Source organism: Eschscholzia californica, unplaced genomic scaffold (genome assembly GCF_041429995.1).
Source record: "Eschscholzia californica isolate CP2 unplaced genomic scaffold, dmEscCali1.0.p SCAF_5, whole genome shotgun sequence".
NCBI classification, from domain to species: domain Eukaryota; kingdom Viridiplantae; phylum Streptophyta; class Magnoliopsida; order Ranunculales; family Papaveraceae; genus Eschscholzia; species Eschscholzia californica.
In genome coordinates, this window is record NW_028238472.1 from 17,174,255 (window position 1) to 17,316,882 (window position 142,628).

Here is a 142,628-nt window from a genome sequence, read left to right on the forward strand (position 1 = left end):
TTACCTGCTGACGGCCAACCTGTTTCTCCTACGATAATATCAACACCTTTTCCACCATTAATTTTCTCTACCCCTGAATGTACTGCATCAACCATGGCATCAAACAAGTTTGTATACCTTAATCTACCATCTTTAACAACTCTACCAGATCTAAAGAGTGTATAGTTTAAACTTATTTGTTTAGGGTTACTAGCATAGGCAAAGTATGGATAAACATTGACTAATAATGGGGATTTTGAGGCTGACAAAAACTTCACTACTGGACTCAAGTTATTAGCTGTCTCCTTAGTAAATTGACCAGCAGAAGGTGGATATGATTTCTTTAAACCTGCCATGGAAATGGTGGTGCTCACCGGAATTTTAAGCCCGGCATTTTTTATAGCGGCATCGAGGTTGATGATAGCCTTAGGAACGTTGGTGGCCAACTCAGACGGAATCACTTCGTTACCAGCTGATATGCATCTGAACGAAACGGTATTCGCATAGGGAAGAATATGAGTTTCAACCCATGATTTGGCGAATGACTCGTCACGTGCAAGTTGTGGAAGATCGTTATTATATGTCCCGACGATGACTTCGATTCCAGAATTTTTCAGAGCTTGTAAGGCATTTGGATTTGGATCAAATATTCGAATTCTTTGAATGTTTCTTGATTTAATTAGAGATACTACTTTGTCATGAGATGGAAGATTATCCCCTAACATACCATAATTTACCCCAACTCGTTGAGCTCCTGCATATAAAAATAGAATAAATAATTATTGTCAAATTATTATTTTTGGGAAATGCTAAGTTCACAAAAACATTTGACAAAATTTTTGTTAAAATGATGTGGCAAGTCCTTTTTGAAAGTTTGATGGAATCCTGACTCTTAAAAGATGAATAACTCGTAAGGAGAAAGACCCAGATTCAGTCAAACTTTGAACAGAATCATGCCACATGTCCACATTATTTCGGCAAAAAATTTGTTAAATTCTTTTTTGAACCTAGCATCTCTGTTTTTTTAACAGATCAGAATATTACTCCTGCATTTTCTATGTTTTGTCAATGTCGATTAATATTTTATATTAATAACCTAAAAACTTAATAAACTTGTTGTATGTTTAAGCATACTGAAAAACAATAAATAACAAGTTCAACAAAAAAGAAAATCAATAAATAATTTAGTGAAATCAACTCAATAAGTTTTTCAATACAAAGAAGTTGAGGGTTAGATAACCATAAACAAAACTTGATATTGATTATTAAGTAGTACGATTTTGAACTACTCGATGTTTGCAGATAAACAAAAATGAATAAGCTAATGTAAATATTAAAATAAAAACAAGAGAAATGCGAAAGATTGTTAAAAACCTAACCTGTATTAGTGAAGGATTGAAGGAAGAATAGAATCAAAGAAGAAAACAATGCAAGAGTACAACCCATTTTGCTGCTAAAAGATAACAATGGTGGATGGGCAAATGACAATATAACTTAGGGTATCTATAGATAAAAGAAAGAAGCTAGGGAAAAGGTAATAAAGAAACATGATATATAGAGAGGTATAATATAAGTATTTTATTGATTAATAAGGCAATCATATGAAAATAATTCATAGCTAAGGATATGATATGGGAGTTATAATATAAGTTTACAAGAACTACTTCTCGTTTTTTACTCTCTTTTTTATCTAGAGCCAAATTTAGAATGAAATGATATATTATTGTAATTTTTTCCAAGTTTCCAAAAGTGTTTCTGGGGCTTTTCAATTTTAATTTCTAATGTAATGATATATTAGCATATAGTATTTTTTTTCCAAATTTTTCTAAAATCTGTTTGGTTTTGTTTTGTTTTTTTTGGCATTTTTATTTAGTCCTTTCAGTATGTAATGAATGATATATTAGTATTTTTTTCTAATTGTCCTAAGTTCTGCTGCTTTGTTTTGCTTTTTCTATTTTTATTGTGTTAGGATTTTTCAATCTTCCTAAAGTGTTTTTTCTATTGAGAGAAAAGTAGTGATTCAACGAGTTCAAATTCATATCCTGAACTATGAACTTAGCTCATGACCTTTACATCTTTCAAGATCTTTTTTATTTTATGAAAGTAGGCTTCGCCTAAATTTATTAATCAGAATGAATCAAAGAAATGTTGGATCTATCGGTCTCCAACTGACTTACAATGCACTCGGGAACTATCACCATTTCACTTGGTGTATTAAGATTGTTCCGGCGATTTGAATGGGCTAATAAATGTGCGACTTTATTCGCATTTCGTGGACAAAAAGAGAAGTAACACTCGGTCAGATTTCTCTTACTGTTTTCAATTAGAAACCTTGTTTTAACAAGCCCGAACCTCATATGACACCTTCATATGTAGTCTATAACATGTTCTAAGTTCACTTATTTCTATAAGTTTTAGATGTCAGACTAAGTGAAATATGCAAGTATACTAGTTTGGCTTCATGTGGAAGTTATATGGTGCTAAACTTTCTTCTCATTTTTATCAATCATCCATGTGGGACTAACTTAAGATGCAAAGCTCAAAGTGGTCCCATATTGAAAAATGTTTGGATCTAGAGAAGAATGAGTTTCTACAAGTTAATTTCTCAAGCACCATTCTTCTTGCACACTAAAAATTCTGGGCTCCTATTATGGGAAATGAATGAATGCCTTATCATCTATTCCTTTGAAGGCACCAATAATAATGGTGAATTCCCTGGGAGCACCATCGGGCTGCCCGATTATTGCCCGCCCGAAAAGTGTCATAAGCCCGCTTATTTAGGCGGGCAATGGCATAATTATATGGTAGAGTTACCCGCCCGGCCCGCCCATTTATTGTTTCGTGTCTTCATTTGCCCGAATCCGCCCGACCCGATTGTTATTCTGCCCGCGGGTTTTTGGCGAAATCATTCGAGTATTTCGTGGCCAAGAACTCTGCGATCTCCACAAAGAGATCTAGGGGTGGGAATCGGGACGGGCGGGGTCTGATTCTGGCGAAAGGAACACTTCCACACTGTGTGTGAGAGAGGGGTAAAAACAATTAGAGATCGATCAAGAAACAATGAAAGATTGAGAGAGAACCAGTGAGACATCGAGAGGCATAGATAGGAAGAGCGATAGAGAGAGACAGTGAGAGAAAGGAGAGACCGAGAGAGAGGGTAAGAGTAAGTGAAAGAGAAGAAGAAAAAAGAGAGAAGAGAAGAGTACGTGAACGAGAGAGAGGACGACAAAGAGATAGTCAGTGGAAGTGAAAGAGATGGTGAGAGAGAGAGCGAGAGAGGACGAGAGAGAGAAGTTGAAGATTAAGAAGCAATGTTTGATGAAGTCAATTTTTAGATTAAAAGAAGAATATGCCCCCTAAATCAATTTTTATTGACTAATTCCTTATTCTTCAGAGAATTTTTTTTGTTCCCCAATGTCGCGGCCAAAGAGCCGAGAGAGAAACAAAAAGATTCCTAAAAAGAATATGATTTTTTTTTTGTTGAAAAAAAAAGTAGGTTATAGAAAATCAGATTGGTATAAAGATATAAAGGAAAAGTTTTAGAAAGATAATAACACGTTTTAGGAAGAAACGCGAAAAAAAATCAACTCCTAATAGGCCAAAAATCAACTCTTAATACGCCACTAGGCGAGGCCAGAAATTTAGACCAATGGGGACACTTTTTAGTTATAATTCTTCAAAAAAATGAAACGTACTTACTAAAAATATACTTCTAGTGATTCATTCAACCCAATACCATGTCAATGTAGTTGAAGCGCAAATTAGATTTGAAATAAACATTACGGTAAAAAAAATTAAAATATTTATGTTGCACGCCTTAACCGAAAGAATGAAAATTATTTATAAACGAAAGTAAGTGTTATCAACTTCTTCTTTGATATCATCTTGTTTTGAACTACTAATGTCGAAAGTTTATGAAGATATATATTTATGTTTGTAAACTGAAAGAAGCATTTATAAACGTAAGTAAGTGTTATCAACTTCTTTTTTGATATCATCTCGTTTTGAACTACTAATATGCAAAATGTAAGAAGATATATATTTATGTTTTTAAATAAGATTAGATTTACGTCGCATCCATAGGAACCAACAGATCCCTCTTGGCTAACACAAAAGAACTAAATGAGTAATAAAGATTATGCAGATTTTGCAAAGAAAATAAAGAAGATGAGGGAGAAGAAATAGGGAGAGATATTAACCGACTTATATATAAGATGTAATCCGTGGGAGAAAAAAAGTAGGGAGAAAAATACGTGGATAATAGTTATTGTGGGTTATTCTAATCAATTTGGGTCCATTTACACTAATACTCATTTACTTTGAGTCAGTTTACACGAAAATAATTTGATGTTATATAGCTGTCGGATGGGATTATTATCAAACTCCCAATCAGGGGCGACCAAGGCACAAAGCTGCTTTGGGCCCCAACCTGCCTGAGGGCCTCCAGGTAAGAGTTTTATAGGCACTGTCTCTATAAATAAACCTATGACTAGAATTCAAACAAGATTTGTATTATAGCTTAGTGGTCAGGCGCTTAGCTTGTAACCTAAAGATCAGAGGTTTGATCTCCATCTAAAGCAACACTAAATTTTTCATTTTCATTCTTTACATATACAAAAAGGCCAGCGCTTTGGGGAAAGCTAAATAGTTTTCGGGGTGTGAAATTTTAAAGGGAATATGTAAAATTTTAGAAATTTCCGGGAAAATAAATTTTAAGGGGAAATAAAAAAAAAACACTCCATCTCACCTCACCTCACCTCTCTATCGGTCTTCTCCGACACGCTCGCCGGCCGGAAAAATTTTCCGGTCGGCGACCTTCAACTTGAAAAAAAAAAAAAAAGTAATCTCTCTCTCCTCTCTCTAGATCTAGTGAACCAGATCTGGTTCACCAAATCTGGTTCACCAAATCTGGTCTGCGAACAGAGGTCTGCGAACAGGCCATTAAAGGTCTGTTCGCAGACCTTCATGAGGTCTGTGAACAGACCTAGATCTGGTGAACCAGATCACCAGATCTGATTCACCAGATCTAGAGAGAGAGAGGAGAGATTTTTGTTTTTTTTTTGAAAAAAAGTTTTTTTTTTTAGGGACAAATAATAAAAAAAAAAAATTATGTTTGAAGGTCGCCGGTCGGAAAATTTTCCGGCCGGCGACCTTTGACGGAGAAGACGATGAGGTGGAGAGAGAAGTGAGGTGGAGAGAGAGAGAGAAGTGAGGTGGAGAAGCTATTTTGCTTTCCCCTAAATAAAATTGTCAAACAAATTTGACCAATTTTTGACTAAGTCTTCACACCCTGGAAACTATTTAGCTTTCCCCAAAGCGCTGGCCTACAAAAAGGGTCCCCATCTTCTATTTTGCTTTGGGCCTCACAAATGGTTGGGCCGGCTCTGCTCCCAATAAAATGGACTAAATGATTAATAAGCCCTACAAAACCTGAGTATGTCATTTGAGGTTAGCAGATTACGAAAGGAATAAAATAAAATGAAGCTGGTTTTGAACCCGTGACTTCATTTAGGATGGATATTGCATGTTCGGGTTATACTAACTCAGCTATGGACAATGTAAGATAAAAAAAATCCGTCCATACTCTTTGGCATGCATCTCTGTGCGTAGAGAGCTAAAGACATAGGGGCTGTGGGGGCATGTGCCCCCACTTGGCCCTATGTAGCATCGCCCCTGAATACGCCTCGACACCCATCTGTACGAAAAATCAATATATATTTGAAAGCTATATAGTATCAACAAATTTCTTAATAAGAATCTTTCGGAATACTTCTTGAGCGAACACATTTCTATGCAAAAATAGAGCATCCCGCAGCTTCCAAGTAATACACTCTTAGCCAAGTTTACCTCTCCCAAGTTCTCCATCAAGCAGGTTTTCAAGGAGAGTTAAACTGACAGGCTTTAACACCAGGAGTCTTTCAAGGAGAGCCTCCTTACCTAAATAAATGGCATTTAGAACCTTACATCTAGACCGGCAGACAGACAGGTCGTGCTTGTTTACTTCTCTTTGTCTGATCTCACTTGTCTGACTCAAACAAGCCCAAATTAGCCATTCGGACTATTTATTCGAATACTCTTATTCGAGTTAATTCACACCTAGAGTCAGATTCAGATTGGATTTGGTCTAAACAAACTTACCAACGGTTTCGCAGGGCAAAGTCTAAAGATTTAAGAAGCACATTCAACTTAACTATTATGATGTGAATCCTCCAACAAGCAAATAGGTTATTTCATAGAAGATGTCATCCCATATTTGCAGAAAATCAAACCCAACATCCCTACTACTACTTTATACAATCCCAAACTCTGACTGAAATTCATACTCCTATTCTGGCAGTATATCATTTTCTTTTTCACAAATCTAATAATAAGTTTATAGCACAGAAAGTTATAGGACATATTTCACTTAAAATTACTGTACCAATCATACGACTACAACAGTCTCTTCTACTTTTTTATCTCCTCCAATTTCAAGACGACAACGGAGGGACTTGTTCGCAACGGCAAATGCTCCCCATACAAACGCAAATTGTTAATACAACGATAAACTAAGACAAATGGGAAGAGGCATGTGAATGCTAGATACCTGCAGCAATTTTCCATGGTTATAGTACTCCTCGCTCAAAAAAATTCTCAAATCACCTTTCTATGCCCTCCAAACGCCCAAATCTGCTCCAAAAATAAGTATATGCATAAACTTCAGTGGATGTGGGAAAAAATGTCAAAAACAAACCATGATTTGCCTAATATTCAAGAACTAGCAAGAAATCTTTGGACCTGCCCCTACAACAGTTAAACAGATAAATCTTACCTTGAGGTTTCTATCCCAACTTCCTGTACATAATGCACTCCCATCGGCTGACAATCCCAAACAGGTGACACGTCCCTCATGTGAATTTTGCAAAGAATCCAAGTTCAGAACAACCTTAAAGAGGAGGTGAGAGTATCAGAACTTTATCAAGATCTATTGAATCTACTTCTGAGATCCCACAATCACCAAATTAACTTGTAATTGTTTCAGGAGGATTTAAGTCCATTTAGCAATAGAAACATTATGTTTCTCTGTAAGATTTCAATGCCAGAGATTTAATTAAAAGAAGCTCTGAATAAGTTAGCACCAGTTAGGTATTTGCCGGACGCTTCCCATTCAGATGGGCTCACAAAATGGGCAAACATAGTTTGGAATTCAAAACTTCTTTTTTTTTGGCTTTTTTGGAGAACTCATGTCGGCTCTAAGTTCAGAAACTAGCAGGCCAAAATCCCAAAAACAAAGAGTCATTCGCATGTCTCAATTTTGGTACTCGATAACACATTAAGTGAAAAAAAAAAGGTTGCATGAATATTTTAAGATAGAAAGAAGACGGCAAAATTATAATTCGTAGAAACAACTGAATTAAAGAGAGAGGTGGAAAAACGAGATTGAGTCTTTAATTTCAGATATCTCATACCTTTGCTACTAAGGTGTCCCATATATAACAATTTCCATTTGAGTATCCAGCGAACAAAAGCCTGCCTGATGAAGAGAAGGCGATGGAAGTTACTGAAGGAACATCATTATCACGACTTTGTTGATAGTAGGCTTGGAGTTGGTGACCAGTCCTTGTGTCAAATAACCTGCATGTACCATCATCTGAACCAGTCCCAAATCTCTGCCCATCAGGGAAAAACTTAACAGTATTAACGTCTCCATCATGGCCATAATATGTGTGTACTGCTCGACTTGCAATACGTGTATCCCATAAACGAGCAGTCCCGTCGCAAGAGCCAGAGACAAACGTCTTTGAGTTTGATCCGTTAATGGAAACACTGAAACGCAAAACAGCGAAGTGCTCAAAAGATCTCTTCTGGAAAAGGGGCAAAGGGACATCATCCACATTACACAAGTACCCAAGATAGGATAAATTAAATAGTTAACGTTTAACTGTTGGGCTCAGAACTCATCCTACCCCATCAACTCATTTAAGTACATAACAATACTTACATGATATACAAAAATATTCAACAAAATGAAGACAACAAACAAAAACAAAGGAGGGAGTCGGGAAGGAAGTTGGCAGAGATGAACTTACTCAATAAGGAAATAAAAACAAAATAATTGAATCTGAACTTGGCCAACTGCGGAATTCAAGTTACTCAAGAATTACTTGGGAATAGTTCCGATGCCCAAATTACATAGGAATTTTAGAACGTGCAGCGACTTACTATGAGTGGCAATGAACATTCTCTCTTGAAATATGTTTCGGATATAGCTGTCAATAATATTCTGATAACACTACTTCGAATAAAAACACAAGAAAAAGTTACAAGTGTTGTAGAGGTGGCTAACAAGCCGTCTCGGCCTGGAAACAGACCGGCACGACCCGTTTATAAGGCAACATGGCATACCTTGCCGACTTGTCACGGGTCAAACGGGTCGTCGCGGGTCTAGGATTTTAAACTCCCAAACCCGTTAACCACGACACGCTAGGAACAGCAACACGGCCTGCCACGGCCCGTGCCATTCCTGATCCAACATGGCCACGCTAACCCGTCAGAAACGGGTTATTTTAGTTTATGAAATATTATTACAACCTTGTTGAACGTAATTACTTTACTAATTGACTAAGCTAAGTCAACTGAAACTCCCCTTAAAACTCCATTCTTCTTCCTTTTCTTATGTGTTACAAACAAAAAAAGAAAGTAAAACCTAAGTTGGTAATATAATATAACATCTAAAAGATAAAGGAAACGTGAAAACTTACAAATGATGAAAACTTCATTTCTAACAAATAAAAAAAAGCGAAAAAGAAACAACATGTTAGGCTTCAATCAGAAGACCATAATGCTTGACTTGAAAAAAAAAATTGCGTTCTACTTTTTGTTACTTTTTTTTTGTTAACAAATAAAATAAAAAATTTAAGAATTAGTGAATGGACCGGTAACGGTTGGACCATTCACCGCGACCCGGTAGGACAACGTCTGGAAACGCCAAGACAACATCCCGACAACGGCTGGGCCGTTGCCATGGAGCATTTATGTGCCCAAACTTTGTGCTCTGTGCACGACACGACTGCCAAGCGTGGCGTGCCGCCAAGGCCCACCCGTTGGCCACCACTAAAGTGCTGCAACGATTAGAAGAATCCCAACCTGCGCAGACATAAATGCCTATGCCACATGGGTTGGTTTCGCATAGGATGAAAAACAGGCCAATAGCAATGGCCCAATCTTTCGGTTTGTTACTCCTTATGAAAGATCATGAAGATAACATACTATATTAGTCAGCAACTTAGTAATAGTCAAAATCTGTTTAATAAAGGTTTAATCTTGGGAGAGATCAACGAGAAAGCTAGTAGGTTACCTTTAGCTTCAGCAATCCAAGTTTAAAGAACATAAGTTTTTGAAGCTTCTGAGTTCCTAAATAACCTAACTATTTATAATCCAAACACTCCCTGAACTTGGTCTTTCACTAATTTTATTAAGAATCACTCAGTTTCAACCTTTATGGAAGATAAAATAGAGTAGAAGTCCTCCTTACCTATGCTTGGTATCGGAAAAACGGTGAGTTAAGAACGTGTTTCAATTTCCGAGAACAAACACAAAATCCTTCCCCATATAAAGTAAGGAATTAATAAAAAAGAAATTGAAAAAAAAATCAGATTAAGTTTTTCTGATTCATTACGTAACCTAAAAAAAGAAAGAGGGTACCTCGATACAAAAGAGAGTACCTAGATAAGGAAAGTGGGAACAAAGGCAAAAAAAGTTAATATGTACCTCAACACGTCACCTGTGTGCCCTGACGGAAATTCACCACCAAAGACAGAAATTTTCTGCCCAGTTGTAACATCCCATAAAACACACGTCTGGTCTCCTGAGCTTGTTATCAAGTGTGCATCATCATCCGGAAGATACTGACATGATGATACATAACCCTTGTGCCCAGTGAGTGTTCTTGATACTGGTAAACTTCCATCCTTGTCTATTGGAGAATTTAGATTAAATATAGTGCATGCACTATCAAGGCCACCACTAGCAACGGATTGCCCACTCGAAGAGAAGGCGCATGTCATGACCCACGCGCAGGGTAGCTTTATCGCATGTGTCTTCTGGCTCGTTAGAGCATTCCATACAATTAATCTCCCATCTTGAGATGCACTCACAATTCTGTTCTTTTCAGGAGTCCAGTCCAAGGAATAAACCTAACATTTACTATCAAATAACATTAGAATTTCATTCAAATTGATGTGTATTTTGTATGTTGTATTATTTGTAATACTGGGAAATTTAAGCAATTCAACAGTTTTAAAAGACTATCTAGATCAAAAACTTGATTCCACAACGGGCATTTATTTGTTACCAAGGGAAAAAGGAAAAGAAAGAAGAGGAATATTATTTGCCAAATGAATTGACTTATGGAAAGAAATAAACAGAGACCTCAGAAAGGAGTTTTTCAACAAATACATGGAAAGGTAACTCAATCAATACATAGCCGTAACCGTTAATTTTGGAGTTGGGAAGTAAAAAATGTAAGATTTGACAAAATCACCACGGTTAACAAAAAAACAGGAAAAGAAAGAGAAAAAGGAAAGAAAATAAAACATATGATGTCAAGTGCGTCGATTTCTGTTTAGTAACAACAGTATTTCTGGAAACAAATTCAAATCTGTCAAACGGGAGGGAACGGTGAAACAAACAACGTACGAGTTGGAAAAACTTGGGTTCAAACTACAGGGTACAAACTTGTTCACTACCTCATATTATCTACATTAATTTAGGGATTCCGTCAACCTTTTGTTGTACCTCTAATACTCCCCTAAGCCTTAGCAGTTGAGTACTTAATTTACCCGCTTCATGACGACAATGGGATTTGTAAGCTGACTTCTTTTGGATCACTTGTTATAAAACGACATCGACCAACCGACTCTCTACAGCTCAAATTTTTAGAGACAAAATTCTGCTTATCTCTCAATGCCGGAAAGCTAACCGGTACTGTCCAAAAATGGACTAGATTAACATCAATTTATAAATGTCTAGCTCTTGAACATGTCATTCTACAAACCCACTTTGAACTACTACTTAATCACCTCAGGCTAGACATATCCCAATCTTAACAGAAATTAGTAAAAACCAAGTTTCAATTTCGGTTCTTCGCCGTGCTATCGAAATTAAGCAGTGGGAAGTAATGGTTGATTTCAATTTCCTTCTATCATAAGACATAATCTAACTCCACTACGAAAATCGAAATTTCAAATGAAAGTCATCCCAAGTAAAAAAAAGAACAAGAACAGAGAGATTAAAAACCCAACCTTGCCAGTATGTCCCTGCAAAGTTCTACAACAGACAAGATCCGTTGGTCCAAAGCTAACTGCAGTTCTTCCAACTGACCTCGAATATCCCGCAACTAAAAAGATTCAAAAACAATACAAAATCAATATACTAGTAGGTACCGAAAATCGAAGAAAGATTAGAAATTTGAACTACTAGAAGCATTAAATACCATCAGTATCAAGGAGAAGAAGTCGTTTCTGCTTCAATTTCTCTCTAAGTGAATTTACAGTAGCTGTTGCAGTTAAATGTCGCTCTTTCAATTCTGCAACTGACATCTTTCAAAAACCCTAGATGAATAAAGTCCAAAAGAAACAAATAGAAAAAAAACCTAATTAAACCATCGTTTCAAGATTACTCAAAGACCTAATTTTGGGTTTTGTAAGAAATATACAAAATCCTAATTCTAGGGTTTGAAAGGAAGATTTGAGGATTTGAGGGAGAAGGAATAAGGTAGAAAGGGAGTCGGAATAATAGTATTGAAGAAAGGGAATGAGAAAGACGATTTTGTTGATGATGAAGAAGATGATGAGATGAGAGAAATGTGAAAAGAGAAGATGACTTGACGGATCGATTGAAGTAGAAAGTTTGGAAATCGGACGGTTGATAGGACGTTGAAAACAAATTTGATATGTCCCACAATCTAGATTGGACTTCCTTGTTGTTGCTGTCATGGACCCACATCATTCTCTTATTTTATTAAGCCATCATGCCGTTGGTGAAACTATGGGTACAACAAATTTAAATGAGAGAGCCACTCGTCACTCACTGGTACAGTGGTACCCCCTTCAAATCTTTCCTATATGATTTAGGTCCCTGCTTTGGGGTATAGTCTCTGATTTAGTTAAGGGAGCGGCTAGAAACACAGGCTGTTAGCACCCGTTATCTGTTAGCACCCGGTACGGATGTTAGAAGGCACCCGAGAGCACCCAGCATTGACCAAAGTCAAAATTCATAAGTCTCGCGCCCAACATCACTTTGCCCTAATTTCGCATCCATCCAAGAGAGAGAGAGAGAGACAACCGACGAGAGAAGGCTTCCCGAATTCGATTTCTTCATCTTGTTCTTTAATTTCTTGCTCGAAGAAGAAGATCTTTCACCTCTCGACCATTATCTTGCACACCTTGCTTCGTTCGTGGTGAAGAAGGAGAGATCCAGGCCTTTCAATCTTCATTTTAGGTAAGGTTACAAATTTTTAGTTTTTCTTCGATTCATCTCAGTAAAAGAAGCTTATTTGTGATTTACATGTTAATAATGATAGGAAGTACTTGTATGATGTTTGTTTATGGAAAATTTGTAGTGATTTGGGTTGAATACTTAAGATCAGAAATCTGTGCACGGTCGGACTCGACCCAGTCCGAATGGTTTCGGAGAGTTCAGACCGTCCATGTTTCGGAGAGTTCAGTCCGACCTGTTTTGGATAGGTCAGTCCGACCTGTTTTGGATAGGTCAGTCCGACTTGGTTCTGAGAGGTCAGTCTGAACAGAATGTTTCTTGTTCCATTCCTTTATTTGTTTTTATTAGTTGTGTTTATTCTCCACCCTAGGTTATTCCTTTATTTCCATGGTTGTGCATGTTCATCCTACCAGGAGAGAGATGTCTCGTAGAGTCCAGAAACGAACGGAAGTTGATACCACGGTTCCGACCGAAGAACCCAAAGAACCAATTGCTACACAACAACCTGGATCAAACCTTTATCTTGGAGGTTCGTCAGATCGATCTTTGCTTCAAGTGTTCGAGAAACACATTGCATTTCTAATTTGGAATAAACCGGTAAGTTTATCCATAACTTTGAATAAAGAATTTATTTATACTTTATATTGTTTATTTACTTTTTGTTATATTAATTTTTCAGGAGAGGCCACCTTTGAAATTACAAAATCATGCTTCTGCTGTTCTCACCAGATCTCTGTTAAACAAGACGATATATGAGTCGAAGAAAGAGCAAGTGTGAGACTTGGAACGGGAGTGCGCCGAAGTTCAGGCAATGGTGAAGAAGACGGGACTGGCTCACATTGCCAAGTATTCGTACCAAAAGTTGGATCGAGTCCTACTTTCGGCATTTGTGGAGAGGTGGTACGAAGACACCAACACTTTCCGTATGCCCTTTAGAGAGATGGCAATCACGTTGGAAGACGTGAATGATATATGTGGTCTTCCGGTGATAGGTGATGTGGTTTGTGTACCCGAGGAAGACCATGAAGAAGATATACTATTGGTGACTGAAATTCTAGGTTTAAAATATTCATGTGTTGAAGAAGAAATGGGTACTTCAAAATCGGTCAGGTTGAAATGGTTGAGATATAATTTGAGTGGATCTAATGCTAGTGACAGTGAATATAGAAAGACTTGTTGTGCTCGAGGATACCTACTTCATCTTTTTGGATCCACACTTTTTGCTGATAAAAGTTGTTCCAAGGTCCCGGCTAACTACCTACAATACCTAAAGAACCTCGACGAGGTTCCGAGATTCTCTTGGGGTTCTACAGTTCTTGCATATCTTTACAAACAACTTGGGTATGCCTCGACAAATGGGGCTCAGTTGGCGGGTTATCTAACCCTCTTACAGGTAATATACTTCATCTACCTTAATATTTTGTGTAGTTTAGTTTGAAATGTAATTCTTTTTTTACTTTGCATTTGAAGGCTTGGATTGACGATCACTTTAACTTGGGTTTATCCGTTCCAACCCAATCATACGTTGCTAATGCTGACATTCCCCGTATGCACAAATGGGAGGAACACATTATCCAATCTCAAGGAACAGTTAAACGATTTGACAGAAAGAGATGTAAGAACCTTTTTCTTTTTACGTTTTTGGTTTCAATTTTTTTGTCCAGAACTTTTACAAATATATTATATAGGTCATTTGGGACCTATACCGGCCCATGGATGGAGATGTAGAACTTCCACTTGAATATTCGTTCTACACGGGATGTATTGTTGTGAATGAGATTGTGGAGTCGTACAACCCAGACAGGGTTATACGACAATTGGGTTGGTGCAGAAAATTCCTAAAGACCCTATTAGACCGAAGAAGGTGGTGAGGAAAGGTGAAATGAAGAAGAACTATGGTCCGAGTAATCAATATTGGAAATGTTGGGAGGATCATCTAATCCCTTTTGAAAATAGACCCAAATCGTACCACCTAGCTCGATGGGAATCAGATGCATATTATACAGATTGGTTCCGTACTGTCTCCCATCTCAGGGTACAAAACCATCTCTTTCGGAAATGGGGTAACAAATAGTACTTAGGATCGACAAATTATTTTGTAAGTTTTCTTAAGCATCATTCGTTTCCGTTCTTTTAGTTAGTATGTTAAGATATTGAATTGTTGTATTTCTACTTGTGTTTTAGTTGGATGGGGTTAACAGGTGTATCACTTCACTTAATCTCAATGAATACGCACATATTCGGGAAACGTTGGAGATGATGAAGGCTCAACAACCCCTTCTTAATATTCCGACTACCTCTCAGGCAACTCAGCAATCTCAACCTTCACAGAGTCAGAGGACGCAAGTTACATAGAAAAACATTTGTTTTATAAGTACAATCAAGCAACAACACAGTGTGGAAACATTTCAATAGTTTGATAAAGTCGGGATGTGCCCAAAATAAGTTAGTGACTTCATCCGTCTCTTCATTCTTCGAAAATGATAAACATAGTTGTGTTCCACCAACAACTTAATCAGTTGTTGTACTGGACTTCTCCCTTCTTGATTCAAGTTACGTATAATTTGCTTCGCATTATATATTGTTTTCAATGTGGAAGTATTGTCATCAAATTGGGCACGTACCTGAGTAAGAATTTGACGTGGTTTTGCACCAATATTCAATAGCTTTCGAACTACATCCTTCTCTTCACAACTCAACCTATTAGCATATGCATGACCAAGAATAGTTTTTGCTAACTGGTGGTTATGAATTCCAGACACAAGAACCAACTTCCATGTATCACATTCACCCGATCTTCCTTCGAGTTTGAATGGACAGTTACATTTTTTGTGCTACTTTTCCTTTTCTTTTCAGGTGGTGGTTTTGAATTTTGAATCAAATCCTTTAATATGTGAACGAAAGTGACCACTTCTTTCACAAGTTAGTTGTAAGCTTCGTTTAGTGCCACCTTTTCTATTCTCAGACTTGCCTATCAAAATCACAAAATGAAGCTTTTTACCAATTGCTTAGCTCATTCGATTAGTTTTTCTCAAGATTCGGACGCCTTTCCAGCCACAAAATGCTCACCAACATCAATACTAATTCCTTGCCCCTCATTTGAATTATCATGGAGTTTGAAATATGGTCCCTTGAAACATTCGGTTGTCGGATGTTTTCATTGCTCCATTGAGATGAGGCTTCATTGAAGAAAAAAGGGAATGTACTCTCTACTTCGGCATGCCACTCATCCTCCCTATCGAAACCTCCAAAATCCCAAGGGTCCAGAGGGATGTGAAAGATGGAGACTTTCATTTAAATCAAATATCTGCAAAAATGATAGAATAAATAAGAGAACTGTCACAAACGGATCAGTCAATCCGAATAGGATCACTAGGGTCAGTGCGAAGTAGTTCGGTGGGGTCGAACTGTTTTATAACGGACTGGTAGGTCCGAACCGACGCAATTTTCTTGAAGCTCGAACACATGCACATAAGTCAATAAAAATTGATTTAATGGGTTGTGGAATAATTATATACCTCGTTCTCGACTATTTAATGGGTCCTAGGTATTTGGAAATCTACTTGTTGGGTTCTGATCCAACCTTATTATTTTTCAGGTCAAATAAATCGTGAAGTGCCATGAGTCGTAGTTAGCCCTAGGAGGAGCTTTCGTTGCGGTTTTGTTTCTTTTCTTAGGTAGTTATTTCGAGTTACATCTCCTAAGTAGTAATTTTTTTTATTTGTTTATTTCCAACCCACGTGTCAATTGTTTAGAGACTTCTATTCTAGTTTTGTGAACTTAATAAAGTTTGTTTTAGATGATTTACTGTTTCTTATGAGCTTCATATGTGATGTTATTTGTCTCTTCTGATGAATATATCAAATATGTTTACTGTTCTGCGGAGAAATGTTTCGAGTTTAGGTTTTCATGGCGGCCGATGAGGAAATCTGGACTTGGGGAGTTACTAAGTGCTCTCCGCCGGTTTTCCCAGATTGTGCCTGGTCCATTCCCTCACGTTAACTAGGGGAACCCTTAATCGAGGTAAGGCGATGGGGGTGCCTAAACTAACATTTTTCTTACAAACCATTTGCAACTTAAATCAATCCCAACCAACAATATTAAGTGGGGTTAAAGGTTTGTTTCATACTCTAGTTTATCCAACAGGTGATGGGAGAATCATATTATTGTTATTGAAGTATAATTTCTAAACGTACGTAGTTGTGTTACTCTACGAGGAAGTTGGATCGGCAAAAGGATTACATGCTCTCAGCTATATATTTTGCTGAAATTTTCTTTGAGATGCCATACTTGCATTCCCAGACACAATATATGATTAAACTCTTCGAATGGTTTAACAGAAGATCAACATACACTATCCTCAACATGAGATTGTACCGTACAAACATTACAAACTTAGGCCTTTATCGCCTTCACAGTCTGGGTTTTCACTAATAAGAGTGCAACAAGCAATTACAATATATAACTATTACACGAATTAAGCAGCAGAGTAAAAAGTATATGATGAGGCCCATCTCGCAGTAACTGAGAGCCGATTAAGGGTATCTCTTAGTTCTATAATATTAGGAATACACTGAATAGTAACCAAGTATTCATATTTCTGTTGAACAAGTACTTTGAATCCTAAACAAAATTGAGGATTAAAAATCTGAGTTTGCACCAAGAAGCCACTATAATCTGCAGTTAAATCACTAATCCCTTGGCAGGATATTATTCACACCACTAAAATACCGAACCAAAATGAGGTTGTTTAGTGGAAGTTACTTTTGGATGACGCAAAACCAAAACTAGAAATTGATATTATACGTAAATAGCAGGCCATGTCCTCACCTGAAATTAAGAGATTCCGCTGTCTAGCTTCTAGAAAAATTAGGACAACCACATTCTCTTTAACAGTGAGAACTGACAATCCTTGGTTTACATAACTACATCCCACAATACAAAAGAATAAAAAATAATTCAAATGATCATCACAGCACAGTATCATTTTAGTGAAATGACACAGAAAAAGTTCTTTTCTTTTTTTAAACATTTTGAATTATATATTGACAAAGGCTGTGTTTGAGAACACTGGTTAAATAACTAATTAGATGTATATGTTATAGTACACTATTCTCCCAATTAAACACAAAATCATAGAACGGCAGAGATGCACACAAAAGAAGTTCTTTTAACTTAGTTATTGCATTTAAGTTTAGTAAGCTTCTACATCGCCTACATTAATATTTTATAGAGAACGTAAACAACAGATAACATACCTACAACATATCCCAAAGCTTGTCCCTTCGCTACGTCCCAGACTACCTACTAAATACCGAAATGAATAATTTTCGTTACTATTTAAGCAAAATTTCTAAAGGTAGCTCTCCAAGTCTAGGTTGAATCTGGATATGGAGAAGGGTATGAATACAAAACCTCGCTATAAAATTTGTCGATCTTGTCTTTGAATGTGTTGCCTGTGATACTAAACACAACAAATTGATTATACTGATACAAATCCAACGACACCAAAAATCACGTCTGCCAAATATGATAACTTCCCCAAGGTGTCCTGAACCTGGATTGGCACATTTGAGCGAGTAATATAAATATCACATCAACCTCACTAGATAGTAATGTCTACTCATAAATTTGTATGTCTTAGATGAATAAATATATACTAAACAAGACCATCTTTATTGTAGAAAAAATTATCACGAAAATGCAATGAGACATAGTACTATTTAAGTAGATTTTCTAAACGTAGTTCTGCCGTTCTAGGAATTTGGATATGCAGAAGGATATGAATATAAATGATATCGGGTAGACATTTTACTTATTTTATCATTGAGATACAAAACATTTGATTATACTAAGATAAAACCAGATGCATATTTCCGTGAATAACCAAAGAAAATTCCATAAAACTCACTAGATTTACATAGACCATCAGGTCCACCATGAGCATCAAACTTCCAGACTCACCCATAAAACGTAAATGAGCCTGAGCCATAACATAGAGTTAAGCTTATACCTACAAATATTCCGCTATACATACAACACCACAAGAAGCCAATACAATCTGCAGTTAAATCACAAAATCACTTAGCAGGATATTAATCACACCACTAAAACACCCAACCAAGATGAGGTTATTCAGTGACAGTTGCTTTTGGATGACGCAAACCAAAACTAGAGATTGATATTATACATAAATAGCAGTTCCCGTCCTCACCTGAAGTTAGAAGATTCCTCTGTCTAGCTTCCTGATCAATTAGAACAATCACATTCTCTTTAACAGTGACTGACCTATCCTTGGTGCAAATAAGTGAATAACTACATCAAACAATTCAAAATTAATCAAAATAATATGAAAATCATATAGCAAAGCATTATTCAGTGAAATTACACAGAAAAAGTTCGTCTCGTAAATCAGGAGATTCTAATTTTGCCTTATCATTATGGACAAAAAAATTTAACGGTTCTTATAGGTCACTTTCACGTAATCTTGGTTATTCACATTATGTGGCGTTGTCTTAGAGTACCATCAGAGTAAACTTGCATAGTGACCCTTTATAACCATAACAAATTTAGGAAGCTTGTAAAGTCGAACGAAAGAACATAAAAGAAGATTTTAAGAACCAAGCCAGAGTAAACTTGCATAGTAACTCTGATGTTTACATTTAAATGCAAAATGCAGCTACAGTAGTCATCCACAAACAGAGGTATCACTTATGAGTTGTACATACATGAAGTATATCTCGATTCGTAAAAAAATCAATCGACAAAAATGAAGACAGAGCAGAAAAGATTGTAGACCATCAATGATGGAAGCAAGCATGAACTTCATTAAAGTTCAATGTGAACAAGTGAAATAGAACAACCTCCATCTTCATAAAAAATAATGCAAGAGCCCTCCTCCGTTGTCCCAAATGTAGTAGCCGCCAGGCGATGCTACAAGGTCAGATGAGGAAACAGAAAGAACACACTATCAGGATGGTGATCGGAAGATTATCGATCCTCATTTGATCTCCTCCACCTTTTGTCAGCCTCTGTCCAGGAACCAGAGTATTCAAGATCGTTCCAGCAAGAAGCTTCACATGATCGGCGTGCATCAACATTCGATTCGGCACAATATGGAATGTCTAGCATTAACGTAAGACTTAATGTGAAGACTGATGCATCATCGAGAGTGAAAATCATCATTATTTGAAGTTTAACCAGTTCTTCGTACTCCAGTTTTAGAGCGAGAGAGAGGATAATGAATTTGCTGTTGTTCAATTGGAGAGTAGGATCTCTTAACAGTGGAAATGAATCAGATAGGACTACACGAAGATTGGAAATCAAAGACTGAAGAGAGTAATCCTCTCAACCTTGCAAGATCTAGATGCGTAATTTCAACGCTGTTGATAAAAATGATTTTGGAATTTGTATCCTCGTTAAAAACAAATGTGATTGTAATAAACCGACCTGAATTTAACGTTTCAACGAAGACGAGCTTCTGGAGGTTATCAATGGAGATAATTTCGGAAACTACATGTTCCTGGAGAAGACTAAGAATCGAGCAAGAATCACCCCAACTTTGAACCAAAGCATCGCTTGGTGCGCATCAGAGAAGATGAGGTGATAACAGTCATATTTAGAGTGTTAAAGAGATGAGAGTAAAATAGTGTAATAGGGTGCCTTTGAAATTCTTTCATCTGTTGTCTATATGCACTACCTATTCTGTCTTGGTTTACAAAGTCAAAGCTGACTCGAAAGGAAATGTTCCAATCTGAATCGAAGCACAAACTTGTACATATTCTGCAATTGCGAATTGCTACAGAACACTAAATTTTGCCAAAACACCAACAATTCTAGCAAACACCACAACATGAACGATTGTACTCATCAAGGATGTAAATAAAATACCTGAAAGTGCACATCTTGAGTTAAGAGCAAACTATGTTGTTGTATTACTCACACAAGCACAGCTATAATCCACTCGCTAAGTGTACTAGCAGTTCTAAGAATCTCCAGGGCCACTGCGACTGAATTTATATTTTCAGAAAACAACGAGAATATATGATACAAACAGAGCAGAGAGAAGATGTTAGAAGATTCTCAAAGTTAAAGCAGAAAAACGAAAGAGATGGTAACCTAAGATATTTTGAGAGTTCAATTATGTGATACTCTTAGCGACGTCAATTTGTGTATACGTTTGCAAGGCAGTAAAAGTGTTTGATACTGGACCCGGTATAACAATAACCATCAATTATATAATGGTTAACCAGAACCCACAGACCGACTTCATTCGTGACTCAGCTCTTAGAGAGGAAGAGGAATGACAATGTAAGTGAAACTTAAATGTTTTGGGGGAATCCGGAAGGAGAAAATGAGGAATGCGTGAAATGGCTTCTAAGGAAGCAGGGGCCAAACCAGAGCTTTGGAAAAACACATATTCCCAAAACAACTGGCTGGCCCTTCTCTAGAGACCCCTCTTCCTAAGATCTCCACTGCCATCAAGCCACCTGCACTATCACCACCACCAAACCTCCACCATAAGCATAATAATACCTTCACCACTGCCAGCGGCCTACCCACTGCTTTCCATGCTTACACGGAGTGAAACACCATCAACTGACATCCTCCCCACTGCTTTCCATGCCTACACGATAATAGTTCAGCATAACATAAGAAACTGTTACACCAAAGGTAATGGAAAAATTAACTAAAATCTCATATGATACCCCATGCATGTCGCATATGAGAAGCGAACTTCTGCAGTGCTTCAGTATATGGTAAGCTAATATGATGTCACATATTTGAACATACCTTGTAATAATAGAGAACAAAAAATTTAGCTAATCACAATATCCTAAAGAGAGCTAATGAGTACAGTTACCACTATGTCTATTGGCAACAAAAACATGTACTTCGTCATGAGAGAGAGTAAGAAACAACATTGATAACAGACTTGTATGGGATTTTGGATTGGCTGGGATATTGGATTGGCTGGCAAGACACGAAATCTAGCCTTGATAAAATGTACGAATATAACACAATGATAAAATTCTAAGGAATACCACACTATCAACCATAATTGTTATTTCTAAACGAAAATTCATGATAAACAAATATTTTTTTACTTAAAAAAACATGAATTATATGAATTAGAGCTAAAGTTAATAAGGAAAGTTCATAATAAACAAGCATTCTTACGTGAAGACACCATAAGATTCACATTATCGACCACCATGTGTTCTCCGAAAAGTTTGAGGCCTAAAATAATACACAGTAGTTATTTGAAAAAGATGTAAATAATAGAAAAATCTGTTATATACGTATGTGTGCCCACCAAATTTGTGATAGCCTTATCATATGGAGTGCCTATAAGAATAGTGCTTAACACAAAGAACTCTTTAATTGATTATGTGGGATGGGCCAGATGATTTAGAAATCAAATTTCTTAATGAGTAAGATAACTCCCACCCCTGTTGCATGAGGTGTCTCATGGTGGTGAGGCAATCAATGCAATTAACACCATGACGTGTATTATGGTGGGTGAATCAACTCATACACTAAATAGTATATAATGTCATTCCCTACCTTGTGAATAGTTATGATGAATTGAGAAATAGTAATACTGATTTTGTTATACGGTTAACAGAGAGTTTGATATTTAGCAATAAAAGCAAGTTTTCATATTATATCTTTCAATCTCTTCTCTAGGATATTAAAATTTATTTCAAAATCCAAATTATTGCAAAAATACTCTTGGATAAGATCAAGCTATATTCGAATTTCCTTGGTGTACACGCATTTACATGGCCTGCTGAGTTAAAGTAGTCCTTTGGAGACCATCACAATTGAATTTACCACATAAAACAACAAAAGCATAACATTCTTAGGTCTAGTAGAGTAGTAGATAACGGGAACCAATGCCAATCTAAGGTTTGGTAGAGTAGCCTTGTTATTCATGGTCTAGACCCGCCATATTCTTTCTTATGGAAATTCCTACTGGGGAGAAATATTTCGTGTGAGAACATTAAGTACCACATTTAAGACCTATGTGACTTTTCAAATAAGGTAACAAACATCATGCGAACGAGATATGCCATCATAGTCAAGATGAAAAAAGGAACAAATGACAAACATCAAGTGGGAGTAACTATCATTTTTAAAAAGCATGAAGTTCCTTTCACATCCTCCACATCTAGACTAGACTCTAAATTGGATTCTTTAAAGATCTTGTTGTTACGATCCTTCCAAAGATTCCAGATGATTTAACTCACCAATCTTAAATATTATTTGCAGGCAAGAAGCTTGTTAGGCCATTTGTATTTTTCTTTAATGGTGTCTAGCCGTCTACAACTTTGTTGGGGAAAGAAGCAACTGCGTGACACATTCCAATAAATATATGAACTTTATCAAGCAAAATAATAGTAGAATAACTCAGACAACCGGAGAGGAAACCACAGTACAAACTGCAGAAGATCGAACCTGGAAACAAGTGATCAGCAAGCTCATAAATCCAAGGGTTCATGTTAGGTGATGATTAAAGCAATCCAACTGATTCAACTATATCAATAGCTGATTTCACGAGTGCCAGTATCCTTGCAATTTATTGTTTTAGCTTGTTGTCGTATTGCTCATTCTGAATCTATAGATGTAAAAGAAAAAAAATGTTTCCCATGAAATAAGAATGAAGGGAAGCAAATGTGTCAAAACGTTACTTGTGACAAGTCTAAATCAAAATATACTCCACATTTATTAGTATTCTTAAGATCCTTCTCAATCTTCTTGATTCACTCCCCAAAATGGGAAATAGTTGCACAATATGAGTACTGAGTATTTCATGTCTAGGACTTGGAAAGATGAACCAATCCACTTTACTTATAAACTACCTCAAAGAAAATAAAGTGAAACTCAACCTAGCAAGATCACTTCAATGATTAAAATACTCCAGGTTGTTGACATGGCGAGTCTCAAATGGACTAGTGTCTTGACCTCTAAGGCCCAAACCCCAAAACACTAGAATTCTCCACAAAGTCCAATTTTCCTTCCCCTCGCCAAATCTGGCCAGGGAGGAGTGCGCACACTCACAATATTAGAATAACTTTAGCGGAGGGGATGCACGCCTGCACCAAGAATATAAAACTCTTTGGAGGGCTCCAACCTATCCAAATTAAAAATCACATTAAATGTATATACACGATTAGTAATGGCACAAAAGCATTAACTTTTTCAAGGATCCACAACGAATCTGCTCACTGATATAAAAGTATATGTACGACTACATGTAGAAAAAAACTGTCTTTGTTGTTGTTAATCTGGAAGCATTATTATTAAACTCAATAATAACTAAAAAAGGAGGAACTTCTAATTTCGATTCATTTAAAATATCTAAATCTCCAGTTTAATATTCAAGACGCTATGTGATTTTTCCATATAGGGTAATGGATGTCACGAGAAAGAGATTTATGACCATCATCAACATGACAAGAGACCAAATAATGAACATCTCATGGGCGAACAACTCAGGATGATCTCGGTAAGAAGCATGCATACCATTCCATATAATCTCACCTAAAGATTGTATTTGGTCCCAAGCTTTATTGCATATTAAGACTCACTTTCAAGAAATAGCTTACAAAGACTAGTTCATGTCTGTCTCTCCTTCTCCAAACAGCTTCAGACCTGCAAAATTCAACAATTGGCAAAACAAACTTCAGCAACATTACAACAAACACATGTTCGAAAGAACTTAATTATAGATTTTTAAGTCAACAAAACATTTTGAGCTTCAGAAATCACAATATCCTTAAGAAGATAACATATAAAGCTGACTCCTACAACCCAGTTCTAAAACGCAAAAGCGTTACTGGGGTCAACACCAATAAAGCTAAATCGAAAACCTGTATTCATTAACACAGTTAGTAAGAAAAGGAACTATCAAGGTTGAAAGGATATTCAATTGGTAAAGAGTAACATGAAACTGAATAGGATCTCGGAAGGAAATGTTCCTATCTGCATGGAAGCGCTAATTTGTACGTATTTCTGCAATTCCAAATTGCTACAGAACAACAAATTTTGCCAAACTACCAACAATTTTAGCAAACACCACAACATGAAAACTTAGGGGGGGGGGGGGGGGTAGTGGTTGTGGATTTTGAGGGACATGGCAATGTCCGTCAAAGTCTGTGTTATTGGTTTGGGACATTTTAAATGTCCCGAAATATCCGTGTTATTCATTTGGGACATTTTAAATGTCCCGGAATATCCATGTTATTGATTTGAGACATCATTTCTTGGGACATTTGGGAACATTTTGTATCTGGGACATTTGGAAGATTTTAAGAAGAGATTTTTGTGATTTTTGTGATTTTTGACCCACATGTGTCCACCAAAAAAGGAGAAATATTTGGGACATTTTGGATCTCTTCATTCTTCACAGGCAAGAAAGGGTGAGTTCGAGAGAAAATCAATTTCAAGGAGCCGATCGAATCAAGTAAGGACCGAGTTCTTCACCATAGTTCTTCTTCTCCTTTTTCTTCTTCATTATAGTTCTTCTTATTCTCTTTTCTATTCTTCATTTTCAAGTCAATTTTTTCATTTTTCAAGTCTTTAGGACAAGAAGGGGCTAAAAGTTCTTTACCATAATCATCATCATCACATTTTTCCAGTCAAAAAATCTACGGGTAATGAACTGAACTTAAATTTTTTATTAGGTTAAAGATTATATTGTTAAAGTTTATTAGGTTATTAGGCCAATTTTTCAAGTTTGAATGATGAACAGGATGAGTAGTTGTTTTGGATAGTGAATAGTATTAGGTTTTTAAAGATTTTTTAAATAATGAACAGTATGAGTAGTTGTTAAAGATTACTAGGTTATTAGGTTGTTTGAATGGTGATCTCTTGCTTAATGTATGAAGATTTGAATGGTGATCTCTTGCTTAATAGACAAACAATTGTATGGTGATCTCTTGATTAGTAGTTGTCTCCTGAATCATCCATTTTTGTTTAAAATAATTAGGTCAGTTTTAGGTAGCTTCTAACCCACTTCAAGACAATAAAAAACTGCATCTGCAGCAGATATTTTTTTGTCATATTACTATGTACATGAATATAATATGAACCATGGTGATATATGCAAAGTTATAAGAAAGCAAATGTCTGAAAGGAGCTTGAATTATACTTTCTATCAAATTATTAGTTGGCTTTGTACTTTTCATGTTTTGTGTAAACTTTTGTTTTGTCATATCATGTTTGTCACTGTTGGTTAAGAAAGTCGACCGGACTCATGTATATACACCAACATGATATCTCATCGATCAAGTGATAGTTCTTGCAAACTTTGTGTTTCCTTTTTAATAACTTTGACATGTTTTGTGTAAACTTTTTTTTTGTAGAAGATTGGGAAGATGATAGTTCTTGCAAACTTTATGTTTTTTTTAGACAACAGTTGCAGTTGTTCGTAGTATTATTAACTTTAGATAATTCAATTTTAACTCTTTAGGACTTGTACAACTTATAGAAGATAAATAGTTGTAGTTTTGACGTTTCAAAATATGTATGTAGTAGTTGCTTGTGATATTTATATTCTTTAGGATATAAAGTAATGTTAAGTATTTTTCTTCTTATACGTAGTACCGTAAAATGGATACTTCAAAGCAAACAAATGCAACCAAAGAAAAAGTAGCTTATAAGATTTGGACTATGGAAGAGATGAATCTTTTATTGAAGCTTCTAGTAGAAGCCGCAGGCTTCAATTGGCGGGATAGAAGTGGATCTTTCAATAAGAAGTTGGTGTAGACTAAGATCTTGCCATCATTAAATGCCCAACTTAATTGCACCATATCATTTGCGGAATATCAAAGTCGCTTCAAATATTTTCAGAGGAGATATAAAGCATACCAAGAGTTATTGAAATTCAGCTCCGGATTTGGTTATGACTCAACAACGAAGAAGTTCACCGCCGATGAAGAAATATGGGATAATTATGTGAAGGTCTGCATATGTTTATTTACTTGAGTATTCACATTCTTTATATTTGGTATCCACACTAATAAGATATTTTTGGTGAATTTTCTAGTCTCATCCAAAGCATAGATGGATGAAAGAGGCATGTGATGACTATGAAGATATATGCCTCATGGTCGGAAATAAAAATGCTAATGGAAAAGGAGCAATGAGTCTACACTTTGAAGAAAACGATGCAAGAACCTATCAAGATAGTCAAAGTACTCATAGAGGTTCAACACCGGGTGATTGTGGATTTGATGATGAGGGTAATTTTTTCATATACGATAATGTTTCTTCATTCCAGGGGAAGCATGAAGTTCCACAAGGACCCTTTCCAACATGTTCCAATAATGCATGTGAGGCAACCATTTCAAACACTCCTACTACACGGACTAGAAAAAGGCCAAGGAAAGATCTCGAACAAAGTAGTCTTATGGACAAAGATGTCATGGACAATTTATCAAGTGGAGTGGTATCGGTTGCAACTAATCTAGAGGCAATTCGTCGTCTCATGGAAGAAAGGGTTGAAAGGGTTAGGAAAGAAAAGGAAAGGAAAACTACTTTTTTAGATGTTATAATGGCAATGTCTGACTTATCTACTGACGATAAGTTTAAGTTAGTAGAGTTGCTTGACACTAAAGGGAAACAAGAGATGTTTAAACTCTTAGCACCAGAGTAAAGGAAGAATTGGATTTCTACAAAGCTCCGTCAGTAAAAAGTGTGCTTAAATGTTTTGATTTTTTGTCGTAGTGACATCTTTTGGAATGATCTTGTCACTTGAACTTGTTAACTTGTTATATATAACTTACGGTTGAATCTTTTAGTTAGTAACATTTACATGATCTTTTTTGTGAAGTAACTTTTATGTGTATTTTGTAAGTTGCCAAAACAAGTTAACATCAATGAAAGTTTTGTTAATGTTTGATAACTTTATAGTAAATCTTTGATAAGTTATTTGAATATTTTGTTAATGTTTGTATAGGTACGATTTTCTACAAATGGATGCACGTAATGAAGGCGAAAATGTCAGACCTAGTGAAGAAACTGAAGAGAACATTGGCGGTAGTGATAATGATAGTGATGATGAATCGAGGGAAGAAGAAGAATTTTATGATAGTGTTGAGATTGTAATGGCTGGTGCTTATTCAGTAGTGTGTGCCGCGACAAAAGTAATAGAAATCTCAGGTCATCGGCAAATTGAGTATCCGTTGTTTCGACGTCTTATTACTAGGTTTGGGCATGAATTTATAGAAAGAGTACTAAATGAGGATCAAGAAAACTTTCGACGGATGTATAGAATGTGTCCTGACGCATTTCGAAAATTATGCAACATCATCAGAGAGAAAACACCACTACGAGACACAAGATATATTTGTGTGGAAGAAATGCTTGCAACGTTCTTACTTATCGTTGGTCAAAATTCACGATATTGTACGGTACGCGAGACATTCGGTCGATCTCGTTGGTCAGTCAGTAAAAATTTTCATCGAATATTAACAGCCTTGAACACAATTGCACCGCAGATGATGGCCATACCTGCAACAACAACCCCTGCTAAAATAAAGGACAGTACCAGATTTTATCCATATTTTAAGGTATCCAAACTTCATTTCTAATTTTGTTTTACCTGCTTAATTTAGTTATCCGAACTTCAATTCTAATTTTTGTTTTACCTGCATAACTTAGTTGTTGACCTGCTAAGATGCAATTTTATTTTATAATGTTTTATTTAGGACTGCATCGGAGTTGTGGATGGTACACATATACTAGCTATGGTACCAGAACGCGATGAATGTGTTTATCGTAACCGCCATGGAATAACTTCTCAAAATGTATTAGCAGTCTGTAACTTTAATTTGGAGTTCATATATGTACTTAGCGGTTGGGAGGGATCAGCTCATGATTCAAAAGTGTTAAATGATGCTCTTACAAGAAGAAATGGACTAAAAGTTCCACAAGGTAACTATTACTTTTACGTTTACCATACCTATAGCAACTTATATCGTGCATCTAAAATATTTATTTTATTAGGTAAATATTATCTAGTAGATTGTGGATTTCCAAATCGGCGACAATTTCTAGCTCCGTATCGTGGTGTTCGTTATCATCTTCAAGATTTTGCTGGTGAAGGTTGTGATCCAAATATAGCTGTTGAGTTATTCAACCTTCGACATTCTTCTTTAAGAAATGTAGTCGAGAGGATATTTGGTGTGTTTAAATCTCGATTTACAATATTCAAGTCCGCACCTCCATTTCCGTTAAAGACTCAAGCAGAGATAGTATTAGCATGTGCAGGATTGCACAATTTTCTTCGCAAAGAATTTCTTATTGATGAATTTCCTCCAGAAGAAGAAAATCAGCCGTATTCAGTTCCCTTTCCAGTTTCAAATGATGAAATTGATACTGGTTCGGTTTATCAATCCCAACAACGACAACGTGAAGAAGCTAATGAATGGCGAGACAGTTTGTGTAATCATATGTGGGCAGACGTTGAACTACAAAACTAACTTAACGTGTATGAATTATGTTTATTTTGTTTGAACAATGTAGGTTTATTTTGTCTGAACTATTTTATCATAACACTTGCTTAACGTGTATGATCTATGTTTATTTTGTTTGAAATATGTTTATCTTGAGACTACTTTGTATGAATTTGTCAATATATACTTTGTATAAATTAGTTTATTGGTAGACTAGTTTGAACAATGTATATTTGTTAATAATAGTATAACAGTAAATATTCATCAATTTTCCATCAATATCCACGAACATACAAATGTTCGAGAAAATTTTAAAAAATATCTTTAAAATATTAATAAAAATATGTTATTTAATATGATAAAACAATAATAATACTACTACTAAGAATAATAATAAAATAATAAATATCCACCAATGTCCACAGATAGTTAGATGTCTAAGAAAGTAAAAAAATAAAAGTATTAAAACAAGAAATATCTACCAATTTTTCGTCAACGTCTACGGATACCCAGATGTATATGAAGCTCCAAAAATATTCTTTTGTAGTATTGGTAAAAAAATATTATTTTTAACAACAAAACAACAATAATAATAGTAATAGTAAAATATTCAATACACATTTTGTCTAAGGGCTCAAATCTTTGAAATGTCTACAAGACTTTTTGTTTATGGACTAAATGTCTACAAGACATTTTGTCTACAAACTTTATGTCTTGAAAAGTCTGAAAATGTCTAGGAGACATGTTGTCCACGAGTGTCCCTATAAATCCACAACCACTACCCCCCCTCTTATACTCATGAGGATGTAAACAAAATAACTGAAAGTGAGGATCTTCGTCGAGCGCAAGCCGCAGCTATAATCCACTCCCTCTGATTTTTATCTCTCTTTCTCTTTGGTCTCCTCTCTCAATCTCTATTCCAGTCCTCCCTCTCTTAATCTCTATTCCAGATTTCCAGTCATGACCAAATCTCTCAACACCATACATAATCTATAAAATCCAAGAACAGAACTTCAATTTCTAGCCTATATATACAAACTTCAGAGCCATTTTCTGAGCAAGATTCATCACCTCAAAATCCAGTCAATATAACGAAGTCCAAGCAATATAACAAATTTCAGTAAATATAACAACCAATCTTGATAGAACTCTCCTTAATAGACTCCATATAAATTAATATTCAACTCTCTTTAATGGGACTCAATAACAACCATTTTTTATAGAAATTCCAGTCATGAATGAATCATACAAATAGACAAATTCATCTATTTGATTTGTTCATCAAATTAAACTCACCTCCTTCATTTGTGAAGTTCTCACTCTAGATCTCAATCTCCCTCTCTCTCCTCTCTCTCTCTCTAGATCTCAACCGATCTACACTCTCCCTCTCTCTATATCACAGCCGACCCCACTTTTAAAGGCACTTTATGTTTTTTGGTGAATAAAAGATAAGTCCCATGATATTTTAAAAACACCCATTATTTCTCAACAACCCTATCAAACAACCCTATCAAACACTTGAAACTTAATTCACATCAGAAAAAAATGACTTTCTTCCCCATCAGAAAAAACTGACTTTCTTTCTCATCAGAAAAAAATGACTTTCTTTCCCATCAATTCTAACGTATCAAACGGACTCTTAATGTAACTCTCATGTAGCTCTTAGAGGAATAAGAATTATCTACCATGTAATTTTGTGATCGTGGTTTTCTAAAACAAAAAAAAAATAAACAAAACAAAATTGCTTAACGAGTTGTTGGGAATTATTCATATTCTTCATAGTAAGTACTTCGTCATAATGGACAAATTTTAGCCAAGACCATGACATACTAGTTTTCTGATATAGCTTTGAAAAGAAGATACAGTATTTACTTTCATTATCTTTTGTTGTAATAATGCATAAATAATCCCCATCCACGTGTATATTTTTTTTTTTGTTAAGACCTATCCACGTGTATATCCCATAACAAACATACCAACAATATCTACGTCTAAATATAAAAAATAAAAAAAGAAGAGAACTTACATTTGCAAGATCAGTAGGTAACGGAGGAAGAATCTGAAATGTAGTAGGACGATTGTCCAACTTGAACCTATTCATTAAAAAGGGTGTTCCAACTGATGCTAACTGATAACCTGATGGCATTAAACTCCTCGGTGCAGTTGATTTAGTTTTAGAATTAGGAGATAAAAGATTTTCCACAGGGGTGCTCTTATCCTGCTTCTTCTCAGTTACTGGATTAGCTGTAATTTTTACAGGATTGATGGACTTGGGCGTCACAGATGTTGCACCATCTGTCACCTTCTCTACTTTCTGTTTCTTAACAACTTGTGTGGCACTTACTTCACCCTGTAGCTCCATATGGAAACTTATATGCATCAATGACTATGTACACTCTGTAGCTCCATATGGGAACTTAAATTTACGGCGAGAGAAATTAAGGTTTTACAAGTAACTAATAAATAACGAAATTTAAGCAAAATGTTGAAGAAATAAAATGTGGATAAAAGGTACTACCTTTTTCTCAAGCATATCCAGTTGACGACGGAAGTCATTCCGTTTCTGTTCTAGCATTTGCTGCTTTAAACGAATTTCTTCCTTCGGAAGCTCCAAATTATCCAACTTCTTTTTCGAAGGTGGTTCATTGGGAACATTTGTCACCAGATGCCTTACGTTGACCGCTTCAGGGATAGAAGTGTCCGGATCAGAGATTGCAATATTCTTTGGTGCTAAAGAAGGCAGATTTCCTGTTCCATTTTTATACCATTTGAGGGAATACTATCTCGGTTAGTCCACCATAGCTTAATGAAATGGTTACCCATTACAACATCCGGTGAATTTAAGGCAGATTGTGCTTCTTCTCGTGCGGAAAACTGGACAAAGGCTCGCTTATTGTTAAGTTGTACATAAATATCAATTACCTTCTCAAATTTCTTGAAATGTGAAAGAAGAGCCTCCTTCCTGTTACTTTGTGTGGGAATACCATTGACTAAAAGAGTACATTGCGCTTTCTGAGATGTGCGTCTTGAATCATTTTGTGGTCCCGAGGTATCAACGTATATTTTAGTCTTTGGACCCACATCCTCCAATATAGTTGCCAAGACCATCAGGTAATCCCTCTGCTTGAGCTTCTTCTTCATTTCCAACATAGTCTACGGAACAAGATTTCGTTGTTACTCTTTTTAGATACATGTATCAAGTACAGGAAGATCATTGTCTAGTGCTTTTGGGGCAGCAGCTGCCGCTGGAAATGGAGAATCTGTGAGTTCACAAGAGATTAAGGATGGTATTAAGCCAATGGATCTTGTTGAAGCTCCTGAGCCCATTTCTGTTACAGGCGTCATGTGTGAAACAATCTTCTGAATCTGATAAACCAATTCAGGAAGATGGACAAAATGTTGAATTTGCTGGTTGAGGTGAGATCAATAACCTCCAAAAGATTCTTGATTGTCTTTTCTTAAGAAAAAAAAATTGTTTACTTTCTTTACTAAGATATAAGAAATTATTTGTGTTCAATATACAGATTATCTTTGAATAAGTAAAAGCTATTACCATGATATCCTCTTTAACTCTTTCTAACTTCTGTGCTATACTCAGTGCTGAAGAATGTTCGCGCTACTTTTGCAATAACAGTATAGTAGAAAGTCGATTCTCGATATCATATCAAGTATATAGTAAATGCTTTAACGGCTTAGAGACAAAAGAACACACTTTTTCCAAGCTTTTCCTTCTATTGAACTGAAGTGAAAGTGGTAGCTATGGTTTATTCGGATAAGTGGTACCTAAGCATTATAGCGGCTCAACCTCTGAATGATGATAAACTGTTAATTGACTGGAGTTACCTAACCAATAGATAGGTTGGATGTGATGCTGAAAAAATCAAACCCAACACAACCCTTTCTCTGTATCAGATTTCAACCTTTGGAGTAGAAACGAACAAAGGACCTACGAAGTCCATATATGAACTATCCCATGTGATGTTGTTGAGCAACCTTTTGGTGCTCGTTTTCACGAGACATTTTAAACCATTCATCAAATGTTTAAGCAGAACTAAATATCTCTAGAAGAAGAAAATTAAGGAGCGACCAGAGATCACTTAGATTGTTCTGCACAAATATGATATCAACTATCAAGTACATTGGGTTCCAATAGAAAAATTTCTGACAAATTGATTTCAACCATCACAAAGCTATTGTTAGTTTATAACCACTTAAAGAAACCTAAAAACTCGTCTCGCATAAAAAACCCAATGGTTCCACACCTAAAATAAGAGAAGGATTATATTCTTACTTGAACCAAGAAGGCACAGACAGGAGGGAAGAAGACATTGTAGAAAGGAAAGAAGGTCTTATATGATTTAAACTAAGGTCAGACTTTCATGAAAATCTGAAAGGGGAAATGGAGAAACAAATTGCTTTTTCTTAAAAGAGTACAGTACCGACATGTACTGACCTAGGACGATTGTCTTCCGAATAATCAGAATTCTGCATCTTTTGCATATGTCCACCATGACCTAAACAATCACGCGCTATTGCCGACACGGGTTATGCATTTAAGTAACAAGTATTATGAAATATAAACCGTATCGTGTAGTTTTTAAGGAGATTTACATGAAGATATAGTAGGGTAGGTTTTACAACATAAAATATAGAAGAACAAACTTTATAGAAAGTTACATAACAGTAACAGCTATTGCTCAACTTCTCCATAACTTAGTCTAGACTACTGCTCGACTTTGCCATAACTTAGTCTATACTATTGTTGAAGTTTGCCATATTCAAAGATTCGTATTTGTAGAACCAAGTGTAGTTCATTTCACATAAATGTATTTACAGAAAAACTACGCACTTTTCAGTATAATCTCAATAAACTAAACCATCAGCTAATCAACTAATTATAATCCTTTAAGGATGTAACCATAGGAAGAATCCTCATTCAATTTCTTTCTGGAAAAGACTTTCTTTGAGAACGTTAGAATAAGCAACTATCCTAGATTGTCACCATAACTTTCAGGGTCAACTATAATAATTTGAGAATATACACCACACATTTAACTTTTAAGATATATAAATAATTAGGAATGAAACTTTGATTCAACCACAAGTTCTAGATTCTTTGTATTTTTCTTTATGAAGTTGAATAACACATAAAAAATTTGTGTACGAATGTTAAATAATGATGCTACAAATTTATACAGAGAGAGAGAGAATGTAAATTACCTTTCAAGAGGAGGATGAAAGATGTAACTAATCCCAATTTGAAAGATGAGATTAACATAGAAACAGGCATACCCTAATTATGGAGCTTGTTCTTATAAAAGTGATTTGGTATTTTAGGGGAAAATGTAATGATCAGTTGATTTTCAAACTCTGAAAACAAACATAAATTAAGTCACCAACAGGAATGCATGATAGGGTTTCCACATCTCATAAAGCTAGACAGGCTTGAGAGAGGAAGAGTTGAAGCAAAGTTTTGAAGAGGGAGGGGCAGAGATAACTTGATTGAACTGATCGACTGAAATTGATGATGTTGTATCAGTCTATCAGACGTTGGATATAGAAGTGAGTTTCTGAGATAGAGAAGTAGAAGAAAAATAAACGGTTGTGGGAGATCAATTGATCGTAGATGAAAAAGAAGAATCGAGTGGGGGAAGAAGAATAGTTTTGGGTGTCTCGTTAATTTTGAAATAAAATCTCACATTAAAAGAGGATGGTTGTGAAATAGGTAGCACTGTCCACCTCAGCAATAAGACCATTAATTTTGTCCCAGTCAGCTTGTCCTAGTCACAACCTTTCTGTTTTGTTATATAGATTTCTAGACCAAGATTTACTTTTTTTTTTTTCTAAAAACTTATAATCATATAAATATTTCCTCAAAATATATAAATATTTCCTCAAAATATATAAACCTCTTTTATTGCAACTTCCCAAAATTTAACAGCTCAAGATTCTATTTTCCAAATTACTAAAATTTCATGCTTGTCTTCCACCCAAACTCCTCCTAAAATATACTACTACTACTACTACTACTAGTAATTGGATTCTCAAAATTTCTTTTAGAGAGAGAGAGAGAAAAAAAAAGTTATAGAGAGAATGGAGAATGTGACTCGGTTCTTTGCCCAAAAGCTCCAATTTCTTGTCAACAGGCCTCCAATTCTTTGCAATGACACTAGTACTGTTCCACAACAGAAAGGTTGTTTTTTTACTTGTAACTTGTTTTTTAGGTTTCAAACTTTAAACCCTGTAAAGAAACGATAAAGATTGTTGTTCATCAAGATAATGATGAGTTTTCTTTCTATTTTACAGTAGCTGTGAAATTCCATAGAGATGCCCCACCTAGTGATTATTCCTTCAAGATTGGGTCTTTCTCATCTATTTCGAAACTAAAGAGACAATTCTCTACTGTTTTTGAAAAAGGAGGATACAAATGGTAATCTCATTCGATCTTTATACGCCAATCACAAATTACAACTAGAAAAACTGGTTTATCGCGTGTATAACCTAACTAACTAGCATTTTCTTTCTTCTTTGTAAGGAAATTGTGCTTCTACCCAGATGGTAAAAAAGAAGAAGGCGGAGAAGGTCATATTTCTATTTACTTGGTTATAACAGATACAGAATCCATCCCCCCTGGTTGGGAAGTCAAGGCCTTTTTCAGGTTACTCCTGTTTAACCAGATACGTGGCACCTACTTGACCCTCGGAGGTGAACTACTATACTGCAAACCCTGAAACCAGTTTCTCCAACTAGACGTACAAGTTCTGGTCAAATTTGACTAGGAAAGATTGTATCTTTGTGTCATAACTAGTTTTACTTGTTTCATGCAGTTTCCCATGAAAAAAGTTTCCATGCGCAGAACAAAGAGCAAGGGTTTGCTCAGTTTATCCGTCTTAAAACATTTAAGGAGCCTTACAAAGGATACCTCGTCAATGATGCTTGTGTTATTGGGGCAGAAGTATTCGTTATCAAAAACAAGGGCAAAGGTGATTGTTACCATAAGATAAGAGGAGTAATCCCGTATAAGAGAACTTGGAAGATAAAGGATTTCTCCGAGTTAAACAAGGAAACCGACTGCTCTCATGTATTCACAATTGGAAAATATGAATGGTGCGTATAAGAACTTCAATATCCTCGTCTTATTCAAAATATGAATACCTGCTGTAAGCATCTAACATGTTTTTGGTGCAGGAAGATCAAGCTCGACATACCTGAGGGTACTGCTGAAGGTCAGCAAAGGAGGAATCGTGTTTCCATAGTTTTAGAGTTGACTAACTCCGATACCCTTTATCCTGGTCAACAAGTTTATGTCGACTACACTTTGTGCTTAAAAGGCCAAGCGGATAATAGCATTACTGAAAGAGGTAAAGATTGTCTTAATTAAAAAAAAAAAACACTTGCATAAGTAGCTCATCTTGACCGAATGTAACCCATTCTGCAACTCCCTTCTATCTTAACAGTGAACAAGAATTTTATAGTGAACCACTACAGAGTACAATAAAGTAATGATTTAATGATAATTCTGACCTAAAACATCACCATCTCAAGGCTATGCCCAAGCTCATCTTCTATTAGAATTTTTCTCAATATATTTTACGGTTATAGAATTTGATTGGCTCTCTTATGACTTTTTTCTTGCAGATCAGAATTGGTTTAGTGCCTCTCAGAACAGTTTCGGTTTCAAGTTCGTCTCTTTGGATAAACTCAAAGATCCAGAAGAACACTATCTAGTCGAAGATGTTTGCACAATTGAAGCAAATGTTACAGTACTAGGGCTAGCTAATACAATGCCTTAAGTATATGCACATCCAGCATTACTCTGTTAGTACGTTTTGGTTTGTTCTATCTGGTTTCAGTTGAGTTTAATACATATTTTTGTAAGTATTCGAGTTAGGATTTTATGTTGTGAAACAGTAAAGGTGAAATGTCGACAACTTCATATTTACTTGTATTGAAAAATCTAAAAACAGAATATATATATATATATAACTAATATACAATCTAAAATCTAGATCCTGTTGGGGTTTTATGAGAACAATATACAATCTAAGTGGTGTTTCTTTTGTTTTTCTGTAAGTTTTATTGGATATTAATGATTAGTCAGGACTTACGCACTTCGGCTTTCCCAATCTGCTCTTAATACATTGAGAATCAGCTCTATCCATATCGATACAACTATGTAAAATATTATCTGTAAGATGGTGATTACATACCGTATCGGTCGCAATGATATGCCAACATCAGACCAACTTCCACTATCAGCTTCCCAAGAGCTTTGAAAGCTGCATAATTACCAACGACATAACGATTTTCGTTAGTTGAAAAAACGATAACATTCGAAAAGAAACATCCTGAGGCACTTCCCACTTAGAATTAAACATCTCAAAATACTAAAGAAATAGAAATACAGATGAATTGGTGTGGTCGATTTAAAGTCATCACCAGAGAAACCAAACGAAGACATTTGCTAATGGTGATGTGGGCATACCTCCTTCGAGTTCTGGCAAAGCGTTATTAGGCCATATATTTGGCTGACAATAAGATGGATACCTGGACATAAGAGAAACAATATTCATATCATACAATCTTGGCATATGCACAAATGTATACATAATAAGTACTACCATTTATGCGTATGAAAGAATCATTGTTACTCGTTCGGAAACTATCCTACTCTTGATATACAAAAGTAAAATATAAAAATGAAAAGAAGCACAAAAATCCAGATTCCCAAGCAAAATAATTAACCATCCATACAACACATAACATGTACATACACACAAGTGGGAACTCTTACTTATCAACACTTACCAAAACAAGAAAGCAAAACAGAAAAGAAGAGAGAACTAACAAACTCGTTTGGAGTATGAAAAGGAGATGCAACAGGCACAAGGGTGTTGATGCATTTTATATATACTTTCTCCCTTTACTTGTCTTCTGTCTTCGGGTTCAGTAATTGGGGATTGTTTTCATACACAAGAAAGGTAAATAGAAAGTTGACTAAAATTAATTGTACCCACAGAAAGCCTAGAATTTGGACAAGGAAGATGACAAAGGAGTAACTGAGAATTGAAGCTTTAGATACTGACAGGATTCACTAATAGCCTAATATAGATAACTATTGAACTAACAAAGCGAACTAAATGAATATTGTTCTTATAATAAAGTATAAAAGTATAAAAACAGTCAACATGAAAAAGAATATAGGCCCGTATAAGAAATCTTAATGGGAACCACTTGGAGAAATGGCCCACTATGTTTCAACGAAATTTCACAAAGTCAAACATATGCAACATTATATTACCTCCGGATAAGATAATCATCCGTTGTAGGTGTGTCTAACACTGGATTTGCATAGTAAGAACCTTTCATCATATCTGCAGAGTTGAAAGCAAGAGATGCTGGTAAACACAACAAAGTAAATCTGCAACTTGGAATAAAGGAACCAACAAAGCAGAGCTCAAGCGTAAATGCCTTCAAACCATAGGAAAAACATATTTATGTCAATTCTCCATTTTTGCAAAGAAACAAAACACGTAAATTGGATTATTGAAACTCATATTTCAACACGACATTTAGTGGCAAGCGTCATAGCATCACTTTGACAAGTCTTTCGAAAATTCCCAGATTATTAAGGATTAATCACTGTCACTTTTCTCAGTACGAAAGGTTGTTGGAGTTGTCATATAAAATAACCATTTCCCCTTTCTTTAATAGTATATAATTCGTAGAAATATTAACTGTTAAATGTGTTAGTTAAGGATATCTTTGACTTCATTCTTCAAGAAAAGTTCATTAATGTAAATCTTACGAAGTTGAGGCATAAGAACTTACCAGGTTTACCAGATTCAAGCGTCTCCTTCCCATGACTCCACCCAAAATTATAACTGTAACGAGGAACGAAAAAAAAGTTGGAATACTAATATGATAATAGGTAATTTTGTGACCAATATAGTAAAATTGGAGCGCCAATACTGAAATTGAACACCGAGAAATAAGAGGCCACCATAAATGCCTAAAACAGAAAGCTATTCAAGCAAAACCAATTACCGGCTGTTAGGATCTTCAAGCTCCTTCTTCGTTTCTTCAGGAAGGCCCGCTAATCTAAATAGAAAAGAGTGCATCAAAATCCCCTATAAAACTGAAAAAACCTACTCTGTATATCAATTTAGAGACTCATACCTAGGAGCGAGACGAAGAGGATTTTGACGAAGAGGATTTTGACGAAGAGAAGAAAGTTCAGGTACCTATAATAAAAGAAACAAGAAATTGGCACCAAATTCATAAAGGATACCGGAGGAAGAAAAAAAAAATCTGAGTGGTTTTTCAGCAAAAAATGAAAAGGGAAAACAATACCCTATTCTATCTTTAACAAACACCCAACACGAAAAATCGTTAACATAGACTTAGAATGAGAATCACAAAATAAGTTGTGGAAAAAACTACAATTAACAAAATATGGAGCTAAGTTTACACCAAATCAAAACCCAAGAAGTACACAAAACAATATTTATACCGCCAACAACAAGTTCTTCGATTCGAAATCGTGGCATATCTATTCTTGTAGATACATATAGTTTGATCTGTAAAATAATGTTTTTTTAAAATAAAAACTTTCTGTTGGATGCATGAACTGAAATTTTCATCATCTGGAAAACCCTAATTGAAAAACCAATGAGTGATTAACTATCTAAGTCAGAAGTTGGCCCCAAAATCGACAGATACTTGCTCCATTTTATATACTAACCTAAACTTTGTACATCAAAAGCTATTACTGAATTCCTTTAAAAATCACAAAGTTCACTTGTGGGCTACAAAAACCTTCCCTTCCTTTACCAACAAAAACGAAATCCTTATTTCAGAACTCGATTATAAACACAAATAACAACCCATTTTTGTTGATCAGTATTAAGGAAAACAAAATCTAAGAGAGAAATTCGAACCAACCATACGTTTGAAATAGATAAAATTCCCAACCCATTTGATCCAAACCCTTCTTCAATCTTCATAGACAAATCCGCATCCTTATCCTGAAAAATGATCCAAAATCAAATATAAACAAAACCCCAGAATTCAAATTAAATAAATAAACAAAACCCAAAAAGTCAAAATCAAAGATGAACAAAACACCAGAATCAAACTAAAACTTACTATGAGTTCAGAATAGGAGATAGTGACAGTTGGCCTTGTTAGAAGAACATTTTCAATAGCAGAAGACATCTTTCTAAGTGCGAAAATATGGCGGGAAAATCACAGAAAGAAAGGAGAAGAAACGAAGGAAAGGAAAAGAGTTATGAGAAAATCATCTACTGGTTTTCTGTGATTTTGGTTTCGATAAAAAAAAAACAAGGAAGAAGATTTTCTATTTCCCTCTAATTTCCCGCCCATCTCCGAGAAGGCGAGAATATATATTCGATCTAATTATCCGTTTACTTAGGAAGTGGAACAATTTGGAACTCCTTTTTAATTTTGGTTCTTCTTATTTTCTTTTTGACCCCCTAGTTTATTGGCATAATTCCACAAATGCCCTCTAAAGATGACCAACTCACCAAAATGGCCCCCTAAAGATGACCAGCTTCCAATATAGCCCCGTTTTGAGTTTGTCCGTTAGTCAAATTCAGTCAACTTTAACAGTTGACAAGTTTTTCCGTATGTACTCTCCTTTCAAATATTATTTCCTATTTATCTTTTCTTTCTTAGTGGTCGGAGTAGGGTCGTCGGCGACGACGGGAAGACACCTCGTCGGCGACCCATCTACCAGAATAAATAAAAGAAAACTTTTTTTTTCCAAACAATTTTCTCTTTCCCTTTCAATCCTTACATCATTTTTCCAAACCCTAACTTTCTCTCTGCTTCATGTAAGAATCAGCTTCCTCCACCCATAACCACAAAACCTTATCTTCTTCTCTCTATCTAAAATTTTTTCCTCTCTCTACAAGTTCCTTGGTTGAGTTCATCATATCTCTTTTCTTTTGATTTTACTGTTCACCTTTCTCTCTCTAATCTTTCTTCATTTTTATCTTTCATTCAAAATCCTCTTAAATCCTAAATCTGAGATTTGGGTGGAAGTCCTTCTCCCAGACAAAATTTGTGAGATTTGGGTGGAAATCCTCCATCATCACCACCACCACTTTATCACCTCATCTCTCTCACTCTAGACCTGGGATTCGGTTGAATCAAATGCTTAGTTCATCAATCAAGTGTTCCATTTCACAATTCAGATTGGTTTAAATTTGGGTTGGTTAAATTTGGATTGAAGATTGAAATCGAATTTTGTTGTTCTAACAAAGAAGAGATACTTTTAGAGTTTGAAGAAGGTAAAGAAAAGTGATTTTAGTGGTGCTGGAGTTTAATATTTGTTGGTTATAGTGATTTTAATGGAGTTGAAGAGATATGTTGTTGTTTCAATTTCTTAGGGATTTTATCATGATTTTTCCCTCTCTCTAGGTCGTCTGGAATTTGGTTGAGCCAAAATCAAATTTCAAACTCAGAAATCTTGAACTGATTGAATCCATTCATATTATCTTCCCTGCTACAACTCGATCTGCTTCAAATCCATCCATGGATGTTATCGTAACATCATCGTGGGAGTCGTCGTCGTCATGATCATCACACCAAGGTAAAATCGGTAAACTTGAACTATGATTTTGAATCATCACCCCTTCTGATGAAAATCCCGCGTCTGGGATTTAGGGTTCAACCAAATCGCCGCTGGAATTTGGTTTAACCAAATCCTAGAAAGATTTGGGACCAAATCACAGATCTGAATTTGGTTGTGTAAGAGAGAGAGAGTGATTGAGAGACAAAGAGAGAGATTAATTTATCTCTACCATATATTTCTTAAGAATAAACTGGTTTTTGACAAAGAAAGGGAATAAGATATTTATTTAGCTAGTTTAGTGGTGGTGGTGATGGTTCTGGTGGAAGAAAGAGAGAAGCTAAGGAAAAAAATCAGTTATGTTCGCGGGCAGGTGGCCGACCGACCAACCCCCGGAGACAATTTTCCGCCAATAAAAATGATCAAGGACAATGTGGTAATTAATCTTGAATAAAAGGATAAAAAAGAAAAACAAAGTCTGATGTTAAAGTTGACTAACAGTTAATTGACGGAAATATGAAAAAGGAGGTCAAATTAGAAGCTGGACACCTTAGGGGGTCATTTTGGTCAGTTGGTCATCTTTACGGGGGCAAAATAGAATTAACCATTTTCTTTTTTGCAAATATTTTTTCCGGTAGTCAAATTAAGTTTTGGCTTTCCAGAATGGCCCCTTCTAAATTTGTGGTTTCTTTTTATCGTGTCATCTATCGTTCCTCTCTGTCATCATCATCATCATCTTAATCACCTTCTTCATCAGTGTCATCTTCTGCGTCATTGCCTTAAAAAAGGACTTTCACAAATTTTTGTTCTCTACCATTTTTTTTTTCTAATTTCATCCTAATCAAAATTTCCTCCTCGATCAAAAATCTCTCTCCCTCGTATATTCATCTCTCATGAAACCCTCACCTAGATATGGGTGAAATTGCGATTTCTCTCATAGTGAAATGACAACTCTCTTACCCATGTCATATCTGGATGAAGGTTTCATGGGAGAAAGAAAGAGATTTTGGAAGAAGATGAATATGAATGTGGGATAAAGAACATGATGAAATTTAAATCTGTAGAATTTTTGTGAATGATGATCTATGTGAAGAAGATTATAGTAGGAGACGATCTTAATAAGATAAGATAAAGGCAGGGGTAATATTGGGAAGTAAAATTACCTAGCCTTAATATAATATAAAAATGGGCATATGTGCATTTTGTGAAAAATAAAGGACCATGCAGGGGTCATATAGGACAATATTTCTAAATCATCCATTTTCCTAATTCTGCAAATTTGTTTTCTTAATCATCCATTTTCCTTTTAATTGGACTCTATTTAAGTAAACAATATTTCTAAACAATTATAGGAAAATATCTAGCCGCCTAAATGATATATGAATTAATGGGTTTTCTCAATATATAACCTAAATCATCACAAATTATTTCTATTGCCAAATAAATGTCAAATAGTTCACTGCTTATAAGGATTTCAAGAATTTCATGGTTAAAATTAGAAATAATCGAAGATTTATCATTTGCTATCAATCAGGACAAATGAAAGGAAAAGCCATAACTAATTTGGGATCAAACCTTTATTTCTATTTACACAAGGATCTAACCATTATTTTGTAACCAATTACTTTTCACTCTATATTTTTTTGTAAATTCAAATTAAACCATCATCTCTTGGGGTTTTGTCCAAATTTTGTTAGAGTTATTTTTTGTCCCTATTACCCTAATTCAGCTATTTCTTTTCTTGTTGCACTCTCTTCTTCCACAAAAAAAATGTTCGTTCTCTTGTTCATGCCGTAAACCCTAGTTCTCTATTAAAATAGAAAAAAATCTGATGAGAAACAATCACTTTCTCTAACGAAAGAGAGAATATCCTTCGTTCATGGAAGAGGACTATCCCAATTCATATATAGAGGGGGAATGTGATTGTTCTTAAGTTGAAACTTGTATCTATCTTTACTGAAGTCTAATGAAAAAGACAAGAGAAAATGAAAGAAACACAATAGCAGGAGATGATAAGGAAACGTTGATAAGAGAAGAGACGAAACATAAATTAAAGAGATAAATAAAGATATATAAGTAATTCTTTAGACCAAAGAAAAACTCCGAAAAGTTGGATGAAACACTAACTGTAAGAGGGCAGTTTCCAAATTGAGAAAGAAGATGGCTTGTGGCGGTTTAGATGGTTGGAGGCGGTTTTCAATTTTCAATTGGAGGTGGTTTAGTTGTAGGCGGTTTCTTGAATTGGTCCCTATTATGGCGGCTTATAATATATTTAAATAGGGGTTTGAGTGCTTTGTACACAACATCAACAACAAACACAACAACTCTTCTTTAGAGAGAGCTAAAAAGAGAACAAGTGAGAGAGAAATTTTGTTCATAATTTTGAGCGGTGTTTAATTTCTCGGCCGTCGAAGATCTAGTATAGAAGGTTAATTTCTATACGGTACCATCTTGGGACGAACTTGCGGGTTGTGTGAGTCGTCTTCATCTATCCTTCAATAAAGATTTCTTGTTCGCCCGAGGACGTAGGCTTTAGGCCGAACCTCGTTAGATTTCTGTTTACATATTTAGTTTTGGCATAGCTTCTCGATTACTCCAAAATAGTTTGAGGAATGCAAACAAATTGTACATCAGAGATATTTGACCTTCAATGTACTTTTTTTTTTTTACACAAACCCTTCAATGTACTTTGAATCTATAAACTAAAGAAATCCAACCCCCTTCGGCTCTACCTTCTTGATTTGCACAACTCTTCTCTTTCTATGTCTTCAATTATAAAATAACAAAACAATCAAAGTCAAACGCCCATTCTTAATTTGAATCGGAGTAAATGTAGCTAAAGATAAAACAATATCGTCATACCTACGTAAGTTTTTTTAGATTAAGGAAAGATCAAATACTCAGATCTTCCTGACTTGACTGCTTCTGTCTATAATGATTGAACAATTTTTACTGGGTACATTTCAATTTCCATAGACTCCCATCCTCTCAAAGTCATGCCCCAAAACCATAGGGGCAAAATTTTCTTACTTAATCGGTAACACAAACCAAAAGGTTCTCTCTCTAATTTAAATAGAATTAGTAATCTCAAAATTTTCCTTTCTCATTAATGAAGAGAGATAAAAGTTAACTAATCTATTATATAAATCAAAATTTGAAGCCTTCGGACATTATTGCCTGATATTTGTGATTTTCTTTCTCTCTCTCTCTCTCTCCAGAAAACCTTTTAGCGGATTTCTCTTTTCCTCTGCGTTTCGGTTTCTCTGCAAAAAAATTCGGATCGGAGAAGAGAAGCCATGGTTGAGACGAGGCGCAGTTCAGCTTCTTCGAAGCGATCTCTTCCTTCTTCCGACGAACCTTCTTCTCCCACCGGCAAACGGTCCAAGGTTTGATTTTGTTAACCTTTCCCCAATCATCTAATCTTTTTATCTCTTTCTTTCCCTCTCTTTCTCTGTATACATGTATGTGTTTGTTTCTCTCTATCTTTTCCTTTTTGTTGGTGAAATTTGGAAGTCTAAAGGTTGTGACTTCTTGATTATGGTTAAGGCTTCGGAAACATCGTCATCCCAAGATGAGATTCCTTCTACTTCACAAGTTGAAACCCTAGGTTTATCTAAAGAAACAGGTTTGGAGTCTCAAGAAGGGGAACTTCGTTCCTCCGATCCTCCAATGGTTGTTGATGCCACAAAAGAATCAAATTGTCGTGATTCAGCTGTAGCTGATAAACCTGCGGATGTTAGTAATGGGGTAGGCGAAGCTTTGCTTCCACCTTCAACTGTAGCAGGTACGGATCTTTTTATAAATCTTTTCTTTGCATGTGTCTAAAGGTTCTTCCTTTTTCAAGTTTTGTACTTGATATGTTGATTTGAGCTACTAATTTTGTTGTTTTAAGGGGGTTCTAATGTGGAGATGGAGAAATTGTCGAAACCTGGTGGGGCATCATTCCGGTCGCTAAAACGATCCATGAAATCATCTTCAAAGGTTGCATGGGGCAAGCTTCTCTCTCAGTCCTCTAAGGTGAATTTCTATATGTTTTTTGTTAAGTCAATGTTAGATTGGCTTATCCAAGTTTTCTGTTTTGGGATCATAAGATGAGTTTCTTTAGATTGTATATTTACTTCTTGGCTTATCTATTATATATATAAAAACAGATTGTATATTGAAAAATCTCAACAATAATCATTTCTTTCTTAGAAATAAAATAACTAATTTACGAAAAAAAGAAACAAAATAAATTTCAAAGATTAAAAAAAGAAATTAAAATCTCTCTCTTTCTCTCAATAAAAGAATAACTAATTTGAGAGAAAAGAAACAAAAAAAATAATAACTAATAAAAATCTCTCTCTCAATAAAATATAACAATAAATTTCGTAATATTTGATTGATACAAGTGTCCGTGCCCTAGGGCACAGGACAAACATCTTTTTAATAAATTATATTGTCAAGAAGCCCTTCTCAAAATTTAAAATATAATCCTTCGTAGAACTAAAGTTACCTATTTAAAAACAATAATTCTTTACTTCTTAGAAATAAAATAACTAATTTAAAAAAAAAAAATTTCAATGGTTAAAAAGAGAAATAAAAATCTCTCTCTCAATAAAATAATAACTAATTTAAGAGAAAAGAAACAAAAACGTAATACAAAAAAAATAATAACTAATAAAAATCTTTCTCTCAATAAAATATAACAATAAATTTCGTAACATTTGATTAATACAAGTGTCCGTGCCTTAGGGCACGGGATATAACCTAGTATATATATATACGGTACCCATTTACATGAAGCAAGAGTTGCATGAACAACAAAGAAACTAGCAACATATCTTCAGATAACCATCTTCTGTTCCCACAGCAAACAATCTTGAGAAAGGAAGAATACTTATACTGGATAGAAGAGACAAGTTTCTCGTTCCTCTATCCATCATATACAATTTCTGCGACGAAACGTGCCCCTGCCCACCCTGTGAAACAAAATCAGACAGTTTATACATCAAATTACATCCATCAGATATGAATGAACTAGTTGGAGAACTTGCAAAGGCACAATACTAGTTGAAATTCTAGCCCTTCATTATATGGACTATTATAGGAATATATGACAGGATAATGTGCAAAATAATAGAACTAATCAGATGACAAGCATTTGAAACTTTTACGCATGTCCATGAACATGACAGACATATTTTAGACATATCAGAGTACCATGCCCTTCATATACTTACATCATTTGCACATCTAGATAAGGAGGAAAGCCCAATCTTATTTCTGGAAATAGAAATAACATCTTGACCCCACACAGAGAAGCCTGATATGCCTTCTGAGTGACCTCTGAAGACATTGGACTGAGGTGGCCAGCTCCTGCATAGGTCCAACAAGCTAATAAAAAGTAGATAGTCATACATTTTAAGCTGTATGCGAAGACTAACATGGCTCGCAGGAAGACGATAGAAATCGAGTCAGTAGCTGTGTCACGACATACATAAGAAAATCAATGCTTGAAATATCATCAAAGATAATCATATCAAAATTCAGCAATTGCACCCTTGTCGTGGCAGCAAAAAATGGTTCTAGAAATTGATGGACTACTGCCTTCGTTCCAGAGAAGCTTAAAATATAATTTAGTTTATTTTCTTATTTAGATTAGGCAACCTAATTCCAGAGTCCAGACAATTTTTTTTTACAGTTTTCGTAGTCTAATGTGAAAGACACCCACAGCCGAGGCCAAGAGTGTTGGACAGCTGGAGAACCCAGAAACCAATAAGTAGGTGAGCTTTTAGACACCAACAAACCATCATAACAGACTAATAGAGCATATAACGTTTACAACAGTATTACTAAGATTACCTTCTTAGATCCCAAACCCGTAGAGTTTTATCAAGAGAGCTAGAAACAACCAGATAGTCCTCCGGTGCAGACAACTGCATAAACGAAAAGAGAGAACGGATCATTTTTGCATGTAAATGTACAAACTCCGCTTTGGCAAGTTACCAGTACCTTAGTGACATATCCATCATGAGCTCGCCAAAAAGCTATGATGCTTCCACTTCTTGCATCAAGCAGCTTACAATGACCAGAACTGAATCCAGCCACAACCCAAGATGGTGAAGCAGCAGCTTTACCGGTTTGCATATTGTAAGATCCACATGAGCAAATTGCAGAAACAAGGGAAGAGTAATTTTCAACTGATTCACTTTTCCATAGATGTAGCTTCTGGTCACGACCAAAGTCAATGAATCTGCATGATGAGAGAGAGAGAGAGAGAGAGAGTTTAAGTCAGATGGTACTCGAACAAATTCAGGTGAAGAAAATCAATTTCGAAAGTAAGACGAAATCCATAAGTTTACCTTAGTGAACCATTCCCTATACCGGCAACAAGCTTGTCGTCGTATTCTAAATGATGCATGCAGGTATACAAACTCCCACCAAATGCACTAGACAATACTCCACCTGATAAAGTATTGGAGCTAAGCATATTAATGTGTTCTGTATTCATCTTAGATGCAGCGGATAAAGAACTCAATAGATGTGAAGAATTTGCAGATGGCTCAGCATATGCTGAAATTAGCTTTCCGCTTTGGCTATTCCACAGGTGTATGGTTCCATCACAAGAAGCTATCCTTCCAGTGGAAGAGAGAACACAAATGTCATTGACAACCTGAAAGTTGGAAAACAAAATCTCAATAAATGATAATCTTATTGATTAAAAGAGAGTACAGATGTACAATGGCATTAACAATAAAACGAACGGGATATTATTTAGCAATAACTGAAGTGCCTAACTGAGGCCATTTAATCCAGTATTCCACCGAGCACCGAAACAAATCTTCATGCGTCAAACATTGTTCTGCCAAAATTGCTGCAAATGAATAATACACAATATAGAAGATGCAAGAACTGTACCTCCTCATGACCATAATAACCAGATACGCATTCCACTCTGGGCAATTCCCATTTCTGAACCGTCCCCCTCTGAATCCAGGTCAAACCCCAGCACTGAAGATCATACTCTCATCATGGCTAACAGCTAATGATCTCAGTGCTCCAGGATGTGCACGAACAGAATAAACAATAGATGCTCGTATCTTCCAGGGAATTTCATCTTTCATGCCCCCAACACGACCAAGAAAATCTGGGCCATCCCAACTAGCAGCTGGACTAGGGAACCAGAACCAAGGTTCGCGATTTCCAAGGTTTGATACAGGCCTGATCAATGGAGTCTGTTGGTTATTATTTACTTCTTTATGACTCGTCATTTTCTTCAAACTTCCTACAGTTTGTGCCTGAGGAATAGACCATCCAACCCCGTTGAGCAACAGTTTTGCTGGATTGTAATCTGATGGAGGAATCCTGCTCAAAATCGGTCTTTGGGCAATTATATTTCTCACAACAGTTTTGGATGCTTCTCCTGTAAATTCCCACTAATACGATAGGAAGTCAAATATGAGTGCATAACTAAGATGGGATCATGGGAATTCTCGTATAGATTCATCAGTTAATGTTGGTATGCTTCAGAGTATTAAATAGAATACCTTCCAGTTATGAGACCGTTGAAGAAATTGCTCTAGAAGCAACCAGGTAGCGCAACAGTGACGGAGCTTTTCTATGCCAATAAGAGAAGCAAGTGAAGGATATAAAAGTAACCTGCATATAGCCGAAGGAGATTCACATAAAAAAATGACACTAATATTAATTCTTAAGTTGAAAACAATTTTTTAACAAACACAAGTATGATAGTACCCACACAAGATCCATGCGGCTTTCCATTTTAATATCCTCATCAAACTTCAATTTGGAAACTTGAGAATTAAACAAGTTTTTTATTTTCTTCAACATAAAAATTTGATGATCAATCGTATTAGAATGGAAGGCTTTCATACAAATACAAGTGCTTCAGGCTTCATCGATGAAATTTCAACAACCATTCCAACTCGATGATCTAATGCTACTAGCAATACTTGTTTACGTTGAATATAAAATGTTTTTAAAGCATATATTAAATGTGAATTGTTGCACACGTAATATCATGATGTACTTACATCTTTTAGACGTTTTGCATCCGTTACGAATTAAGCGAGTTTTTCCATTTCTTCGACGTGAAAAGTTGATGAATAATATTATTAGAACCGAAAGCTTCCAAACAAATACAAGTGCTTTAACGTTGAAATTTCAACATTAATTCCAATTCCATGATGTCAAGGTACTAGCAATACTTGTTCAAGTTGAATATTATAGTTAACAAGAGAAAATAAATTGGAGGTTATGGGAAGAAAGAAACACAAGGATCTTTGAAGAAAAGTGTGAGTTTGTAGAAAATCTTATAATCCCCATCAAAACTCTCTTTTTTTATTGGTGTACAAATCAAGAGTGAAAGACATACACCAAATTTTTGGATTTGGTATTTAGTTGGGATGCTCTAATTAGTATGTAATCTTATCTTTTAATTTTGTTTCTCTTTGGAGTTGCAACCTTAGCAATTAATGAAATCTAATCTACCTTTTTCACAAAAACAAGAGAAAATAAATTTTTATTAAGTATTTATATATTGGGACGAGTACATAAAAACAGTTAAACTACAATCAATTCTTTGAGTCTAATTCTCATAGTTTGAGATTCATTATCATTAATAATGATATACCTTATGTCGTTCACTTAATTTTGTTACTCTTTGAAGTTGCCTCCTTCCTCTAAGGCTCTAACAGGTGATGTTGATGAAACATCAATATCAACCTTTTCGACAACATGTTTATAGACTCCTTTCTTCAATTTCAAGCAGCTTTGACGCCTTTCTCATCCCGAAGTTGGCCCATTTCTGAACCTTAGATAAACGCAGGGGATCCAGGACAGGATGCTTACCTTCTGAAGTACAACACGAGACCGTAAACCTAGCATATCTTCAAATAAAAGGAAGAATATCAATATCATATAAAAGCACAAATTTACCACAAGTTATTAACATATAAACAAAGTGAAAATAGTTAATTACGTGTAGCAGAGGTTGTTTGTGAGTGACTGAAGCCCATTATCAATAACTTTGTTCATATGGTAAATCGTTGATCCGATGAAAACAACTCATTGGAAAAATCAAAATACATTTTTGATATATATATATATATATATATATATATATATATATATCATAAATTGCAAATATCAAAATATTTAAATCACCACATGACAAAACAAGAGAAGGAAAATTGTCCTTCCATGGAATGTTCTCTTGTAACTTGGAAGAGGAAATATATAACATTTTGCTTCTGCATGTTGGGAAGGAAGTGGAAGGAGACATTTACACAGTAGTCTAAATCTCAAAGATCTTATATTATTAAACGAACATCTAAAATTTTAATAACAAAATCTTTTCATTAATGGGTGTTTATGAGTAATTTCTAAGTTTTTATGTAGAAAAAGTTTTGGTTTTTGTTATAATGAGATAAACTAGTACTTAAAGTTATTTCTCTTTTCCATGCATGTGGATATTATTCTTTTTCTTAGCAAAGGAAGGATATTTATGTCGTCATGTGTTAAATATATAGAAAAATTAATAGCGGAACTGCGGAAGGCGAGATCTGAAGGATAAGTACGTATTAATAAATAACATTGTTAAAATTTCGTGACAATAGTAAATTGTCGTGTGAACTTAAGCAATATGAGCCTATTATGTAATTCTACAACTTCATGAACCAGATCTTATGATGTTATTGAATATTTAAATTTCTGCGTGTAGTATGTTCTTTCCATCCCAAAATTTCATGTGTACCTTTAATATAAAATGATGGTCATCTTTTAGGGATGTAATGTGTCTAATAATGGGTTCAAAAACATTGAACTATATATATCTCCAAGTTTTACTCTAACACAATTTGTGTTATTTAACTTAATTATTTCTTTTAGAAAGAGCTAATTGGTCCTTACTTAGACTAACCATTCCTCAATGGAATCAAATTTTCAACCGTTCTTAATAGCTATCATTTTAGATTTTTCTTCGTTGTTAATAAAATGTTCATCAAATATAAAGATTTTCGGAAATGACAAGATCAAATGAGTACAAAAGCCAACTATACATCATATACGATTTTAAAGTCAAGGAACTTTAATTTCACCGTGAAAAATAAAGTTCGTTCGACCCAATAATTTTGTGTCCCATCTAAACTCTCCCATACACCATTACCAATCATTTTTGTATTGTTTCCATTTTCTCTTGCATTCCTTTTGACAAAATTGTCGTTAATTCTCGTCACAAAAAGTCTATTTATTCTGTCATTCCAATACCACCACCATATATATCTCCACTACCACCATCAACCGTCATACAACCACCACATTCATCACCACCTATAGCTACATACCTCCACCAGTAACTTTTATGTGTATTTTGTAAGTTGCCAAAACAAGTTAACATCAATGAAAGTTTTGTTAATGTTTGATAACTTTATAGTAAATCTTTGATAAGTTATTTGAATGTTTTGTTAATGTTTGTATAGGTACGATTTCCTACAAATGGATGCACGTAATGAAGGCGAAAATGTCAGACCTAGTGAAGAAACTGAAGAGAACATTGACGGTAGTGATAATGATAGTGATGATGAATCGAGGGAAGAAGAAGAATTTTATGATAGTGTTGAGATTGTAATGGTTGGTGCTTATTCAGTAGTGTGTGCCGCGACAAAAGTAATAGAAATCTCAGTTCATCGGCAAATTGAGTATCCGTTGTTTCGACGTCCTATTACTAGGTTTGGGCATGAATTTATAGAAAGAGTACTAAATGAGGATCAAGAAAACTTTCGACGGATGTATATAATGTGTCCTGACGCATTTCGAAAATTATGCAACATCATCAGAGAGAAAACACCACTACGAGACACAAGATATATTTGTGTGGAAGAAATGCTTGCAACGTTCTTACTTATCGTTGGTCAAAATTCACGATATTGTACGGTACGCGAGACATTCGGTCGATCTCGTTGGTCAGTCAGTAAAAATTTTCATCGAATATTAACAGCCTTGAACACAATTGCACCGCAGATGATGGCCATACCTGCAACAACAACCCCTGCTAAAATAAAGGACAGTACCAGATTTTATCCATATTTTAATGTATCCAAACTTCATTTCTAATTTTGTTTTACCTGCTTAATTTAGTTATCCGAACTTCAATTCTAATTTTTGTTTTACCTGCATAACTTAGTTGTTGACCTGCTAAGATGCAATTTTATTTTATAATGTTTTATTTAGGACTGCATCGGAGTTGTGGATGGTACCCATATACCAGCTATGGTACCAGAACGCGATGAATGTGTTTATCGTAACCGCCATGGAATAACTTCTCAAAATGTATTAGCAGTCTGTAACTTTGATTTGGAGTTCATATATGTACTTAGCGGTTGGGAGGGATCAGCTCATGATTCAAAAGTGTTAAATGATGCTCTTACAAGAAGAAATGGACTAAAAGTTCCACAAGGTAACTATTACTTTTACGTTTACCATACCTATAGCAACTTATATCGTGCATCTAAAATATTTATTTTATTAGGTAAATATTATCTAGTAGATTGTGGATTTCCAAATCGGCGACAATTTCTAGCTCCGTATCGTGGTGTTCGTTATCATCTTCAAGATTTTGCTGGTGAAGGTTGTGATCCAAATATAGCTGTTGAGTTATTCAACCTTCGACATTCTTCTTTAAGAAATGTAGTCGAGAGGATATTTGGTGTGTTTAAATCTCGATTTACAATATTCAAGTCCGCACCTCCATTTCCGTTAAAGACTCAAGCAGAGATAGTATTAGCATGTGCAGGATTGCACAATTTTCTTCGCAAAGAATTTCGTACTGATGAATTTCCTCCAGAAGAAGAAAATCAGCCGTATTCAGTTCCCTTTCCAGTTTCAAATGATGAAATTGATACTGGTTCGGTTTATCAATCCCAACAACAACAACGTGAAGAAGCTAATGAATGGCGAGACAGTTTGTGTAATCATATGTGGGCAGACGTTGAACTACAAAACTAACTTAACGTGTATGAATTATGTTTATTTTGTTTGAACAATGTAGGTTTATTTTGTCTGAACTATTTTATCATAACACTTGCATAACGTGTATGATCTATGTTTATTTTGTTTGAAATATGTTTATCTTAAGACTACTTTGTATGAATTTCAATATATACTTTGTATAAATTAGTTTATTGGTAGACTAGTTTGAACAATGTATATTTGTTAATAATAGTATAACAGTAAATATTCATCAATTTTCCATCAATATCCACGAACATACAAATGTTCGAGAAAATTTTAAAAAATATCTTTAAAATATTAATAAAAATATGTTATTTAATATGATAAAACAATAATAATAATACTACTACTAATAATAATAATAAAATAATAAATATCCACCAATGTCCACAGATAGTTAGATGTCTAAGAAAGTAAAAAATAAAAGTATTAAAACAAGAAATATCTATCAATTTTTCGTCAACGTCTACGGATACCCAGATGTATACGAAGCTCCAAAAATATTCTTTTGTAGTATTGGTAAAAAAATATTATTTTTAACAACAAAACAACAATAATAATAGTAATAGTAAAATATTCAATACACATTTTGTCTAAGGGCTCAAATCTTTGAAATGTCTACAAGACTTTTTGTTTATGGACTAAATGTCTACAAGACATTTTGTCTACAAACTTTATGTCTTGAAAAGTCTGAAAATGTCTAGGAGACATGTTGTCCACGAGTGTCCCTATAAATCCACAACCACTACCCCCCTCTTATACTCATGAGGATGTAAACAAAATAACTGAAAGTGAGGATCTTCGTCGAGCGCAAGCCGCAGCTATAATCCACTCCCTCTGATTTTTATCTCTCTTTCTCTTTGGTCTCCTCTCTCAATCTCTATTCCAGTCCTCCCTCTCTTAATCTCTATTCCAGATTTCCAGTCATGACCAAATCTCTCAACACCATACATAATCTATAAAATCCAAGAACAGAACTTCAATTTCTAGCCTATATATACAAACTTCAGAGCCATTTTCTGAGCAAGATTCATCACCTCAAAATCCAGTCAATATAACGAAGTCCAAGCAATATAACAAATTTCAGTAAATATAACAACCAATCTTGATAGAACTCTCCTTAATAGACTCCATATAAATTAATATTCAACTCTCTTTAATGAGACTCAATAACAACCATTTTTTATAGAAATTCCAGTCATGAATGAATCATACAAATAGACAAATTCATCTATTTGATTTGTTCATCAAATTAAACTCACCTCCTTCATTTGTGAAGTTCTCACTCTAGATCTCAATCTCCCTCTCTCTCCTCTCTCTAGATCTCAACCGATCTACACTCTCCCTCTCTCTATATCACAGCCGACCCCACTTTTAAAGGCACTTTATGTTTTTTGGTGAATAAAAGATAAGTCCCATGATATTTTAAAAACACCCATTATTTCTCAACAACCCTATCAAACAACCCTATCAAACACTTGAAACTTAATTCACATCAGAAAAAAATGACTTTCTTCCCCATCAGAAAAAACTGACTTTCTTTCTCATCAGAAAAAAATGACTTTCTTACCCATCAATTCTAACGTATCAAACGGACTCTTAATGTAACTCTCATGTAGTTCTTAGAGGAATAAGAATTATCTACCATGTAATTTTGTGATCGTGGTTTTCTAAAAAAAAAAAAAAATAAACAAAACAAAATTGCTTAACGAGTTGTTGGGAATTATTCATATTCTTCATAGTAAGTACTTCGTCATAATGGACAAATTTTAGCCAAGACCATGACATACTAGTTTTCTGATATAGCTTTGAAAAGAAGATACAGTATTTACTTTCATTATCTTTTGTTGTAATAATGCATAAATAATCCCCATCCACGTGTATATGTTTTGCCCATAACAAACATACCAACAATATCTATGTGTATGTCTATAACAAAAATTAATCCTCGTGCAAGAAAACGACGTCACATGCAAAAATAACAAGAGGCATACGGAAGTAATGTTTGTTTGTATGTGAAAGTCAAATCTTAATCTTACTCGAGGTACGAATATTTATTTTTGTCATACGCGTGATGCGTGATGCACTGATGCCTGATTTGTATGAATAGTTGTTTCAAATTTATATAGGATCCTTTCTGGTGGTAAGACGTTTTATATTTACTAGTCAACCGAGAGAAAAGAACACCTAGCGGAGAAAGAAACGCACTTAAATGAGTCGCTTTTGATATTTTTGCAATGGTGAATGGCCATTATAGAACAACAGAGTTTCTTGAAAAAATATTGGACGTGGCCATATTTGCTCCCCATCTTCATAGGCACAAAGTAATACACTTTTCCTCCACTAATCTAAAGGAGGACAAAATCTATACTATTATCCAATTGACTAAACTAAGAATAATTTTATTACAGTTATACATACCACTACTTCCATCACCATTGTTATTATTCACTCAAAGTTACATAAAGGCTTTACTTATCCTTTTAACCTAAGTACTCCCACCAGGATATGTACAAGAACTATAACCTGCAAATGAACAAGAGAAAATAAATACAAGAAATTAAGCACCCAAATAGAAACACATGAGAAATACTACCATCTAAATTTAGCCACGAGATCGTTCACAAATTGACTTGTTTGTTTTTTGTCCCCTAATCTTCACCTTCGCGCGCGTGTGTGTGTCTATATATATATAGAGAGAGAGAATGTGTGGACTTACTAGGATTAGTGGAACTTAATGTTGCTGTTTGTGAAAAATCACAGTTCCATGGATTTTGACCTGCACTTTGGTAGAGGAGATTCATTGCAAAAGTAGCGTGTGATTTTATAGTGTTTGGTTCGAAACAGACGCCACCTGGTTGGATAGGACTGCAGTCAATATTATGACTACAGGCATAGTCAAGATTTATTTGTAATTCAGCATCAGAAACCCCATCCTTTGGCACACACCAGCCTTTTGTCTTTGCATCTGGAGTTGATGGAGTAGTCGGAGTCGTTGGGGTTGAAGGATTTGGATTTTGATTTGGATTCGGAGTTGCAGGAGTCTTTAAGAGACAGAGTTAATGTCATTTTGCAAATAGAATGTCAGTAAGGAACAAAACAAGAAAATCATTGCAGACATATTCTGTCACATCCATTTTATGGTAAAAGCAAGACTTATTCTAGTATTTTGGGGACAATATGAATTTACATTCTTACCTGGCTACTCTTCGAAAGACCAATGTCGTAGGTCACGCTTCGATCAGGTTTGTACAGTCCATATGCTCGTTCTGAGCTTGGCCCTGGTTTTAGGTTTTCATCGTATAAGGCAAAAAGATAAGTATCGACCGATTTACCCGGCATTAATGGAGTCCCCACCATTGATCTAAGGTGTGCAATCAAATTCCCATTATAAGCTTTCGCATTTTCTATGCTAGTCCCAACCTCATTTGAGTCTCCCTTGTATGCCCATCCTGTTTCCGCCACGACAATCTCCACATCCTTGGAGTCCATCGCATTTAAAGCAGATCGAATTGCATCAACCTGCAAAAAATGATTACTCAATGACATGAACCCTTAATAACACCCAGTGACTCAAATCACAAGCTCTTCACTAATTGTAATGGTGGAAAATACGTGCATTTAACTAAAGGGCTGAACTTGAATATTTCGGATTCACAAATTTCTCCTGAGTCATGACTGTATTCGAATAGGGAGATGCTAGAGTGCCAAGTTTTTAGCCCATTAAAATGCCCAGCTGATGTGGAATCACTAAAAGACAAGGTTTTTTCAAAGTTTGACTACGGTGGGGGCCGCTTTTAATGGGCAAAATTGCTGGGCACTCTATATTCCCACTAATACGATAGGAAGTCAAATATGAGTGCATAACTAAGATGGGATCATGGGAATTCTCGTATAGATTCATCAGTTAATGTTGGTATGCTTCAGAGTAAAATATTGTGAATGAGTTTTATGTAAAGATGTGATCCTAAAGAAAAACAAAAAAATTGCACAACATTCATTGGGTTTGTTACATTTTTTTTTTTCTTATTATGTGTTAGTAACAGATTGAGAGTGACAAGAGACGTATGTGAAAATTGTATAACTTTGTTTCTCTTTCATTTTTAGAGAGAGAAAGAATATAGAAAGAGAGAGGAAGAGGTGAAGGAAAAATCACACAGAGATAGAGAGATCACAAGATATTCTCATTTCTTTCACTTTTGAATTCCAACCTGCAACTACTCTTAACTCCATTAATTATTCCCCATCAGTTTCTCTCACAAGATAGAACACAAAAGTCATATAGGATGAAACATCATTCCAAACATCTACTTTTATTTGTACTAATTTCATATAGGATTGAGTGAAATTGCTTCCTAATAAAAATTCTCTGTTAATGGTGTTATTTCCATTTCAAACATCATGGAAATAGCAACTCCATTGATTCGAGCTACTTGTTTTTTTAGAGAGAGAAGAGAGAGCGATTTTCTGTCGAGAGAGAAAAGGGCGAGATTTGTTTGGGCAGCAGGTTTATTTTTTTAGATATGATCCGGACCATTGAAAGGATCAATGGTTCAGATCGTTTGTTAGCAAATGAACTGAAAGCTAAACACGGGAATTTGAAGGACTGAAATATAAGTTTGCAAGTTGAAACAATCACGTGCTCTCTACCACGTGTAAGTCTTTCATTGGGTCGCTTTTTAATCGCTTTTGGACTTTCGCTCCAAATAGCATCACTGTATTACTAACAGGTAAAAATCTACCACTTCATCTCTAAATTTTGTTTCTATTTCTAGACCAAGATTTACTTTTTTTTTTTTTTTTTCTAAAAACTTATAATCATATAAATATTTCCTCAAAATATATAAATATTTCCTCAAAATATATAAACCTCTTTTATTGCAACTTCCCAAAATTTAACAGCTCAAGATTCTATTTTCCAAATTACTAAAATTTCATGCTTGTCTTCCTACCCAAACTCCTCCTAAAATATACTACTACTACTACTACTACTAGTAATTGGATTCTCAAAATTTCTTTTAGAGAGAGAGAGAGAGAAAAAAAAAGTTATAGAGAGAATGGAGAATGTGACTCGGTTCTTTGCCCAAAAGCTCCAATTTCTTGTCAACAGGCCTCCAATTCTTTGCAATGACACTAGTACTGTTCCACAACAGAAAGGTTGTTTTTTTACTTGTAACTTGTTTTTTAGGTTTCAAACTTTAAACCCTGTAAAGAAACGATAAAGATTGTTGTTCATCAAGATAATGATGAGTTTTCTTTCTATTTTACAGTAGCTGTGAAATTCCATAGAGATGCCCCACCTAGTGATTATTCCTTCAAGATTGGGTCTTTCTCATCTATTTCGAAACTAAAGAGACAATTCTCTACTGTTTTTGAAAAAGGAGGATACAAATGGTAATCTCATTCGATCTTTATACGCCAATCACAAATTACAACTAGAAAAACTGGTTTATCGCGTGTATAACCTAACTAACTAGCATTTTCTTTCTTCTTTGTAAGGAAATTGTGCTTCTACCCAGATGGTAAAAAAGAAGAAGGCGGAGAAGGTCATATTTCTATTTACTTGGTTATAACAGATACAGAATCCATCCCCCCTGGTTGGGAAGTCAAGGCCTTTTTCAGGTTACTCCTGTTTAACCAGATACGTGGCACCTACTTGACCCTCGGAGGTGAACTACTATACTGCAAACCCTGAAACCAGTTTCTCCAACTAGACGTACAAGTTCTGGTCAAATTTGACTAGGAAAGATTGTACCTTTGTGTCATAACTAGTTTTACTTGTTTCATGCAGTTTCCCATGAAAAAAGTTTCCATGCGCAGAACAAAGAGCAAGGGTTTGCTCAGTTTATCCGTCTTAAAACATTTAAGGAGCCTTACAAAGGATACCTCGTCAATGATGCTTGTGTTATCGGGGCAGAAGTATTCGTTATCAAAAACAAGGGCAAAGGTGATTGTTACCATAAGATAAGAGGAGTAATCCCGTATAAGAGAACTTGGAAGATAAAGGATTTCTCCGAGTTAAACAAGGATACCGACTGCTCTCATGTATTCACAATTGGAAAATATGAATGGTGCGTATAAGAACTTCAATATCCTCGTCTTATTCAAAATATGAATACCTGCTGTAAGCATCTAACATGTTTTTGGTGCAGGAAGATCAAGCTCGACATACCTGAGGGTACTGCTGAAGGTCAGCAAAGGAGGAATCGTGTTTCCATAGTTTTAGAGTTGACTAACTCCGATACCCTTTATCCTGGTCAACAAGTTTATGTCGACTACACTTTGTGCTTAAAAGGCCAAGCGGATAATAGCATTACTGAAAGAGGTAAAGATTGTCTTAATTAAAAAAAAAAAAACACTTGCATAAGTAGCTCATCTTGACCGAATGTAACCCATTCTGCAACTCCCTTCTATCTTAACAGTGAACAAGAATTTTATAGTGAACCACTACAGAGTACAATAAAGTAATGATAATTCTGACCTAAAACATCACCATCTCAAGGCTATGCCCAAGCTCATCTTCTATTAGAATTTTTCTCAATATATTTTACGGTTATAGAATTTGATTGGCTCTCTTATGACTTTTTTCTTGCAGATCAGAATTGGTTTAGTGCCTCTCAGAACAGTTTCGGTTTCAAGTTCGTCTCTTTGGATAAACTCAAAGATCCAGAAGAACACTATCTAGTCGAAGATGTTTGCACAATTGAAGCAAATGTTACAGTACAAGGGCTAGCTAATACAATGCCTTAAGTATATGCACATCCAGCATTACTCTGTTAGTACGTTTTGGTTTGTTCTATCTGGTTTCAGTTGAGTTTAATACATATTTTTGTAAGTATTCGAGTTAGGATTTTATGTTGTGAAACAGTAAAGGTGAAATGTCGACAACTTCATATTTACTTGTATTGAAAAATCTAAAAACAGAATATATATATATATATAACTAATATACAATCTAAAATCTAGATCCTGTTGGGGTTTTATGAGAACAATATACAATCTAAGTGGTGTTTCTTTTGTTTTTCTGTAAGTTTTATTGGATATTAATGATTAGTCAGGACTTACGCACTTCGGCTTTCCCAATCTGCTCTTAATACATTGAGAATCAGCTCTATCCATATCGATACAACTATGTAAAATATTATCTGTAAGATGGTGATTACATACCGTATCGGTCGCAATGATATGCCAACATCAGACCAACTTCCACCATCAGCTTCCCAAGAGCTTTGAAAGCTGCATAATTACCAACGACATAACGATTTTCGTTAGTTGAAAAAACGATAACATTCGAAAAGAAACATCCTGAGGCACTTCCCACTTAGAATTAAACATCTCAAAATACTAAAGAAATAGAAATACAGATGAATTGGTGTGGTCGATTTAAAGTCATCACCAGAGAAACCAAACGAAGACATTTGCTAATGGTGATGTGGGCATACCTCCTTCGAGTTCTGGCAAAGCGTTATTAGGCCATATATTTGGCTGACAATAAGATGGATACCTGGACATAAGAGAAACAATATTCATATCATACAATCTTGGCATATGCACAAATGTATACATAATAAGTACTACCATTTATGCGTATGAAAGAATCATTGTTACTCGTTCGGAAACTATCCTACTCTTGATATACAAAAGTAAAATATAAAAATGAAAAGAAGCACAAAAATCCAGATTCCCAAGCAAAATAATTAACCATCCATACAACACATAACATGTACATACACACAAGTGGGAACTCTTACTTATCAACACTTACCAAAACAAGAAAGCAAAACAGAAAAGAAGAGAGAACTAACAAACTTGTTTGGAGTATGAAAAGGAGATGCAACAGGCACAAGGGTGTTGATACATTTTATATATACTTTCTCCCTTTACTTGTCTTCTGTGTTCTGGTTCAGTAATTGGGGATTGTTTTCATACACAAGAAAGGTAAATAGAAAGTTGACTAAAATTAATTGTACCCACAGAAAGCCTAGAATTTGGACAAGGAAGATGACAAAGGAGTAACTGAGAATTGAAGCTTTAGATACTGACAGGATTCACTAATAGCCTAATATAGATAACTATTGAACTAACAAAGCGAACTAAATGAATATTGTTCTTATAATAAAGTATAAAAGTATAAAGACAGTCAACATGAAAAAGAATATAGGCCCGTATAAGAAATCTTAATGGGAACCACTTGGAGAAATGGCCCACTATGTTTCAACGAAATTTCACAAAGTCAAACATATGCAACATTATATTACCTCCGGATAAGATAATCATCCGTTGTAGGTGTATCTAACACTGGATTTGCATAGTAAGAACCTTTCATCATATCTGCAGAGTTGAAAGCAAGAGATGCTGGTAAACACAACAAAGTAAATCTGCAACTTGGAATAAAGGAACCAACAAAGCAGAGCTCAAGCGTAAATGCCTTCAAACCATAGGATAGATGAACTAACCAGGAGAGGAAAAACATATTTATGTCAATTCTCCATTTTTGCGAAGAAACAAAACACGTAAATTGGATTATTGAAACTCATATTTCAACACGACATTTAGTGGCAAGCGTCATAGCATCACTTTGACAAGTCTTTCGAAAATTCCCAGATTATTAAGGATTAATCACTGTCACTTTTCTCAGTAGGAAAGGTTGTTGGAGTTGTCATATAAAATAACCATTTCCCCTTTCTTTAATAGTATATAATTCGTAGAAATATTAACTGTTAAATGAGTTAGTTAAGGATATCTTTGACTTCATTCTTCAAGAAAAGTTCATTAATGTAAATCTTACGAAGTTGAGGCATAAGAACTTACCAGGTTTACCAGATTCAAGCGTCTCCTTCCCATGACCACCCAAAATTATAACTGTAACGAGGAACGAAAAAAAAGTTGGAATACTAATATGATAATAGGTAATTTTGTGACCAATATAGTAAAATTGGAGCGCCAATACTGAAATTGAACACCGAGAAATAAGAGGCCACCATAAATGCCTAAAACAGAAAGCTATTCAAGCAAAACCAATTACCGGCTGTTAGGATCTTCAAGCTCCTTCTTCGTTTCTTCAGGAAGGCCCGCTAATCTAAATAGAAAAGAGTGCATCAAATTCCCCTATAAAACTGAAAAAACCTACTCTGTATATCAATTTAGAGACTCATACCTAGGAGCGAGACGAAGAGGATTTTGACGAAGAGAAGAAAGTTCAGGTACCTATAATAAAAGAAACAAGAAATTGGCACCAAATTCATAAAGGATACCGGAGGAAGAAAAAAAAAATCTGAGTGGTTTTTCAGCAAAAAATGAAAAGGGAAAACAATACCCTATTCTATCTTTAACAAACACCCAACACGAAAAATCGTTAACATAGACTTAGAATGAGAATCACAAAATAAGTTGTGGAAAAAAATACAATTAACAAAATATGGAGCTAAGTTTACACCAAATCAAAACCCAAGAAGTACACAAAACAATATTTATACCGCCAACAACAAGTTCTTCGATTCGAAATCGTGGCATATCTATTCTTGTAGATACATATAGTTTGATCTGTAAAATAATGTTTTTTTAAAATAAAAACTTTCTGTTGGATGCATGAACTGAAATTTTCATCATCTGGAAAACCCTAATTGAAAAACCAATGAGTGATTAACTATCTAAGTCAGAAGTTGGCCCCAAAATCGACAGATACTTGCTCCATTTTATATACTAACCTAAACTTTGTACATCAAAAGCTATTACTGAATTCCTTTAAAAATCACAAAGTTCACTTGTGGGCTACAAAAACCTTCCCTTCCTTTACCAACAAAAACGAAATCCTTATTTCAGAACTCGATTATAAACACAAATAACAACCCATTTTTGTTGATCAGTATTAAGGAAAACAAAATCTAAGAGAGAAATTCGAACCAACCATACGTTTGAAATAGATAAAATTCCCAACCCATTTGATCCAAACCCTTCTTCAATCTTCATAGACAAATCCGCATCCTTATCCTGAAAAATGATCCAAAATCAAATATAAACAAAACCCCAGAATTCAAATTAAATAAATAAACAAAACCCAAAAAGTCAAAATCAAAGATGAACAAAACACCAGAATCAAACTAAAACTTACTATGAGTTCAGAATAGGAGATAGTGACAGTTGGCCTTGTTAGAAGAACATTTTCAATAGCAGAAGACATCTTTCTAAGTGCGAAAATATGGCGGGAAAATCACAGAAAGAAAGGAGAAGAAACGAAGGAAAGGAAAAGAGTTATGAGAAAATCATCTACTGGTTTTCTGTGATTTTGGTTTCGATAAAAAAAAAACAAGGAAGAAGATTTTCTATTTCCCTCTAATTTCCCGCCCATCTCCGAGAAGGCGAGAATATATATTCGATCTAATTATCCGTTTACTTAGGAAGTGGAACAATTTGGAACTCCTTTTTAATTTTGGTTCTTCTTATTTTCTTTTTGACCCCCTAGTTTATTGGCATAATTCCACAAATGCCCTCTAAAGATGACCAACTCACCAAAATGGCCCCCTAAAGATGACCAGCTTCCAATATAGCCCCGTTTTGAGTTTGTCCGTTAGTCAAATTCAGTCAACTTTAACAGTTGACAAGTTTTTCCGTATGTACTCTCCTTTCAAATATTATTTCCTATTTATCTTTTCTTTCTTAGTGGTCGGAGTAGGGTCGTCGGCGACGACGGGAAGACACCTCGTCGGCGACCCATCTACCAGAATAAATAAAAGAAAACTTTTTTTTTCTAAACAATTTTCTCTTTCCCTTTCAATCCTTACATCATTTTTCCAAACCCTAACTTTCTCTCTGCTTCATGTAAGAATCAGCTTCCTCCACCCATAACCACAAAACCTTATCTTCTTCTCTCTATCTAAAATTTTTTCCTCTCTCTACAAGTTCCTCGGTTGAGTTCATCATATCTCTTTTCTTTTGATTTTACTGTTCACCTTTCTCTCTCTAATCTTTCTTCATTTTTATCTTTCATTCAAAATCCTCTTAAATCCTAAATCTGAGATTTGGGTGGAAGTCCCTCTCCCAGACAAAATTTGTGAGATTTGGGTGGAAATCCTCCATCACCACCACCACCACTTTATCACCTCATCTCTCTCACTCTAGACCTGGGATTCGGTTGAATCAAATGCTTAGTTCATCAATCAAGTGTTCCATTTCACAATTCAGATTGGTTTAAATTTGGGTTGGTTAAATTTGGATTGAAGATTGAAATCGAATTTTGTTGTTCTAACAAAGAAGAGATACTTTTAGAGTTTGAAGAAGGTAAAGAAAAGTGATTTTAGTGGTGCTGGAGTTTAATATTTGTTGGTTATAGTGATTTTAATGGAGTTGAAGAGATATGTTGTTGTTTCAATTTCTTAGGGATTTTATCATGATTTTTCCCTCTCTCTAGGTCGTCTGGAATTTGGTTGAGCCAAAATCAAATTTCAAACTCAGAAATCTTGAACTGATTGAATCCATTCATATTATCTTCCCTGCTACAACTCGATCTGCTTCAAATACATCCATGGATGTTATCGTAACATCATCGTGGGAGTCGTCGTCGTCATGATCATCACACCAAGGTAAAATCTGTAAACTTGAACTATGATTTTGAATCATCACCCCATCTGATGAAAATCCCGCGTCTGGGATTTAGGGTTCAACCAAATCGCCACTGGAATTTGGTTTAACCAAATCCTAGAAAGATTTGGGACCAAATCACAGATCTGAATTTGGTTGTGTAAGAGAGAGAGAGTGATTGAGAGACAAAGAGAGAGATTAATTTATCTCTACCATATATTTCTTAAGAATAAACTGGTTTTTGACAAAGAAAGGGAATAAGAGATTTATTTAGCTAGTTTAGTGGTGGTGGTGATGGTTCTGGTGGAAGAAAGAGAGAAGCTAAGGAAAAAAATCAGTTATGTTCGCGGGCAGGTGGCCGACCGACCAACCCCCGGAGACAATTTTCCGCCAATAAAAATGATCAAGGACAATGTGGTAATTAATCTTGAATAAAAGGATAAAAAAGAAAAACAAAGTCTGATGTTAAAGTTGACTAACAGTTAATTGACGGAAATATGAAAAAGGAGGTCAAATTAGAAGCTGGACACCTTTAGGGGGTCATTTTGGTCAGTTGGTCATCTTTACGGGGGCAAAATAGAATTAACCATTTTCTTTTTTGCAAATATTTTTTCCGGTAGTCAAATTAAGTTTTGGCTTTCCAGAATGGCCCCTTCTAAATTTGTGGTTTCTTTTTATCTTGTCATCTATCGTTCCTCTCTGTCATCATCATCATCATCTTAATCACCTTCTTCATCAGTGTCATCTTCTGCGTCATTGCCTTAAAAAAGGACTTTCACAAATTTTTGTTCTCTACCATTTTTTTTTTCTAATTTCATCCTAATCAAAATTTCCTCCTCGATCAAAAATCTCTCTCCCTCGTATATTCATCTCTTATGAAACCCTCACCTAGATATGGGTGAAATTGCGATTTCTCTCATAGTGAAATGACAACTCTCTTACCCATGTCATATCTGGATGAAGGTTTCATGGGAGAAAGAAAGAGATTTTGGAAGAAGATGAATATGAATGTGGGATAAAGAACAGGATGAAATTTAAATCTGTAGAATTTTTGTGAATGATGATCTATGTGAAGAAGATTATAGTAGGAGACGATCTTAATAAGATAAGATAAAGGCAGGGGTAATATTGGGAAGTAAAATTACCTAGCCTTAATATAATATAAAAATGGGCATATGGGCATTTTGTGAAAAATAAAGGACCATGCAGGGGTCATATAGGACAATATTTCTATATCATCCATTTTCCTAATTCTGCAAATTTGTTTTCTTAATCATCCATTTTCCTTTTAATTGGACTCTATTTAAGTAAACAATATTTCTAAACAATTATAGGAAAATATCTAGCCGCCCAAATGATATATGAATTAATGGGTTTTCTCAATATATAACCTAAATCATCACAAATTATTTCTATTGCCAAATAAATGTCAAATAGTTCACTGCTTATAAGGATTTCAAGAATTTCATGGTTAAAATTAGAAATAATCAAAGATTTATCATTTGCTATCAATCAGGACAAATGAAAGGAAAAGCCATAACTAATTTGGGATCAAACCTTTATTTCTATTTACACAAGGATCTAACCATTATTTTGTAACCAATTACTTTTCACTCTATATTTTTTTGTAAATTCAAATTAAACCATCATCTCTTGGGGTTTTGTCCAAATTTTGTTAGAGTTATTTTTTGTCCCAATTACCCTAATTCAGCTATTTCTTTTCTTGTTGCACTCTCTTCTTCCACAAAAAAAAATGTTCGTTCTCTTGTTCATGCCGTAAACCCTAGTTCTCTATTAAAATAGAAAAAAATCTGATGAGAAACAATCACTTTCTCTAACGAAAGAGAGAATATCCTTTGTTCATGGAAGAGGACTATCCCAATTCATATATAGAGGGGGAATGTGATTGTTCTTAAGTTGAAACTTGTATCTATCTTTCCTGAAGTCTAATGAAAAAGACAAGAGAAAATGAAAGAAACACAATAGCAGGAGATGGTAAGGAAACGTTGATAAGAGAAGAGATGAAACATAAATTAAAGAGATAAATAAAGATATATAAGTAATTCTTTAGACCAAAGAAAAACTCCGAAAAGTTGGATGAAACACTAACTGTAAGAGGGCAGTTTCCAAATTGAGAAAGAAGATGGCTTGTGACGGTTTAGATGGTTGGAGGCGATTTTCAATTTTCAATTGGAGGCGGTTTAGTTGTAGGCGGTTTCTTGAATTGGTCCCTATTATGGCGGCTTATAATATATTTAAATAGGGGTTTGAGTGCTTTGTACACAACATCAACAACAAACACAACAACTCTTCTTTAGAGAGAGCTAAAAAGAGAACAAGTGAGAGAGAAATTTTGTTCATAATTTTGAGCGGTGTTTAATTTCTCGGCCGTCGAAGATCTAGTATAGAAGGTTAATTTCTATACGGTACCATCTTGGGACGAACTTGCGGGTTGTGTGAGTCGTCTTCATCTATCCTTCAATAAAGATTTCTTGTTCGCCCGAGGACGTAGGCTTTAGGCCGAACCTCGTTAGATTTCTGTTTACATATTTAGTTTTGGCATAGCTTCTCGATTACTCCAAAATAGTTTGAGGAATGCAAACAAATTGTACATCAGAGATATTTGACCTTCAATGTACTTTTTTTTTTTTTACACAAACCCTTCAATGTACTTTGAATCTATAAACTAAAGAAATCCAACCCCCTTCGGCTCTACCTTCTTGATTTGCACAACTCTTCTCTTTCTATGTCTTCAATTATAAAATAACAAAACAATCAAAGTCAAACGCCCATTCTTAATTTGAATCGGAGTAAATGTAGCTAAAGATAAAACAATATCGTCATACCTACGTAAGTTTTTTTAGATTAAGGAAAGATCAAATACTCAGATCTTCCTGACTTGACTGCTTCTGTCTATAATGATTGAACAATTTTTACTGGGTACATTTCAATTTCCATAGACTCCCATCCTCTCAAAGTCATGCCCCAAAACCATAGGGGCAAAATTTTCTTACTTAATCGGTAACACAAACCAAAAGGTTCTCTCTCTAATTTAAATAGAATTAGTAATCTCAAAATTTTCCTTTCTCATTAATGAAGAGAGATAAAAGTTAACTAATCTATTATATAAATCAAAATTTGAAGCCTTCGGACATTATTGCCTGATATTTGTGATTTTCTTTCTCTCTCTCCAGAAAACCTTTTAGCGGATTTCTCTTTTCCTCTGCGTTTCGGTTTCTCTGCAAAAAAATTCGGATCGGAGAAGAGAAGCCATGGTTGAGACGAGGCGCAGTTCAGCTTCTTCGAAGCGATCTCTTCCTTCTTCCGACGAACCTTCTTCTCCCACCGGCAAACGGTCCAAGGTTTGATTTTGTTAACCTTTCCCCAATCATCTAATCTTTTTATCTCTTTCTTTCCCTCTCTTTCTCTGTATACATGTATGTGTTTGTTTCTCTCTCTATCTTTTCCTTTTTGTTGGTGAAATTTGGAAGTCTAAAGGTTGTGACTTCTTGATTATGGTTAAGGCTTCGGAAACATCGTCATCCCAAGATGAGATTCCTTCTACTTCACAAGTTGAAACCCTGGGTTTATCTAAAGAAACAGGTTTGGAGTCTCAAGAAGGGGAACTTCGTTCCTCCGATCCTCCAATGGTTGTTGATGCCACAAAAGAATCAAATTGTCGTGATTCAGCTGTAGATGATAAACCTGCGGATGTTAGTAATGGGGTAGGCGAAGCTTTGCTTCCACCTTCAACTGTAGCAGGTACGGATCTTTTTATAAATCTTTTCTTTGCATGTGTCTAAAGGTTCTTCCTTTTTCAAGTTTTGTACTTGATATGTTGATTGGAGCTACTAATTTTGTTGTTCTAATGTGGAGATGGAGAAATTGTCGAAACCTGGTGGGGCATCATTCCGGTCGCTAAAACGATCCATGAAATCATCTTCAAAGGTTGCATGGGGCAAGCTTCTCTCTCAGTCCTCTAAGGTGAATTTCTATATGTTTTTTGTTAAGTCAATGTTAGATTGGCTTATCCAAGTTTTCTGTTTTGGGATCATAAGATGAGTTTCTTTAGATTGTATATTTACTTCTTGGCTTATCTATTATATATATAAAAACAGATTGTATATTGAAAAATCTCAACAATAATCATTTCTTTCTTAGAAATAAAATAACTAATTTACGAAAAAAAGAAACAAAATAAATTTCAAAGATTAAAAAAAGAAATTAAAATCTCTCTCTTTCTCTCAATAAAAGAATAACTAATTTGAGAGAAAAGAAACAAAAAAAATAATAACTAATAAAAATCTCTCTCTCAATAAAATATAACAATAAATTTCGTAATATTTGATTGATACAAGTGTCCGTGCCCTAGGGCACGGGACAAACATCTTTTTAATAAATTATATTGTCAAGAAGCCCTTCTCAAAATTTAAAATATAATCCTTCGTAGAACTAAAGTTACCTATTTAAAAACAATAATTCTTTACTTCTTAGAAATAAAATAACTAATTTAAAAAAAAAAACAAAATAAATTTCAATGGTTAAAAAGAGAAATAAAAATCTCTCTCTCAATAAAATAATAACTAATTTAAGAGAAAAGAAACAAAAACGTAATACAAAAAAAATAATAACTAATAAAAATCTTTCTCTCAATAAAATATAACAATAAATTTCGTAACATTTGATTAATACAAGTGTCCGTGCCTTAGGGCACGGGATATAACCTAGTATATATATATATATATATATACGGTACCCATTTACATGAAGCAAGAGTTGCATGAACAACAAAGAAACTAGCAACATATCTTCAGATAACCATCTTCTGTTCCCACAGCAAACAATCTTGAGAAAGGAAGAATACTTATACTGGATAGAAGAGACAAGTTTCTCGTTCCTCTATCCATCATATACAATTTCTGCGACGAAACGTGCCCCTGCCCACCCTGTGAAACAAAATCAGACAGTTTATACATCAAATTACATCCATCGGATATGAATGAACTAGTTGGAGAACTTGCAAAGGCACAATACTAGTTGAAATTCTAGCCCTTCATTATATGGACTATTATAGGAATATATGACAGGATAATGTGCAAAATAATAGAACTAATCAGATGACAAGCATTTGAAACTTTTACGCATGTCCATGAACATGACAGACATATTTTAGACATATTAGAGTACCATGCCCTTCATATACTTACATCATTTGTACATCTAGATAAGGAGGAAAGGCCAATCTTATTTCTGGAAATAGAAATAACATCTTGACCCCACACAGAGAAGCCTGATATGCCATCTGAGTGACCTCTGAAGACATTGGACTGAGGTGGCCAGCTCCTGCATAGGTCCAACAAGCTAATAAAAAGTAGATAGTCATACATTTTAAGCTGTATGCGAAGACTAACATGGCTCGCAGGAAGACGATAGAAATCGAGTCAGTAGCTGTGTCACGACATACATAAGAAAATCAATGCTTGAAATATCATCAAAGATAATCATATCAAAATTCAGCAATTGCACCCTTGTCGTGGCAACAAAAAATGGTTCTAGAAATTGATGGACTACTGCCTTCGTTCCAGAGAAGCTTAAAATATAATTTAGTTTATTTTCTTATTTAGATTAGGCAACCTAATTCCAGAGTCCAGACAATTTTTTTTTACAGTTTTCGTAGTCTAATGTGAAAGACACCCACAGCCGAGGCCAAGAGTGTTGGACAGCTGGAGAACCCAGAAACCAATAAGTAGGTTGAGCTTTTAGACACCAACAAACAATCATAACAGACTAATAGAGCATATAACGTTTACAACAGTATTACTAAGATTACCTTCTTAGATCCCAAACCCGTAGAGTTTTATCAAGAGAGCTAGAAACAACCAGATAGTCCTCCGGTGCAGACAACTGCATAAACGAAAAGAGAGAACGAATCATTTTTGCATGTAAATGTACAAACTCCGCTTTGGCAAGTTACCAGTACCTTAGTGACATATCCATCATGAGCTCGCCAAAAAGCTATGATGCTTCCACTTCTTGCATCAAGCAGCTTACAATGACCAGAACTGAATCCAGCCACAACCCAAGATGGTGAAGCAGCAGCTTTACCGGTTTGCATATTGTCAGATCCACATGAGCAAATTGCAGAAACAAGGGAAGAGTAATTTTCAACTGATTCACTTTTCCATAGATGTAGCTTCTGGTCACGACCAAAGTCAATGAATCTGCATGATGAGAGAGAGAGAGAGAGAGAGAGAGAGAGAGAGAGAGAGAATTTAAGTCAGATGGTACTCGAACAAATTCAGGTTAAGAAAATCAATTTCGAAAGTAAGACGAAATCCATAAGTTTACCTGAGTGAACCATTCCCTATACCGGCAACAAGCTTGTCGTCGTATTCTAAATGATGCATGCAGGTATACAAACTCCCACCAAATGCACTAGACAATACTCCACCTGATAAAGTATTGGAGCTAAGCATATTAATGTGTTCTGTATTCATCTTAGATGCAGCGGATAAAGAACTCAATAGATGTGAAGAATTTGCAGATGGCTCAGCATATGCTGAAATTAGCTTTCCGCTTTGGCTATTCCACAGGTGTATGGTTCCATCACAAGAAGCTATCCTTCCAGTGGAAGAGAGAACACAAATGTCATTGACAACCTGAAAGTTGGAAAACAAAATCTCAATAAATGATAATCTTATTGATTAAAAGAGAGTACAGATGTACAATGGCATTAACAATAAAACGAACGGGATATTATTTAGCAATAACTGAAGTGCCTAACTGAGGCCATTTAATCCAGTATTCCAGCGAGCACCGAAACAAATCTTCATGCATCAAACATTGTTCTGCCAAAATTGCTGCAAATGAATAATACACAAAATAGAAGATGCAAGAACTGTACCTCCTCATAACCATAATAACCAGATACGCATTCCACTCTGGGCAATTCCCATTTCTGAACCGTCCCTCTGAATCCAGGTCAAACCCCAGCACTGAAGATCATACTCTCATCATGGCTAACAGCTAATGATCTCAGTGCTCCAGGATGTGCACGAACAGAATAAACAATAGATGCTCGTATCTTCCAGGGAATTTCATCTTTCATGCCCCCAACACGACCAAGAAAATCTGGGCCATCCCAACTAGCAGCTGGACTAGGGAACCAGAACCAGGGTTCGCGATTTCCAAGGTTTGACACAGGCCTGATCAATGGAGTCTGTTGGTTATTATTTACTTCTTTATGACTCGTCATTTTCTTCAAACTTCCTACAGTTTGTGCCTGAGGAATAGACCATCCAACCCCGTTGAGCAACAGTTTTGCTGGATTGTAATCTGATGGAGGAATCTTGCTCAAAATCGGTCTTTGGGCAATTATATTTCTCACAACAGTTTTGGATGCTTCTCCTGTATATTCCCACTAATACGATAGGAAGTCAAATATGAGTGCATAACTAAGATGGGATCATGGGAATTCTCGTATAGATTCATCAGTTAATGTTGGTATGCTTCAGAGTATTAAATAGAATACCTTCCAGTTATGAGACCGTTGAAGAAATTGCTCTAGAAGCAACCAGGTAGCGCAACAGTGACGGAGCTTTTCTATGCCAATAAGAGAAGCAAGTGAAGGATATAAAAGTAACCTGCATATAGCCGAAGGAGATTCACATAAAAAAAATGACACTAATATTAATTCTTAAGTTGAAAACAATTTTTTAACAAACACAAGTATGATAGTACCCACACAAGATCCATGCGGCTTTCCATTTTAATATCCTCATCAAACTTCAATTTGGAAACTTGAGAATTAAACATGTTTTTTATTTTCTTCAACATAAAAATTTGATGATCAATCGTATTAGAATGGAAGGCTTTCATACAAATACAAGTGCTTCAGGCTTCATCGATGAAATTTCAACAACCATTCCAACTCGATGATCTAATGCTACTAACAATACTTGTTTACGTTGAATATAAAATGTTTTTAAAGCATATATTAAATGTGAATTGTTGCACACGTAATATCATGATGTACTTACATCTTTTAGACGTTTTGCATCCGTTACGAATTAAGCGAGTTTTTCCATTTCTTCGACGTGAAAAGTTGATGAATAATATTATTAGAACCGAAAGCTTCCAAACAAATACAAGTGCTTTAACGTTGAAATTTCAACATTAATTCCAATTCCATGATGTCAAGGTACTAGCAATACTTGTTCAAGTTGAATATTATAGTTAACAAGAGAAAATAAATTGGAGTTTATGGGAAGAAAGAAACACAAGGATCTTTGAAGAAAAGTGTGAGTTGGTAGAAAATCTTATAATCCCCATCAAAACTCTCTTTTTTATTGGTGTACAAATCAAGAGTGAAAGACATACACCAAATTTTTGGATTTGGTATTTAGTTGGGATGCTCTAATTAGTATGTAATCTTATCTTTTAATTTTGTTTCTCTTTGGAGTTGCAACCTTAGCAATTAATGAAATCTAATCTACCTTTTTCACAAAAACAAGAGAAAATAAATTTTTATTAAGTATTTATATATTGGGACGAGTACATAAAAACAGTTAAACTACAATCAATTCTTTGAGTCTAATTCTCATAGTTTGAGATTCATTATCATTAATAATGATATACCTTATGTCGTTCACTTAATTTTGTTACTCTTTGTAGTTGCCTCCTTCCTCTAAGGCTCTAACAGGTGATGTTGATGAAACATCAATATCAACCTTTTCGACGACATGTTCATAGACTCCTTTCTTCAATTTCAAGCAGCTTTGACGCCTTTCTCATCCCGAAGTTGGCCCATTTCTGAACCTTAGATAAACGCAGGGGATCCAGGACAGGATGCTTACCTTCTGAAGTACAACACGAGACCGTAAACCTAACATATCTGCAAATAAAAGGAATAATATCAATATCATATAAAAGCACAAATTTACCACAAGTTATTAACATATAAACAAAGTGAAAATAGTTAATTACGTGTAGCAGAGGTTGTTTGTGAGCGACTGAAGCCCATTATCAGTAACTTTGTTCATATGGTAAATCGTTGATCCAATGAAAACAACTCATTGGAAAAATCAAAATACATTTTTGATATATATATATATATATATATATATATATCATAAATTGCAAATATCAAAATATTTAAATCACCACATGACAAAACAAGAGAAGGAAAATTGTCCTTCCATGGAATGTTCTCTTGTAACTTGGAAGAGGAAATATATAACATTTTGCTTCTGCATGTTGGGAAGGAAGTGGAAGGAGACATTTACACAGTAGTCTAAATCTCAAAGATCTTATATTATTAAACGAACATCTAAAATTTTAATAACAAAATCTTTTCATTAATGGGTGTTTATGAGTAATTTCTAAGTTTTTATGTAGAAAAAGTTTTGGTTTTTGTTATAATGAGATAAACTAGTACTTAAAGTTATTTCTCTTTTCCATGCATGTGGATATTATTCTTTTTCTTAGCAAAGGAAGGATATTTATGTCGTCATGTGTTAAATATATAGAAAAATTAATGGCGGAACTGCGGAAGGCGAGATCTGAAGGATAAGTACGTATTAATAAATAACATTGTTAAAATTTCGTGACAATAGTTAATTGTCGTGTGAACTTAAGCAATATGAGCCTATTATGTAATTCTACAACTTCATGAACCAGATCTTATGATGTTATTGAATATTCAAATTTCTGCGTGTAGTATGTTCTTTCCATCCCAAAATTTCATGTGTACCTTTAATATAAAATGATGGTCATCTTTTAGGGATGTAATGTGTCTAATAATGGGTTCAAAAACATTGAACTATATATATCTCCAAGTTTTACTCTAACACTATTTGTGTTATTTAACTTAATTATTTCTTTTAGAAAGAGCTAATTGGTCCTTACTTAGACTAACCATTCCTCAATGGAATCAAATTTTCAACCGTTCTTAATAGCTATCATTTTAGATTTTTCTTCGTTGTTAATAAAATGTTCATCAAATATAAAGATTTTCGGAAATGACAAGATCAAATGAGTACAAAAGCCAACTATACATCATATACGATTTTAAAGTCAAGGAACTTTAATTTCAACGTGAAAAATAAAGTTCGTTCGACCCAATAATTTTGTGTCCCATCTAAACTCTCCCATACACCATTACCAATCATTTTTGTATTGTTTCCATTTTCTCTTGCATTCCTTTTGACAAAATTGTCGTTAATTCTCGTCACAAAAAGTCTATTTATTCTGTCGTTCCAATACCACCACCATATATATCTCCACTACCACCATCAACCGTCATACAACCACCACATTCATCACCACCTATAGCTACATACCTCCACCAGTAACTTTTATGTGTATTTTGTAAGTTGCCAAAACAAGTTAACATCAATGAAAGTTTTGTTAATATTTGATAACTTTATAGTAAATCTTTGATAAGTTATTTGAATGTTTTGTTAATGTTTGTATAGAAACGATTTTCTACAAATAGATGCACGTAATGAAGGCGAAAATGTCAGACCTAGTGAAGAAACTGAAGAGAACATTGACGGTAGTGATAATGATAGTGATGATGAATCGAGGGAAGAAGAAGAATTTTATGATAGTGTTGAGATTGTAATGGCTGGTGCTTATTCAGTAGTGTGTGCCGCGACAAAAGTAATAGAAATCTCAGGTCATCCGCAAATTGAGTATCCGTTGTTTCGACGTCCTATTACTAGGTTTGGGCATGAATTTATAGAAAGAGTACTAAATGAGGATCAAGAAAACTTTCGGCGGATGTATAGAATGTGTCCTGACGCATTTCGAAAATTATGCAACATCATCAGAGAGAAAACACCACTACGAGACACAAGATATATTTGTGTGGAAGAAATGCTTGCAACGTTCTTACTTATCGTTGGTCAAAATTCACGATATTGTACGGTACGCGAGACATTCGGTCGATCTCGTTGGTCAGTCAGTAAAAATTTTCATCGAATATTAACAGCCTTGAACACAATTGCACCGCAGATGATGGCCATACCTGCAACAACAACCCCTGCTAAAATAAAGGACAATACCAGATTTTATCCATATTTTAAGGTATCCAAACTTCATTTATAATTTTGTTTTACCTGCTTAATTTAGTTATCCGAACTTCAATTCTAATTTTTGTTTTACCTGCATAACTTAGTTGTTGACCTGCTAAGATGCAATTTTATTTTATAATGTTTTATTTAGGACTGCATCGGAGCTGTGGATGGTACACATATACCAGCTATGGTACCAGAACGCGATGAATGTGTTTATCGTAACCGCCATGGAATACCTTCTCAAAATGTATTAGCAGTCTGTAACTTTGATTTGGAGTTCATATATGTACTTAGCGGTTGGGAGGGATCAGCTCATGATTCAAAAGTGTTAAATGATGCTCTTACAAGAAGAAATGGACTAAAAGTTCCACAAGGTAACTATTACTTTTACGTTTACCATACCTATAGCAACTTATATCGTGCATCTAAAATATTTATTTTATTAGGTAAATATTATCTAGTAGATTGTGGATTTCCAAATCGGCGACAATTTCTAGCTCCGTATCGTGGTGTTCGTTATCATCTTCAAGATTTTGCTGGTGAAGGTTGTGATCCAAATATAGCTGTTGAGTTATTCAACCTTCGACATTCTTCTTTAAGAAATGTAGTCGAGAGGATATTTGGTGTGTTTAAATCTCGATTTACAATATTCAAGTCTGCACCTCCATTTCCGTTAAAGACTCAAGCAGAGATAGTATTAGCATGTGCAGGATTGCACAATTTTCTTCGCAAAGAATTTCGTACTGATGAATTTCCTCCAGAAGAAGAAAATCAGCCGTATTCAATTCCCTTTCCAGTTTCAAATGATGAAATTGATACTGGTTCGGTTTATCAATCCCAACAACGACAACGTGAAGAAGCTAATGAATGGCGAGACAGTTTGTGTAATCATATGTGGGCAGACGTTGAACTACAAAACTAACTTAACGTGTATGAATTATGTTTATTTTGTTTGAACAATGTAGGTTTATTTTGTCTGAACTATTTTATCATAACACTTGCTTAACGTGTATGATCTATGTTTATTTTGTTTGAAATATGTTTATCTTGAGACTACTTTGTATGAATTTGTCAATATATACTTTGTATAAATTAGTTTATTGGTAGACTAGTTTGAACAATGTATATTTGTTAATAATAGTATAACAGTAAATATTCATCAATTTTCCATCAATATCCACGAACATACAAATGTTCGAGAAAATTTTAAAAAATATCTTTAAAATATTAATAAAAATATGTTATTTAATATGATAAAACAATAATAATACTACTACTAATAATAATAATAAAATAATAAATATCCACCAATGTCCACAGATAGTTAGATGTCTAAGAAAGTAAAAAATAAAAGTATTAAAACAAGAAATATCTACCAATTTTTCGTCAACGTCTACGGATACCCAGATGTATATGAAGCTCCAAAAATATTCTTTTGTAGTATTGGTAAAAAAATATTATTTTTAACAACAAAACAACAATAATAATAGTAATAGTAAAATATTCAATACACATTTTGTCTAAGGGCTCAAATCTTTGAAATGTCTACAAGACTTTTTGTTTATGGACTAAATGTCTACAAGACATTTTGTCTACAAACTTTATGTCTTGAAAAGTCTGAAAATGTCTAGGAGACATGTTGTCCACGAGTGTCCCTATAAATCCACAACCACTACCCCCCTCTTATACTCATGAGGATGTAAACAAAATAACTGAAAGTGAGGATCTTCGTCGAGCGCAAGCCGCAGCTATAATCCACTCCCTCTGATTTTTATCTCTTTTTCTCTTTGGTCTCCTCTCTCAATCTCTCTTCCAGTCCTCCCTCTCTTAATCTCTATTCCAGATTTCCAGTCATGACCAAATCTCTCAACACCATACATAATCTATAAAATCCAAGAACAGAACTTCAATTTCTAGCCTATATATACAAACTTCAGAGCCATTTTCTGAGCAAGATTCATCACCTCAAAATCCAGTCAATATAACGAAGTCCAAGCAATATAACAAATTTCAGTAAATATAACAACCAATCTTGATAGAACTCTCCTTAATAGACTCCATATAAATTAATATTCAACTCTCTTTAATGAGACTCAATAACAACCATTTTTTATAGAAATTCCAGTCATGAATGAATCATACAAATAGACAAATTCATCTATTTGATTTGTTCATCAAATTAAACTCACCTCCTTCATTTGTGAAGTTCTCACTCTAGATCTCAATCTCCCTCTCTCTCCTCTCTCTCTAGATCTCAACCGATCTACACTCTCCCTCTCTCTATATCACAGCCGACCCCACTTTTAAAGGCACTTTATGTTTTTTGGTGAATAAAAGATAAGTCCCATGATATTTTAAAGACACCCATTATTTCTCAACAACCCTATCAAACAACCCTATCAAACACTTGAAACTTAATTCACATCAGAAAAAAATGACTTTCTTCCCCATCAGAAAAAACTGACTTTCTTTCTCATCAGAAAAAAATGACTTTCTTACCCATCAATTCTAACGTATCAAACGAACTCTTAATGTAACTCTCATGTAGTTCTTAGAGGAATAAGAATTATCTACCATGTAATTTTGTGATCGTGGTTTTCTAAAACAAAAAAAAAATAAACAAAACAAAATTGCTTAACGAGTTGTTGGGAATTATTCATATTCTTCATAGTAAGTACTTCGTCATAATGGACAAATTTTAGCCAAAACCATGACATACTAGTTTTCTGATATAGCTTTGAAAAGAAGATACAGTATTTACTTTCATTATCTTTTGTTGTAATAATGCATAAATAATCCCCATCCACGTGTATATGTTTTGCCCATAACAAACATACCAACAATATCTATGTGTATGTCTATAACAAAAATTAATCCTCGTGCAAGAAAACGACGTCACATGCAAAAATAACAAGAGGCATACGGAAGTAATGTTTGTTTATATGTGAAAGTCAAATCTTAATCTTACTCGAGGTACGAATATTTATTTTTGTCATACGCGTGATGCGTGATGCACTGATGCCTGATTTGTATGAATAGTTATTTCAAATTTATATAGGATCCTTTCTGGTGGTGATGTAGAACGCAGCGGAAATAAAGAAGACGATAAAATATACGAAAAACAATTAAAAGAAAGATTAAAATAACTCTCAAACTGATAAATTTTATTAAACTCAAGGGGGTTTTCTCTTCAATCTGAATATAATGGACAAACTAGATATCCTTTTATAGGATTATGGACTTTCCTAGATAGACTTGAATTAGACTTTCCTAAATAATTAAAATACTGCAACTTCCTAAATAACTAGACTCAAATCTAGACCTTTCCAATTATTGGAAATACTAAAATAACATAATTTCCTAAACCTAAATTATCTAATAATCATACTAAAATTGGGACTTCCTAAAACTACTCTTCATGGCCGGATGGCCCATGGCCCGGTTTGGTCATGGAAAAAGCCTCCACGCCGGGTGCCCCTGCATCAGCATCCCCTTCTCCCAAGAGGTTCGTCCCGAACCGTTTGATGAAGAAAAGTGGGATGTACCCGCATAAGATGAATTCTGCCATAGCGATCCTTAATTCCCATTTTGCACGAAAGGTGCATGAAATCCAAAGGTTAGAAAAAGGGACCAACTCACTAACGATAAACTGAAACCCATGATGCGAAGATTTTCGCAAAAACGATAGTAGGGAATGAACATCCAATAAATTTCGACATCTTCCATCATCTTGTAGTTTCATGAAGAAGAGTTCAGATACCATATTGTTCTTAATGAAGATTCGAACCTTGATATTCATCTCCCAAGCCATCACGATTCCTGCCTCTCCTCGTTTAATAAGAATTGGAATACTCGTAACGACGTTTGGACCATAATAATCAAATCTTTCTTCGATTCTGTCTACCCAATAAGAGTTAGGTTGTGTTTTTGAATAAGCTCCAAAGCTACCACAACCCCGCCCTTTAACTTTTACGGTACAACCTAAAGAATTATTGGTGTCGGTCAACGCTTCAATTGCACCTCCAGAATTATACAGATCAAACAAATCGGTCGGGGTAAAGGAACCCACTTGATTGTATTCTCTGATTGGAGATACAATATAAATTTTCCATTGTAGAGCACCGAAAGAAACTTCCGCCGTTTTGTTTGTCGGTACTATAGATAGTAACCCTGAAATCAAAGCATAAACTGCACTATCTCCAGTCCAGTTATCACCTGCAATCTCTTTGAGGAATTCAACATTGCTAGGATTGACAGAACCATAAAGTGTTTTTAACTTTGATTTGTTAACTAGGTCTTCAAGAGGTTCCTGTTTCGTTTGCCAACTTCCTGCTCCTTTATAGTTAAAATTACCCACAACTCCTACTAACTTGTTCAAGTTCCAAATCCTGATCAAATTGTTGCTATCCATGATAGGATCTTCGAACAAACAATCACGAGTAGATTGAGTTGCATATCTCGTTCTTAGAACAGATCCATCTGCTTCCACGGTTACTGCCAAATCACCCATTAGGTTGGGTTCTGATTGAGTATACCCCGTCAAAGAAAGATCAATCAGTGTGTCCTCTAATCGTTCGGAAATAGGAGGTGGATTTTGAGATTCTTCATTGTTCCTGCAATCCACATCACTCGGCTCGTCTTTAACATGTTCATCGAGAACCATTGGTGTCTCTTGGTGCTTTTCTTTCTCTCCACTCTGATCAGATTCCAAAAGCACAAAAATCTCATTCTCACATTTGTAGTAGAGGTTATCTGTACTGTTATCAGTAATAACTTTTGCATCCCTAACAGAGGAATAATGACTCGGGAAAGTCTCGTGTAAAGTATAATCAGTAACATCAGAAGTCAAATCCCCTACAAAATTTATGAAATCAGCATTACTATCTTGACGCTTCACTCCCGAACTAAAAGATGTCCAATTCATTCTAAAAGTCTGCTCAGCAGTAGGCATCAATGACCCATTATAAGTCTGAAAATTCCTTTTTGCTGCAGCATGACTTACAAACTCAACAAACCCATAACATTCATATTGACCCGTTTGCTTATTACGAATTACTTTTACATTAACAACCTCCCTTGTATTAGCAAAACATCCATGAATATATCTCTCATCCATCCAAGGTTGCAAATCGCTGATTAAAAGAGTTCGAACCTCATCGGCACTAGTTGGTTGAGGGTCTGGATACGATTGTTGTTGTTGTTGAGGCATCATGTAAGGTTGAGTTTGTTGTGGTGGTTGGTGTTGGTTCCAAGCAGGAGGTGGAGCTTGATATGGGTGAGGTTGCATCATAGCCCATTGTTGTTGTTGTTGTTGTTCCTCATTAGAAACTTGTGGATGGTTATAAGAGTATGAGAGGGTAGGTTGAGGTAAAAAAGCAATGGGGGGACTTACATAACTGAGATTAGAAGTTGGATTTTGATTAGGTGGTGGTGTTTGACACCATAATGTTGTGGGGGAAGCATGAATCGGTTGGTGGAAGTGGGAGAAGGTGAGGTAGTTGTTGCCTATAGTTGGGTTTGGAATATTAGGTATGTAAAACCCATGGGTGTCTAAAGAATTCAGGCTATAACATTCACGGCTAGGGTTTTCGTATGGGTGGGGAAGTGGACTAGGGTTTAGTGAAGGTGTAGGGTAATGGCTTTGTGTCAAACAATAAGGGTAATACGGTGGTGGTGGCGGATATGGTGGTGGAGAATAAGGTGGTGGTTGTGTCGGCACGGGATTTGTGAAAAAACGGGTTTGATTTGGTTGTTCTAAAGAATAGTAAGAAGATGGAGGGGAAGGACGAAAATATGACTTACTTGCTTCGTCTCCGGGTTCCCAATCATACGAACATGTCGAATTCTTCTTTGGATTATGATGTTCATCAATTTTTTGTTTGTCTTCGTAGTAATATTTTGAATAGTCCCGTTCGCATTCAAAATCACCCATATTTGGCTCATCAAAATTTTCTTCCTCATAGTAGGGGAAGTTGTCTTCTTGTCGATCATTGAAATAAATATCTTGGTAAGACAAATCATCTTCCTCGTAATGCGATTGATCTTCGAAACAACTTTCATCACTATAGGATGAAGAATCCATTGATATAAGAACTAACCTTCACGATAATATTAAAAAAATCCAGAATTTTGATGGCTCTGATACCACTTGATGTAGAACGCAGCGGAAATAAAGAAGACGATAAAATATACGAAAAACAATTAAAAGAAAGATTAAAATAACTCTCAAACTGATAAATTTTATTAAACTCAAGGGGGTTTTCTCTTCAATCTGAATATAATGGACAAACTAGATATCCTTTTATAGGATTATGGACTTTCCTAGATAGACTTGAATTAGACTTTCCTAAATAATTAAAATACTGCAACTTCCTAAATAACTAGACTCAAATCTAGACCTTTCCAATTATTGGAAATACTAAAATAACATAATTTCCTAAACCTAAATTCTCTAATAATCATACTAAAATTGGGACTTCCTAAAACTACTCTTCATGGCCGGATGGCCCATGGCCCGGTTTGGTCATGGAAAAAGCCTCCACGCCGGGTGCCCCTGCATCAGGTGGTAAGACGTTTTATATTTACTAGTCAACCGAGAGAAAAGAACACCTAGCGGAGAAAGAAACGCACTTAAATGAGTCGCTTTTGATATTTTCGCAATGGGAAATGATAGAGTGACTTAGAAATTGGTACTTAGAGGGTGACATATTTCCTCATTTAGAAATAAAAGCGGTCCCACCGTAGTCAAACTTTGAAAAAACCTTGTCTTTTAGTGATTCCACATCAGCTGGGCACTAAAATGCCCAAAAAATTTGGGCTCTCTAGCATCTCCCGCTTGCAATGGTGAATGGCCATTATAGAACAACAGAGTTTCTTGAAAAAATATTGGACGTGGCCATATTTGCTCCCCATCTTCATAGGCACAAAGTAATACACTTTTCCTCCACTAATCTAAAGGAGGACAAAATCTATACTATTATCCAATTGACTAAACTAAGAATAATTTTATTACAGTTATACATACCACTACTTCCATCACCATTGTTATTATTCACTCAAAGTTACATAAAGGCTTTACTTATCCTTTTAACCTAAGTACTCCCACCAGGATATGTACAAGAACTATAACCTGCAAATGAACAAGAGAAAAGAAATACAAGAAATTAAGCACCCAAATAGAAACACATGAGAAATACTACCATCTAAATGTAGCCACGAGATCGTTCACAAATTGACTTGTTTGTTTTTTGTCCCCTAATCTTCACCTTCGCGCGCGTGTGTGTGTGTCTATATATATATAGAGAGAGAGAATGTGTGGACTTACTAGGATTAGTGGAACTTAATGTTGCTGTTTGTGAAAAATCACAGTTCCATGGATTTTGACCTGCACTTTGGTAGAGGAGATTCATTGCAAAAGTAGCGTGTGATTTTATAGTGTTCGGTTCGAAACACACACCACCTGGTTGGATAGGACTGCAGTCAATATTATGACTACAGGCATAGTCAAGATTTATTTGTAATTCAGCATCGGAAACCCCATCCTTTGGCACACACCAGCCTTTTGTCTTTGCTTCTGGAGTTGATGGAGTAGTCGGAGTCGTTCGGGTTGAAGGATTTGGATTTTGATTTGGATTCGGAGTTGCAGGAGTCTTTAAGAGACAGAGTTAATGTCATTTTGCAAATAGAATGTCAGTAAGGAACAGAACAAGAAAATCATTGCAGACATATTCTGTCACATCCATTTTATGGTAAAAGCAAGACTTATTCTAGTATTTTGGGGACAATATGAATTTACATTCTTACCTGGCTACTCTTCGAAAGACCAATGTCGTAGGTCACGCTTCGATCAGGTTTGTACAGTCCAAATGCTCGTTCTGAGCTTGGCCCTGGTTTTAGGTTTTCATCGTATAAGGCAAAAAGATACGTATCGACCGATTTACCCGGCATTAATGGAGTCCCCACCATTGATCTAAGGTGTGCAATCAAATTCCCATTATAAGCCTTTGCATTTTCTATGCTAGTCCCAACCTCATTTGAGTCTCCCTTGTATGCCCATCCTGTTTCCGCCACGACAATCTCCACATCCTTGGAGTCCATCGCATTTAAAGCAGATCGAATTGCATCAACCTGCAAAAATGATTACTCAATGACATGAACCCTTAATAACACCCAGTGACTCAAATCACAAGCTCTTCACTAATTGTAATGGTGGAAAATAGGTGCATTTAACTAAAGGGCTGAACTTGAATATTTCGGATTCACAAATTTCTCCCGAGTCATGACTGTATTCGAATAACTAATCAAACTTGAAATCAAAATCAGTTCGATCAGCAAGTGTTCTGAATCTAGTTTGAAACAGTTAGCAGCCCTAATGATCTTAGCATTGGAAATTCAAAAGCGATACCTGAGCATCGAACATATTCATGTATGTGATCTTCGTTCCGGCATCATATCTCCCAGAGTTAGGTTGGAACAGACAAAATGCTAGTGTTTCAGGTCTAGGATCACTCTGATAAGCAAAAAAAGGGTACGGATTAATCGTGAAAGGCGCACCAGTGTCTCTTAAAAACCCTAACAATGATGTCATTGTGTTTAAGAAAGTAGGATCAAAACTTCCAGCAGAAGGAGGCTCAGAATTCTTCAGCACAGACATAGCATGAACTGTTGAGACTTTAATCTTATCACCTAAAGACACAGAATTTAGGGCAACTTGTACATTATGCATTGCTGGGACAATCTGCGAAATTAGTCCTTGATCTCCAGAAGTCATAACTTCATTACCAACTGTGATAAGAATTATATTACTAGCTGGGTAGAAACGTTTAACATTAGAATCAACCCATTTGTTTGCAAAATCTTGATTATTAGCTAGGGCTGGAATATCACCATTAGAAGCACCAATAACAATCCCAATTCCAGTATTAGCTAATGAAGTTATGATTCCTTCATCAGCACCATATAATCTGACTTTACTAATTGATGTTGATTTTAGTAGATTTGCTGTTTCTGATGGAGATGGAAGATTGTTGGCTACTTGACCATAATTTATTCCAATAAATGATTCCGAATCTGTGAAAAAATTGCAGAAAATTTAGGCAAAAATTTACTGAGTTAACTCAGGATAACTCGTTCTTGATTTTTCAATTCTTTAGTCATGCAAATTTCAAAAATCTGACAGAGATTATCAGTTCCAAGATGATTTGATTCTAATTTATTACTGAAAAATTTCTGAGTTCTAGGAGAAAGGACAAAGAAATCTAATCGAAAACAATATAAAAATTGAACTTGTAAATCTCTAGAAATAAAATAAGATAGATTCAGAACGACTAGTTCACCTTTTTTAATTCTATATTAACAAAGATGAAACTTTTTGAATTTTTTTGCTCTAACTCGGAATTCAATTGGACGAGATCAAATCTAGAGAGAGAAAGTACTGAACAATTATAGATACAATTAACAGATCGATCTTGAGCTTATTTGAAGACTAAAACAAGGAAGGAAATTCAAATCTCATTTAAAGATGTAATTTCTTTATGAAAACTGAAGATCAAAGATAGAAGTATGAATTTAGTGAGAGAAAATCTTTAAAAACTGAAGATATAGTCAGATCGAAGCTCAATTAGGTTGAAGATAACATTGAAGTGAATCAATTAAAAGGAAATATATAAAACTTACTTGCGGTAGAGGAAAAATGAAATATGAGAGTGAAAAGTAAGAATAGAGAAATTTGATTAAGAAGGTTTTTAGCCATTATTGAAGAAGACGGACGCTTCTGCTTCTGCTTCTGCTTCTGCTTCAGCTTCAAATTGAGGAAGATTTTTTCTGCCACACAATACTTGTATAGAAGTAGAGTGTAAAATTTTATACTACTTACCTTGGGAAGTGGTTGGTGGTATGAAGTTCCCACGTAGTTCCAATAGTAAGAAGAGGAAAACTCAACCTCTACACATGGAACAGAGCTCCTGGGCCAGGAGAGAGAGAAAGAAATCAAGTTTGATTCATGTTACTCGAATCTCAAAATAGTTATTTACTCTACTATGGTTGTTTAGAACACCTAAATGTTGATTAGATTTGACCAGTCAATAGGTCAACAAATTGACTTGGGTGACAGGTGCTAAGCCCCACACACACAAGCAAGCCCTCGGTAGAGTTATCAGAGAGGTGGATCTGAAAGAACTCTGCCACCTGAGCCCAACTTCAACTAGAGAGATCGCTGGAAGGTCGTCACAAGTCTTTTAGGCACCTAGTGAAGGAGGTGTTTCGATCAATATGTCAATTCATGCGATCATTTTGGCAGATAGGAGAAATGATGAAGATCATAAAATATGGTCGCTCTATGGATCGTAATGTTTAGATCGAAACCAATTACAGTATGTGGCGCAATATGTTGTATCGAGTAAAACTCAAAATGGTCTGAGTGGTTAGATGTTTGTGAAACCTATCGCCTGTAACATACAATATATGTAGTGAAAACAACATGTTTGAAAATGCATAATAATTTCATAAAATGTAAAAGAATATTTGGATTGTGTAATACAACGTATGATTGGCGCAAAAATTTAAATAGTTGCATTGTCAAAACTAGAAATTGTGCGAGAGGTCTGACGGTTATATTTGCTTGGAAAGAACGCTATCAAGATGGGTCACATCCATCAACTGAGAGTTATGGCGGGAAGAAAAGATTGATAGTACGAATTTGTCATATATGAACACTGTAAGGAGCGAGTAAGAAAATACATTGGTAGTTTAGGTTTTGTAAAATGCAACTTCTCTTTTTTTGTTCAACTCAAATCCAACAATGCATCAAAACGCTGATAAAATCGATCAAAACTTATTTTTAGTTTTGCACTAGGGGTGTACTCGAATCGAGCCGATGCGAGTAGTAAGATGTTCAAGCTTGGCTAGTGTCTTTGACTATTTGCTTAAGCTCGAGCTTGAGCTCGAGCTCGGTCGAGTAACCGTCCACTTTCTCAAGCTCGACTCGTGGATGTTTCAAAGAGCTCGACCTTGCATCATTTTGAGCTTGTTTATCAAAATATTTCAATTTAAAACAACTTCCGAAATTATCAAAATACTTCAATGGTCATTTGTCACATACAACAATAATGATTAATGATTCATATTCTAATAACCTTTCGATGGTCGGTATTCCATATACAAGTTTCAATACAGATACATAATTATGAACTACACTATAATAGATAGTATGTTAAACAATATGTTAAACAAGATGTTCACGAGTAGCTCGGGATACACTAAAGAATGATCAAGTTCGACTTGTTTATATAAACGAGCATGATTGAGCTCGTGTTAAGCTCGTACTTGTTAATCTTCGAGTCGAGCACGAGCAATAGTCGAGCCAAGCTCGAGCAACTCGTTATATGCTCTACTCGAGTACACCCCTATTTTACACTCATGTTTATCTCACTAAAATACAACTAACACAACTGGTGTTCTTTACAAAGAAACATGAAACAAATTGGTACATATCAACCAAATAGAGTTTAAATATGAAAAGAAATGTTTCAAAATCCATTAATGGTACTAAGCACAGAAACTTTGAACATGAAAAAAAAAACATTATCTGATGCAAGAAGAATGAACCTGAAATGGTGAGAGATAAGGTCATGAAGAGTTTGCTTGTTCTCGATTTTTAAATGTAAGAGGGTTACGATTCTGTTTGAAGGTGATTTTTAGGTGGATTTCCTGTTTGAAGGTTTCCTAGGAGAGAAAAAAAATAGTGATTTCACTTTTTGATAGGAGATATAAGAAGAGAAAATCTGATTTGTCGGACCTATTTCATGTTCTTGCGCTTTAAGCCTCTTCCATTAATGGTTTAACTTAGGCGTTTATCGTGCTTATCACATCTCCATGATATATCAATGCCTTGTAACGACTGGCGTAGATCGTAGTCGATTTCTTAAAAAAATAAAAAGTTAAAATGGGAACAAGAAAAAATTTGTGGCACCTCCATATTGGATTTAGAGCATATAGATCTACTTTTGTATTTCTTTTTTGTTGAAATAGATCTACTTTTGTACTAGATGTGGGTATATGAAATATACTTTTGCCTAGGATTAGTTTTAAGATCATGAGTGGATCAAATGTCCTATTAGGACCCGTTTCTTGGACTCCATACCTAAAATTTATACTTATACACGGTAATTCATTCGCCTTTACTAATTTCCACAGTATTACCAAGGGGACCCTTATAAAATCCTGTCCTCAAAGTTCCAATGCGCATGCACTTAACACCAAAATGAACTATTCAGTCTTTCAGTTTACAAGTATAAAGAGGAAAGGAAATGAGAGAAAAAAAGAACCAAAGGAAAAGAATGGAGAACCCATCCATTGGATGTCGGTGGTCCTTGCGGAGAAGGTGTTGTTGGGCTTACTGCAGCTGTCTGTGTTGGAGCTGGTGCTGTTTCTGGAGTCAGCAAGTTCATTTGCGGGGCCACTATCGGAGTTAGTTGGGCATTCGCCGGTGTTAACGGCTTCTTTGCCAAAGTTGGGGAAGTTGCTGGAGCCTAAACAAAATTACATCCCTTCTATCAAATACTAACAAACATAACAACAAAATGTACTAGGAGAACTATATTATCCTGCTTCTAAAATGATTCTTCTCTCATTGACACGAAAACAAAATTTCCACCAAATCTCATTCTTATGCTTCTTTTTCTCGACATCTACACGACTACACCAAAGGTTGTCCAAAAATAGATTTTGGACATCTATGATAAGAAATCTATGGTAAGAAAAAAGTATCCTCGCTTGTCATAGGTAACTATTGTTCGTTACCAATAACTACGCAGCATGAAAATGCATATTTCTCTAGGTCGAGTAGTTATGTTAATCGAGGATAATTCTAACCTGTTTACTCAATGCAGGTGGGACAGTTGGAGGAGTCGCCGAAACTGTCGAAGTTGGGGCAGCTGCTGGAGTCTAAAAACAAGAAAATATACCAACTATTAGACCAAAATATAAAATGGGAATCAATTTATATCAGCTCTAGAATAAAACTGTGGAATTTGGATAAGATTTTCTTTCTATCAATTAAAACTTAATGAGGAAGATCATGGGAAGAAAAAGTCTCACCTGACTACCCTTTGAAAGACCAACATCATATGTCATACTCAGATCAGGATTGAAAAGCCCGAAAGCTTGTTCGGAGGCTTTCCCAGGTTTCAAGTTCTCATTGTACAGTGCGAAAAGATATGTATCAATTGCTTTCCCTGGCATCAATGGAGTCCCGACCATCGATTTAAGATGTGCCATCAAATTAACATTGTAAGCTTTAGCATTTTCAATACTAGCTCCAACTTCATCTTTGTCTCCCTTATATGCCCATCCTGTCTCTGCTACCACAATCTCCACATCTTTGAAGTCCATTGCGTTTAAAGCAGATCGAACAGAATCTACCTGCACAGACCAAATGAAATTTTTAGTATAAATAAGCCCTTTCATCTTATTCAAGACATTTTTATAGTCGACAACTGTTGTATTGGTAGTTGCTAGTACGCCCATAAGGTCAAGTACAATGGAAGATAAACATATTACCTATTTATTGTGGCCAAAAAATAATTAAGGTCGATGTTTTGAGAAACTACAACGCTGATTTAACACACGAACTTGTCATCTCACCATTGCTTTTCCTATTGAGAAATGCTAAAATCACAAAGGATTTTGACAAAAGAAGGTTCCCAGCTGATGTGGCGGTTGTGGTTTGAAATTTTGACTAACTCTGACCGTTGAGAGATGAATATCACAACTGGCCCATCAGTTGGGAACCTTCTTTTATCAAAATCCTTTGTGATTTTAGCATATCTGTTTCCTTCCAATTTAAGAGATATGGAGTGATAAACTCATCAAATAATGAATGATCATACGATCTTTCAAATATTGTTGAAAGTGTCTTGAATATTGATAGATATCTAATCAGGTTGGCGACCCGCAATCCCGCTTACATGGCGGTCTTGGCACGATACATTGAACCCATTTAGCAGGGCTGATATGTGAGGCAGGATTTATGTTAAGGCGGTTATTAATGTTAGCGGTATCCATATATAGCTCGGGAATTAGAAAGGGAGAGTCAGTGAGGCGATGGGATTAGAATTTTAGTGGCTATATAAACTGAAACCTCAGAGATATCGCATTCGCATGAATCTCTTGTGTAACTTGTTTTTTTATCACATTGACAATTATCGCGCTGTTGTTCGCCATAATGTAGGTCTGACCAACCAAACCGTGTAAATCTCTTGTATTCTGTGTGATTGTTTCGATTATACTTTTCTTGGATTACTTATTTCGTCACACCAAATAATGCTGAGAAACTTGTATCATCCTAGCATGTTTCAAAAAACAATAATAACTGACAGTATTTCCAACAATTTTAAAATGCACCATCATACCTGAGCATCAAACATATTCATGTATGTAATCTTACTCCCGGAGTCGAATCGTCCCGAGTTGGGTTGAAACAGACAAAACGCCAAAGTTTCCGGCCTTGGATCACTCTGGTAAGCAAAAAATGGGTAAGGATTAATCATAAAAGGCGAACTCGTATCCTTCAAAAACCCTAATAATCCCTTCATCGTTTCTGAGACATCTGGATCGAAACTTCCAGAAGACGGAGGCTCCGAATTTTTCAGCACCGACATCGCTTGAACGGTCGATATCTTAATCTTACCACCTAGAGATACGGATTCCAAAGCATCTTGAAGATTGTGCATTGCCGGAACAAGTTCTGGTGGCAAAACTTCATTTCCGACAGTGATAATCTTTATATCGCTAGCGGGATAAAATGGAACGACGTGAGAATTGATCCACTGTTTCGCGTAGCCTGGATTATTCGCTAATGTTGAAATGTCACCATAGGATGTACTAATAACTATGCCTATTCCAGTATTAGCTAAAGCTTTTATAATCGCTGGATCAGAATTATATAATCTCACGATTCCTATCGATGTTGATTTTAATAGCTTTGCCGTCTCTGATGGAGCAGGGAGGTTGTCTGCTAGTTGGCCGTAATTTATTCCAATGATCGGTTGCGCTTCTGTTAAAAAATTAAATCAAATTCAGCACAATTTTATTTTCGAGTGAGTGAAAAACACCCAATAAACCAAATCAAAACTAGATTGACAAAAAGTGATCGTTTTTTAGCCGAACCAAACCGAGTGCGAACGAGTAAGTTTGAGTTCGGCTTGAATACTGTGGATTGGTCATCTTGTGTCATATAGTAGTCTAAAATGACATTTTTATTGAACTACAATATATTTGTGTTATAAAAGAGAAGGATTCAATCCTGACATTGTATGGAAAACAGTGGAGAAAAGCCCTAATTCAAATTTGATTAAAACAAATTGATAACTTACTTGAGGGAGAAAGAGAATGAGACAGTAGAGACAGAAAGAGAAATGAGAAGGTAAGATTCATATGAATTGCCATTTTTGAATCTAAATGTTATGTTGCAATAACCAGATGATTCTATTTTACTTGAATTTTTTTTTTTCCTCTGAGGAAGATTTAAAAAGTGAAGATGAATAAGAGAGAGTTGGATTCATGGCTGGTCTTTTAATTTTAACAGAATTTTTCTTAGTTAGTTCCCGCTTCGTCGGGAAATGAACAAGAGTTCTGTTAAAGATTGGAGAATCTTGAATCGTATGAGAATTTTTCATCTACAGAGGGGTAACTAACGGTTTGGTTTCTCTGTTTCTTGATCCACCTTTTTCGTTAATAGTTCTTCAACTGTTTTTGGACACATTTTATTTCCAGGTATTTCTTTTGCCCGTAGTTTGTAACCAGCTTCTCTTTTGCCCCCTATTTTTTGTAAATTCAAAATTGATTCTTTTTTGAAAACTATTAGTTAACTTTAATTTTTTTTTTTTTGTTATGTCTATAATGGGATATTTAGAGTTAGGATCAAAGAAATTTGTTGACATTAGCATTTGGGTCAAGAGTTTGTCCGTCAAAAGGTTTGGGTCACAGACTAACTGTTCCGTTTGACTAGAGACGATTGTTAACAACTGTTAGTTTGTGATAGAGAAAGATATTCTCTATATTTAAAATTAAGAGTTTCTAGATTTTAGAGTTTCCAAGTAATTTAGATATTCATGAGTTTCAGGGCATTGAGGCTGGGCTTAGGCTGGCAGTGAGGTTGCAGTTGACTAGAGTGATGATTGCCACTGATTGTATGAGGGCCTATTCTATCCTTACTTCAGCTAACTTAGAGCCTCCTTGGGAGGTCGCTTTCTTGTACCACAGAATTCTAAAGCTTAGAGACAGGTTTGCTTCTTGTATGGTTCAACATGTCTTTAGGGAGCTAAATCAGGTTGCTGATTGGTTGTCTAAGCATGGGCCAGATGGTGATGAAGAGGTGCTTTGGCCAGGAGATTTGGGGCCTGAGTTGGTTAATTTGGTGGAAGCTGATAGGGCTGGAGATACTAGGAAAAGAAAGCAATGAAGCAGGCTTATGTAATTTTTTCTTGGTTTAACTTTGTGTTTTTTGTAGAGAACTCTTGTAGTAGGGATGAATGTGGGCTGTATTTTGTTCTTTTTTGGTTGTGTGTTGGTGGAGTTTTTGCTCCTAAGGGTATAGGCTAGGCTTCTTTTTGGAGTCTGTTTGTTTTTGGGTCTGGCTTCCTTAGTCTGCTGATCAATACAAAAAAAAATATATGAATCTTGAAGTTATTAATAAAGTTTTCTATTAGTATTACGTTTATCTTTGGTTGACCTTAAGTAAGACCTGAAGGTTCTTATCAATTGGTATCAGAGCAGACACTCCTATCATTCGCTTTCGCACCACTTTTATCTTCGTTAGAGAACCTCGTTTGTGGTACAAACTCGAAAAGGAAAAAAAAATAGAGAAGCATTTAGATGAATTGGCGGAGAAGATGGTTGAGATGACGGTAAATCAGACATTATTGATTGAGAAGATTGGTGATTAGCCGAAAATAGAGAGGTTGTATCTCAAAGAGATGATCGTTTTAAAGGTGAAATGTTATATTTTGCACGTTAGACGAATCAGATGTAGAAGGTGAAGGATATGATGCCTAAAGTCTGAAGGAAAGGTATCCTTCCGAAGGAGTGTCCTTCGACCAAGGATGCAATGCGTGCAATTTGGCTATTAGGATCTTAATGACCTTATTCGGAAGATCATTAGTCCGGTCCAATTAGGGGTCATAACGCTTAGCTAGAAGCCAACTACGATCGTCGAATCAAGAGTTGATTCGAGGCTAACATAGACCGGATCCTACAAGGGTTACACAACAGAATAATGATTTGAACGGAGAGAATTGACTAGATGGATAATGGCAAATAAGTGGATTGGATCCGTTATTGGTAAGTCCTGAAAGATTCGAAGAGATAAACATGTCCGGGCCCAAAAGGGAGGCCCGGAATGGCTTTAGGGAGGCCGGCCATGTGATGGCCGGGCCAGGCAATAGGGCCGGCCATGTGATGGCCGGCTAGGCCCTAAGTGGGCCGGCCAAGGAAGCCCATAAAGGGCTATGTTGGCCGGCCACACTTAAGTGACCTAATGGAGGGTAATTTTGGGTGTTGCCTAATAATTAGGTTTATGGAATCCTAGTCTGAGTCTAATACCTCTTCTAGGGATTTCTATATATACCTAATTATACAACCTAAAGAGAGAGACAATTTCAGAGGAAAAATTCTCAAGAGTCTGAGTGTCTGAAAGAGTTTCAGAATATACATCTCAGAGAGAGAGAGAGAAAAGGAGTTTTCTCAAGTATCTAGTCAAGAAGAAGGAGTTCTTTATCTCAACCTTCAAGAAGGTCCTAGCTGACTGAAAGGAGGGAGTTCAAGTCATTATTCGGTGTCTCAAGTAGAGGAGCTACACTTGGAGCTCTTATCTTCCGAATACTGATCGGAATTTAGTTCGTGGGAAAGCGATTAAGAGGTAATCATCTTTCCAATCTAGTTCATTGGTATGTTCATGTATAGATCCTGGAAATAGTGTTAAACATATGATGTTTGAGATTCCGCTACCAACACTAGACAATTAGGTGTATGAGATACACTAGGTTATTCCCCTTCAGAAGGATGGATTTTTCAAGCTGAACAATATTTTGAGTATTATAACACTGCACAAGACCAAAAGATTCAGTTTGCAATCAATTACTTGAATGGAAAAGCATTACAATGGTATCGATGGGCTAACAGAGGTAACTATTTTCGTTAATGGGAAGAGTTTGTCAAAGCAGTTGTAGGTCGCTTTCGGAAAACGGCGTATGAAGATGCAGGGGTTGTACTAGCAAAATTACGAAAAACAGAGTCATACTATGAATATCAAGAAGAGTTTGAGCGTCTTTCAAACATGGTTAAGGTGCCCGGGAAAGGTAAGGAGAAGATAGAGAGAAAAACAACCAAAGCAGAAGAAAAGAAAGCTCGCAGAGAGAACACAAAAATATCGGAGGAAGGCAACATCGATGCCATGCTGATGAATTTACAAAAAAAGAATGTAAAAAGAAGGAAATTCACATTGAAAAAAATGTTCTTAGACCTTTTTCCGATCAAACTGTTCCATGAACATCAATCCACTAAAGGAGACATAACTGATCATATATGGAGGATACTCCAAAGAAGTAGCATCTAATAAGAATAACTATTTTTGGAAGGGAGATGTTCATGCCGATATGTGGTCCCTTGATCCTAGGACTTGGGAATGGACAAGGCAATGAAGAGTGGGATGCCTGTTGGACTTCGTGACGGATTTTCTATGTCTGTGCTTAAAAAAGACGCCATATTATTTGGTGGCATCGTAGATATGGAAGCTGAAGGTGTAAGAGGAAGGAAAGTGAAGATCGCTAAGCAGCCATGCCACGCAACGACTCCTCAAACACGGGTCATTGGGAGTCTTGTGTCAAATTCTTTCTATCCTTAAGAGTCATCTTCATATTACCCAAAATAAGATGAAACAATATGCTGACAAAGGGCGGAGGGATGTAGTATTTCAATTAGGAGAGTACATGTACTTAAAGTTATAACCGTATCGGCAAGGTTCTACAGTAAGAAAGGTGCCTCAGAAGTTATCTCCAAAGTACTAGTCTATATAAAATACTGGAAAGAATCGGTCTAGTAGCGTATAGTTTAGAATTGCCAGGTGGAATTAAAATCCATCTTGTTTTTCATGTTTCTGTTTTGAAGAAGGTCCTTATCGTCAACACTGCGATTGATGATGAAATACCAATTGTCGAAGATGAGGGAGACCCAGTGTTAACTATGATCGAGACCATCCTTGAAGGCAAGGATGCTGTCAAGGGAGGAGGAATGATAGAGAAAAATATTCTCAATATTTAAAATTAGGAGTTTCTATATTTTAGAGTTTCTAAGTAATTTAGGAGTTTCTATATTTTAGAGTTTCTAAGTAATTTAGGAGTTTCCATATTTCTAAATATTGAGTCCTAGTTGAAGCCCAATTAGGATTCCTAGTTGGAGTCTAAATTGTTTGGTTGTAGCTTATATATATGGTTGAGTACATAGTAGTTAGGAGATATATGAATCTTGAAGTTATTAATAAAGTTTTCCATTAATATTACGTTTATCTTTGGTTGGCCTTAAGTAAGACCTAAAGGTTCTTATCAGTTTGTGACCTAAAATCTAATGCCCGTACTTTTTCATTGACCCTAATACTAACTTTACCTTTTAATTATTGGAACATGGGTGTCTTAAGGGAAATTGGTGAAAGATGTGTGCGTTTTAGGGGTCTACACATTTCGATGAATGAATTTGTCAAATTTGAGAATTTGTCAGACGTAGAGCGTAGCCTAGTCCTAAGTTAGCTCTTCCACCATCGTTAGCGCTGTGAAAGACTCGAACCCTGACCGACGAACCCGCCAGTAGAGAGTCATGGACACCAACGACCTACTGGTTGTAGAAAGACAAGTTGTGTTAGCATGTGTCACTCCAATAGATCTAATGTTGAGCATATGCCCCTTCACTGTATCAAGGAAGTACTCATAAAAATCGTCCGATGAGATTCCCAGAAGGCAACTGTATCAAACGCTCGGGAAGAAAATTAAGTCCATGTGATATTTGTGAAAAATATTTTGGAAAGTATAGAAAGTTCAACGACAAGAAAGACGAGTGCCATAAAAACAAAGAGAAAGTAATCTAGAAAATTTGTAGGGAAAATAATCTCATATTTCGAGGCACTAGTACAACAATTTTTGCATCGAAAAGACGTAATGATTTGAGGAAGCGCATTAAGTGTTGTTAAAACATCTTTCCTCTACGATCGACATATTGAATGCGATGAACATTTATGTTTTTGAATTAAATTGTAGTTTTGCTAGATTGATCAAGATGCTTTTATTTTGGCATTACAATTTACTTCTGAGATATTTAGTGTTACGGTCAACGTACAATACCGACATTATCATTTTGGGTCACAGAATAACGGTTGTTAACGAGTGTCTCTTGTCAACTAGGTCAGCGGTTAATCCGTGACCCAGGCCCTCGAACAGACAGATTCTTGATCTAAATGTTAATGTCGGTACTTTTCTTTGACCCTAACACTAAATATCCCTTCTATAATCAGCCTTATTCTCAATACAAACAGAGAAAAGGAAAAGATCATCCCAATACATGGTCTTTAGTATAGGAAGACCATTATTTGGTATAGGGAGTGCAACAAAGTGCGTCAATTCATGTAATGCTCTTCCTATGCCAAATTGGTTTAAGGAGAGCATTATGAAGATCATTTAATAACTCAAAAATATAAAAACTTAAGCAAAAATTAAGAATAAATTTAACACTTTATTCTTTTTTGTAGTTTTTTCTGAGATAAACAACTCAACCCTATTAAAGATCACTAAAAAAACTACAAAATACATAAGTTTACTATCACTATTGTCTTAGATACAAGCTCTTAATGACGGCTCAGATCTCATGAATGAGGAACCACCATTAATGAAGGAAGCAACCAACATCAAGAAAGAAGAGTCCTTCGACTTAAACGAAGACATCGACTTAAACGAAGGCATATATTACGAAGATAATATGTCTCTGGTAATTTTTATTTATTTTGTCTTTCTCTATAGTTGAACAAACATTTTTTCATATTTTAGGCCGTTTCCTTTTCCAGCCTATGAAGGATTATCGAGTAGGTAAAATGAAAAAAACCACAAATTTTGACTAAAGCGGATGAAGTTTATTTATTTTTTTAACCATTGTTTACAAAATTTGTTTACATTTTTCAGTTGGTTTGGTTAGAATTTTTTACTATTTTCATTTAGTAATTTTTAGGGTTTATGTTAAGTCGAAACTGCTTTAGTGGAAATGCGCTTGCATATTTTCTGAATTACATCATGTCTAATTAATTGATTTATTTTGTCTTTCTAGGCCAAAGTTTTTGGGTCAATTCTTAGCCAATGCACAACTAATGCAAGCAGACCTAATGTTGTACTTGAGAATATGGAAGATTAGGAATTGAGCTCTTAGCTTTCCTTGTTTGCATTATTCATTGCAAAATTGATAGTTCATGAAGTTGAAATATTGTTACTAGAGTTAAAACCCTGTTTAAGACTCGCCAACCCGCTTACAATTTTAGACCCGTTAGCTGAGCTGATTACTGAGACAGGGCTGGTATGCGAAACAGAGCTGATCTTCGAGACAGAACTGAAATGCAGAGCAGTGCTTATGTCAGTTATTAGTGCGTATCCAAGTGTATTTCGGGTTTAGAAAGAGAGAGTCGGTGAGGCGGTGGGATTAGAGTTTTAGTGGCTATATAAACTAAAACCCTAGGAGATATATGTGTCTTATTCTCACGAATCTCTTATGTAACTTGTTTGCTTATCATAGTGGAAATCATCGTGCCGTTATCGCCGCGAAGTACGTCTAACCAACCGAACCACGTAAATCTCTTGTGTTCTGTGTGATTGTTCTTTATTTCTTATTGCTTTTCTTAGATTACTTGATTTTGGTCATAACAAACCCAATTATCGTAACAAACTGGTATCAAAGCTTTTTTTTTTTGAGGTTTTTGTGATGGCGAAATACGAGATAGAGAAGTTCGATGGAAACAATGATTTTAATCTTTGTAAGATTAAGATGCGAACACTATTAGTTCAACAGGGTTTACTAAAAACGTTGAATGGGAATGTTGCGCTCGTTGAATCATTATCATAAGCAGAGAGGGAAGATCTCATGGACAGATTCTGTTGTGTTTGAGCAATAAGGTCTTGCGGGAAGTAGGGACAGAAACTACAGCCGATGGGCAATGGGGTAAGCTAGAGGCAAGGTATACGACTAAATCTCTAACTAATCGTTTGTATGTAAAGAAGAAGTTATTTAGTTTACAGATGTTAGAAGGGGAATCGTTGAAAGACCATATGGATGAAATCAACCGAGTATTCTTGGATTTGGCAAATATTGATGTCAAAATCGAAGATGAAGATAAGGCAGTACTACTGCTTGCATCCCTGCCACCATCATATGAAAGCTTTGTTGATTCTTTTAAATCTGGTAAAACAACTATAATCTTGGAGGATGTTAAAGCAACATTGAACTCTAAGGAGTTGAGACAAAGGTCAATGGAAAAAAGCAGATGAGGAGATGGTTTGGTTGTAAGGGGAAGGTCGCAACATCTAGGCGATGGGAAAGGCCGTTTTAGGTCTAGGTCTAAATCGAAATCTAGGAACTACAAATGTTTTAATTGTAAGAAGGAGGGACACTTCCAGAAGAACTGTCCTGAGCTTAGAAAGAAAACAGGTAAGGCAGAAGTCATCGCAGAAGAAAACGATGATGGTAATGTCTTGACAATCATTGAAGAATGTGATGAAGCTATGGTTCTGGCTATCAATGTATGCTTCTCGGAAGATAAGTGGAGTTTGGATACTGGTTGTATGTTTCATGTATGTCCTTATAGGGAATGGTTTTCCACTTACATGACCATTAATGGCGGTTAGTGGGAAACAACGCTCCCTGTAAGGTGGTTGAAATTGGTACTATTCAGATCAAGATGCACGATGCTGTTGTGAGGACTATAACAGACATCAGACATGTTCCAGATTTGAGGAGGAATTTAATCTCTTTAGGAACTCTGGATGATAATAGTTGCAAGTATACTGGTGAAGGTGGTGTGCTTCGGATTTCTAAGGGGAGTCTTACAGTTATGAAGGTGTTGAAGAATAATGGTCTATATGTGCTACAGGGTAACACTGTTACCTGATCTGTAGCGGTATCATCATCAGGCAAGGAAGTTAAGACCACCAAGATATGGCATATGCGGTTAGGACATATGAGCGAAACGGGGAGGGCTATACTGAGCAAGCATGGGTTACTCTGTGGACAGAAGGTTGGAAAACTAGAATTCTGTGAACATTGCGTCTTCAGAAAACAATGTCGTGTAAAGTTCAGTACAACGGTTCATAATACCAATAAAACTTTGGACTACATCCATTCAGATCTTTGAGGTCCCTTTTGCATTAGCTCACATGGCCGGAGTAGATACATATTAACCTTGATAGATGTTTTTTCAAGGAAAGTATGGGTATACATACTGAAATGCAAAGATGAAGCATTCGTCAAGTTCAAGAAGCGGAAGACCTTGATCGAGAAGCAGATTGGAAAATCGATCAAACGCTTGAGGACTGACAATGACATGGAATTTTGCAGAAACGAGTTTAATAGGTATTCTGAAGAGCAAGGGATTGTGAGACACCATACGGTCAGAAAGACATCACATCATAATGGTGTGGCGGAGCGAGCTCGTTGTATGCTTTCAAATGCAGGGCGGTCAGAGGTGTTCTGCCTGAAGTAGTGAACACGACAGCGTATCTGGTAAATATTTCTCCGTGTACATTTATTGAGTGCAAAAATCCTAATGAGGTATGGTCTAGTTATCCCACTAAGTATGAGAACTTGAGGATTTTCGGTTGCCCGACTTATGCACATGTTGAAGAAGGTACGATAGATCTAAGGGCGAAGAAATGTGTATTTCTTGGTTATGAGTCCGGCGTGAAACCGATTATGGAATCCGGATGGAAAATCAAAGAAGTTTCTTATCAGTAGAGATGTTACTTTTGATGAGTTAGTCATGGTAACTTAGAAGGTAACGCTTGTAGATGCTCGGGAGAGTGTTGACAAACAGGCGGAGCAGGAAGATCATGGGGAACAGATGAAGTTTGAGATAGACACTCGGGTAGAGGTTAGACCTCAGATAGACGAACAAATTGGGGAAGATGAACAGGAAGTAGTTCATTATAGTGTTGCGAGTAATAAGGGGAGGAGAGACATTCAAGAACCGCAAACGTATGGAATGACAGATATGGTTGCATTCTCACTTAGTGTGGGGGAAAGCATTGATGGAGGTGAGCATGCACCTATGAACAAGCTATGAGGAGTGATGAATCGAGACAATAGTCTTTTGCCATGAATGAAGAGATTGAGTCTCTTAATAAGAACCGTGCTTGGGAATTAGCTGAGAAGCCTTAGGGTCAGAAGATTGTTGGTAGCAATTGGGTTTTCAAGAAGAAGGAAGGAATCACAGGGATAGGGGTAGAGGATGCACGATACAAAGAACGGTTAGTAATGAAGGGGTTTACACAACGGGAAGGAATTGACTTCAATGAGGTATTTTCTCCTGTTGTTAAACATAGCTCTATTAGAGTATTACTTGCTTTGTATGATATGGAATTGAAGCAACTTGATGTTAAGACTACATTCTTACATGGTGAGTTGGAGGAACAAATATATATATGTGTCAACCAGAGGGGTTTGAGATTTTCTGGAAAAGAAGACCAGGTGTGTTTGCTGAAGAAATCCTTCTATTTATTGAAACAATCTCTTCGGCAGTGGTATAAGCATTTTGATACCTTTATGGTAAAAAACGGTTATAATAGAAGCAAATATGATAGTTGTGTTTATCACAGGAAACTATCAGATGATTCTTATGTGTATCTACTCCTAAATGTGGATGACATGCTAATAACTTGCAAGGATATGTCGGAAATCCACATGTTGAAGGATCGGTTAAAGGGTGAGTTTGAGATGAAAGACTTGGGTGCCTCAAGGAATAGGGGTATGGAGAGGCAGATCTGCTAGGAAACTGTTCCTGTTTACATCGAGAAAGTGTTGGAATGTTTTGGTATGACTAAGGCAAAGCCTGTCGGTACTCCATCGGCATCACACTTCAAGCTTTCAGGAGAACTGCCAATGACAACTGATGAAGAGACAGAGTATATGTCTCAGGTGCCATACGCAAGTGCAGTAGGTAGCATTATGTATGCTATGGTGTGCACAAGGCCAGATATTTCACACGCTGTTAGTGTAGTCAGCAGATACATGAGCAAACCTGGGAGAGGTCATTGGTAGGTTGTGAAATGAATACTGCAGTATTTGGGAGGAACTGCGGATGTTGGTCTGGTTTACGACAGAAGGTCTTACACTTCTGGTTCGGTAGTTAGATTTGTAGATTCAGATTTTTCGGGGGATCTTGATAGGAAGAGATCGCTAACGGACTATACGTTCACACTCTGCGGGAGTGCCATAAGCTGGAGAGCAGTGCTACAGTCGGTAGTAGCCCTGTCTACAACGGAAGCTGAGTACATGGCAGCAACAGATGCAATGAAGGAGGCAATATGGATGAGTGGTTTAGTTGGTGATTTGGGATAGAAGCAGGAGGTGACAGAGGTCTACTGCGACAACAATAGTGCGATTCATTTGACTAAAAATCAAATGTATCACGAGATAACTAAACACATTGACGTCAAGTATCACTTTATCAAAGACGTGATTGAAGAAGGGAAAACCACGATGAAGAAGGTGTTCTAAGGCAGATAATCCAGCGGATATGCTGACCAAGGCAGTTACAACTTTCAATTTAAGCACTGCTTAGACTTGACTGGGATTTCTAGATGTTAAGCCCTGAAAGGGTTGGAGCGACGACGACTCAGAGGCGCTGAGCTATGATGGTCAGCATACCCATTTACTCGGTTTCGGCGCAGAATGTTGGACCAGTTAGGGGAGTTGATTACTGAGACAAGGCTGGTATGCGAACCAAGACTCAGAGGCAAAGCTGATCTCCGAGACAGAGCTGGAATGCAGAGCAGTGCTTATGTCGGTTATTAGTGTTAGCGTATCCATCTGTATTTCGGGTTTAGAAAGAGAGAGTCAGTGAGGCGGTGGGATTAGGATTTTAGTGGCTATATAAACTGAACCCCTAGGAGATATCAGTGTCTTATTCTCACGAATCTCTTGTGTAACTTGTTTGCTTATCATAGTGGAAATCATCGTGTCGTTGTCGTCGTGGAGTAGGTCACACTAATCGAACCACATAAATCTCTTGTGTTCTGTGTGATCGTTCTTTATTTTCTATTGCTTTTCTTGAATTACTTGATTTTGGTCATAACAAACTCCAATTTTCATAACAAAATTATTGTTACCAGAGTTGAATCCCTTGAAACAAATGGAGTTTAAACCAGGAAAATGTAAGGAAACCAATTAAACTAAAAAGAGGTATGAATCTCTTCTTTTGTTAATGGAGATGAGTGTTGTTTTAATCAATTTGGTTTTAGGGCTTCCATATCTTTTTTATCTAGTACGGTTTTAGGGAGGGACGTCATTTTTTTAACCAAGTAAATTTTGGAATAGTTTGGAAACAAGTAACATTTTTTTAACCCAGTATATACAATCCATAAATTCCTCGAAAGGATTTATCAAAGGGTCCGTGGGTATATAGCCCAAAATAATGTTCAAAAAGGATTTAGGGTCCAATCTTCCAAAAAAATAGATTTTTAGTCCTTTTGCTCTTGGGACTAAAAACCCTTAATATATATTACATAATTCCTTCCATGTCCCAGTCGTTTTTCGGGGGATTTTAATATGTGGGGCCGGACAAAAATTTCAAACGGTTTAATGTACCTTGATTTTAGGATAAATTTAGGAAAAAACGGATAGATTCTCACGAAATTTTCTCTCTCTTCTATAATCTGTTTAGAAACAAAATCCAAACTTTTGCAAATCAATTTTCTCTCTCTTCTTACAGATTTAATATGAAGATTTATTAGCCAAAAATATGAAGATTTATTAGAAACAAATGGATAGTAACAAATCATAATTTCTCTCTCCTCTAAACAGATTTGGAAATCAAATTTTCTCTTTCCTATTATCCGAATCAATCAGAAACCAAAATCCTAACCAAAACCAAAACGCCATCACCACGGATATTTCCAAATCAATTTTCTCTCTCTTCTTTACAGATTTGGAAACCAAATCAATTTTCTCTATCTTACTATGTAAATTTTTCTTCGATTCAAAACAATTTTCTCTCACTTACCTTTCAGATTTGGAAATAGTATATAATCTAGGATCAATTTAGCGTGATTTGGGGGCTAATATACAAAACATATATGTCACTTTCTCTCACTTAACTTTTAGTTTTGGAAATAGTATATTTTTCTGGGAACATTAAAGCAGCATTTGTTTTCGTTTTTACTCATACATAAATACTCATCGAATACAAATTATGAAATAAATACACAAATTATGTATTATTTATGACGAATAAACCATCATTTGTCAAGTATACAACGTAATTTATCAAATGTATTTGGGTCTTGTTCAGTAAATTACACATAATTTCTTTTACATTACACATAATTTCTTTTACATAACACATCGTTTACATTCTGTTACAAAAAAAACGTACAGAATCTTCTCTGGTTCAATAATGGTGTCCATCCATGTTGCCCTATTGCTTGGAATGCTAATGGAGGGGGCCGAATATGAGGCTTTTCCAAGGAATCATGATCAAGATCCATTCAAGTGTGCATTTGTTATGAAATATTTCGAGGAGCCAATCAAAAAGTCAAGTAACAAGAACAAGAGCATTTCAAGTTTGATTTGCTTATTTTGATTTGATGATTCTGCCTGGAACTCTATCTGTGATAACAAATGGAGAGAGATTAATACATATAAATTATATAAAAAAGTATATTATTTACAATAAATTACATGAACATTTACGTAAATTATATGTAATTTATTTCAAAGTACACGGGATTTACATATATAAGCGAAGTTGTTCTAATAATGAAATGAGTACTGTTTTTGAGATTAAAGCATAATTAATGTTCCATATAATATTCGTGATAAAGTATATATAATTTGTCAGAAAATACATATATCATGTTCTCATTTTGAAAAACATTGTACGGGAGATGTTTGCATAATTTACTATAAATTATGGTAATTTATGATAAAGTACATGTACTGTTAATTCTGTTATGAGGAACCCTACGAAAAAACCACGTTTCATAAATCCGTACGGATTGAAAATCAGATCTGAAGAAAAAGTACGAATATCATTAGGTTTAAATTACATATCTAAAGATATCTGATATGATGATTGATTGCAACAATAAGTATACTCAATTTTTAGGAATTAGTAATGAAGGATTATCTCATCAATATCGAAATCATTAAAGAAACTTTTAGAGAGAGAAATACAATAATAACATACTCGATTTGAAACAGAATCATTAAAGAAGAATTTTGTTTACCTGATTAACAATTAAGAAACTGATTTTGAAAAACTCTAATGAATATGAAACAATTTCTTTGTTTTAATGGAAGATTTTCAGTAGATTAAGATGTAGAGAGAGAGAATCAACTACTATAAACTGAAATAGAATCACAAAAACTTATATTGATTTATGTTTTACCTGATTAACTTGATATGAAGAGACATAAATGGAAATGAAGTTCTGAGCTTGTGTATTGGATTAGAAGACGAATGTTTGAAAAACAATCTAATGAAGATGCAACAAGATTTCTGAGTTTAATGGAGGTTTTGTTATGTGAATCGGATTTAGAGAGAGAATAAAGAGATTTCGGTTACTGAAAATAATGAATCACGTTTCTTTGTTTAGAAACGTGATTGGAGAGGGAATGTGGGAGATAAAAATGGAAGAAGATCTTTATGGATTTTGAAGATAAATCAGTTATAATATATATTTCTTTGTTTAAAAACGTGATTGGAGAGAGAATGTGGGAGATAAAAATGGAAGAAGATCTTTATGGATTTTGAAGATAAATCAGTTATAATATATGAGGAAGGTTAGATTAGGAATTATGATTTATTTGGTATTATAGGGATTTGTATTTTTTTTCTAGATGACACCAAACGGACTAGATATCCATTTATATTATTTTTTTGGTTTTGAAACCCTTTATAGGATTAGAGAGGACTAAATGTCTTATTAGGGCCCGTTTTTTGGACTATAAACCCAAAAATTCTTTATCAAATACGGAAAACGCACAAACAAGGAAATTTATCCTTTTGACGGCCATTGACACATGATTCCATCTAGGTCACTGTTTGACAACCACATCTGTTGCTCATCGCAATCGGCTAATCGAGCCTATATAAACAATAGGTTAACCCTATTTAAGTATGGAAGGTTCAAATTCTTCGCCTAACTTTTCATCTAGAAGTTCCACAAGTCCTTTAACGACATATCACAATTAATATTAGGTAATTGTCTGTCGTTCTTATATGAATTTTCTTGTCAAATAAACATAATAGTTAGAATCTTAACTCAACATTAGATGTTTTAGCAATGATACTTACTCATAGAAAGGAAAGATTGAAATGTTAGTCTAGAATGATTAAGATAACATAAAAACTAACAAGTCATTAAAGAAACATATGAAATTAGCTTTGTAGGTGTCTTTTTTTTCTCTGTTGTATCGTTACTTGTTTTTATCCATTGAGTATATTAATATCCTACTGTGAATGAGTCATTGTTTTGTTATTGCATTGAATCTTAGCTGATACTACATATGAAAATACATGATCAGATGAGTAGCAAATACAATTAGATTTGATTTCCAATTTTTTCTTTTAATATCAGAAGAATAATATATCCTTCAATCTTTAGGTAATGCTAAATATTTGATTAACAAGAAAGAAAATATGCATTAAAAGTTCAAAGAGGCAACCTTTCCTACATCATAAATGGTTTATTGTCAAGTAAATTTATGCACCAGCACTTCATTTATTGTTCTAATTTATATTATTTCTGATTTTATTTTGAATACATACTAGATATAACCCGTGCCTCCGGCACGACACAATCCGTTGAGCGAGAAGAAAATGCAAATACCATCAAGTTAATGTTGATGAATCCTATACAATGTCAAGAAATACAAGTGTAGTTTGATCCAATGATATTAACAATTTATAAGTAGTCATTACATGACATCACACTTCGACACATAAATTTCGTTTTTTAATGTAACTTCTTTGCTATTGTCCAAATAGTTTGATGTCTAGATTATTTCCAAAGAATGGAGTGACAACATTGGCGTACAATTGATAGAACGAGACTGGAAATCAGAAATCAAAATCTATCTGTATATTATGTGACAATCTATAAAATTAGGATTGAAACACTTTAGGCGACACTCCCTATGCAATTTCTTATCTTCTTCTTCGAGCCCCTTCAACCAGGCAACCACAAAATAGCATGAACTTTCTATTGCATTATCCGATAATCTTTCCCCAACTTATCAACTCTATGAACTTCAGGATTCTTCGTATGCAATTTATAGATTTCAGCCATCTCTTAATCCTTTAAATAAAATCCTCTAGCCACGACCACGAGTTCTGTTACTTGCTTCAACAACATATTTATTTCTTTTATTTTCTTTCCCCATCCAGTTACAAACTCTTTACTTTTCTTGTTCTCCTTTTCCAATTCCGACACTATCGATTTCATCTTCTAGTAGATGGACGATAACTGTGCCACCATTTCTCCGGTGACCTGTCGTCTGACAGCATCTCCATCGGAATGTTCTTTCGTAAATCCAGTTGACCATGATAATACTGACTCCCAACCAAATGCAGGTACCCGACTAACTGGTTTCTAGTTTTAGCACAAGTAATTTCTCATTGTTCAAAACTAACATAATTGAATAAACACCGGTAAATATGATATCTCCAGAAGTAACCACATGCTCATAGCAAGGGTCTTATCTCCTCCGCATTCATGTTCTCTTCCTCATTCTGAAAAATTGATCATAATTTTACCATCATTTAGAAAAAATTGAAATTACTTCCTCTATTCATAGATAAAAACCAACTAACAAGTACCCAAATGGAGATTTTGTCCAAAACTTCGATAGCAAACGTCAAAACAACTCCATCCTTGCAAATCATTTATGTATTGATCAAAACATCGATCATATAACCAAATCTTGTCAAGTACAAAGATTAGGTAGAATAGGGAACAAATAACAAAGACAGAATTAGTACCGTATAAAGATGCTAAGAATTAATTGCCACAACTCCATCACGATCATGAAGTATCTTCTCGATTTATTCATACAACCATACCTAAATCAGAACAAACAAAAATGAAGTTGAGTTTTGTTCTCAAACTGAAAATGAAAAAGATTCCACATAACGCCACTTCTTATAGTGATTTTTTAATCTTTTTTCAGCTATACAAGTATAACTTCTGATTTGAACGCAAAATTAGTTCAGCCCAAAGTTAAAAATCACTTTCACTAAACTTCCACATAGCGATAAAGATCTAACAATGACAGTTGGGTTCTTGGATAGTAGGGATAAAATACCACATTAATACCAACCTTTGTGAGTATTGTTTAGTTTCCCCTATAAAATACTCTTCAAGAGCTTTTATTGTTTGGTCTGAAACATAAAACTATACAGAGAGAGCTTTAAGATACCAAATTCATCCTAATCACATAAGCTAGTGCATCATGTTTTACATTTAAAGTTGGAAATAATTTCACCGAACACATTGCTGAAACAATATTAGGAAAATGTATCATTAATGTTAAGAGTTACTCACAGCTAAGAACTAAGTTTAAATGTTGCAGGAAAAGTTGAATCCAACTCCTACGCAATAAGGCACAGTATAAGAGTTCTGAAGCTGTTATTGAAGTGTTAGAAATATCGGATACAAGTAAAGGGAGAGTTAGAGACTATTGTCAATTGTTGTTTCCGCTACTTGATGTTCAATGAAGTTTTAACGGGACAATTACATAAGTAAAAAAGCTAAGAACTTTTCGCTACCAATTGAGACCATGAAATTACAAACGTCCACCCCCAACAAAAAACTAATATTGCGACCAGTTTGGCGCACTGTGGATGGGTTATGTATAACACTTAACTAATACTTCAAATGTATCTTTTAACAAAAAAAATACTTAAAATGTATCCTTATCAAGTAATCTACAAAAAAAACATAGAGAGAGTCGTACAAAACTTTATGTTACTCCAAAATCCAAAATCGATTGAAAAAATGGGAGCAAACCAAAATCTGTTGGAAACCATATTAAGATTGTGATGTAAAATCGATTTTGATTTTAACATCTTATAAACCTCAACTCTAGAATACATGTCGTCACCTTGATTCAACTGTACTCTAAAATCAGAAGCATGGAAGAAGAGATTTTTTTTTGAAATAAGATTTGAATTAATAAAGAAGAAAAAAGCTGTACAATGGTAAGCCCGAGTTTTATTGAGACTACAACTCACAAAACCCAGGCCTCCCAGCTCATAACTACATCCGTAAAAGACGAAAATTTGAATTTTTTGGATTAGGTCCAATCCAACTATGGATTACTCCTTTCAGGTCTTCTACATCTAGATCCGAGAATAGATTTGCGTCCTTGAAGATTTTTCCGTTACGAACCTTCCATATACTCCAGACTATTGCTGCCGGAACCAGATCCCAAATTTCCTTCTTAGACCCTTGTTTTCTTAAGGCTTCCCATTGTTCCAACATACTTATTATGTTGATTGGCCTACACCACTGAGTTTGAGGGTCTTTGTGAAGTAGTCCCATAATTGGGAAGCCTTCTCACAATGCAGAAACAGATGATCTATAGTTTCCTCTTCATTTTTGCATATCATACATCGGTTCGTCATATGAAAACCTTTCTTCTTTAAGGACTCAATTGTAGGGATCTGCTTCATAAATACCGCCCACATGGGGAAGGAAACTGTCGGAGGTAACAGTTTTCGATTGATAGCTGTATTAATGGTTTTGGATAATAATTGACCCTCCTGTTCAAGTCTAATGTAGCATTCCTTGACCGATAGTTTCTTGTTCTCTTCACTCTTCCAAACTCTCTTATCTTTACCTTCCCCCAGCTGAGCATTCTCCAACACTTCCAATAGGTTCATGAATTGGTTAGTCTCCCAATCATTCAGGTTTCTACACAAAGTGATATCCCATATCTTTGCTTCCCTATTGTAAGCAGAAAACAACGATACATCTCTGTCAAACACAAGATTATAGATGAGAGGAAACCTGTTCTTGAGGGTTTCTTGTCCCGTCCACACCTCCGTCCATAACTGAATCGATCTTCCATCTCCCACTTCCCATCTGGTTAAGTTCTCAAACTTGGTATAGAGGCGCTGAATCCCTTTCCAAATACCACACCCATAGGGTGATCTATTCACGCTCTTATCCCATGTTCGCGGATTTTTCTCGTACTTTTCAGTTATAATTTTCTACCATAGGGATTTGTCTTCCGACATAAACCTCCATAGCCATTTGATAAGAAGAGCTTCGTTCATCCTTTTTAGCTTTTTTATCCCTAAGCCTCCTCTGCCTTTTTATCCTTTTTTATCCGATTTTCCGTTCCACAAGAAATTGGCCATCTTCCTATCTATCTCTTTTAAGATCCCCACTGGAATGGAGAAAAGTGATAGGTAATAATTTGGAAGGGCTTGAAGTACTGATTTTATTAGGGTTACCTTACCCCCCCTAGATAGTACCTGCCCCTTCCAGGCCGCCAATTTTTTACTCACCCTTTCTAGAACCGGATCCCACAGAGCTTTTGCCTTGTACTTGCTCCCCAGAGGGAGTCCTAGATAAGAGGACGGGAGAGTTTCTAGGGGACATCCAAAGCCCCTAATGGCTTCCCAATTTCTTACTTCGTCTTCAGTCCTTGTAGCCTCGTAAACAAACGATTTATTCATGTTCACTTTTAGGCCTGAAGCCATTTCATACCATACCAGAATATCCCTTAATTTCTGAGTCTGATCTATATTCTCATCTAGAAAGAAAAGGGTATTGTCTGCAAATTGCAGGTGGTTGATGCTTGTCCCCGAATCCTTTACTTGAAACCCTTTTATCCACTCCATTGCTTCTGCCTTCTGTAGGCATTGACTGAGGACATCTCCCACCATTAGAAAAAATAGGGGGGAGAGGGGGTCTCCTTGACGAATACCCCTCGAACTTTGGAAGACCTCCGAAGGATTTCCATTGACCAGGACTGAGAATGTTGCAGAGGACACACAGGCGTGCACTTAAGACCTCCATTTATACCCGAAACCCATTCGCTCCATAATTTGGTAGAGAAAATCCCAATTTACCCGGTCGTAGGCTTTTTCTAAGTCTACCTTGATAATCAATCCTCTTTTCCTATCTCTTCTCCTGGAATCTATGAGTTTGTTAGCTATCATAATACCATCTAGAATCTGTCTCTCCCCCCCCCCCCCCCCACAAACGCTCCTTGGTATGGTGAAATTACCTTTCCTATCACCTTGGCCAACCTCGACGCTAAAAGTTTAGAAAGGATCTTATACACCCCACCCACCAGACTTATCGGTCTAAAATCTGCGAAAGTAGAACTGCTCTGCTTTTTTGGAATGAGAACTATAAATGTTTGGTTTAACCTCCAGTGAAGTGATGCCGTCGAAGAAAACTCTCTAGCCACACCCATGATGGATTCTTTAATGATATCCCAATACTTGACAAAGAAGGAAATTGGCAAACCGTCGGGGCCCGGAGCTTTATCCTTTGCTAATTCGTCTATTGCTGCCTTTACTTCTTCCTCTGACCACTCTTCTTCTATTTGCAATCCCTCCTCGTTGGAGATCATAGGTAGGATCATATTATCAATCCCAGGTCGCCACAACCTCTGTTCACAATATAAATGGCTGAAATGGTTGACCGCTTCCTTTCTTATGTCTCCTTCCTCCGTCAGATTAACCTCTCCCTGCTTGATGATGCTAATCCTGTTCTGTCTCTTACGACATCTTAAGATTTTGTGAAAATAAGTTGAATTCTTGTCTCCCTCTTTAAGCCATGTGGACCTTGATTTTTGGCGCAAATACACCTCTTCCGACGCCAGAAGCCTCTCCATCTTGGTTCTAACTTCTTTTCTAACTCGAATATCCACAGGAGACAAGGTCCCTGTCTCCTCTATCTGATCTAACCTATTGATTTCTTCCTTTGCCGCCTTGTATTCCTTGGAGAACTTACTAAATTTGTCACGAGACCACGGTTTGAGCTTCGTCTTAATGTACTGGTGCTTATTCCATAAGGTATGGCCCTGGGAATCTCCTGTTGGTGCTTCCTCCCACCAAAGTGTAATCTTAGGAATGAAATCCTCCTCATCCATCTATCGCTCCTCTAATCTGAATGGAGGGGGATTCGTGCACTCAAAATTTGTTCTCAACAGCACCGGAGCATGATCTGATATGGGTCGAGGAAGGATAATTTGTTCTATTCTATCATATTTCGCCTCCCAAGATGTGTTCACCACGAATCTGTCTAGAAGATTAAGGATCGGGTTGTCTTGATTGTTTGTCCATGAGAATTCCATACCTTGCTTCGGCAAATCCAACATGTTATTATTATCCATCCATTCTCCAAAAGCTTTCATACTGGATCACATTAAAATCCCCACCCACACACCATGGAAGCTTCCATCGCAAAGCGACATCATCCAACTCCTTCCATAGTTCTTTTTGTTTAGATCTAAGACAAGGACCATACACACCAGTGTACACCCAAACAAAATCATCTTTTTTGTTCTTAAAAACAATAGAAAGACAGTAAGGAGATTTAAAAACTTCCAATGCTTCCATTACATTTGAGTCCCATACACACAAAATACCCCTGATGCTCCTTCAGAGGGGATGTCTTCCCAGCTAAACAAAACATTACCCCAGACTCTCCTAACTATATACTCCGACATTACAGGACATTTGGTTTTCTGGAGACACAAAAGGGAAACCTTGTTATCTTGTATTACCTGCCTGACTGCCTTCTTCTTAGCTGGGCTACTCAGCCCCCTAATATTCCAAGATAGTATGTTTACCGACATGGGGGCTTGTGGCTCCCCAAGTTCGGTACCGAACTCGCTTTCTTGATGGTACTGCTTGATTCTTTCAGGCCCTAATTCAGCTTCTTCAGTTCCCTTTCAAACTTATCTGACCTTTTTTCCTGATTTATTCCTCCTCAGGGTTATCATCCCTGATTACAATGGCCAGTTCCATTCCTTTCTGTGATGTTATTCTGCTTCCTTCCTGTTGACTGCTCTGAAACCCTTCCTGTTCCGGGTGGTAGACTGCTAACGGACTAGTTACCATACCTTCGTCCTCCATGTTATCTTCCTGGTCTTCTACTTGAGTCGGTTGTCTCTTTAACTCTATCCCTTCCATTTCCATAAGATCTAGTACTCGCTCGTACTCATCCGGTTCCGAGAAGCCCAGAGATCTACCTGTGTCGAAGAGATGCGACAACCTTTCTTCCTCCTTGTTTATCTCTGCTGAGAAATAGGGTTCTGGATTCTCTTGGTTATGCTCTTTGGCCTCCATCTTATCCCCACTTGGAGAAGCGGGCTTTTTAGTTCCTTGATGTTTTGGGCCTCGAGAAACAGTTCTTTTAGCTACAGGCACATTCATGGCCCAGACTTTATGAGGAACGAACCTGTTCTTTTTAACCCTCTTATGGGTAGTCTTCCTGGCCCATTTGTGAGTAGCGTTCATCATTTCCGTCATGGCCTTCACCATTTCTGGTCTAATCTCGCTACCTGACATTGCCGGCATGGTGTTCAATCTCCATGTCACTTCCTCCGTACGAATGGGGTTGGCAGGATCTGCTTTAGCCTTACCCTTTCTGGGTCACGTATTGGGATGTCCTCACCAACTCCTGTTTCATGATTGTTCCCTATGATGGGCGTAACTTCCGTAGGGCTGCCTTGACTTCCTGCTGCAGTGACGCCATCGCCTGGCTTCTGCATGGGTGCCGGTGACGAAAGATTTTCCGGCGACGATAACACTTGCTCGCTCTATCTCTTTTCTGCTATTACCTCTGTTGTAATCCAAATTTGGTATGATTCGCCACCCGTCATCAGAGTTTTGCATTTTGTGATTGATCCATTTGGCTTAACGTCGACTGACACACATGCATATCTAAGATTCTGGAGTGTGGATGTCTCGTAGTTGATCTCTACTATTTCACCCAAGTCGGCGACCAAACTTGCAAAAGTACGTTCATTCCATAGATGAAATGGGATACCATACATTTTGACTTCCATAAGAAGCGGTGTGATAATCACCGAGTTGCAGTGAGGGCTCCAAAGTTTCACATAGACTTTCTTACCTGTTATCTCCTCCTCGATGAATTTTAAGGCCCTGAGAGGTTCCGTCGATTTCTTAGTCATGACCATCGCCGCAACATTCTTGTATGGACGTGAAGGAGTTGAAGGAGATGTCCTTCGACCAAGGTGACAATGCGAACAATTTGTCGGATAGGACAATTGATGTGGAAGATCATCAAGTCCGATTGATTTAGGGATCGTAGAGTTGTAGCTAGAGACCAACTACGATCGTCGAATTACGAAGTAATTCGCGGCTAACTTCGATCGGATCCTACAACGGGTTACACATAAGAGTGACAAATTGATCTAGGATATGACTAGTGGGAGTGAGATATAATCATGGGAGTGTCCCATAAACATATCTCATAGGCCTAAAAAGGAATTAGGCAAAGATAGTACAAAAAGGCCAAAAACAGGGTTTTTGGGCCTAGACCGGTTCGGGTACTTCTAGGACTCGGATTGGGCTGAATTTTGGAGGGTTAGTTGCTGATATAATAAACATTATATCTGCCTATTTTCGTGGTGTTTGGACACCTCCTCCTTAGGGAATTGAGAAAATACCAATAGTTGCTATTTTCGACTATTTCCCTAAATCTTATTCTAAAGGGTGTTTTAGGAAACCTAAAAGGAGGTGGATTCTTATTAGGGTTCTATATAAACACTCTTAGGGCAGAGAATAAGGTGTGGAATTTCTCTCTAAGCTTTCTTACTCTACCACATCAAGTAGAGAGGAGAAAGTGAGCTAATTCCCATTAACTATCAATCTAGTCAAAGAAGAAGGTGTTCTTCTTTTCCAACCACCATTGGTGTGCTAGCTATACAACAAGGTGGGAGATCAAATTGATTGCTCGTGTCCCAAGTAGAGGAGCTACACTTGAAGCTCTTGGTCTTCTCATAAGCAATTGGAAAGGTTCGAGGGAAAACTAGCGAACAAGGTATTTATCTTTCTAGTTTTAATTAATGATTATCATAGGTTTATGCATGTGATCCTGGGAATACTAGTGTAGAAATTAGATGTCTTAATTCCGCTATAAACACTAGTAGAAGGGTGTAAAACCCAACAGTGGCGTCAGAGCCTCTTGCAATTAGCCTATCTTATCTAAGTTTTGGACCAATTCCATGCTTTTCTAGATAGATTATTGTGTTTAAAAGTGTTTAAAACACAAAATTTTTGATTAATTTTGAATAAGATTCAAGTATTTGTCAAAAGATTTCAAAATTTGTTCTTGAAAAGAATTTCAAAACCTAAAATTTTGATCCAAATTGGTTTGATTAAAAGAGTTGTTTTTAAGTTTTTGGAAACTTGTGAAAAACAAAATTTGGAAACTTAGAATTGTTCTAAAAAGAATTTGAAATATTTAGAAGTGTTTCAAATTTTGGAAAAAGCAATTTAAAATTGCAACACAAAAAAAAAAAGGGGAGACTATTGAGTTTTTTAGAAACTCAATAGGTCCGGCCAGGAAGCTTCCTGGCCGGACCAGTAGCCTGGAGGACGCGTCTGGTAGACGCGTCCCAGATTACTGATGGACGCGTCTGAGGACGCGTCCAGCTGCTCCAGGTCGCGTCTTCCAGACGCGACCAGTAGCTTAACCAGGACGCGTCTTCCAGACGCGTCCAGTAGCTACTACTAGACGCGTCTTGGAGATGCGTCTGGGGTCCTGGGTGTCTCGGACTAAGTCCGAGACACCTAGTGCTGGTCCGGTCCAGCACCAGATGCGTCTAGGACGCGTCTGGTACTTAGACTAGCGTCCTGGCTCCGGCCAGGACGAGATCAGGCCTATTGGCCTCGGCTCGGACATGCCGGCCCTATGGGCCGTGCCATATCCGGACCTTGTCCAAGCCCTTTTGTGGGCTTGGGCCGGGACTTGTCTAGGACTTGTCCCGGGTCTTTTCAAGGCTTTTCGGACCACGAAAAGGGAGCACTATTCGAGTGGGAGTTTTATCCAAATTTTCTCCCAAAATTCCAATCCAAATATTTCCGAAATTAATCAGGGCCATTCAAGGCCCAAACGGAATTTCTCTTTAAAATCAAATTTTAAAATCAAACCAAGACACACCATTAGTCTAATCTTTTGATGTAGACTTAAGGTGCGTACATGACATACGGATGTCGACAAAAGTATCTCCCGGATATACATGCATATATAATTGATAGCCTTGAAATATATTATATGATTGCATGTGATGTGAATGCGGAAACTAGTATGGCCATAGAATTTATTTCTTATTCTTGTTTTGAGCACGGATGGGTGCATGTTTTGTAATAATTTTAATTTCAAGTTTACACGATCTGCGAATCGTTTGAGTCTTGTAATTAGAGTTTAGGGTTTATGAGTCCATTGATGAAACTCAAGGAAGAAATTCAAAGGCGAGTGGGAGAAATCAATGGAGGTTCAAAGACGGAGATCTAGACGAACTAAAAAGGCGAAACAAGAAGCAAACCAAAGGAGATTAGATCTTCTAGGTTAGGGGCCATACTAGGATCCATATGTGCTTGATTTACTTTCTCGCGCGCATTTACTTACTTATTTACGCTTTATGTCGTGGATGTTAGTTAGGCTAATTAGTTCACTAAAACGAACGCCAGACTAGCGTAAAAGTCCCTAAAAGTAATTTTGAGTACAGTGCCTATCCAAATTAAGACACTCCTTGCGCCCTTGTTCGAGGAAGGTGGGTCGGCCTTCGCAGAGTACCTCCTCTACCTTGGGACATTGCGGGTAGGCCTATAGAAGAGGCCTACATGTCTAAATGGTTCTACTCAACGAGATCAGCAAGAGAGTTTTGGATACTCGAGGCAAAAGGATGGATTTTACACTAAACATGTAATCCATCAACCGAGAATCATATGGTATGATCAGTGAAAGTATTCACTCACCTAAATCAATGGGAATTAAGGGCAGGGCCCTAGTCCGCTTAATCCTTGAGAGATGGGATCTCGGAATCGCATTATTCATCTAGGGACACGTTTTATCTTGAATAATGTGGCAAAAACTTAGGACTTTTTGCAAAAATTATCGAATGTAATACTTAGCAAAATCCTTTTTTCTGTTTCATGTAGTTTTACTATGGCAAAAATCAATCTTTTCAACCTATGTTCAATCCTTGATGAGGACAAATTGAACATGGATAACTTCCTTGATTGGGAAAAAAGATTGAGAAGTGTTCTCAAATCTACAAACAAAGAAAGCGTACTGGATACCCCTATTCCAAGAATAACTGCGAACTCAAAGATTGAGGAACAAAAGCAGGCCAAAAGTATCCAGATGAAATCAATTTCAGTAACTTGCCTTATGTTGGCAACCATGGAGCCTAATCTTCAAAAGAGATTCAGGAAAATGGATGCGCACACAATCATCCGTCGATTAAGGGACATGTCCCGAAACAAATCACGGTTGAGGAAGTACGGAACTTCTAAGGCAATCCGGAGAGGCATTGGAATGTCTGAATCAAAGAAAGAACTTCAACTGATTCAGAAGAACAAAAGGAAAAAGGAAGGAACTCACGATTCCGACCAAGGTACCTATGTTATCGAAGTTAACTTAGCAAATACATTTGATTCTCAATCCTGGGTATTCGATACCGGATGTGGTGCTCATATCATTTATGATGTGCAGGGCCTTAAGGGAATCAAGTATTTATCTGGAAGGGAGCTTGTCCTACGAGTAGCAAATAGAGCAACGGTTGCTGCGAAAGCTGTAGGAACTTTCAGTCTACCTTTGGAAACTGGTCTAGTTTTAGAACTTCATAATTGCTATTATGTACCCTCTATTTCTAGAAACATTATCTCAGTCTCAGAATTAGACAAAGAGGGATATCACCTATTAATAAAAAACCAGCGTTGTTCTTTATACAAAGGTGAAATGTTTTATACCAGTGCTAAGCTATACAACGGTCTCTATATTACGAATATTGAGAACGAAGTCTTCAACATAGAAACCAATAGGCTACGGTCAGATGATTCAAATCCAAGTTACCTTTGGCATTGTCGTTTGGGTCACATTAACATGACACGCATGAAGAAGCTCCATGAACATGGACTTCTAGGTTCGTATAATTTAGAATCATATGACACATGCGAATCATGTTTAATGGGTAAAATGACGAGGTCTTCTTTTAAAGGAAAATGAGACCGAGCCAAAGAACCCTTGGAACTCATACATACGGATGTATGCGGACCAATGAGTACTCCGGCGAGAGGTAACTATGGCTACTTCATCACGTTCACGGATGACTTCACTCGTTATGGTTACATATACTTGATGAGGCATAAGTCCGAATCGTTTGACATGTTCAAACAATTTCAGAACGAAGTAGAGAATCAACTTGGCAAGAAAATAAAAGCCATTCGATCCGATCGAGGTGGTGAATATTTGAGTCAAGAATTTGACGATCATCTTAGGAGTTGTGGTATAGTATCTCAACTCACTCCGCCAGGAACACCCCAGATGAATGGTGTTTCTGAAAGGAGAAATCGCACCTTGTTAGACATGGTTCGATCTATGATGAGCTTAGCAAATCTTCCAAACACGTTCTGGGGGTATGCTCTAGAAACGGCTGCTTTCACACTTAACCGAGCTCCGTCAAAAGCTGTAGAAAAGACGCCATATGAGTTATGGTTTGGAAAGATTCCAAAGCTGTCTTTTCTCAAAGTCTGGGGATGCGAAGTTTGTGTAAAACGCTTACAAGGAGACAAACTCGCACCTAAATCAGACAAATGTCTCTTTGTGGGCTATCCGAAAGAGACAAGGGGTTACTACTTCTACCACGAATCTGAGAACAAAGTGTTTGTTGCTCGAGATGGTGTCTTCCTTGAAAAGGAATTCCTTTCCAAACAAACAAGTGGGAGAAATGTAGATATCGATGAAATTCGATATGAGCAACAAATAAACACAGATATAGAAATATCAAGAGGTTTAGCGGCTCCTATCTATACACAAAGTACGGAAGAGGAGAATGAGGTCGAGAGAGTACCTCCCGCTCAAGTCGAATTAAATTCGCAGGAGACATCTCAACTAGTTGAGAACACTCCAAAAGTTGCTCAGGCCCCTCGTAGATCTCAAAGGCTCCAGGAATTATCTCAGAAAACAGATATCCTACTGTTAGAAGATAATGAGCCGAGTACCTACAACCAAGCTATGACGAGCCCCGACTCCGAAAAATGGCTAAAAGCCATGAGATCGGAAATGGATTCCATGTCAGAAAATCAAGTATGGAACTTGATCGATTTGCCCGATGGAGCAAAACCAATCGGATGCAAATGGGTTTTCAAAGTAAAAACTGACAAGGATGGAAACGTTAGCGTTTTCAAAGCTAGACTCGTGGCAAAAGGATACAAACAGATTCATGGCATAGACTATGATGAAACCTTTTCACCTGTCGCAATGCTTAAATCCATTCGGATCATTCTAGCAATTGCAGCTCATTATGATTATGAGATTTGGCAAATGGATGTCAAAACCGCCTTCCTGAACGGACACTTGGAAGAGGATGTGTACATGACACAACCCGAAGGTTTTGTAGATTCCAAAAATGCTGGAAAAGTTTGCAAGCTTAAGAAATCCATTTATGGACTCAAGCAAGCAAGCCGGAGTTGGAATCTTCGATTCGACGAGAAAATCAAAGAATTTGGATTTCTCAAGAATGCAGAAGAATCTTGTGTTTACAAGAAGGTTAGTGGGAGCGACCTAGTTTTCTTAGTCCTTTATGTCGATGACATATTAATCATAGGAAACAATATTCCGATGTTGGAATCAGTTAAAGACTGGCTTCGGAAATGCTTTTCTATGAAGGACTTAGGGGAAGCAGAATACATATTGGGAATCAAGATCTATAGAGATAGATCAAGGAGGATGATCGGACTTAGTCAAGAAACTTATATAGATAAGATTCTTCAACGGTTCGAGATGACAAACTCCAAAAGAGGATTCCTTCCTATGTCACATGGTATGGTGCTTAGCAAAGATCAGTGTCCTAAGAGTCCTGATGAGCTAGCACACATGATGAAAGTACCCTATGCTTCGGCAATAGGATCAATCATGTACGCCATGATCTGCACTCGCCCAGACGTCTCATATGCTTTGAGCATGTGTAGCCGTTACCAATCAAATCCAGGCCAAGCGCACTGGCACGCCACCAAGAATATCCTAAAGTACCTGAAAAGGACTAAGGATCATTTCCTGGTATATGGCGGGGAAGATACACTAAAAGTTGTAGGCCATGTGGATGCAAGCTTTCAAACGGATAGAGACGACTTCAAATCACAATCTGGGTTCGTCTACTGTCTGAATGGAGGAGCGGTATGTTGGAAAAGTTCCAAGCAGAGCACAGTTGCAGACTCTACCACTGAAGCAGAATACCTAGCGGCCTCGGAAGCTGCAAAGGAAGGAGTTTGGATCAAGAAGTTCCTGATAGAACTTGGTGTCGTACCTGGCATGGAAGAGGGCGTGACTCTCTATTGTGACAACAACGGAGCTATAGCCCAAGCCAAGGAACCAAGAGCGCACCAAAAATCCAAACATATCCAAAGGAAGTACCACTTGATTAGAGAAATCATAGAAAGAAAAGATGTGGTAATTTGCAAGGTTCATACGGATGATAACGTTGCAGATCCGTTAACCAAACCGTTACCTCAGCCCAAACATGATTCACACATGAGGGACATTGGTATAAAGCGCATTGGGGAATGGCAACAAATGCAATTTGGATTCATAATAGAGTTTATGTGCCTAATTACTTACATTCGATAAATAAAATAAAAGAAATTTTATTTTGTCCTTAAAATTTGGTTTGGTATTTTAAGAGACAGTCCACACGATAAAGAAAACGCTCCGAGTAGGCTTGTCAGATACGTGATCTGATGAATGAAACCCTACTAAGTGAACTTGGAGTGATTCATTATCAATTCCCTAGTCCAGGTCATTGCATGGACAACAATGACTCACGAAGACTAGTACGGGAGTCGATGGGATAGCGCAGTTTCATGGGCTATAGAAATAGTGTATTCGATTCGACTACGTGAGTGCATAATAGGGATTATACACTGAAATAACCCTCAACGTGAGAAGTTCATCCAAAGAATGATGAAATCGTCAAACTTCTCACAAAGACAAGATTGAAGAGATTCCTCAAAACATGAGTGCTCAGCTCATCTTATGTAAGGAATGTCTGACTTTGGTTCCGTTAAACGCCGCGCCGTAAAAGGAGGTTATAAAGGCGGATACTGGGAAGGACAGGATAGACATGAAGTTGAGTGGGAGCGCAAGAATGGATTATGTCCTCCTAACCATGTTAGGGTACAGTGTCCTCGGGCCACTTGACGAGCAACAACTGAAAATGCATGGCCGTGCTCAAATGGATTAAAAGTTAATCATTTGTTTTGACAGTTGTACTCGAGATCAAGAAAGTCTGAATGACGTGACGTATCAGATGGGATACTAAGTGACATGGGAATCGAGCATTGTACTTGTTCTAAGTCCAAGTGGGAGTCTGAAGGAGTTGAAGGAGATGTCCTTCGACCAAGGTGACAATGCGAACAATTTGTCGGATAGGACAATTGATGTGTAAGATCATCAAGTCCGATTGATTTAGGGATCGTAGAGTTGTAGCTAGAGACCAACTACGATCGTCGAATTACGAAGTAATTCGCGGCTAACTTCGATCGGATCCTACAACGGGTTACACATAAGAGTGACAAATTGATCTAGGATATGACTAGTGGGAGTGAGATATAATCATGGGAGTGTCCCATAAACATATCTCATAGGCCTAAAAAGGAATTAGGCAAAGATAGTACAAAAAGGCCAAAAACAGGGTTTTTGGGCCTAGACCGGTTCGGGTACTTCTAGGACTCGGATTGGGCTGAATTTTGGAGGGTTAGTTGCTGATATAATAAAAATTATATCTGCCAATTTTCGTGGTGTTTGGGCACCTCCTACTTAGGGAATTGAGAAAATACCAATAGTTGCTATTTTCGACTATTTCCCTAAATCTTATTCTAAAGGGTGTTTTAGGAAACCTAAAAGGAGGTGGATTCTTATTAGGGTTCTATATAAACACTCTTAGGGCAGAGAATAAGGTGTGGAATTTCTCTCTAAGCTTTCTTACTCTACCACATCAAGTAGAGAGGAGAAAGTGAGCTAATTCCCATTAACTATCTATCTAGTCAAGAAGAAAGGAGTTCTTCTTTTCCAACCACCATTGGTGTGCTAGCTATACAACAAGGTGGGAGATCAAATTTTTTGCTCGTGTCCCAAGTAGAGGAGCTACACTTGAAGCTCTTGGTCTTCTCATAAGCAATTGGAAAGGTTCGAGGGAAAACTAGCGAACAAGGTATTTATCTTTCTAGTTTTAATTAATGATTATCATAGGTTTATGCATGTGATCCTGGGAATACTAGTGTAGACATTAGATGTCTTAATTCCGCTATAAACACTAGTAGAAGGGTGTAAAACCCAACAGGAAGTACCTGAACATCATCTGTATTAAGTATTTTTTTTTACAGATGCTTCCACCAAGTGCCAATGGTCGGAGGAAGACTCCCTTTCTAGAATGATAGCTTTAGACTAATCCATGTTATGAATACTGAAATAAGCCATAGCAAGGTTTGAAGATGATGGATTGTTGTTAGACGAAAGGTTTTGAATAAGGTTGGGGTGAGAGTTACTAGTGAGAGGCTTGTTGTTTAAATAGGGTTTACTCAGGTTAGTGGGTAGGTCTCCATGCATTGGCTCGAAAAGCGGTGAAGGTTGAACTAGGGTTTTCCTAGACCCGGCGTGATTATATCTCACCCACGGTGGCGTGGAAAATCTTCTCGCTTCTTCCTTAGGGATCCTCTTGGGATTCGTAGGCTTTACACCTTCCTTATCTTTGTCTTTGTCTCCTTTATCCTTGAGTCCCACCAAAAGGTTAAACCTGTTTGTATTCTCAACCGCCGGTTCATACATCAGTTCTTCCTGTACGTCCCTTGGGATATAAAACTCCGATGTTAATTCTGCTATTCCTTTCTCCATTTTATCCCACCCTTCTCCTCCCCTACCTTTGGGAATGCATATTGAACGTTTACTATTATCGCCCGCTCCCGCCCTATGAGCCCAGATGTACCATCCTCTTCTGTCTCCATTATTTCCCATAGCCAGAGCTCTGATCCTGACAAAAAATATTAACTTTAGAGTTGGGCAGGTAACTTCCTTTTGCTTTAATGGAGTTTCTGATGAAGGTTTTTAAGCTCCTGATGCCTTCAGACGAAATAGTGATACTCCATTCCCTGTAGTGCCCTTGTTCCGTGATGAGAAATCTGTTGTTTTGTTGTTTGGATAATATAATTCGTTTCCGATCTATCAAAAAGAAAGTTCCTATCTTGGATGCCATCGTTTAAACTCCTTCAAGACGGTACCCCCTATTGATTCTCTCAGTTCCCCATGTTATGCTATACCAGATAACAATCGGCTGGTTTGCTGCGATCTTTAGGGTAGAGGTACTATTCAGAGAAGAAACTAGGGATCTTTTTCCGGTAACTTCCCACAACAACGTGTTCCAACTTAATACTCCCGATTACCCTACGACGTTATACCAGACGATTAGCTCTGTGCAATGGCGTTAACGGTGGTTTAGTATTCAGGGATCACGGTGGAAAGATGTGTTGCCGGAAGCGGCCGGAAAAAACGAAAAAGATGATAGAAAACTAAACGGTGTCAGAGCTTCTCTCTCCTCGGGCCCCTGGATGTCTCTTGATAGAGGAAGAGATTTTTAGTTGAATAAGAACCCTAGAATTAAATTTAAAAATAAGAAACATAGAGAATTAAAAATCTGAAACATCTTATAGAGAATTGAAAGCATTTTCTTTTTTAAAATAGGAACCATTTCTATAGTACATGAAGAAACAAAACAAAAGAAATAGTTCTAGTACGAAACATAGAAATTAGGTTAAATCGAACGTAAAAGAGATTCTAAAGAAAGAAACACAAAAGTCCACCAAAAATCTAGTTTGATTCAGCCGAAAATTAACATGCTAAAGAAATCAGTTTAGATACAAAACGTAGTTATCTCTTTTTGGTTCGATTTACAAAAGTACAGTTGTTATGAAAATTGTTAGAGAAGTCAAAATTACCTGTAACCTTTTCGCTGACATTAGATGACAAAAATTAACTGTAACCCAAAAATAACCCGGTATCATGCATACAAAAATTCCCTAAAAAAATGGTAGTTAAAAGATTACAAAAGTTAGAGAACCCAAAATTACCTGTAACCCTCTTGCTGGTAACTGTGTTTTTACCTGTAGCTAAACATAGGATTGTTTTTTTACTTGTAGTTAAATATAGGAACTCTATCTATAACAAAAAAAAATTTACAACATCAAAGATCCCAACCATCCATAAAATCACAGTCCCCCTAAATCAAACCCCTAATCTTGGTACCTTAAATCGGTTGAATGAGAGAGATAGGAAGTTGTAGTGAGAACGTGAGATCATGACCCTGATCTTGAAGTCAGAAAGTAAGGAAACTTTTTAGATGGGTCATTCCAGAACCATGGGGTTAATTGAAATCAAAGGTACGAACATTAGGGTTTTTAGGGGAATTATTTGAAGAGAGAGAGAGAGCTTTAATTTAACCGACACCCGTTAGGCTTATTATGAGAGAAAGACAATCGCACACAAAGAGGGAGAGAGGAAGAGAGAAAGAGAGAGAGCGAGAGAGAGAGCTTGAAATATTCAATTTGTCGACGGAATGAGGAGGGTATTGCTTCACTTAGTGGGTGAAAAGACTTTTTTTGTAGGTGATAGATCCAATTGCTAATATGCTAGAAGGAGCATAAAAGACGATCAGATTTATCTCATGTTTGTCCTAATGTTTATCTATTGGTTTATCCTAGTCAGCATTCTTCGTTCTATTTTATGTAATAAATTACTTGATTACATCATGTTTAGCTCTTTACACATTTGATAGGTCTAATACAGGCTTACGATATTGTTTGATATATTCTTAACTTTTATGCTTTCTTTTATTTCAATATGCACCGATGTAACTAAACGAATGGAACTAGAATAGAATTTTGTGACGAAGATTTAAGTGGCTGACACAACTATTGAAGTTATTTTTTTATATACAAGGTTTCCGCTGCGTCCTACGGACGTGACAGATCCCTCTTGACTAACGCTGGAGATGACAATTAAATCAAAATTCCTAAGAAAAACTCTCTGGATATGAAAAAATAAAGAAAAATGAATAATAAAGATGATGACGATTTCGGAAAGAAAATAAAGAAGATAGGGGAGAATAGATAGTGAAGAGAAAATAACCAACTCATAAATAAATATAAATCGTGATAGAAAATCGCGAGTAGGGAGAGAAATACGTGGGTAGTAGTTATTGTAGGGACATCCTAACCGATTTTGGTCGATTTACACTTATACCCTTTTATTTTGATTTAATTTACATGAAGAGGATATTATACCAGTTGTTGGATGTGATATTTTTCAAACTCCCAATAAAAATAGACGCCCAGACTTATCCCTTATTAAACTAACTGACTTGTTTTGATATATAGGATTTTGCTTCAATAATTGTTTAGTTAGTTGACATTTGCAATTGACATATGAAACTTTAGTTTCAGGAAATGACTATGTAATATATTATCTTTTGTGACACACACACACACATACATATAAAATAAACATTGGATACATATTTGCTTGAGTTACTTTTCACTTTAATGCGAATTTATATTATAATTAACGTGAAGTGTGAATGGATGTGAATTTGTTTGATTTTGTCCTACTGAGAATAGTAATAAGCTATCTGCCTAGAAAATCAATACATATGTATATTTGAAAAAAATTATATGATTATCAGTGACGAAAGATATCCGTCACTATAACTATTTGTCACAAAAATATCTTATCTACAATGTGTCGCTGATACTATTGGGGACAAACAAACTATGTTTCTATAATGTTTCGGGAGAAAATAACCCGTCCCTGGTTTGTCCTTAATACGTGATGGGGGCGAAAAGAGCTCATAACTTTGTCCCCAATATTATTCATGACGGTGGTGTCGACGATGGAATAGAGATCACCTCAGATACAAATTCAAGACAACTTTTTGCCTGATGATGAGTCCAAAATACGGAATATTCTTAAACATCAAAACTTGTCTTACCACGACTACTAAATAGTAGTTTCATCATAAGTTGGTAAATCTTCACCGCCTCATCGAAGCCACTCATCATAGTAGGCTAAACGATCATATATAAAACAACAAGTTCGCCCTAAACGGGGCAAGCAAGAAATAAGCAATCAATTGAAGGTTAAATCCTTAGCTTAGACTTTCAACTCAATTCTTTGCTGCAAGAATCCTTTACTGACTTAGGCGTCAGATAGGTTTCTGAGGTCCTTGTAGGTTTCGCCCCTAGACTACGAGGAACAGTTCGAGATTAAAATCATCGATTTATTTTATCCTAAATGACAGCCTAAAAGCCATTTTGGGACATCATCCCATCTTATAACTAAATTGTCTATTTAGGGGAAACTAATGAATTTGTTTTTGTTAAGGATGTACCCCCAAATTTATCTAGGAAAATATATTTGTTTCCAACTAGTATATAATGAGAATTAAGTTTTTAGAGACACAAAATATAACATGCGGCAAATTTGGCAATTTTTTATGCAATAATTGATGTTACAAAGTCATGAACAAATTAAGAATCGAACACACAAGTTAGTTATAATGAAGATTAACAATTTGCATTACGTTTAGGACTAGGTTGAGATTTTCCCAAGTAAGAATTTTATTAATATTTGTTGCATATTTGGAAAATTAATTTAAGTCAATATATAAATCTTCCTTACAAGTATTATTAGTAATTGTGCAACAATTGTGGAGTAAGACCTACCACAAAATTGCTCTAACAACAACAATGACAATGATGGTGGCCTTGACTGAATACACATTTTCCTCCCCGACAAAGACTTTCCTTGCATAAGCTATCACATTTTTCTTGGTCTTGTGGACTGCTCAAATTACATGTTGCAAGTGCCTCGCCAGGTCCAATTGGATTGTCATGACAACAATGTAGTCCTTCTACCTTCTGCACCACCATCACATTCACGTAATCTGCATAAAATTTGTATATACATATATGTTATATGCGGGGAGAGAAATGTACTATGGAAAAGTGCGCACAAAAACAAGATGAGAAGGGAGTAAGTCGACTACCTGAAGTGAAAACCATAAACATGATGAGAAATGCAATAGCTCCGACTCTTTCTCCTGTCATTCTCTGAATTTCTAACAAAAGTGTGTTTTGATTCTTTATATCTATTGTAGAGGATGATGTGAATGTGAAGTTCTACCTTAAATTTGGTCAAATTTATAGGGCATCATACCTCAATCTAAAATTTAATTTAGATGATCCATATGATATTTAATTAATTTGGCAAATACTTTTAATTTTTTTCTATCAATCTTCCTCATTATTTTCTTTAAAAAAAATTAATTTGTTATTATCCTTATTTTTTAGGCATTCATTGTAAATTTTTCTTAAAAATGAATCCTCTATCGTAACAATTAAATGATTCTTTGTAGAAACAGAAGTTTTCTATAAGAAATCCAACTGACATCCACCAATAATAAGAATCAAAGCAAATATTTCTACATTTCTATGTAAATGGGAGATAAGAGAATGTTAGATCTCCTACACACCTTATGTTTTGTCATCACTTAATGTCCAGAAGAAGAGTGGATCAGAGTACACTCTTCACCTCGATCCCTAGAACGAGAGGTCTGTAGAAGCGAGTCTGACGCCATGACATCTTCTTTGAAAGAGAGAAATTTTGGTTAGGTTGATGGACAAATAGGAATGAAAATGTATTTTCTTTATCTCAAGATAAGACCACATCCGCTAGGATCAGAAAGAGCCTATTAATGACCCAACCACATGGACAACTTTAAGCGGATGATTTCCCGTTGTGTGATTCTAATTCGCTCGATTTAAGAATTCCATCTTTTAGGAGCTTCTATGTGTGTCTTAGGTTAATCTGATCTAAATGGCAATGTCGGATTTAACGGGTTGTTAAATCTTTTCATCACAGTCGTCGAAATAATGCAAAAGATTTTTTCTCATTCAGATCATTTGTTAATTTAGAAATAGTTTAAAACGTCTGATCTTTTCAGGCGACAAAGAATTGAATAATCATCATTAAGTTCTAAACTAAACCAGTGTCTAAGAGATGATTCCAGGACCCCATAGCTACAACAACGACCTTTGCTTTATTCGTTTCTTTGAGGTCCATCTCTCGGGTTCGCATTCATTAACAAGCAATAAATTATACCCTTGACTTGCTTCTCTCGGATTTCCATAAGATCTGCATTGAACCGAGTGAAGGATAAGATCTGTTGTCATTTGTTGATTCTTATGGAGATCCGAGTCGCTTTATGATTTCAACAAACCAATCATAATGAAGGTATGAAGGCCCGCCAGTTTTCCTCTTTCGAGACGACGTTTCCAAATTGCCTTTGAGGTTTTGTGTCTCTCCATTCGCGACTTCTGTAGCAATGTATTTCTTAGTTGTCGAATGATTGTATAGGCATTTTCGCTTGCAAAACCAGATTCCATGGTTATCAACAAAGGCACATTACAACTTGTTACCTTTTAAGGATAGTCATGTCGTGTTGTTTTATCCTCAAATGTCGAGGTACCACTCATTTGACCTTAGTCAACTGATTACCATTTTCTAGATAATTAAGGGCAACCTAAGTCATAACTCGGAGTAGTAAGGGAAGTCTGAGGAAATATACGCAGCCTTTAAATCTGTCTTGGCTCGAGACACGAGAAGGCGAATCCAAACCAAGGTTTACCTGACCTAAACCCGAACTCCATTTGAGGTCCGTCAAAGAGAAAGAAATACCAATTAAACACGCATAGTTGATTTAAGCTCCAAAAGAACCGTGAACATAGGCAAGTAACGCGAAAGGCTAAAACAGGCAAAAAACCAACTTCCTATTTAAAGTCCACCAATTTCTCAAAAGGATTTATGAAATACGAAAAATACACAAACAAGGAAAGTTATGCTTTTGACGGCCATCGACGCATGGTTCCATCTAAGTTACTGTTTTACAACCGCATCATCTCAACTGCTCATTGCAGTCGGCTAATCGAGCCTATATGAACAATAGGTTAACTCTATTCAAGTATGGAAGGCTCAAATGCTTCACCTAACTTTTCATCTGGAAGTTCCACAAGTCATTCAACGACATATCACAATTAATATTAGGTAATTGGTTGTCGTTCGTATATGAATTTTATCAACTATTTGATGCATATTTGGAAAATTAATTTAAGCCAATATATAAATCTTCCTTATAAGTATTATTAGTAATTGTGCAACAATTGTGCTGTAAGACCTACCACAAAATTGCTCTAACAACCACAATGACAATGATGGTGACCTTGACTGAATACACATTTTCCTCCCCGACAAAGACTTTCCTTGCATAAGCTATCACATTTTTCTTGGTCTTGTGGACTGTTCAAATTACATGTTGCAAGTGCCTCGCCAGGTCCAATTGGATTGTTATTACAACAATGTAGTCCCTCTACATTCTGCACCACCATCACATTCACGTAATCTGCATAAAATTTGTATATACATATATGTTATATGCGGGGAGAGAAATGTACTATGGAAAAATGCGCACAAAAACAAGATGAGAAGGAAGTAAGTCGACTACCTGAAGTGAAAACCATAAACATGATGAGAAATGCAATAGCTCCGACTCTTTCTCCTGCCATTTCTCTGAATTCCCAACAAAAATAGGTTTTGATTCTTTTTATCTAGTGTAGAAGATGATGTGAATGTGAAGTTTTACCTTAAATCTTGTCAAATTTATAGGCATTATACCTCAATCTAAAATTTAATTTGGATGATCCATTTGATTCTCAATTAATTTTGCAGATACTTTTAATTTCTTTTGCTATTAATATTTCTCATTATTTTCTTTACAAAATATTTATTTGTTATTATCCTTATTTTTTAGGCGTTTATTGTAAATTTTTCTTAAAACGAGTTCTCTATGTTAAGTTGTAAACTATATCTCTCACTTTTGACAATTAAATGATTCTTTGTAAAAATATAAATTTTCAATAAGAAATCCAACTGATATCCACCAATAATAAGAATCAAAGCAAATATTTCCACATCTCTATGTAAGTGGGAGATAAGAGAATGTTAGGTCTCTTATTGGCTAATATTGATATAAAACAAATTATATAACTTTTTTCTTGTTTCTTGCATGTCATTCAAAAAATAATCTTAGATAATGCTGAGCCACATATTGGTCATCTTTGACCAACCAACACGTCAACTGATTCACCTAGGCAACACGTGGCAGATCCCTTATGCGCACGAGCGAGACCTTGACAAACTTACATGAGAAATGGACCAAAAGAACTCTGCCACTTGAGCCCTGACATGGGAGGTTGGCGCGAGTCTCCTACACACCTTATGTTTTGTCATCACTTAATGTCCAGAAGAAGAGTGGATCAGAGTACACTCTTCACCTCGATCCCTAGAACGAGAGGTCTGTAGAAGCGAGTCTGACGCCATGACATCTTCTTTGCAAGAGAGAAATTTTGGTTAGGTTGATGGACAAATAGGAATGAAAATGTATTTTCTTTATCTCAAGATAAGACCACATCCGCTAGGATCAGAAAGAGCCTATTAATGACCCAACCACATGGACAACTTTAAGCAGACCGCTGTGTGATTCTAATTCACTCAATCTAAGAAGTCAATCTTTTTGGAGCTTCTGTATGTGTGTTAGGTTAATTTGATCTAAATGACAATGTCGGATTTAACGGGTTCTCTATGTTAAGTTGTAAACTATATCTCTCACTTTTGACAATTAAATGATTCTTTATAAAAATATAAATTTTCAATAAGAAATCCAACTGACATCCACCAATAATAAGAATCAAAGCAAATATTTTCACATCTCTATGTAAGTGGGAGATAAGAGAATGTTAGGTCTCTTATTGGCTAATATTGATATAAAACTAATTATATAGCTCTTTTCTTATTTCTTGCATGTTATTTAGAAAATAATCTTAGGTAATGTTAGGCCTCTCTTGATCCAACCAAAAAGCCAACTGATTCACCTACACAGCACGTGGCAGATCCCTTATGCACGAGCGAGGCCTTGACGAAACCACCATAGAGGTGGATCAAGAGAACTCTGCAACTTGACCCCTGACATGGGAGGTTGGCACGAGTATCATACGCACCTTATGTTTTGTCATTACTTAATGTCCAGAAGAAGAGTGGATGCGAGTATACTTCCCACCCAGATCCCTAGAACGAGAGGTCTGTAGAAACGAGTCTGCCGCCTTGAGCTCTTCTTTACGTGAGAAATTTTTGTTACGTTAATGGACAAATAGGAACGAAAATGCATTTTACTTATTTTGAGATACGATCACATCGGCTAGGATTAGAAAGAGCCTATTAATGGCCCAACCACATGGACAACTTTAAGCGGATGATTTCCCGTTGTGTGATTCTAATTCGCTCGCTTTAAGAATTCCATCTTTTAGGAGCTTCTATGTGTGTCTTAGGTTAATCTGATCTAAATGGCAATGTCGGATTTAACGGGTTGTTAAATCTTTTCATCACAGTCGTCGAAATAATGCAAAAGATTTTTTCTCATTCAGATCATTTGTTAATTTAGAAATAGTTTAAAACGTCTGATCTTTTCAGGCGACAAAGAATTGAATAATCATCATTAAGTTCTAAACTAAACCAGTGTCTAAGAGATGATTCCAGGACCCCATAGCTACAACAACGACCTTTGCTTTATTCGTTTCTTTGAGGTCCATCTCTCGGGTTCGCATTCATTAACAAGCAATAAATTATACCCTTGACTTGCTTCTCTCGGATTTCCATAAGATCTGCATTGAACCGAGTGAAGGATAAGATCTGTTGTCATTTGTTGATTCTTATGGAGATCCGAGTCGCTTTATGATTTCAACAAACCAATCATAATGAAGGTATGAAGGCCCGCCAGTTTTCCTCTTTCGAGACGACGTTTCCAAATTGCCTTTGAGGTTTTGTGTCTCTCCATTCGCGACTTCTGTAGCAATGTATTTCTTAGTTGTCGAATGATTGTATAGGCATTTTCGCTTGCAAAACCAGATTCCATGGTTATCAACAAAGGCACATTACAACTTGTTACCTTTTAAGGATAGTCATGTCGTGTTGTTTTATCCTCAAATGTCGAGGTACCACTCATTTGACCTTAGTCAACTGATTACCATTTTCTAGATAATTAAGGGCAACCTAAGTCATAACTCGGAGTAGTAAGGGAAGTCTGAGGAAATATACGCAGCCTTTAAATCTGTCTTGGCTCGAGACACGAGAAGGCGAATCCAAACCAAGGTTTACCTGACCTAAACCCGAACTCCATTTGAGGTCCGTCAAAGAGAAAGAAATACCAATTAAACACGCATAGTTGATTTAAGCTCCAAAAGAACCGTGAACATAGGCAAGTAACGCGAAAGGCTAAAACACGCAAAAAACCAACTTCCTATTAAAAGTCCACCAATTCCTCAAAAGGATTTATGAAATACGAAAAATACACAAACAAGGAAAGTTATGCTTTTGACGGCCATCGACGCATGGTTCCATCTAAGTTACTGTTTTACAACCGCATCATCTCAACTGCTCATTGCAGTCGGCTAATCGAGCCTATATGAACAATAGGTTAACTCTATTCAAGTATGGAAGGCTCAAATGCTTCACCTAACTTTTCATCTGGAAGTTCCACAAGTCATTCAACGACATATCACAATTAATATTAGGTAATTGGTTGTCGTTCGTATATGAATTTTATCAACTATTTGATGCATATTTGGAAAATTAATTTAAGTCAATATATAAATCTTCCTTATAAGTATTATTAGTAATTGTGCAACAATTGTGCTGTAAGACCTACCACAAAATTGCTCTAACAACCACAATGACAATGATGGTGACCTTGACTGAATACACATTTTCCTCCCCGACAAAGACTTTCCTTGCATAAGCTATCACATTTTTCTTGGTCTTGTGGACTGTTCAAATTACATGTTGCAAGTGCCTCGCCAGGTCCAATTGGATTGTTATTACAACAATGTAGTCCCTCTACCTTCTGCACCACCATCACATTCACGTAATCTGCATAAAATTTGTATATACATATATGTTATATGCGGGGAGAGAAATGTACTATGGAAAAATGCGCACAAAAACAAGATGAGAAGGAAGTAAGTCGACTACCTGAAGTGAAAACCATAAACATGATGAGAAATGCAATAGCTCCGACTCTTTCTCCTGCCATTTCTCTGAATTCCCAACAAAAATAGGTTTTGATTCTTTTTATCTAGTGTAGAAGATGATGTGAATGTGAAGTTTTACCTTAAATCTTGTCAAATTTATAGGCATTATACCTCAATCTAAAATTTAATTTGGATGATCCATTTGATTCTCAATTAATTTTGCAGATACTTTTAATTTCTTTTGCTATTAATATTTCTCATTATTTTCTTTACAAAATATTTATTTGTTATTATCCTTATTTTTTAGGCATTTATTGTAAATTTTTCTTAAAACGAGTTCTCTATGTTAAGTTGTAAACTATATCTCTCACTTTTGACAATTAAATGATTCTTTGTAAAAATATAAATTTTCAATAAGAAATCCAACTGATATCCACCAATAATAAGAATCAAAGCAAATATTTCCACATCTCTATGTAAGTGGGAGATAAGAGAATGTTAGGTCTCTTATTGGCTAATATTGATATAAAACAAATTATATAACTTTTTTCTTGTTTCTTGCATGTCATTCAAAAAATAATCTTAGATAATGCTGAGCCACATATTGGTCATCTTTGACCAACCAACACGTCAACTGATTCACCTAGGCAACACGTGGCAGATCCCTTATGCGCACGAGCGAGACCTTGACAAACTTACATGAGAAATGGACCAAAAGAACTCTGCCACTTGAGCCCTGACATGGGAGGTTGGCGCGAGTCTCCTACACACCTTATGTTTTGTCATCACTTAATGTCCAGAAGAAGAGTGGATCAGAGTACACTCTTCACCTCGATCCCTAGAACGAGAGGTCTGTAGAAGCGAGTCTGACGCCATGACATCTTCTTTGCAAGAGAGAAATTTTGGTTAGGTTGATGGACAAATAGGAATGAAAATGTATTTTCTTTATCTCAAGATAAGACCACATCCGCTAGGATCAGAAAGAGCCTATTAATGACCCAACCACATGGACAACTTTAAGCAGACCGCTGTGTGATTCTAATTCACTCAATCTAAGAAGTCAATCTTTTTGGAGCTTCTGTATGTGTGTTAGGTTAATTTGATCTAAATGACAATGTCGGATTTAACGGGTTCTCTATGTTAAGTTGTAAACTATATCTCTCACTTTTGACAATTAAATGATTCTTTATAAAAATATAAATTTTCAATAAGAAATCCAACTGACATCCACCAATAATAAGAATCAAAGCAAATATTTTCACATCTCTATGTAAGTGGGAGATAAGAGAATGTTAGGTCTCTTATTGGCTAATATTGATATAAAACTAATTATATAGCTCTTTTCTTATTTCTTGCATGTTATTTAGAAAATAATCTTAGGTAATGTTAGGCCTCTCTTGATCCAACCAAAAAGCCAACTGATTCACCTACACAGCACGTGGCAGATCCCTTATGCACGAGCGAGGCCTTGACGAAACCACCATAGAGGTGGATCAAGAGAACTCTGCAACTTGACCCCTGACATGGGAGGTTGGCACGAGTATCATACGCACCTTATGTTTTGTCATTACTTAATGTCCAGAAGAAGAGTGGATGCGAGTATACTTCCCACCCAGATCCCTAGAACGAGAGGTCTGTAGAAACGAGTCTGCCGCCTTGAGCTCTTCTTTACGTGAGAAATTTTTGTTACGTTAATGGACAAATAGGAACGAAAATGCATTTTACTTATTTTGAGATACGATCACATCGGCTAGGATTAGAAAGAGCCTATTAATGGCCCAACCACATGGACAACTTTAAGCGGATGATTTCCCGTTGTGTGATTCTAATTCGCTCGCTTTAAGAATTCCATCTTTTAGGAGCTTCTATGTGTGTCTTAGGTTAATCTGATCTAAATGGCAATGTCGGATTTAACGGGTTGTTAAATCTTTTCATCACAGTCGTCGAAATAATGCAAAAGATTTTTTCTCATTCAGATCATTTGTTAATTTAGAAATAGTTTAAAACGTCTGATCTTTTCAGGCGACAAAGAATTGAATAATCATCATTAAGTTCTAAACTAAACCAGTGTCTAAGAGATGATTCCAGGACCCCATAGCTACAACAACGACCTTTGCTTTATTCGTTTCTTTGAGGTCCATCTCTCGGGTTCGCATTCATTAACAAGCAATAAATTATACCCTTGACTTGCTTCTCTCGGATTTCCATAAGATCTGCATTGAACCGAGTGAAGGATAAGATCTGTTGTCATTTGTTGATTCTTATGGAGATCCGAGTCGCTTTATGATTTCAACAAACCAATCATAATGAAGGTATGAAGGCCCGCCAGTTTTCCTCTTTCGAGACGACGTTTCCAAATTGCCTTTGAGGTTTTGTGTCTCTCCATTCGCGACTTCTGTAGCAATGTATTTCTTAGTTGTCGAATGATTGTATAGGCATTTTCGCTTGCAAAACCAGATTCCATGGTTATCAACAAAGGCACATTACAACTTGTTACCTTTTAAGGATAGTCATGTCGTGTTGTTTTATCCTCAAATGTCGAGGTACCACTCATTTGACCTTAGTCAACTGATTACCATTTTCTAGATAATTAAGGGCAACCTAAGTCATAACTCGGAGTAGTAAGGGAAGTCTGAGGAAATATACGCAGCCTTTAAATCTGTCTTGGCTCGAGACACGAGAAGGCGAATCCAAACCAAGGTTTACCTGACCTAAACCCGAACTCCATTTGAGGTCCGTCAAAGAGAAAGAAATACCAATTAAACACGCATAGTTGATTTAAGCTCCAAAAGAACCGTGAACATAGGCAAGTAACGCGAAAGGCTAAAACACGCAAAAAACCAACTTCCTATTAAAAGTCCACCAATTCCTCAAAAGGATTTATGAAATACGAAAAATACACAAACAAGGAAAGTTATGCTTTTGACGGCCATCGACGCATGGTTCCATCTAAGTTACTGTTTTACAACCGCATCATCTCAACTGCTCATTGCAGTCGGCTAATCGAGCCTATATGAACAATAGGTTAACTCTATTCAAGTATGGAAGGCTCAAATGCTTCACCTAACTTTTCATCTGGAAGTTCCACAAGTCATTCAACGACATATCACAATTAATATTAGGTAATTGGTTGTCGTTCGTATATGAATTTTATCAACTATTTGATGCATATTTGGAAAATTAATTTAAGTCAATATATAAATCTTCCTTATAAGTATTATTAGTAATTGTGCAACAATTGTGCTGTAAGACCTACCACAAAATTGCTCTAACAACCACAATGACAATGATGGTGACCTTGACTGAATACACATTTTCCTCCCCGACAAAGACTTTCCTTGCATAAGCTATCACATTTTTCTTGGTCTTGTGGACTGTTCAAATTACATGTTGCAAGTGCCTCGCCAGGTCCAATTGGATTGTTATTACAACAATGTAGTCCCTCTACCTTCTGCACCACCATCACATTCACGTAATCTGCATAAAATTTGTATATACATATATGTTATATGCGGGGAGAGAAATGTACTATGGAAAAATGCGCACAAAAACAAGATGAGAAGGAAGTAAGTCGACTACCTGAAGTGAAAACCATAAACATGATGAGAAATGCAATAGCTCCGACTCTTTCTCCTGCCATTTCTCTGAATTCCCAACAAAAATAGGTTTTGATTCTTTTTATCTAGTGTAGAAGATGATGTGAATGTGAAGTTTTACCTTAAATCTTGTCAAATTTATAGGCATTATACCTCAATCTAAAATTTAATTTGGATGATCCATTTGATTCTCAATTAATTTTGCAGATACTTTTAATTTCTTTTGCTATTAATATTTCTCATTATTTTCTTTACAAAATATTTATTTGTTATTATCCTTATTTTTTAGGCATTTATTGTAAATTTTTCTTAAAACGAGTTCTCTATGTTAAGTTGTAAACTATATCTCTCACTTTTGACAATTAAATGATTCTTTGTAAAAATATAAATTTTCAATAAGAAATCCAACTGATATCCACCAATAATAAGAATCAAAGCAAATATTTCCACATCTCTATGTAAGTGGGAGATAAGAGAATGTTAGGTCTCTTATTGGCTAATATTGATATAAAACAAATTATATAACTTTTTTCTTGTTTCTTGCATGTCATTCAAAAAATAATCTTAGATAATGCTGAGCCACATATTGGTCATCTTTGACCAACCAACACGTCAACTGATTCACCTAGGCAACACGTGGCAGATCCCTTATGCGCACGAGCGAGACCTTGACAAACTTACATGAGAAATGGACCAAAAGAACTCTGCCACTTGAGCCCTGACATGGGAGGTTGGCGCGAGTCTCCTACACACCTTATGTTTTGTCATCACTTAATGTCCAGAAGAAGAGTGGATCAGAGTACACTCTTCACCTCGATCCCTAGAACGAGAGGTCTGTAGAAGCGAGTCTGACGCCATGACATCTTCTTTGCAAGAGAGAAATTTTGGTTAGGTTGATGGACAAATAGGAATGAAAATGTATTTTCTTTATCGAAAGATAAGATCACATCCGCTAGGATCAGAAAGAGCCTATTAATGCCCAACCACATGGACAACTTTAAGCAGACCGCTGTGTGATTCTAATTCACTCAATCTAAGAAGTCAATCTTTTTGGAGCTTTTGTATGTGTGTTAGGTTAATTTGATATAAATGACAATGTCGGATTTAACGGATTGTTACATCTTTTCATCACAGTCGTCAGAATAATGTAAAATATTTTTTTCTCATTTAGATCATTTGTTAATTTAGAAATGGTTTAAAACGTCTGATGTTTTCAGACGTCAAAGAATGGAATAACCATTTTAAGTTCTAAACTAAACCAGTGTCTAACAGAAGATTTCAGGACCCCATAGCTACGCCAACAATCTTAGGTTTATTTAGTTCTAAACTAAACTAGCGTCTATATACAATCCACAAATTCCTCGAAAGGATTCATCAAATGGGGAAAATACACAAACAAGGAAACTTATCCTTTGATGACCATCGACGCATGATTCCATCTAATCACAACCTCATCATCTCAACTGCTCAGGGCAGTCGGCTAACCGAGCCTATATAAACAATAGGTAACCCTATTCAAGTATGGAAGGCTCAAATTCTTCGCCTAACTTTCATCTGGAAGTTCCACAAGTCTTTCCACGACACATTACAATTTATATCAGGTATTTGTCAATCATTCGTATATGAATTTAGTTGTCAAATACACATGATGGTTAAAATTTGAAGTCAACATTAGGATATGTTAGCAATGATACCTAATCATAGAAAGGAAAGATTGAAATGTTAGTCTAGAATGATTAAGATAAGGGTTATTTCCCTAATAGCCCCCAACTTTGTGACCGGTTTCCTGCCTAGCCCCCTCCTTATCAAAAATACCCAGATGTCCCCTTTTTCCTGATTCCGTTATAACACCGTTAACTAGTCATCACCCCTCTCTAATCCAACTCATCGCCTCTCTCTGTCACCTCATCTTCCCGCACAAGAAGATGGTATTGGTGGTCATGGTGACGATTATGATGGATCACTTAGTACCGAGAACTTCCCTACTGTTAGGAGATCTGAGACGTTCGACAAGGTATGATCCTAGTGAGTATGTGTTACTTACTGATGGAGGAGCACCTGAAAGCTTTGATGAAGCTTTGGAAGATGAACACAAACATGAATGGTGGAAGGCTTTGAGAGACAAGACGGATTCTTAAGAGGAGAACCATACGTTTGAGTTGGTGGAGTTACCTGTATGAGCCAAGTTACGTCAGCATGAGCGCCCCTAAAAATCCACGATTAACGGGCTAATGCGGTGACAAGCCCACGAATGAATGACTATTGGGTCCGACCCATTAAGCTTCGGGCATCCCGGAACAACGTTTAAATATCCAAACACTTTCAGCTCTATATAAAGAGGTCAGTCCTCACCTCCTCAGCAGACCTGCCACCATGTAGCTGTTGCGAGACGTTACAGTCATTCAAGATGACTATATCCGGGATATACCTGTTAAGGAGTTACAAACTCCATATTAATGGTGAAAGCCCATGCCTTACCACCATTAAAGATGACAACTCATCACGAGCAACGACCGACCTAAGACACTATAAAATGACGAAACCCACTTCCTCTCTCATAGAGTCTTGCTCATACCGAGTATCATCAACCCACTTTCTCTCTCATAGAGTCTTGCTCTTTGTTAGAGTCCCACTTAATTATATAGTTTTGTTCCCTTCCTCTCACCTAAGTATTACCACGGTCTTATATTCAGGTACAAGACCTTAACGAGTACGGTTTACAGAGAATACAAAGCCTTCTCAAGTACAAGACCTTCCCTAGTGCTGGGTTATCTTATATTCAGTACCCGGCCTTGTGGAAGCAAGCACCTATTTTCTCTCTCCTGACAACCACTTTACCGAATGTCTGCCTACTTTATCAAGGGTTCATCTTCTTCAAGGGTTCGCCTACTTTAAGAGGTCAGGACCTTCTTACATCACCCAGGATTATCTACAAAGGTTTGCGCACTTTATCTCTCTAGAGGTCAGACCTTCCTTTCCATAACACCAATGTGATTATTATATACAAGGGCAGGACCCTAAAGATTCCCACTTATTTACGCTACATACCCTTGAACAAGCGAACCTCTCCAGGGTTGTCTCATACACAAGGCAGACCTCACAACCTTACTCCAAACAAGTTAGTCAATCCGTAGAGAGCGAGCTCCGACCACTCTACGAGCCGTGATTAAGCTCCGACCGTGATCCACTAACGGTAACATTCCAAGGTTAATATCACGTACTTATTACTTTTTTTGCAAGCTTACTGACTTGACCGTTGGATTCCCCTTAGGCCGGCACCATCCCGGCACCATCCCGGTGTCCCAGGGATCTTACGGTCACGTATGTTCTTGTCTCTTTTGTCACAGGTTAATCCCAAAGACATCGTCGGTGCTCGCAAAAATATTAACAGGTGGAGGTTCGACATCCGATCAACGGCTCGGTCTAGTTGACTTCTTGACCCGCGATTTCTTACCCTCACATTACCTAAGGGTAAGAAGGAATTGTTTAACAGGTGATTGTATAGGGTTAAGCACGAAAAGACCAGTTTGCTCCCTCGATACAAGGCTAGGTTGGTTGTGAAAGGATTCACCCAAAGGAAGGGAATTGATTTTGATGAAATATTCTCTCATGTTGTGAAGACGTCATCCATGCGGGTGCAATTGGATTGGCAGCGAGCCTTGATCTAGAGGTTAAGCAAATGGATGTAAAGACTGCTTTTCTCCATGGTGATTTGGAGGAAGAGATTTACATGATGAAACCGGAAGGCTTTGTGAAGAATCGCAAAGAGGATTATGTTTGCCCTTTGAAGAAAAGCCTTTATGGATTGAAACAGGCACCGAGACAGTGGTATAAGAAGTTTGAGTCAGTTATGGGGGAGCATGGTTATAACAAGACTACTTCAGATCATTGTGTGTTTGTTCAAAGATTTGGTGAAGATGATTTTATCATCTTGTTGCTGTATGTTAATGATATGTTGATTGTTGGCAGGAACTCTGGGAGAATCCAAGAGTTGAAGAAACAGCTTAGCAAGTTCTTTGTCATGAAAGATTCTAGTCCAGCGAAGCAGATTCTTGGTATAAGAATTGTTCGAGATAGAAAGAATAGGTTGATTCACTTATCTAAGGAGAAGTACATTGAGAAGATACTTTAAAGGTTTTGCATGGACAAATCTAAAATTGTCAGCACGTCTCTTCCTGGACACTTTACATTGAGCAGTCAACAGAGTCTGAGTATGCATTCAGAGAGGGGAGATATGGAGAGGGTTCCATATGCTTCCGCAATTTGGTAGTTTGATGTATGTTGTGGTGTGTCCCAACCAGACATAGCTCATGCGTTCGGTACTGTTAGTAGGTTTCTTTCTAATTTGGGGAAGGTACATTGGACTTTAGTGAAGTGGCTTTTGAGATATCTTCGAGAGACTTTTGGTTTGAAGCTTACTTTTGGTGGTGATCAGTCACTACTGGTCAGTTATACTAACGCCGATGTGGCTGGGGACATTGATTCAAGGTAGCCTACTTCGGGTTACTTGGTAACATTTGTAGGGGGAGCTGTAGCATGGCAGTCAAGGCTGCAAAAGTGCGTTGCACTTTCTACCACTGAAGCAGAGTTTATAGCCGCAACTGAAGCTTGTAAGGAGTTGTTGTGGATGAAGAATTATCTTGAGGAAATCAGATTCAATCAAGATAAGTATGTATGTCTTTGTGACAGTCAAAGTGCAATACATCTCGGCAAGGATTCGACGTTTCATTCACCTTCGAAGCACATCGATGTGAGGTATCATTGGATACGTGATGTGGTTGCTTCCAAGGTGTTAGAGCTGGTTAAAGTTCATACAGATGAAAACGGAGTTGATACGATGACGAAGGCTCTACCGAAGGGGAAGCTGGAGGTCTGCCGAGGAATAGCGGGGCTGGTTGTTCAAGGCTGCCGAGGGAAAGCGGAGCTGGCTGTTTCTCTCACCTAATTGAAGGAGTTTGTTGGGTTTTCCTCCTAGTTACCGAATCTGGGCCCAAGTCGAGTTTCTTAGGGTCGGTGACTTAGATCGGTTGGAATTACGGTTATGGGGAAATCTATAAATACTTCCTTAATCTTAGTTAGAAGTGAGGAGCACAATTAGAAACACACAAGAGAAGAGGAGAGAGAAGAAAGGTTGCCGAGAAGAGCGGGCCTGAACTGTTTCAGCACGCACATTCTTCGTTGTTCAGAAAATCTGACGGTGAGATCTTCTCCGGTTAAGCTGAAATTTCGCAGAGGTTATCCTGACTTGTTCATCTAGTATTTGTACGGTATGATTGAGATTTGCTGGTCGGAATCCCTGTGAATTTAGGGTCGTTTTTTACTGCATATTTCTGGGTTGTTTTGTTCTTTCTTGTGAGGATTTCTTCGTGTTTCTTTTTGTTTGAGATTGATTCCTTTTGGCGTCTGAGTCTCGGGTGGACGTAGTCTGTAACTACTGTGCTTATTATAGTTGATTTGGTTGGACTACTAGTCTCGTGGTTTTTACTTCTCATCTTGAGGAGGTTTTCCACGTTAAAATAGTTGTCTTATTTACTTTCAGTTCTTTGTTTATTGCTCCCACTATTCTTCGTATTATCCCCGTAACTAACACAAAAGGGGGAAACTTATATTTCCGCTGCGTCGACTCGACCCATTTTCCCAACAATTTTTTCTTTCTACCAACCCTAACTAACTCTCTGACTACACTCAAGAATCATAGCCAAATAACAATTCAACCATCCAATCTTCACTGCAAACCTTGGAAAATTGAGAGTAAGAAACTTTGAGGGAAACTTTTGGAAGGAAGTGAAGAGAGAGAGAGATAGGTAATTTTTTAATTTTTTGTAGTGAGAAGTATCCCGTGTGCCACAATTTGTGGCTTCTGTTTTTTGGCTGAAAAGCCCATTTACGACTTTAAAATGCTTTAGCTTTTTCCGCGAAATGCGGATAAATGGATAAGCACTTTATAATTAGCTAAAAGCTGCTTATTTGTCGATTTTAAGCTGAGCCAAACGGAGCCATAATATTTTATGGCAACATATAGAGACATGCTACTAATTTTTTTTTATTGATTAAGTATCATACCTTTGTTTTGCTCTTTTTCGTTCAAAAACTTTGTCTCCACGAATTACATTATGTTCCAGTCATTTGCTTAACACTTTCGCCAATTTTATACCTATTACT

The 142,628-nt window shown here is 36.2% G+C and overlaps 11 protein-coding genes, 1 long non-coding RNA gene and 3 pseudogenes across 19 annotated transcripts; 4 read left to right on the forward strand and 11 right to left on the reverse strand.

Moving 5' to 3' along the window:
* Window positions 1-1,425, reverse strand: part of LOC147537528 (putative glucan endo-1,3-beta-glucosidase GVI pseudogene) — a 1,648-nt pseudogene extending 223 nt beyond the window's left edge.
* Window positions 1,426-6,180: 4,755 nt separating this feature from the next.
* On the reverse strand, window positions 6,181-12,081 carry LOC147537529 (guanine nucleotide-binding protein subunit beta-2-like). Its single transcript, XM_086641818.1, has 6 exons — window positions 11,453-12,081; window positions 11,262-11,356; window positions 9,730-10,154; window positions 7,428-7,785; window positions 6,791-6,904; window positions 6,181-6,648 (listed from the first exon to the last, which is right to left on the reverse strand). Exons 1-6 carry the CDS (start codon window positions 11,556-11,558, stop codon window positions 6,613-6,615), a joined length of 1,134 nt encoding a protein of 377 aa, XP_086497944.1. The 5' UTR covers window positions 11,559-12,081; the 3' UTR covers window positions 6,181-6,612.
* Window positions 12,082-17,624: 5,543 nt separating this feature from the next.
* Window positions 17,625-34,700, reverse strand: LOC147537530 (zinc finger CCCH domain-containing protein 27-like). Of its 4 annotated transcripts, XM_086643665.1 has the most exons (12): window positions 34,140-34,594; window positions 27,844-27,975; window positions 24,004-24,114; window positions 22,918-23,593; window positions 22,710-22,809; window positions 21,637-21,696; window positions 20,992-21,082; window positions 20,347-20,465; window positions 18,671-18,771; window positions 18,470-18,517; window positions 17,872-18,013; window positions 17,625-17,763 (listed from the first exon to the last, which is right to left on the reverse strand). In XM_086643665.1, exons 8-12 carry the CDS (start codon window positions 20,358-20,360, stop codon window positions 17,757-17,759), a joined length of 312 nt encoding a protein of 103 aa, XP_086499791.1. In that variant the 5' UTR covers window positions 20,361-20,465; window positions 20,992-21,082; window positions 21,637-21,696; window positions 22,710-22,809; window positions 22,918-23,593; window positions 24,004-24,114; window positions 27,844-27,975; window positions 34,140-34,594; the 3' UTR covers window positions 17,625-17,756. The 4 variants fall into 3 exon arrangements, with proteins under 4 accessions (XP_086499791.1, XP_086499789.1, XP_086499792.1 ...); XM_086643663.1 differs by lacking the exon at window positions 27,844-27,975 and adding an exon at window positions 30,946-31,269 and having other exon boundaries at window positions 17,625-17,760; window positions 20,347-21,082; window positions 22,918-23,077; window positions 31,438-34,700; XM_086643664.1 differs by lacking the exons at window positions 21,637-21,696; window positions 27,844-27,975; window positions 34,140-34,594 and having other exon boundaries at window positions 20,347-21,082.
* Window positions 26,074-27,370, forward strand: LOC147537531 (uncharacterized protein At2g29880-like). Its single transcript, XM_086639946.1, has 3 exons — window positions 26,074-26,112; window positions 26,230-26,424; window positions 26,510-27,370. The coding sequence occupies exons 1-3, from the start codon at window positions 26,074-26,076 to the stop codon at window positions 27,116-27,118; spliced, it is 843 nt and encodes a 280-aa protein (XP_086496072.1). The 3' UTR covers window positions 27,119-27,370.
* On the reverse strand, window positions 34,010-40,308 carry LOC147537532 (uncharacterized). The gene is made up of 9 exons (XM_086643662.1): window positions 40,068-40,308; window positions 39,869-39,946; window positions 39,099-39,163; window positions 38,967-39,020; window positions 38,751-38,803; window positions 38,221-38,293; window positions 37,405-37,466; window positions 37,130-37,198; window positions 34,010-36,271 (listed from the first exon to the last, which is right to left on the reverse strand). Exons 1-9 carry the CDS (start codon window positions 40,134-40,136, stop codon window positions 36,231-36,233), a joined length of 564 nt encoding a protein of 187 aa, XP_086499788.1. The 5' UTR covers window positions 40,137-40,308; the 3' UTR covers window positions 34,010-36,230.
* LOC147537533 (uncharacterized) lies at window positions 34,864-36,951 on the forward strand. Its single transcript, XM_086643661.1, has 6 exons — window positions 34,864-35,112; window positions 35,226-35,349; window positions 35,455-35,624; window positions 35,747-36,026; window positions 36,108-36,280; window positions 36,558-36,951. Exons 1-6 carry the CDS (start codon window positions 35,013-35,015, stop codon window positions 36,710-36,712), a joined length of 1,002 nt encoding a protein of 333 aa, XP_086499787.1. The 5' UTR covers window positions 34,864-35,012; the 3' UTR covers window positions 36,713-36,951.
* A 4,356-nt stretch (window positions 40,309-44,664) lies between the features above and the next one.
* LOC147537534 (uncharacterized) lies at window positions 44,665-45,611 on the forward strand. The gene is made up of 3 exons (XM_086643243.1): window positions 44,665-44,900; window positions 45,061-45,298; window positions 45,407-45,611. Exons 1-3 carry the CDS (start codon window positions 44,811-44,813, stop codon window positions 45,607-45,609), a joined length of 531 nt encoding a protein of 176 aa, XP_086499369.1. The 5' UTR covers window positions 44,665-44,810; the 3' UTR covers window positions 45,610-45,611.
* A 664-nt stretch (window positions 45,612-46,275) lies between these two features.
* Window positions 46,276-49,278, reverse strand: LOC147537535 (protein GFS12-like; annotated as a pseudogene).
* A 6,736-nt stretch (window positions 49,279-56,014) lies between these two features.
* LOC147537536 (glucan endo-1,3-beta-D-glucosidase-like) lies at window positions 56,015-57,759 on the reverse strand. Its single transcript, XM_086642798.1, has 4 exons — window positions 57,685-57,759; window positions 56,725-57,048; window positions 56,246-56,570; window positions 56,015-56,052 (listed from the first exon to the last, which is right to left on the reverse strand). The coding sequence occupies exons 1-4, from the start codon at window positions 57,757-57,759 to the stop codon at window positions 56,015-56,017; spliced, it is 762 nt and encodes a 253-aa protein (XP_086498924.1).
* A 630-nt stretch (window positions 57,760-58,389) lies between these two features.
* On the reverse strand, window positions 58,390-63,921 carry LOC147537537 (uncharacterized). 4 transcript variants are annotated; one of them, XR_015225167.1, is made up of 10 exons: window positions 63,638-63,921; window positions 63,439-63,516; window positions 62,684-62,733; window positions 62,552-62,605; window positions 62,338-62,388; window positions 61,785-61,857; window positions 60,969-61,030; window positions 60,694-60,762; window positions 59,699-59,842; window positions 58,390-58,665 (listed from the first exon to the last, which is right to left on the reverse strand). It is a non-coding gene; the product is annotated as an uncharacterized LOC147537537 (long non-coding RNA). The 4 variants fall into 4 exon arrangements; XR_015225166.1 differs by having other exon boundaries at window positions 58,390-58,731; XR_015225165.1 differs by lacking the exon at window positions 58,390-58,665 and having other exon boundaries at window positions 59,478-59,842.
* Window positions 58,558-60,439, forward strand: LOC147537538 (uncharacterized). The gene is made up of 6 exons (XM_086640213.1): window positions 58,558-58,683; window positions 58,797-58,920; window positions 59,026-59,195; window positions 59,318-59,597; window positions 59,679-59,851; window positions 60,122-60,439. The coding sequence occupies exons 1-6, from the start codon at window positions 58,584-58,586 to the stop codon at window positions 60,274-60,276; spliced, it is 1,002 nt and encodes a 333-aa protein (XP_086496339.1). The 5' UTR covers window positions 58,558-58,583; the 3' UTR covers window positions 60,277-60,439.
* Window positions 63,922-69,850: 5,929 nt separating the features above from the next.
* On the reverse strand, window positions 69,851-74,125 carry LOC147537539 (protein GFS12-like; annotated as a pseudogene). The gene is made up of 10 exons (XR_015225875.1): window positions 74,089-74,125; window positions 73,959-73,996; window positions 72,848-72,930; window positions 72,635-72,746; window positions 72,008-72,523; window positions 71,452-71,762; window positions 71,084-71,324; window positions 70,934-71,007; window positions 70,311-70,446; window positions 69,851-70,136 (listed from the first exon to the last, which is right to left on the reverse strand). The product of XR_015225875.1 is annotated as a protein GFS12-like (transcript).
* Window positions 74,126-83,051: 8,926 nt separating this feature from the next.
* LOC147537540 (glucan endo-1,3-beta-D-glucosidase-like) lies at window positions 83,052-86,226 on the reverse strand. Its single transcript, XM_086640212.1, has 5 exons — window positions 85,857-86,226; window positions 84,586-85,250; window positions 83,985-84,308; window positions 83,506-83,830; window positions 83,052-83,310 (listed from the first exon to the last, which is right to left on the reverse strand). The coding sequence occupies exons 1-5, from the start codon at window positions 85,930-85,932 to the stop codon at window positions 83,273-83,275; spliced, it is 1,428 nt and encodes a 475-aa protein (XP_086496338.1). The 5' UTR covers window positions 85,933-86,226; the 3' UTR covers window positions 83,052-83,272.
* Window positions 86,227-88,336: 2,110 nt separating this feature from the next.
* Window positions 88,337-91,865, reverse strand: LOC147537541 (glucan endo-1,3-beta-glucosidase 7-like). The gene is made up of 5 exons (XM_086644185.1): window positions 91,553-91,865; window positions 90,590-91,233; window positions 89,277-89,600; window positions 89,052-89,123; window positions 88,337-88,708 (listed from the first exon to the last, which is right to left on the reverse strand). Exons 1-5 carry the CDS (start codon window positions 91,623-91,625, stop codon window positions 88,463-88,465), a joined length of 1,359 nt encoding a protein of 452 aa, XP_086500311.1. The 5' UTR covers window positions 91,626-91,865; the 3' UTR covers window positions 88,337-88,462.
* A 17,095-nt stretch (window positions 91,866-108,960) lies between these two features.
* On the reverse strand, window positions 108,961-111,584 carry LOC147537542 (uncharacterized). The gene is made up of 3 exons (XM_086642799.1): window positions 110,712-111,584; window positions 109,987-110,334; window positions 108,961-109,686 (listed from the first exon to the last, which is right to left on the reverse strand). Exons 1-3 carry the CDS (start codon window positions 111,582-111,584, stop codon window positions 108,961-108,963), a joined length of 1,947 nt encoding a protein of 648 aa, XP_086498925.1.
* Window positions 111,585-142,628: the final 31,044 nt, after the last annotated feature.

What these genes read in the sequence shown, in the direction of transcription:
- LOC147537529 (XM_086641818.1), bottom strand. Translation starts at nt 11,558, where the DNA reads ATGTCAGTTGCAGAATTGAAAGAGCGACATTTAACTGCAACAGCTACT. An exon ending in TCTTCTCCTTGATACTGATG is followed by an intron (nt 11,357 to 11,452) that starts GTATTTAATGCT and finishes GAATCTTTTTAG; the next exon opens with TTGCGGGATATTCGAGGTCA. An exon ending in CACACAGGTGACGTGTTGAG is followed by an intron (nt 7,786 to 9,729) that starts GTACATATTAAC and finishes TTTGCGTTTCAG; the next exon opens with TGTTTCCATTAACGGATCAA.
- LOC147537531 (XM_086639946.1), top strand. Translation starts at nt 26,074, where the DNA reads ATGGATACTTCAAAGCAAACAAATGCAACCAAAGAAAAA. An exon ending in CAAATGCAACCAAAGAAAAA is followed by an intron (nt 26,113 to 26,229) that starts GTAGCTTATAAG and finishes AAGTTGGTGTAG; the next exon opens with ACTAAGATCTTGCCATCATT. An exon ending in TATGGGATAATTATGTGAAG is followed by an intron (nt 26,425 to 26,509) that starts GTCTGCATATGT and finishes TGAATTTTCTAG; the next exon opens with TCTCATCCAAAGCATAGATG.
- LOC147537530 (XM_086643663.1), bottom strand. Translation starts at nt 31,494, where the DNA reads ATGCTAGAACAGAAACGGAATGACTTCCGTCGTCAACTGGATATGCTT. An exon ending in TGGATATGCTTGAGAAAAAG is followed by an intron (nt 31,270 to 31,437) that starts GTAGTACCTTTT and finishes ATGGAGCTACAG; the next exon opens with GGTGAAGTAAGTGCCACACA.
- LOC147537533 (XM_086643661.1), top strand. Translation starts at nt 35,013, where the DNA reads ATGGAGAATGTGACTCGGTTCTTTGCCCAAAAGCTCCAATTTCTTGTC. An exon ending in CACCTACTTGACCCTCGGAG is followed by an intron (nt 35,625 to 35,746) that starts GTGAACTACTAT and finishes TGTTTCATGCAG; the next exon opens with TTTCCCATGAAAAAAGTTTC. An exon ending in TAATAGCATTACTGAAAGAG is followed by an intron (nt 36,281 to 36,557) that starts GTAAAGATTGTC and finishes TTTTTCTTGCAG; the next exon opens with ATCAGAATTGGTTTAGTGCC.
- LOC147537532 (XM_086643662.1), bottom strand. Translation starts at nt 40,136, where the DNA reads ATGTCTTCTGCTATTGAAAATGTTCTTCTAACAAGGCCAACTGTCACT. An exon ending in CCTCTTCGTCTCGCTCCTAG is followed by an intron (nt 39,021 to 39,098) that starts GTATGAGTCTCT and finishes TTTTCTATTTAG; the next exon opens with ATTAGCGGGCCTTCCTGAAG. An exon ending in GATGATTATCTTATCCGGAG is followed by an intron (nt 37,467 to 38,220) that starts GTAATATAATGT and finishes TCTTATGTCCAG; the next exon opens with GTATCCATCTTATTGTCAGC.
- LOC147537534 (XM_086643243.1), top strand. Translation starts at nt 44,811, where the DNA reads ATGGTTGAGACGAGGCGCAGTTCAGCTTCTTCGAAGCGATCTCTTCCT. An exon ending in CCACCGGCAAACGGTCCAAG is followed by an intron (nt 44,901 to 45,060) that starts GTTTGATTTTGT and finishes ATTATGGTTAAG; the next exon opens with GCTTCGGAAACATCGTCATC. An exon ending in TCCACCTTCAACTGTAGCAG is followed by an intron (nt 45,299 to 45,406) that starts GTACGGATCTTT and finishes TGTTGTTTTAAG; the next exon opens with GGGGTTCTAATGTGGAGATG.
- LOC147537536 (XM_086642798.1), bottom strand. Translation starts at nt 57,759, where the DNA reads ATGGAGTTAAGAGTAGTTGCAGGTTGGAATTCAAAAGTGAAAGAAATG. An exon ending in GTCTTTCGAAGAGTAGCCAG is followed by an intron (nt 56,571 to 56,724) that starts GTAAGAATGTAA and finishes TGTCTCTTAAAG; the next exon opens with ACTCCTGCAACTCCGAATCC. An exon ending in ATTAAGTTCCACTAATCCTA is followed by an intron (nt 56,053 to 56,245) that starts GTAAGTCCACAC and finishes GTTCATTTGCAG; the next exon opens with GTTATAGTTCTTGTACATAT.
- LOC147537538 (XM_086640213.1), top strand. Translation starts at nt 58,584, where the DNA reads ATGGAGAATGTGACTCGGTTCTTTGCCCAAAAGCTCCAATTTCTTGTC. An exon ending in TACTGTTCCACAACAGAAAG is followed by an intron (nt 58,684 to 58,796) that starts GTTGTTTTTTTA and finishes TCTATTTTACAG; the next exon opens with TAGCTGTGAAATTCCATAGA. An exon ending in GAAAAAGGAGGATACAAATG is followed by an intron (nt 58,921 to 59,025) that starts GTAATCTCATTC and finishes CTTCTTTGTAAG; the next exon opens with GAAATTGTGCTTCTACCCAG.
- LOC147537540 (XM_086640212.1), bottom strand. Translation starts at nt 85,932, where the DNA reads ATGGCTAAAAACCTTCTTAATCAAATTTCTCTATTCTTACTTTTCACT. An exon ending in GTCTTTCGAAGAGTAGCCAG is followed by an intron (nt 83,831 to 83,984) that starts GTAAGAATGTAA and finishes TGTCTCTTAAAG; the next exon opens with ACTCCTGCAACTCCGAATCC. An exon ending in ATTAAGTTCCACTAATCCTA is followed by an intron (nt 83,311 to 83,505) that starts GTAAGTCCACAC and finishes GTTCATTTGCAG; the next exon opens with GTTATAGTTCTTGTACATAT.
- LOC147537541 (XM_086644185.1), bottom strand. Translation starts at nt 91,625, where the DNA reads ATGGCAATTCATATGAATCTTACCTTCTCATTTCTCTTTCTGTCTCTA. An exon ending in TCATTCTCTTTCTCCCTCAA is followed by an intron (nt 91,234 to 91,552) that starts GTAAGTTATCAA and finishes ATTTTTTAACAG; the next exon opens with AAGCGCAACCGATCATTGGA. An exon ending in CACCTGCATTGAGTAAACAG is followed by an intron (nt 88,709 to 89,051) that starts GTTAGAATTATC and finishes AATTTTGTTTAG; the next exon opens with GCTCCAGCAACTTCCCCAAC.
- LOC147537542 (XM_086642799.1), bottom strand. Translation starts at nt 111,584, where the DNA reads ATGGATGAGGAGGATTTCATTCCTAAGATTACACTTTGGTGGGAGGAA. An exon ending in TGGCCAAGGTGATAGGAAAG is followed by an intron (nt 110,335 to 110,711) that starts GTAATTTCACCA and finishes CAATGCCTACAG; the next exon opens with AAGGCAGAAGCAATGGAGTG. An exon ending in GGGATCCGGTTCTAGAAAGG is followed by an intron (nt 109,687 to 109,986) that starts GTGAGTAAAAAA and finishes TCCCTATGGTAG; the next exon opens with AAAATTATAACTGAAAAGTA.